A 144,179-nucleotide genomic window follows, 5' to 3' on the forward strand; every position below is an offset into this window, starting at 1 on the left:
AAAGCTTCGCCACAAAAATAAAGCCATTTTTTTCTAATGGTAAACCATTCCTAGGATAGATACAGCTAAGCTTATTTAAACATTCTTTTTCATACAATGTGCTATATAAATAAAAATGAGTGGACCCCAACAGTCACACGACCCCATTATGTGACAGCACTTGGTGACAGTGAGAAGGAAAAAACTCCACCAGAAGCAGGCTCAGGGAGGGGGCAGTCATTTGCTGTGACCGGTTAGGGGTGAGGGGAGGGAGACAGGACAAAAGACATGCTGTGGAAGAGCGCCTGAGATTGACAATAACTAATAATTAAATGCAGAGTGGTGTATAAACAGAGTGAAAAGAGGTGAGTGAAGAAGAAAAGCTCAGTGTATCATGGGAAGCCCTGTGCAGCCAAGGCCTAATGCAGCATAACTCAAGGAGAGTTTAGGTTCACCTGACCCAACCCTAACTAAAACCTTCATCAAAAAGTAAAGTTTTAAGCATAATCTTAAGAGTAGAGGAAATGTCTGTCTCCTGAATTCAAACTGGGAGCTGGTTCCACAGAAGAGGGTCTTGAAAGCTGAAGGCTCTGCTTCTCATTCTACTTTTAAATACCCTAGAAACCACAAGTAATCCTGAAGTCCAACTGCGCTTCTGGGGTGATTTGGTAATATAAGGCTTAATTATTCAAGACCTTGCATGTGAGAAGAATTCTGAAGAGCCAATGCAGAGTGGATAATATGGTAGAACTAATGTCTCTCTTTCTAGTCCCCCTAATTTATGGGAAGCATTTAGCTGTTGCCATTGTGCTCCTCGGGCAAATGTACGTTTTGAAGATGCTTATGCACAGATCTCACTGCAGTCTAATAGCGCGGCTATGAAATACACTCAGAAGACAGACAACAGAAAACATATTCATGTATTTGTGAGTTGAGCAACTGAAGATGGCCTTGGGCTCTTTGTTAACATGACGACATGCTTTTTGACTTGTGCTGTGTTTAAAGTGATACTTAAACGTTTGTAGGCGTTAGTAGCGGTAAGATTGCTTCACCCCCCTCCCTTTTTTTTAAAACACAAAAGTGACAGGATGCACGCACATACATACATGAAACCAAATATACATATGTCGTCATATTAACAGGAGACTGTGTCTAAAAAGGCCTTAAAATATTAGACCACAATGAGCTTAAGCTTTGTCGTTTGTGTCGATACTGCCATCTACTGACTCAGCTGCTGCTGCAGCATTCCTCCTTCAGTAAGCCTAGAATACTTTTTAATTGCCTTAACTTTAATTGCCCCCCCACCACCACCAAATCTGATGTCCTGGTAATCAAACACAAAGTATAATTCAAACTGAAATTAAGTTAAAGTTCACTTTATTACAATAAGACGGAATTTAAAGCCTAGCAGCGATATTTAAAGCCATTCAGACAAATTACAGATCCCTGAAAATGGACCTTAACGCAGCGAGTGAGCACACCTGTGGCATCTTTTGTTGCAGTTGTACCAAATGATTTATGGCCCCACATAGTATGAACCTGCCCGAATAAGAAACTACTAAGAAACTAATAAAAGTAAATGTAAAAAACGGGCATTAATTACTGGGAGGACAGGCAATGTTGACGGAATCTTACGTTGACGGTACATACGTTTAGGAAAATAAAGTTTGGATGGAGTTATGTCAAGCAGCCTCATTCAGCAAACATAAAGCGGTCCTATGTTTAGTTAACCTAACGGACACGTTTCTCACCTCTGGAAGCAGTCAGACTCCTGCATGGACTGGCAGTGGCAACAAAATTAATCAATCAGCAAACAATTAGCTTGGCTTGGACTGAACCATAAAGTCCATGGACTGAACCAATTATGGGGCGGCAGTCCGTGTGTGTGTGTGTGTTTGTGTGAATATATATATATATATATATATATATATATATATATATATATGTGTTGTGTATATATATATATATATATATATAAAACCAAAGCAAACGAAGTTTAGAAGAAAACAGTTCAGACCAATGGTAGCATGGACCGGGGAAAGCTTATCAGACAGGAATTTAAAATAATCCTGAAATTCAGGAAGGAAGCTGGGGGACGGAGCAGTTGAGCTTTTTTTAGAGAAGTGAAAAAGAAGTTTTGGAGCGGTGCAGCAAGTCAGAAACTGTCAGAGACGCAAGTCTGCTGCTGAGAGAGGCCAACCCACACCAGTGGAGAGGATGACTGTTTCTTGTGCAGTAGCCACAAGCAATGAACAAAAGTGAAACACAAAATAATTGTGACAAGAGTAGAGACTTTTTTTTTTCTTAAAATAAAAGATATATCCTGGGAGCATGTTTAATAAAAGATTGGGGGGGGAGATGGAGAGGCAGGAGGATCGGGAGACAGGACAATCTCATCATTTTACAGTGGAAGTTTAATAGCAAATGGACAAGAGTTTAAGGGGTTCATAAAAAAGGAAAACTGCAGAAAGAAACCAGATATCATCTGTATTCAGGAAACCTGGCTTAAAACCCAACTTTTAGATTTTGTTATTAAAGGATATGAAGTGGTCCAAAGATATAGAGGGAAGGGTAATGGAGGAGGATGTGTAATATTCATAATTCGGTGAATTCAGTGTAGAGTCTTGGGCAAAGGAACACAGAATACATCAATTGAAACTTGGATAAGACTTGGAAGCACCAAAGTAGTATACATTTTTACAGCCCATGTAGAAGACTGTCATTAGAATTAATGGAGGAACTTGGGTAATTTAAGGGGCAAAGTAATTGTGGCGTGGGGACTTTAAAGGGAAATTACAATGACCAAATGGAACAGTAATTGAAGAATTAATGGAAGTTAAAGATTTGGCGTGTCTCAATGATGGAAAGTGGTACAAGAAATCAATATTAGGTAGGGATGGTCCAATATCAGCAATCGTTAGTCTCAGATTTGCTGGCAGGGGTTTGTTCATGGCAGGTAGTCAAAGAGACAACTATAAGAAGTGAACGCTATCCTGTAATGACTAAGATAGAAACTGAGCGTAGAGGAGTGGTGATACTGGGGGAGTGCAGAAATGGTGTTTCAGTTCTGCAGACTGGGGGACATTTAGGCTTTTTAGTGGCCAGAGGAAGCAAAAAATTGAGATGAATGTTGTTGATGATGATGATGATTAAAATTATTCTGCTTCTGTGTTCTAGAAATAACAAACCAGGCTATAAAAGAAGAAAGGAAGTAAAAGCAAAAAGAAGATTGTACCCTGGTGGACAAGGAATGTGATAAAGCAAACGCAAGAGCCAAAATAAAGGCTTATAAAATTGTTAAAAGAAATCAGAGTTCTTGGAATCTTATTGAATATTTAAGGGCACAAATGTAAGAAGAACCATAAAAAAATTCAAAAAGAGACTTCTGGAGGGGTTTTTGTAAATGTCAAAGTAAGGAGGAAGGATCAATGATGAGTCAATCGGTATACACAGGAGAAATGCTCTCCATTACTTTAGCTGTTCAGTGGATTGAAAACATAAAACACCATTAAGATCAGTAATGTGTTCAGATTCCAGTTTGCAGCTCAGTCATTCAGACAGCAGAACAGACATTCTGATAGAGATTCAGCAAACATGTTACAGAGTCAGTATGATGGTGCTTACAGTTACCTTTTTATGGATACCGGTGCATTATAGAGTACAAGGAAATAAAACTGCAGATAGGACTGCAGAAGAAGTCACAAAAAGTACTTTCAGCTGATCTGGTTATTAACTTATTTAGGACAGAGAAAATGGGCATAATGAGGCAGAAAATACAGGAAATGTGACAAAAAGCAGGGAAATGTGACTGTGGTGGAGAAGACGAGCCCATAGAAACAGAAGAAATAGTCAGAAATATGAGGCTGAGAGAAGACAAACTGATCCAAAACTTAAATAACATGCAAATGAAACTGGACCTTATTGATTTATTTTAAAAGAACTCAAGAAATGAAAGCAACCGGGCCATCTTTTAAGACAGGCTAATTTGTTTGGTAGGATTTAAAGAAGCAAAAGACGACATTAGTGATTTTCCTGCAGCGGTTTATCCCTGTCACCTCACAGCAAGACATTCTGGGTTTTAAAATCTCCTGATTAGCTGGGCATTTTCTGTTTGGAGTCTGCATGCTCTCCCTGTGCCTGCTGTTGGTCTCCTTCAGGCTTACTCCCACAGGTCAAAGACATGCAAGTTTGTCTTTGACTGCTTCCTCTTAGAGGATCTGTTGGTGTTTCATTAATATTGTGGGAATTTCACCTTCCAATATAAGCATCTTGACATGACTATTGTTATGAAATTGTGCTATATAATCACTTACAACTATAATTATATAATCAATCTTAATCACATGATGCATAATGATTAATAAGAGTCTCACAACATTCACAACATAAGTCACGTCAAGGCACTTTGAGTAGGTAAGAAGCTTACAATACTAAGCAAGATGTCTCAGCAGCTTTTTAAATAAATGTAGTTGGCAAAATAAGTGATTTATTCACCTTATATAATAAGGAAAGTACTTTTTTGGAAGGAGTTTTAAACCACAGTGTTCTTTTCTAGTCGAACTAAATAGTATTAGGAAGACTGTAATGCAATTGTTTGATTATGTACATGATTACTAAAAGGGATAAATATGCACATAAATTGTTAAATTGTGCTCACAAATTCTGCAACATATACATATCATACACCTGCACAGTATTTAGTAGTTTCCAGGAGTCTCTTGTGATGGTGTAGTACGGCGGTTTTTTATGTTGTAATGCGAGATATTGTTGCAGAGGGTCTGATCAAGGACAACTAACTTCAAAGGCTGGAAAAAAATTAATGTGAAGGAATGAAAAATTTCTAATGTCAAGCAGTCACAAATTAAAGAAAAGGAAAGGGAATTGATGGGTAAGTGTGGAAGGGGAAAAAAAATTAATGAAACGATTAAACTGAAAAAATTGAGCAGAAAGGAAAAAATGTCGAGAAGGGCAAGAGAAAGTGAGGCAGAGATGAAAGGATGAAAGATGAGGAAGAAGCTCTTCAGAGAGTATGCAACATGATAAAAAAAAAACTTCAGACGGGAAAGGGCAACATAAGATAAAAACATGGCGGGGAAATTGAAAGGGCATTTCTTTAAAGACAATTATAAAAGAGATATGCTCACAAAGTCAAAAACGTAGACTTTAAAGCTGTAAACGAAGATAAGTCTGATTCAGAAGTTCAAAAGAAGAATTTATATATTTGACAATAAAACTTTTGGGTGGGCAGAAAGAAGGCAAATAACTCTGGAAAAAACAAATAAAAAGAAAGAAAAGCCCACAGGAATGCAAGAACCCCAAAGGTACTTCTGCTTCTAATGCTGCATTACCACTGGAGCGCTTTTAACCCAGATGAACTTGTGTCACGATTTATAACAGGGTGTCAAACCCAGACCCTGGGGGGCCAGAACTGCCCGGCAAAGAGTCCAATCAGGCCCACTGGATGGCTTTAGAAAATGTGAAAATTGCAAGAAAGGGAGTGTATATGTTTAAGTTTTAAACTGTTTTGTTGTTGTTGTTTTACAGGCTCCATAGTGCAGTGATTCACTCATTCGCTTAACAAGCAAAAGAGAACAAGTTTGATTCTGCTGGGAGACACGAATCCTTTTGGGGTTGTGTCAGAGGAAAGAAGGAAACTGGACAGTTTTTACCTCAAAAGGGACACCAATCTAATTCTTGTCAGAGGGTGAGTAGCTGGCAGGTTTGACTTTTTTGTTGTCACAACACAGCATCTGAATGTGGAGCAGGGTGACATTTTATACAGTGGTTAATGTCAGCAGAGGGATTTGAACCCAGGTCTCCAGTGCAGACTGTGCACATGTGACAAATATGCAAAAAGCCAAGATATCTGGAAGCAGGTAAATACATTTTCACTGCACTGTGTATGAACATAAATATTTAAGGAAACTATAAAACTGAGATCTACAATTTGTCTGTGTGCGTATGTCTGAAAATACTTTGGCTCTACTGGGATCACGCAGGCAGACACAGTTAATTTATGTTATTCACTAGTCTTCATCTCTACTTGCAACATACTAATTTATGAAAATGCACACATAATGTAGGGCCAGCAGAGTGATAACTCTTACACACCTTTGGATGATGGTGTTTTCACAGCTTGGAGGCTTCAAAAACTTACAGGCAGTGCACCCAGCCTTTGTAATTGCACATGCACCTCCAGGGACTTGAAATTAGGAAATTGTGCTGCCATGCACACACTGACACAACACACAAGGTTATGCCAAAATATCAGCATATGCGAGGGGACGTAAGGTGCCAGGGTCTGTTATCCACTCATCTCAGGACATGTCAGGGGTTAAAGTTCCAACATCTTTGCACCAAAGGAAAATGGAACATTTTTTAGATCTTTGTTTGTTTCTAGGTTATTAAGAAATAGCTTTAATGATCCAGTACATATAAGATCAATTTAGGCCGTCTTTGTCTTTTGCCCACATTGTAAAATGAGTGTGACGCCCCTGACTTAGAAATAATCCTTACATGTGGAATGTGACTCTGGAACTTGGGAATCTTGTGGACAGGAACCCAAGGCAGAAAACTGTTTTGTATTAAGTGAACTGGGATAAGCAAGTGCCTGAACTATAACCATACATTCTGTCTTCAGTTAACGTTGTTGACGTTTATACTTTATTACCAGCAGAGGGCAGCAGAGCACAAACAATACGTGAAAAATGTTGAGGAAATCCTACAGTAGGTTTCACCTACTTTCTGCATATCTACTTTTAGACAATTGAAAAAATTAATAAGTTTTCTCACAAAGTAGTTGTATGTCTTCTTCAGCCTTAAAACATGAAGGCATTTCCTTCAGAAATTAGGACGATCTGACTGAGATGAGATGTTGGAAGTAAGCCAGAATTATGTCTTGTATCCTTTTTTAGTTATTTTAAGAATAATTTCAAAAAATAAAAATAAAAGTAAACATTCATATCCATTTCCCATCCTCTGAAATGATCACACAGCACATTTAGGTTTGGATGGAAATTGTTCCAGTAGCCAGTGAGCTGATAGCCTCACTTTAGACTTCAGACTAACTGATTGGCTCTGCTCAGCCTAGGGGACCACGGTCAGTGAAAACAGGTGCAAGATCCTTCTGGTGTCATTTCTGATAAAAAGGCTCCATGGCTATCCAACAGCATTTTAGATATTAAAATACACATTTAATGCACATCATTTAGTCAAGCTTGCAGAGGGGCGTGAGAGAGGTAGATATTAGGATTTGTAACTCATGAATCTTTCATGGTCATTTAAATCCGGATTGCATGTGCTGAATCTGTCTAAGAAGTTTATCCTTACAAAAGCTGTTACCAGTTCAAATGCCTTCCATGCAGATTTCCATTGTGGTTCAAAAGCAGCTACCCCAGCATCCCATTACCTTGTACCATCTCCAATGACTGAATGTGTTCCCTGTTCAGGTGTTTAAAGGTCTGTGTTGTGTATTCTGCACCTGTGCCAGTTTCAGTGGTCCTTGCTCTGAGCTCTTTGATGTATATGTGTGTGTGTCTGTGTGTGTGTGTGTGTGTGTGTGTGTGAGAGAGAGAGTGAGAGAGAGAGAGAGAAAGAGAGAGGACAGGTGAAATGCAAAATGGACAGCCCCAGTAACAGCTGCTCCTCTCCCCCATGACCATCACCTCTGAGTCTACAGAGAGCTATCCTGAAAGCTAAAAACCTCCACTCTCTCTCTCTCTCACTCAGACACACACATAGGAAATAACACACATAGAAATAATCCATGCATATTTCTGTGTGGGCTTAGTCAAAAGGCACTGGTACAAAGAGCCCGGGAGCCTGGTTAAGAATTCATATAATAGTGAATAAGCTAACACACACTCTCCTCTTACACACTCAAATTAAACTAATAAAAAATTATTTCACAATGCCCTTTTCTCCTTGCAGCATCTTGTCACAGATCTAACAACCAACATCTATTTGAACACAACCACCTATAGTTTTGATAAACCTCTCTCTACTGGGATGCTGTTTATAAATTACCATTTTAAAGGATATTTCTTGTGGATTAATACTTGGATCTCCTTTCTACGGGAGAACCATGAAAAAGAAGCCTGAAGGAGCAAAGGAAACATAAGAAACGTGGGGATGGTGAAACCCCCAAACTCTCTGTCATTAACATCCATCGCAGTTCACAGATCCACTTCTAAATTACAGAGGCACGGTAGCTGTGCATGCATTATTTAGTTGTCTGATGAGTGAATGTTACCAACATTGTAGACGCACTGTAAACTGTGTAAAAGCTGAGTGCAGCCCTCCAGATCTAAAACATACAATCTGAAAAATGAATCCAGGGTGTAGGAGCCCTAAACCGGCATTCATTCCAGTGGCCAGCAGGGGGCGACTCTTCTATGAGATGAGTTGAGCAACCAAACTTGGCCCACAGGTGCATCTTAGACCCCTGAAGGCTCTTATCAGATATTATCTCATTATGATGCCTAGCAACTGGCTAAAATGACCTGTTTCTTTTTTTTAAAAAAAAAAAAACAACAACAAAAAACATTATGCTCCTATAACACAGCATCTTGTTTTTTTAATTTCACAACAATAACGTCTCATTTAAATCCTCAAATGTTGAATTATGGCCCATTTTTAGCACATAAACAACTTGTCCTCAAAGCAGGAGTCCACAAACCAGTGGGGCCATGTCACAGTAGCCATGTCCATTTTTTATATACAGTTCTGAGAGGCACTCATTTTAGGTTTCACCTTCAACTGTTTGGATAACTAAACACTTGGTTTATTACTTGTTTGTTTGTGAAATGAAAATGAAAAGTGAGGCCCAAGTGGTAATAAACAGAATTGTTCTGATTTTATGAACACCACTGATACAGATTATGTGCTAAATGCTCCCTTATCTCTGCCATTGTCCCTCTGGATGTGAATCTTTTTTCCTTCTATCTTTAAATCTCTGTCTTTCCTCTGTTTGTTGGTGATTATGATTTTTTTTTTTTGGCTGCCAGTTTTCAGTTTGCCTTTTTCTAACCACTTTATCAGCCTACTACAGGCAATCTGTCTCCACGTGTTCCCCTTTTACTGGATGCTCTCTTCCTGAAAACCAGTCTGCTGCCAATTCTCAGCTATGCAAGCAGTTCAATCCAGTCTTGAATATTTTAGTTACAGAGTTATTGATTGGGTTCTGCCTGGCCCATCTGGAGGCTTAAGCAGGGAAGTGCCCACATCTCAGCGGCAGAAGATTCCCCATGAATGATAACTCATATCTAAAAATATGAGGTTTTTTTTTTTTTTTTTGTTAACAATCATATTACAAACCCACTGCTAAATCAAACACATTTAAATAGCCCCTTTAATTAGTATCTTCCCAAACAGAATGCACACACAGACACAAAGTGACCCATCCCTGCTGCATTTGCCTGTGGGTGCAGGTGCTCTCCTAGTGGCTGCTGAGCCACACCAGTTAATTAATACCACTGGAGGTGTGTCAAGAGGAGGGAAGGGAAAATGCTGCTGTTGGCAGAAAAAGTGAATGAGCGACTTTTTAAACTTTTAAACTTCATTTTACCTCAAAACAGACTAAAAGTTATGGGTCTGCATTCTTTGGGTTGGACTGCATCCATAGCCTTTGGGGGAGAAGAATCGAACAAACATTCACACAAATGCAAACATGCATACTTGGGCTACGCGCGATGAGGATGCTGGTGAAGTGCGTGTATGCGCACATGTGAGTCCTCCGAGACTAGACAGACTTGACATCCTGTTGACTTGATCTCTGTGCGGAGCGTCTGAGGTGGTAAATATTTTGGATTCGTGACATTTTTTTTTTTCCTCTGATACTCTTTCCCAAGAAACAGATATATTCTGTGTTATCCTCAGTGTGAGCCGGTCCTCTCCATAAAACCCTTTAGAGTGGGTGTGTGATGCGATTTGCTGACCACTTGACCACTGCAGGAGAAAGCATGTTTAAGAACATCAGACAGAGGGGGGGGGGGCAACTCCCAGCTGGTGTCTGCAAGCTGTCATGTTAGCATCATCTGTCTTCAAGGCCCAGGCTTCCTTCAATAACACTAAGTAATTACACACTCGGGGCCACGCAGTAGCAGAAATAAGCACTCAAATAACATGCCGCATACAAATTCACATGACCACCAAAAAACAAATGAAGCCATTCACATATTTTTTTTTTTTAATTTTCCTACAAAAAATATTTTACAATAAAAAACACAGCTTAAAATATACACAGTCCACTTGGTGATGCAACAGCTGCAGAACCTTTCAACTCAAATATATCAGTCTATAGGTAAATATATCTTTAAAGCAAGAATAAATTCAGGGGCGTACAGGAACTGTCAGTCACAAAAAAAAAGAGACTCTTTGAACTCTATGAGCTGATCAAAGCAATGTTAAAGATACTGGATTATAAACCTGAATTGTTACTAGATACAACTAAACTGAGTGTAAGGAATGCCTTATAACCCAGAGGTGAAAATGAGCAGCTTGTTGCCAACTTAGACTGGCTGATTCGGGCAATGGAAACTGGTCCGTCCACCTACCATCCATGCGTCTCGTCTCGCTCTCACAGCAGGAGAAGGAGCATGCAAACATTATGCTCATTGCAGCGCACAAACAGCAAAAGGCGGGGATGTGTGAGCATGTGTGCGTGCGCAGTGTGGTTTATTAAAAGGTCGGTTCCACGAATAAAAAAAATATCATGTTTACCTCGGGTGCTATCCTGCCTTGCAGGTAGTTTGGCTTTATCTCTCTTAGTTTTAGTACAATAGAGATGAATGGAAAAGTAGTGGTGAACACCAAATGACTTTGAATTAACTGCAAATTCAACAGTAGTGTCTCTTTTCAGAGAGTGTTCCGGTATTCTGAATAATTTACAGCCCGTGTTGCAAACTGGAACTACTTTTTTAACACAAGGAAATCACTCCTGAGAGTTCTGTGGGTTGGTTGGAGTAACAATGACATTATTTTTTTGCAAAGACGTGGCATTGTGGATGGTGAAAATCTATCCTCTACATGGCTAGAGATCATTGAGTTTAAGTATGAAAGAAAAAAATGGTTTGGGTCATTTTAAATTAATTTTGAGCCAATAATGCATCAGTGCGTGTTCCTTTGCACTGCTCACAACTCAAAATGAACATGTTTGGTATGCGAGGCTTCGCTGCTGTAAACTTGGAAAACATTCTGTTCAGTTACATTTTCCTTTGCAGAGATGTGGCAGTCTTACATTCACTGAAGCCATTTTCACACATGCACTGCAGCCCTGAACTTTGTCTACACATCACTTCAAAGAGCTACACGTGAGAGCACAAATGCTTCACACAGATCAGACAATAAACAATGTCTACACAGCCAGCTCACTAGAACAAAGTCTGTGTGATACCTGATTAGGTGCATGTGAGAATTTTAGAGCCTGGTGGATTCACAGTCAGCGGGCTTTATGTGTCCTGCTGCCTTGCCATCGCCAGAGTACCTCCAGTATCTGTGTGCTACATGAAGAAAAATTCTGTCCCAGATGAGTCTCCTGACTCCTCCTCTTGTGGATGTGTGAAAACGGCTTAAGATCTTTGTAAGCATTGAAAGCAGGATGATGCCCTTAAGAATGACTACTTATTGGCAGTGCCCCTCAAAAGTAATGGTAAATAAATAACAGCAAATTTAGAGCAAAAAGATGCTAGTTATATAAGAAGAAGAACATTTTCCTGTTGTTGGTTCATCCACTGGCCCTCCAGCAGTATAGTTCTGTGTCCCATGCTTTAGCATCATAACAGTTCAAAGCGGAAAGCCAGTGAGAGCGTCCAGAGAGGCGGCAGCAGCCAAATGGGAGATGGGGATGGGCGGGGCGCCTAAAGGTGAGGCGGTGTCAGAGGTGGCAGGAGCACACCTCATAACCATTCTCTGCGTGGTCTGGGTGGCGGTGCACGTTGACTCTCGTCTCTGTGCTTTTGGGCTGCGTGTCCGGAGAGTCCGACTGCATCTCTGTGCACAACAGCCAGTCCTTTGCGATGAGGCGGGGGTATCCTGCATCCACCTCCATGTCACTGCCTGGGACTCGCCAGTATTCCTTCCCCTTAAAGAAATAGGACGAGCCTTCGGAGACACAGATTAGAAGACAGGGATTAGTGTGTGTGTTTGTATGTGTGTGTGTGTGTGAACTACACATAAAGAATACAATACCAGGCTTTAGACTGAAAGCAGTGCGGAATTATCTTTGCTCTTATCTGGAATACCCATAAGCAGAAGAACACATTAAACACCAACGGCTATAATTTGTACCATCGTGCTAAGTGTAGTATTTTCGCTTATTACCTTGCCCCACAGTACAGCTGTTTGATAAACCACAGTGTGTGTGAACCAGGTGTCTACATTCATCACGGAAAATTATATCATTTAATTTAATATAACAGCTGCATTTTCCACTGGTGTGTTTTGGAAAGGAAACTCCAGACCAGTTTGCAAACTTGCATGGACTGCAGCAACTATAAACCTATCTCAGAAAATGACATTTATATAAATATTAATTTGCCAGCGCAAACAAACTGTGGAAGGAAATGCAAATGTGCTTGATTATACAGAAAACTTTCCCAGTGATGTGAGACACGGTGTGTTTATTCATGCCGGTCACCTCCTGGAAATGCTGGTGGTCACAGTCCAGCCATTGATTACATGTGTCAGCACCAAAAACAAGGGGTTAAAAAAATCATTTTTAATGTAATTTCAAAGAGCCACAAATGAAAATAGTAAAAATTGGACTCCTGAGTCATGAATAATGAAAGCTAAGCTGACACACATTATGGCACACCCTGACCATCAACAGGTGGTGTTGTGGAATAGTAATGATTGAACATGGGGCTCGATTTCCTGCACTTAAATGTTGTGCAGAATAGATCAAATGTAGTTACATAACATTGCCAAGCTGAAAGATTGAGCATTCAATTTGGATGAGGGTGGATAACTGAGCAGCAGCAGGGACCTAAAGAAGCCTTAAATTAGACTTCTCAGCCAGACAGTGTCTTGCTGAAAGCCTCATTAATGCTGCAGCTCAAACACAGATACATGATAAAAACGACACAGTCTAGTTTTGGAACATGTGCAAACAAGCATGGAAATACAGAATGTAAGGCAAAAACAGAGTTTGTACAATTCTAATGAAAGTCAAATATTTAAAGTCAATATCTGGTGTGACCTTTATTTTCAACACAGCCTGAACGCTCTCAGGCAGCGTTCTTGTCATTTATTCAGGAATAGTTCTCCAGGCTTCCTGAAGGACATTCAAAGCTGTTCTTTGGATGATGGCTGATTTTTATTTTGTTCTCTGTCAGGATGAGCCCACACTGCTTCAGAAATGTTGGGGTCTGGGTGCCTGGGTGGCTTAGTGGTGAAGCTGGCGACCACATACATATGCTGCATTGTGGTGCTGGTTCGAGTTCCAGCCTGTTGCCATTTGCCTGTGTATCTTTCCCCCATTTCCTGTCTCTCTCCACTGCCCATAAAAGCCACTGTGGGCAAAAATGCAAAAAAAAGTTGGGGTCTAGGCTCTGGGGAGGCAATCCATGACTGATAGTGTTCATTGTGTGTTCTTCTACCCAGGTACTGCATTAGCAGTGTGTTTGGGATCATTGTTATGCTAAAAAGAAGCTGTTGCCAATCAGATGCCTTCCAGATGATATTGCAAGGTGGATCAATGGCTGACTGTACCTTTCTGCATCCATAATGCCATCAATTTTGTGAAGACCCCCAACACCTCTGGGTGAAATGCAGCCCCAAACTATGACAGAGCCTGCTCCATGTTTTACAGATGGCTGTAGACCCTCCCCGTTGTACCTCTCTCCTGACCTCCTCTGTAGATACTGATGAAGATTTGAAGCTGGAATTTCAAATTTGGGTTCATCACTCCATCAGACCTGTTGCCACTGATCTGATTTTCAGTCCAGTTCTTGTGTAATTTGGCATACCTCAGCCTTTTCTCCCCATTTCCTTTCCTTAAGAATGCCTTCTTGACAGCCACCCTTCCACAGAGACTATTTCTGATGAGGCTTCAGTGAACTGTAGATGGATCAACTGAAGGGCCTGATGCATGTCTCAGGTCCCGTGTTAGGTCTTTGCTGGATTTTCTCCTATTTCTTGAGGACATGACTTTCGGATGCTGTTAATCTGCTGTAGATATTTCAGATAGTTTTTTTTAGGCCTGCAATGTCTCTGTTATCCTCCACCTGTAAAGGTTTCTTCTTCTTCTTTCTTCAAATTTCTTAAGGACACACTGCCACACCATGCAGAGATACGCCAAGTTTTTAGCCATAAGCTCTTAGCGAATCACCTCCTTGGTGCAGAAATACTATTTTATGCCTGTTAAACTGTGGCATTTTGTTTTGTTTTTTTTTTAGATTCAACTAAAGAAATGGGAACAAATTTTGTTTTTAAAATGTAAAATTATTACGTGTAGACACAACACTGGTTCAGTTAGGTGGCTTAACAAACAAAAAAACATTCCTCTAAAAATGGTCAGGTATTGCTCAAGATCACTTAAAAAATCATAAGAAAGTCTGGCTCAAGACTTCTGCACAGTACTGTACTATTAACATATGATACTTTCAGAGAAATAGTTAAGTAAAATTGACATGCACTCGATATACAGTATAAAGAGGATTTCCTAGTGTCTCTGCCTTTGCTGGTCAGACTAAAGCAATGCCTTATGGGTGCTCTTGACACAATAATTGAACTGTCAGTTGATTGTTAATGATATACCCACCACTGTGACTGTCTATTCACTACAGGGCACTTAAGTTAATTAGAGTCACCAAAACACCAAATGGGCATTGGCACTGTGCTTCTGATGTAAATGCCACTTTGCTGAGTGCCATTATGAAAAACATTTTTTGTGTTTATCAGATGCGATAATATGAATGATAATGACATACAAAGTCTGCGGGGCAATATTTCCATCACATGTTCTTTGTACTTGTATGAGTTCTGATCTGGATATAAAAGTATACTGAATGCCCTGAATTTGAAGCAAGGAAAATGAAATTACCAAAGTAAATGGAAAACCTAACACCTCAAAATGAATGCACTGAAATGTACTTAAAGTTTTGAATATAGATTATAAGCTCATAATGAGCTTCCTGATCTCGCGCAGGCTGAATTCGTTGAAGGGATCCACGTCCTCCAAGTCTATTCACCTGATTCCTATGAATTCTTTTTCATTAAATAGTGACTATGACAACAAGCAGAGAGAAGTAAACATGTGATAATGCTGAGGCTCATTAATAAGTAAGAGGGAAGAGATAAACAAGTGAAGGAGTTTGAGCGAAGTGAAAAATGTTTTCTCGTTGTTAATGGCCTTGGAGCTCGCCACATACAGAAGCACTCCAAGGCCTATAACTCTATAGCTCTGGAGTGAATAGTGTTTGTCTATAAATGCTTATTCAAACATATATTTACCTAAACTGAATCTATTCTATCACAGTGTGCATGGAAATGTTGGAGGAAGTGAGATGAGAGACAATAATAATAATAGAGGAGGATAAATTAAAACATATAGTTACTTCTGGGTGCTTTCCTGCAGTTAAGGATGTGTAGCCCTAGTATAAAATGTTTGCACCATTTTATAAATAGAATCAATAAGTAGTATAACCTCACTGGGCACTTTATTAGGTAGTACTTGCTAGGACTGTGTTGGACCCCTTTTGCCTTCAGAATTGCCATCAGAAGATGGGTACATTGTGTCATAAAGACATGGTCAGCAACAATACTCAGGTAGGCTGTGGCATTTGAACAATGCTCAGTTAGTACTAAGGAGCACAAAGTGTGCCAAGAAAATATCCCCCCACACATTACATCACCTGCAGCAGCCTGAACCGTTGATACAAGCCAGGACGGATCCATGTTTTCATGCTGTACACGCCAAATTCTGACTGTCATAACAGAAATTGAGACTCATCAGTCAATGTGTTTCCAATCTTCTATTACACAACTGTGGTGGTCTTCTGTTGCTGAAGTTCATCTGTTTCAAGGTCTCTCTGATGTATTGTGCATTCAGGGATGCTCTTCTGCAATCAAGGTGTGCAGAGGAGCATCCCTGTTACTGTTGCTGTTGTTTCTACTGTTTGTTCTGATGCTCAGCTGGAATTCAGCAGGTTGTCATGACCATGTGTGCATGTCTAAATGCACTAAGTTGTTGCCATTTGAATTGGTTGATTAGATATGTGTGAATGAGCAGTTGAACAGGTTTACCTTAGAAAGTGACCACTGAGCGTACATTTGCGGCAATGTACTCCTTGCATTGCTGTCACCTATGTATAAACGAATGTTTTTTTTTGCACTAGATTCTCATGTCCACGCTTTACTTAACAGATATTAAAACCTGGCAACCCCACAGCTTTTACAAAAAACCTCTAATTCTTGTAATAATACTGTTGCAGCACCTAAAATAAACGCTTTTTGCTTTGGATTTAGTGTTTGTGTTGGGTAATAAGAACAATTAAAATGCCTAAAATGTGCAATGTAAGTTGATGTGGTAGCTGTGCTGGTCTAGCAGTTTCTTTTAAGTGGGTGAAGGCTCACAGCACCTAGTAATCCTTTTCCTGTGCATAATCATGGGGATATATTCAAACTGGGCAGCAGCATAGTGGAATAAAGAGCCAAAGATGTTCTATAATGCCCAGATATACACCTACTGACTTCATTCTTCTGATTACCATCAATCCCTACCCTAACTGGAAAGCCAAATTATAACCCCTTAAGCAGCTCTCTGATTACAAAAAAGTGTGGACCACAGTGTCTTCACATTTCAAACATGTCCTCACTTTCTAACTTTAAATATCATTTTGATCTTCACAAAGATATAAGAGTACACATTCTCCTTTCTGATCTGTCACAATTATTGAAAGATCAAACTTGTAGGGCTTAATGGCACTTTGTCTTTTTCAACTGCTCGTTCTTTCCCTCAGAGATCAAGCGACCTACGGCTGTCAAAGTCTGGTGAATACATTTCATGTCACTGAGTTCTGGCTAATAATACAGCTTCGTTGACTGAAGATGAGGCATGTGCCATGCTGAACAAATAAGTTTGTGATGACAGTGGACATTTCTCTTTTGTGTTTCATCCACCATTACAGGTTACGAAGACTTGTGACTTCTATGCTCATCTCGTAGTAATTTTCACTCATATACAAGGTGTAAACTAATTGGGTGATAGGTTGAGAAGTTTTTTAGGTATATGTTACACCAGTAACTTATTTGAAGTACATCTCCTCTATTCAGTGCTGAAATATGTGAATTAAAGGATGAAGTACTTTTTTAAATTAAATAGTATGAAAAGATAAAAACCAGCAAGACATTCCTGAAGCTTTTGAGTGAGACTCTCAGCCCCAAGGCCATTAGTCCTTACTAGGGATGTAATTTTTATTTATTTTTTATCATTCAATTAAAAATACTTTAATTTCTATTGTGCTGCTTATATTTTCATATTTTGTGAAACTGGAGTAAATAGTGCATTTATTCATGGATACTCTTAGCTGTGGGTTAATACATACTAACTAGCACTTGGGTATCAAGACAGTGTATGTGGGGTTGAGTTCATAATGATTATAGAGCATGTCATAGTGTGGCTCCTTAGTTGAAAAATGGGACTATTTGGATTGAGATTAAGCTGAGTCTATCCTTTATTCCCTACTATAAAAAAAGAAAAAAAAAAAAAAAAACAGCCCTGGAGACCAGTCAGTAACCCCCTGCCATTAATAGGTTAACTAGGTAAAAATGTGTATTCCCCAACTGGTTGATAAGTTGTTGCTGGAGACTGTTGGCAGTTGCTAGGTGAAATTTGTCACAAAGTGGTATTTGGATTTTACCAAAAAGCTCTGCGATTGTTTTGGTTGCTTGCAGACTGCATGGAAGACACAAACTTGTGTATAAACATGAACTTGTGCGTAAACCTGTAAGGCAGAACTTTTATTTTGAAGGCGAATGTTCTCTGTTTCCATTTTGCACCACACATTTTCAAAGTTCACCACTGCTCGTCCAGTAGTTGTCTTCCATGCAAAACTATGGGTGACTGTGGAAATCTGCTAGTCCCATCCAACCATTCTCTTTTGCTTATCCTGTTCAAGGTTGCGGGGGTGGGGGTGGAGCCTATCCCAGCTGTCATAGGGCAAGAGGCAGGGTACACCCTGTACAGTGATCAAAGCAATTAAAAGGAGGTTTTTGGTGCAGGGCCCTCTTTGTGACCAACTTCACATGGCGATAGCCAGCAACAAATCACCAACCAGTCAGGGAATACACATTTTTCCCTAGTGAGTGGTGGTTGCCAGGGTGTTGCTCACTGATCTTTAGGTCTGTGTGACTGAGGTCTTTACTGAAACTGTTATTTTGACTCTACTAATGTAAGTCTACTACAAATATAGCGCTATATAGTGCTAAAAACAGTGCTAAAAAGTCAAGATTATTCTTGAGTCCTATACTGATGTCAGCCTACAATGATTATCATAATTATAGAAGCATTATAGACTTTATGTCCTCTTTTCCCTTCCATAGCAATTGTTCGATGGTTTCACTGTCATGCCCTGTTTTTCTATAATGTTCATCATTTGAATGAATCTGTATTTCTAATAACTACTCCCATTTCTTCTGTCGTCTTTAATGTCTAAAGTCCTAAAGTCTCATCTTTTCTGTGTACCCTTTGTCTTCTACTTAAATTTCTCTCCTGTATTTCTAAATTATTTTTATAGCAAGGTGTCACCATATTCACTCTTTCCTCTTTGCTGTCATATCACTCCCTTCCCCCTGTCTGTTTCGATCTTTATTCTCCCTCTATTCACCCGGATGGTGAAACAAACACAGAATAGGCTTTGATGTGGCTTCAATTCCCAGGCCCCATGGTCTGTCTATGTGCATTTATGGATGTGGGTTTCCAAGTTGACTGCTTTTATCTCAAAATTATTAACAAAAAATGAAAACATCTTCAGCCACACAAGTGCTTCAGGACTGTTTCAGAATTATAAAATCAATCGAGGTTCTACTGTACGCATAAAAGCAAAAACCACAATAGATTTATAAGTAAACAGTGTTGAAAGGGATAGGGTTGAATTTTAGGCACTTTGATGCATAAGCACCTTTTAAACTCTATCTAGACTAACCTGTTTACGCCTGTCATTCATAGTATCCTTTCATGAACATTGCACATGGACAGGGTGGTGTAACAGGGAGCAGAAGGTTTGTTTCTTGTAAAAATGCTGCAGAGGAGGAACAAGTACCCTTATGTGCGCACACACACACACACACACATACACAAACATGTGGGTAAACTCATCAAAGAGCTTGGAGACCTCTGAGTCTACAAGCTTAGAAGACAGAATACAGACCACTGACAGGGAAAAGAGCTTTGTTGTATTTACATTCACTGCAGGGTTGGTTAGAGACATCCTGGCTTCCACTGAGTATTCTCAAATTTTAAAAATAAGTGCCTGCTTTTTTGATGGATTTTCAAAACCTAAAACACTCTCAAGCACCGTCTAGAGCCTGCTGCTTTCGTTCGAACACATGGTATTAAGCGATTTTACAACTCTTAACCAAGATACAGGAGTGATATGTTGTGACCTTGACTCAGCTGGTACAGTGGAGCTGCACAGAGTGATTACACTGGGCAAGCGCCAAGGTTTGACTCTGTGAATATGAATTAGAGTGTTGGTAGGATAGACCATGTGTGCAATGTCAATAACAGATAGTGGTTAAAAAAAAAAAGCCCTCTATTGACACATGAAAAAAAATGTAACAAATTAATAAACAAATGCAAATGTTCTTCTAATCTGCATTCTACAGCCACAACAAAACAATCATGGATGCATCCAAGGAACGCCAAATACAAATAAACTAAAATGAAACAGGAGCAAATGGTGGAACAAAATGCACTGCATGAATAATGAAAACTCTTAAGGCCACATATTAAGCTTTTGTCTTAGAATGTGAACAGGAAATCCCTGGAACATGCTTCAATTTCTTAAATCTATGCTTCACGACAAAATAATGGATTGAAAATTGCACTGCAGGTTACAGAAATGAGCCGAACATAAACCAGCCTTGAAGTTACATCATGACTTTAGCTGTGTTGACTCCAGACAAGAGCATCCCATGTCTTCATGGAAAAAAAAAATACTCATAATCATCTCACAGACATATCATTATGTACAGATACTTTCCATACTACTGACATTTGTTTAGACTCTTTCTCTCTGATTGATCTTTCTGAGTTAACTTCAATAGTTGCTTCCTCCAATCCATCAACATGTCTGTTAGACCCCATTCCTACAAGACTGTTCAAAGAACTCCTACCATTAATTAATGCTTCCATCTTAAGTATGATCAATCTATGTATATTAACAGGTTACGTACCACAGGCCTTTAAGGTCGCAGTAATTAAACCATTTCTTAAAAAGCCATCACTTGACCCAGCTGTCTTAGCTAATTATAGGCCAATATCCAACCTTTATATTATCTCAAAAATTCTTGAAAGAGCACCTGTAGAAGAATGGTATATCAGATGAGATTCAGTCAGATTTCAGAATTCATCACAGTACATAAACAGCATTATCTTCTTATGGCCTCTCACAGTCAACTCATATCTGTGCGTGTCCTGCTAGACTTCAGTGCAGCATTCAATGCTGTTGACCATAATATTTTATTACAGAGATTAGAGCCTGTAGCTATTAAAGGTACTGTGCTGCAGTGGTTTGAATCATATCTGTCTAACAGACTCCAGTTTGATCAAGTAAATGAAGAGTCTTCTTCACACACTAAGGTTAATTATGGAGTTCCACAGGGTTCTGTGCTAGGACCAATTCTATTTACATAATACATGCTTCCCTTAGGCATTAGATAGCATACATTTTCATTGCTACGCGGATGATATCCAGCTTTATCTATCCATGAAGCCAGATGACACACACTAATTACTTAAACTGCAGGAATGTCTTAAAGGCATAAAGGTCTGGATGGCCTCTAATTTCCTGCTTCTAAATTCAGATAAAACTGAGGTTATCGTACTTGGCTCAACAAATCTTAGAAATATGAAACATTGTCCAATTTTGGTGAGCCTGTGTGAACTGTGGCTTCAACTTCTTAGTTGATGGGAGTGACACTCAGTGTGGTCTTCTACTCCTGGAACCCATCTGCTTCAAGGTTTGGCATTCAGAGATGCTCTTCTGCATACCTTGGTTCTAACAAGTGGTTATTTGAATCACTGTTGCCTTCCTATGAGTTGGAAACAGTCTAGCCATTCTCTTCTGACCTCTGGCATCAACAAGTCATTTTCTACCAGAAAACTGCTGCTTGTTGGATATTTTCTGTTTTCTGGACCATTCTGTGTAAATCCTAAAGACGGTTGTGTTTCTGAAACACTCAGACCTGTCTGTCTTTATTTCCCATTCTGATGCTGTTTGAACTTCGTCATGTTGACCATGTCTACATGTCTAAATGCATATGAGGTGTTGCCACATGATTGGGTGAGTATCATTTATTTGTGTTAAACAGTTGAACAAGTGTATGCCAATAAAAATGTATGCTATTCTCTTCACACTTTGCATTTGTGACCAGGACAATGAATTTAAAATGTAATTACACTTTTTGTGTCATTCTTATTGAAGACAATGTGAAATTATTAAGAGTTTGTTGTTTTGACACTGTGTACAAAATCTCATGACAAATCATTCAGTGATTACTGAGAAATTTCAGGAGATACAGTACCAGTCAAAAGTTTGAACACACCCAACCATTAATATGAATGGGTGGGTGTGTCCAATGAATAGATGAGTGTGTCCAAACTTTTGACTGGTACTGTATCTCCTGAAATTTCTGAATGAATAACACTGCCATCTCTGTGCCAGAAGTAAGCCTTGACTTGAAGCTTGTGTAATTGTTCCATTATCTCATACTGTCAAACTTTATCCCAGTCTAAGGACTTAAAGACTGTCAAGTCCATAGACTGGACAGTCTTGAAGCTGCATTGCTAACTTGCTTAATTGTTCCATTATCTCGTACTGTCAAACCTTATCCCAGTCTAAGGACTTCCCCTGAGAACGGTATTGCATGGTCTTGCCTTAGGCTTCAAAAATAGCACAGCAGACTAGTGGTTTGATGCTCTGGTGGAGTGTTACAACTATATTTTTCTCTGAGAAATGTAATCATTTTTCACTGGAAGAAACTGACAGGCAATTCATCATTTATACACTGAATGTAATCAATCAGAGTGTCTTTATAATCAATTTTTAATCAAGACAGAAGCGGTCAAAAATATGTCACTGCTTTGCTCTGTGCACATTCTCACTCTGAGTGATTGATTAAGGTGTAGTTTTGATCATTTATTCTGAGGATGATTAAAAAATAGCTATACAGCTTTATTATCAAACAACATTTATTTGTAAGAAGTTCCTTAGAGGAAGCAGATTCTTTTGCATTTTTCTTACATTTCAAATTATCATCACTTACTGCAAAGCACTGTAGAAAAAAAAAAAGCAGGTTCTGCTTCTACTTCTAGCTCTATATTTGAGCATACTGACACCTCAGTGCCTAAAATAAAGCATTCAGTTGACTTTGTTTCAGCTGCAAATCTTGGCTGGTGGCAGAAAAAAACAGTTCATGTATACCATGGACAAGGCGTCTACATTAAATGTCAGTAAAGTAAATGCTAACCAACCAGTATTAATACTGTGCTATGCGTCTAGTCTTAATGACAACCTATAGTAGTCTTAGTCAGTAGTACAAAACATATTCACAGATCTTTATTCTATACATACAGGCTGTTATCTATCACAGACATGCACCAGTGCGTGGATCAGGGAAAGTTTGGGGTCCAAGGCCACAACTGTGCCAGTGTCAACTTTGCCTCTCTTTTTCATCATCTTCTGCACTCAGCAGGCAAAACTGCAAAAAAAGAGTAATTATATTTCCTGAGGTTACTCACCATCAGACCATCTCATGGCATCATCGAGTTGTGATGGCAGCCCTTTCCAAAGGTTGCTGTCTTTAGGGTAGCCCAGATCCATTCGTCTCAAGTGGTCATCGTAGCGCCAGTAGCGGTTGTCCTTAAAGAAGTAGGTTTTGTCGTTGTGCAGCCAAACAAAGGCTGCATCCACACCCTCCAAAGGTAGGCCAAAGTCACTGATGGGACGAGGGTAACCCTCCTCCACAATATTGTCTTTAAATACCCAGTATTTTAAACCTAAAGGAAGTTAAAAAAGAGACAAAAAATACATTCCAGTCAGAAGTTTTATAAAGAAAACAGCAGATAACTGAGAGGATACATTTGAAAAGATGAGGGAAATGAAACTGAATTTTGTAACTCCTTTACTACTCACATAGAATAACAAATTACAAGAGTTCCTTAAAAATACCACCCACTCTCTTCCAAGAGCTAACAAATTGCAGGTTGTTTTTTGATACCGTACCTTTAAAAAACACTATTTTGTGGTCCCCAGGCCTCTCATACACTGCGTCCACACTGTCCAGATTGGTTGGGAGGCCCCGCCAGAAGCGATGGATCTGAGCAGGACGCAGAGACACCAGATGCTTCTCTCTTGTTAGCCTCCAGAAGTACTTCCCTATGAGGAACAGGTTAGAATTGAGAGGAACGACAGTATTGCAGAGGCTGATCTGCATGGTACATGCGAATGTCAGAAAGCACCAGAAACACGATAGAGCTATGAGTGCCAAGCAGCAGTTCTGGTTTAAAAGGTTTGATATTTGTGGCAGGAAGACATGATTCCACTTGTTACAGGCTGATAAGAGCTAGAGGCAAATCTAAATATTCTGTCAATGTTCTACAAACTTTCTGTGGCCTAAAATTTTAAGTGTTCCATCAAAAATGAACAATATTGGGCGCCTGGGTGGCTTAGTGGTGAAGCCGGCGACCACATACATATGCCGCGTTGCGGTGCGGGCGGTGTGGGTTCGCGTCCCGGCCTGTCGCCAATTTGCCTGCGTGTCTTCCCCTGTATCTTTCCCCCATTTCCTGTCTCTCTCCACTGCCCATAAAAGCCACTGTGGGCAACAAAGAACAATATTAAAAAGTTCTATAGAAACATAGTTAAAATTCAGCAGACTTTACTATCACTGCTACTACAGAACGTATGCAAGTCTCTTTCTTGTTTCCACTGCCAGTGGGAGGCTAGGGGTCATTTCACCAGAGGGCAAGAATGAAAGGGTGATGTAATTTTTATACTGAAGTCTCTCAGCAGGGCTCAGTTGACTCAGTCGGGTGTCTACAGCTATCACCTCTCGCTCATTCTCTTTTCTTTTCCATCTTCTTTCATTTTATTTTCTCCACTGCTAATTTGTTGTTTGTTGCCCCCCAACACACACACACACACACACACACACACACACACACACACACACACACCACACACACACACACACACACACACACACACACACACACACAGCTCCGCAGCTTTGCATATATCTTTCTCCCTTTGTGCCGTTGTACCTTTGAAAAAGAAGGCCTCCCCTCGTATCTGGGCCACTGCATCAAAGTGACTGGTGCATCTGTCTGGGGTATCTCGTGCCAGCCTGAGAGAGATGTGAAGAGAGCAGGAGGAGAAAACACTTTAAAACCAGGGATAACAAGAATCTGCTGGATTCTAAACTGGACATTTATAAAGCTTTAAACCTTTAACCACCACAGAAAATGTTGTTTCTCAGTTCTAATGATTTGGCTCTCATTTGCAACTACATTTATCAAAATTAAAACATATATTTTGCAATTACATTGTCTTGCTTTTTGTTGGCATGATCGACTCTTTCTGACAAATTTTGCTCACACTTTTCCTGAGACCCACTGGGTGCCTGTGTGTGAATTAGTGAAACCATGCTAAAGGAAGTGGGGTAGCTATCAGGCTGATATAGTGAAATCCCTGGGCGCATTTATCTCGAAGGTTTTAAGTGATTTAAATCACTGACGTGGCCTGCCTGCCAATGATGAAACCATTAGCACCACAGGGCTGAGAGTGAGAGCCCGCCAGGCCTTATATTACCAACAAAGGTCTCTATTCAGAACTCTATTAGCACTACACCACTGCGTAGTGGTCAGTATCAGTGCCCTTGTCAGGCCTAATCTAGCTTTTTCACACATCATGACCTGACGAAGGCAGCGGGAAATCATTAATGAAGCTAGTGGAAGTCTGAAACTGGCGAGCAAACGTGGCTAAATATTCATCCATGGTGTTTTAGTGCTACCTTGCTGTGTGTGGTTGTATTTGTATGTGCACCCGTGAGCTTTGTGAAAATATCTAAACACTGCAGACCTTCAGACTGAGACTTTTTGTGTTTGTTTTGTTTTTGGGGGTTACTTGGGTTGGAGCTTAGTGGTTTGGGTGTACGAGTGCAAGCAAATGCACATACTCTCAAAATACATAAATGGACAAAATGCACTCTAATTATTCTCGATAACCTGAAGAAACTACAGGCTGATAGCTGCTTCTGGGAATTGTTTAATTAGATGGGCAGGCTCCCAAGCTCACTCACTGACTCTTGGCTAATTTGCTTTGTGGTGCCTCAGAACGTCTATCAAGCCCCCCAAAAAACTATTTTTTTACAATAAATGTACTCCTGCATAGATTCATTATATTGCATCTCAGTGGAAGTAAGGAAAAACTGATACAATTATAAAACAATCACAGTGCAATTATGTGGATGTACAAGGAACCGTCCAAAAAAACTGAAATCTCTTTGTAATGTGATCCAATGCAGTGAAATAAATTGAATGAATACCACCTGCACGAGGCCCGTGAATGTAAATTCATCTATTGTCATATCTTTCCATCATTTTTGCAACTATGCAAACTGAGTGCACATTAAGAAGAACATTCCTTTTCAACTCTGTCTACTTAAACCACAAGACAAATTAAAATGCATTTTTATAAGATGTGTCCTGATATGAACTGTGCTGTGTGACTTTTATTGATACAGATCCTCTGGCCATCATGCCAGAGGAGTGACATGTCATGCTTAATTGAATTTAAAGACTACATTAATGCTGAAAATGGCTTTCCTCCCTTCAAGCACTGCATTTGATTTAGACAAAAGAGACCACAAAACAGCAGTTAAGGAATTGCTGTAGTGTAATTTTATAGACTATATTATTAAAGTAGCAGATCTATTTCTATTGCCTTTAAAATATATCAGATACCTTTACTTCTTACACTTACGGGACAGTGGACCTGTTTTCAGGAAGGTCTAGCAGGACAGGAGGCTCAGCTGTCTGAGAGGGGTTGCCTGGTTGATTTGTGTGGGACACTGAGTCTCTGACACCTAGGAGGAGAAGATATAACATATATAATAACAATTCATTCAAGCCGCCCATAACATTTATTAGTTATCTGTTTAGTTATTTTCATTCTCAGTTTGCAGAGATAGATCAACATCAGTACAAAAACTGTGGAGTGGGAGCTTCAGGCATGGGTTTCCATGGCTGAGCAGCTCCCGGAGGTGTCATATGTAAGGTGGTCCGGGACTTTTGTCTCTGTAGGTGTGTGCAGGGGTAGGTAGGTAGAAACAAAGCAAGAGCCATCACTCAGTGCCCTGAATTTACTAGCAGCTTATTTTAAAATTCTAAAAACGATAGAGGGATAAAGAGTTCTTGAAGAGTTCAGTTTGCACTGTTGAACTTCATGCCATCTTTCTGATGAGATTATTGAGAGTACAGAATATCAGATGGACCACAAAATATTTTCTCTTTCTGTTTTGGTACACACTGGTCACAAACTGAAGATTTCTTTCTGGCTAATAATTTTCCCTTTAGTCTGAACCAAGTGGGTTTGATTTGATTTTAACGGCACAGAAAAGCTCCTCAACCATGCAATAATCTCATTCCTAATAACACTCACTGAAAGAGCCCAATACAACATAAACAAAGAGAATGAAGTCTTTGGAAGAGCCAAAAACATGCACGATCGACATGAATATGTTAAGAAGATATCAGTATGGACAGCAAGATATTTATAGGACTGGACTTGTGTAATTTCTTGGTTATAAATAACTACAGGGCTGTGATCACCAAACATTTTTTTAAGAATACTCTCAAAATGAGGTGGTTTGATCATTTACACACTTCACAAAGTTCCACTTCAGTGGGATTCAGTGATTCAAATCGCATGTTGTCATTATTTATTCCTGCCCTTCATTATCTTTTTTTTTTAATGGTCATTCTCTTTCTTCTCTCATTGTCACTTCCTGGATCAGAGGGCAAGGTGTGATGAAGTCACATGGCATAATGAGGTCCAATTAACTCCATCTATGTTTTCATTAAATCAATAACCTTGCTCTGCAGAGCTCATAAATTGGAGCCCCCTGCATGAGATGAGGCTGCTGTAGCTTCAGTCTCCTGAGGTGTCACTGCCACTGGTGCACTGCGAGACAAACATAATTACAGCCGAGGATCATGACTCACAGCCAGTAGAAGAGTATTCTATGAATGTATATACGGGTCAGAGACTTCAGAGCATTGATCATGCTTGACACAGCTTGTTATAATGATGATTCATCAGGTGAGCAGCTAATTTTGTGAGTATTTACTGCAGCATATATTTCATATTAATGATGAGATAACACGGTGGGAAAAAAAACTGCAGAAAATTGTTATATGACTATGATATGATTATAGAAATACTCAAAACAGCTGACTGTAATAAGTGCTGTGCAAAAGTCTTGAACCACACCTCATTCTCAGGCCTGGAGAACTATTGCTCAGGACCTCTTCAAAAAATTACAAGAAAGTCTGCTTCCTTGGAAGCAAAATATAAAGAAATGAGGAGTAGACTTTTGCACAGTACTGCATTTCCACATTGTGGAAGATTAATTTCATAGTTACACAGCCAATTTGTTTTTATGTCTCTAACAGCATATTCCTCGTTACTAATCAACAAATGAATACGAATGTTTATGTGTTTGTGCTTTTTAGTAACACCTGAGGCAGATTCAATAAGTGGAAATTCTGATGGAAATCCAAGTAATTTACTTTTCTGGCCTCTCTTACACACACCACACACACCACACACACACACACACACACACACACACACACACACACACACACACACACACAAACTCAGCTGTCAAGATATTCCTTCATACCATAGAGCTGCCAGACTCTGACTTTGTCTTCATAGGGTAGATCATATTTCAGAGGGTCTCCCACAGGACCCTGGTAGTATGGTCTCATGATGGACTCCATTGCTGAGGTGTGTACCAGGCCGATGGCATGACCGAACTCATGGACTGCGACTGCAAACAGATCCATCCCGTGAGAGTCTGAAAGAGACAGACAGGAGATTAAACAAAATAAAAGTAAGCAGTGAGACATATAACAAAAAATATATATATATTAGTTGCAGCTCTACATTATCATAGTGAATCATACTATATGATACTATACTATATGATATACTACTTATTATATAAAAGCAGTTCTATGGCTGCAGCTGCAGACCTTGATCATGTGTAAACGGATAATCTGCTTTTTCCTCTCTGGTCAGTAGTTTGTTTTGATTGGTCACCCGTGTTCAATTAACATTCAGTCATAGACAAATTGTGTGTGAAAGTGGTATGAAAGATCCACAGTGACAGTCACCAGTGTGACCTTTCTGCTACCAGTCTGCGCCCTTAATTGACCCTTTTCGTTTTTTTGTTCAACTTGTGGTGCAAATTAAGAGGCATGACAGACAGCTCAGGAAGCTCTGAGTGTTGTAGGTGTGTGGTGTAGTGAGATAACTATGGTAATACTGCCTGAGTCCCTGAGCCGCCAATCAAAATCTTAGTGTGGAAAGACACCTAAAGAGGCTGCAGGCTATTAAAGCACCTTCCCTCCATGTTCAGCTAAAACATAAAAAGAAAAATCCTCCCAAACTCCTTGTCTGACTCTGTGAAGCAAGACAGAACCTGGGGCTTGGAGATTTAGATTTCCAAAAATATGAAGAGGAACCATGTCAAACCAAGCTAGCTCAGAGTTCCTTGTTGGCTGTGTGTGCAAGTATGCATTCAGTTAACCACAGGTCGGCCACGGCCTGGGACATGCACTCGTGCTTACAGTATTCACCTGGGGTGGTCAGGAGGCAAATGCCAACTCTAATCTACAGAAGCACATGTTGCAGGTGAACAATGGGAAGGATAGAAAGGGAAAGAGAGTGAACAAGAAGGGGAGAACAGGGGCTCAGAGCACAGTATGTACCATGCCATTTTATTTATAGTCCATGTGAAGCAGACATAATAGATGTAATGACTGAGCACAAAATCAGAGAGGAGAGGAATGTGTGACTGCACCAAACCCCTTTAGAAAAGGAGAGAGAGACAGAGAGAGGGTAGAATTCGGTGTGACTCTACAGACTGTTGAATTCTTTGGGGTTCAATATTGTTCTTCCAGATTCACCACTAACCCATTAAGTAGCTTTTTTTTTTTTTTATCAGTCCAAATGCTTTCACGGCACAGCGCTGGGGACAGAAATTAATAGCTTCATTGGTAGACCTTTCAACCCTCTCCTGACTGTCAGTTCTCCAGTCCACAAAAAATGAGGATCACAGGACTCAGTTGCTTTGATCTTGGTCAAGAAGACCCTTAAAAAAACATGACATCCCTTTTGTGGATGTCCTGAAGTCAGACTACAGCCAGACAGTATTGTGTAACTATATCTGCAGTCAATACTTTCTGCTCTCTTTGCAACAGCTAGTCAGGAATTCCTCATTCAGGATTTAGTAACTAAGCTACTTTAAATCTTGTGATATAAAAAAAATTAGCTTGTAATAACTTAATAAATGCCACTCAAAGCATAAATACAACTATAAGTCCTTTTAAATGCACTTTACTTTATCTATAAATGCACATAGGGAGAAATGTGTTTTCCACAAAGCAGTATTAGTTTCAAGCAGCATTATGGTTATCATCAAATATTCAGTGCTCTCCTAGCTGGGTTTATTTGATCCAAATCATATTGCCATCTTTTGCATATTTAAACACAATGAAGCTTAAGTTCAATAAGGAAGTAATCACTCATCTGCCTGCTTCCTGGGTGTTCGGCTGCTATTCTGTTCTTTGCCTACCTTCCACTTTCCCACGCTGTCAAAGTCAGTACTGACATCATTACTTTAGCCCAATCATTCTCTTGCCTACCTTCAGTGAGCCAATCATCCTCCAACCCATGTGCTTTAAAATCAGCGCTCTTCAGTCATTCTGTCTTTCAGTCTCTCATTCGTGCAACCCGCCTCCTCATTTCATCCATCTCCATCTTCATCATCACCAGTGTCTAGACTCCACTGGGATTCCGTCTGCCCTGATGGGTCATCTGAGTCTAATCACCAGATGGATTCATTAATTTCTGTATCACAATAAATCATGTTCAATTTTTCCAAAGGATCTCTCCTTATTGAAGTCTTACTTTTAAATGTAATCTGAAATTAATTGGCAATCATTCCTCTTAAAGCTTATCAAGCATCAGGTTAGTCTTAATAGTTCAAACAAATTAGTGACATCTGGAAGTTATCTGTGTAAATATTTAGGAACAACTTATTTTAGGAAGAAACTAACTTATGTGTCACAATCTGTTTTAGTTTAGTTATTTGTACATTCAGGAGCCATTTTGTTAGGTACAACCCATTCAACTGCTTGTTAACGTTCAGGAACCACTTATCTACTGGGATTTTCCCATTCAACAATCTCTAGAGTTTACAGAGACTGGTCCCCAAAATAGAAAATATCCAGCGATCAATAGTTCTCTGGGTGAAAATGTCTTGTTGAAGTCAGAGCTCAGAGGAGTATGGCCAGACTGTTTTGAGCTGATAGGAAGGCAAGAGTAACTCAACCAAAGTATGCAGAAAAGCATCTCTCAATGCACAAGATTCAGAGACGCTTTTCTGAACCTCGAAGCAGATGGGCTACAGCCACTCCTGTCTGCTAAGAACTACAGTTATATTTCTCTCCAAAATCAGGCAACAGAAGACTGGAAAAAAGTTGACTTGTCTAAATCTCAGTGTCTGCTTTGACATTCAGATGGTAGGCTCATAATTTGTTGCTGACCCTGTCCATCCCTTTATGACTACAGTGTTATCTGTTGATGCAGTCATCTTATGATGACTGCATCAATAGACCGTGGGGCTGTATATTAGATACATAATATAATATCTTACCCTTACCCTTCACCCTAATTTTACTATCAGTAGTTTTCAGCAACATTGCTTGTTTAACATGCTTTGGTTCAACTGCTCAAGGTAAGGCCCATATTTTGAAGCCACTTCTCCACTGCTCTTTGAGTATTTACTTGGTTTCATGAAACTGATTTATAACAAGTAGACAGCAGCATTCTAAGGAATGCTGATCGCCTGCCTGCTATATACCTATGGGTGCTCAAATGACCACCACAGTCACCAGAACTCAATCCTATAAAGCACCTTTGGGATGTGGTGGAACGGGAGATTTTCATCGTGGATGTGCAGCCAAAAAATCTGCAGCAAATGTTTCATGCCATTGTGTCATTATGGACCAAAATCTCTGAGGAACATTTCCAGGACTTTGTTGAATCTACGCCATGAAAAATTAAGGCAATTCTGAAGGCAAAAGAGGGTCCAACCCACAACTCGGAAGGTGTACCTAACAAAGTGTCCAGTGAGTGTATATCTCCTCTTAACACTTGTGCTATTTCCATGTTTTGCCTTGTGTTCCATCAGCACTGTGATCATTGAATTTCCAATATTGTGCTACTAGGAAGTAACATCTTTTCTGAGGTTACTGACTTAATCACTAAAAAGGCTTAGTGAGGATGCACTTCATGCTCAGGACTTCCAGGCTGTCTGTAATGGTATTGGCTCACAGCCAAAATTCAGTCCACCCAGGCACAGTGCTTTGCTTTCTCTTGTTTGGGCCACAACAGAAAAAAAAAAAAAAAAAATCTTTCTACCAGATTAAGAAGAGGTCAGAGCATGCCAGTCCTCCTTAATATCGGCTTGTCCTGAAGCTGGCATCCATCCTTGTCACCAAAATCTCCTAACTACATCACTAAACTGATCCCTTCCATGAAGTACCCATCCTCCCAGTTAGTGCCCCTCATTAACATACATGTGCGTTACCACAAACAAATAAAACAATCACACTAAATAATTAATTAAAAAAAAAATCACAAACTGCTTAGGGTCCCCATTGCGCCATGACACCATATGCAACCTAAAACACTGCAATCCCTTAATGATGTCCTACATGCTTGGTGAGCCTGGAAGGCCCGGCTGCTGCTCTGGTTATTCAGATAAAGCTGTTAGTAACCACACACAATCTAAAGACTCATATAAACTTAGCAACCAACCAACTACTGTATATTTACAGAATTAACTCTCACACGCGTTTCATGCAGTACGCTGCCATGTCTCCTGTCACAGACAGAATTCTGACAAAGTTATATATTTTTTGAAGGGTTGACTTTAGAGAAAGCTTTATATTAGTTATATTTTGTTGACTTTAAAGGAACTGTAGGCAAAAAAAAAATAAAATAAAATAAGTGCAATACAGTACTCCAGTGTACAAAGTTTATAATTGGTGAACTCTTTCACACTATCCCACTGTTATGTGTACCTGTTCTAACTTTATAGTTTGTTTATTGTCTGTGGATTTTGATCCTGTTTCTATTTCCTGGGACTGAATTGTTCTTCAGCATTGTTTATTTTATTTTATTTTTTTTTCATTTTCTATTCAGTATTTTACTTCAGTGACTTGTTATTGTCAACAAGCATCAGTCTGGAAATGTGGTGTGAAAACCAGGGCACAGAGAAGACACACTGTGATGTAAAGAGAGGGTTTAAAGAAATAATAATAAAAAAAAAAAACTTTAAATTGCAGTTTCAAATAATGCTCCATGAATGTAATAACACAATGTAGCCTTAAGAGACTAGAGTCTGATATTTGCAATGATTCTGTCATGTTTTCTGTTCCCCTGCAAAGTATAATGCCCCCCCTCCTCTCACCTGCCAACAAAACAATGGAAGAACAGGGGGAATACAGTCTAACAATCAGTGGAAAAAAACACAATAGGATAACATGTCCAGTATACCATCCTCGCTCATACAGAAACATAAACAGTACACACAACGTGTGCATGTGCTCCCATCACACATGCATGTACAAACAGAAACAAAATAATTTAAATGTCATGAAAAATTCACCTGCCTAATGATGCTTTTGTTTTAGTCAGGGTAATCAGTTTGTAGAAGCAGATTGCAGGCTGAGTGATAATTAATACAAGCAATCTGCTGCCTGTCAAAGCAAAAACAGCACTTCCAGACCTCCGCTTATTTGATCTCACTGAGATTCCACCTCTCACGACTCCTAATGGATGCCAGAACCATCCATCTGCACAGCAGGGGTGAACTGGTCTGCTAAATGCGGTGCTTGATTTCCACTATTCAGCAACATCATACACATTAGGAGATGGCCTTAGCGGACCCAGATTTAGAGTCCCGCTGTGAACAATGCACCGGGAGATGGGGGAAAGGAATTAGCAAAGGCAATTACTCAGCTACGGATTTGTCTGATAATGTTCATTTTTCTAAAGACGATTACACAGCTCTACAATCTGCTGAAGCACCAACACTCACTTTTACCTTGTGGGCTGACCTAACACGCTTAGATCTTCTCAAGGGATTACCATGCCTCTGAAAAAGTTGCTAAGAGCAACAATTTATGAATCTGATAGCTTTGCCTGTTGTCTTACAAGCAGACGGATATGTAGTTCAGCAGTGATACTGGCATCAGCTAAGCAATGCCTTGGAGACAAGCTAGGCAAGCTGATGATGGTGGAGGAGGATGTGAGATAACAGCAAGGGGAGACTGGCAGAGTGTGACGTGAAGAAATTAAGAGCTGTTTAATTAACCTTTTTCCCTGAGCCTCACAACGTCAGCCTGGCAGCTTCGGTGTGTTAGAGAAGGCAATTTTAACAGCTAAACAAAGCATTAAAATCTGGATGTGAGCTGAACTTTGCTCCCAGCACCACAGAAGAAAAGAGAATCCATCAGCTCTGTGGCTTTCTTTGGGGAGCTGATCGGAGACATTTGAGATGAATTTCCACTTTAGATGCTTAAAAAAATAGCAGTCTATTGCTTTCCAGATGAAAAATCTTGATTCACTAGATGCAAAGTGTGCCCTTGAGGAAATTCATCACAGTGCAGGAAAGAAGTATTAATGGTCAACTAAGAAGTTGGGTTCCTAGAATTCATCCATACTTTTACTTGCCCTCATTCTGAAGATCATTTTCTGCACACATTCATCCTCCAGTCTCTCTGAATTATTTATTACAGGCAAAAATTGACAGCATCCTCAAAATTAGCTCTTAAAATATATTACTGATAACACCTATATTTTAAACTTGTAACCCAGATAAATACATTTTTGGAAGCAGGTTATGTAGAGAAGTCATAAAAGTCATAAAGGTGAGGCCCCATCGCTGACCTCTCCTCCTCCTCTTAACCAAACCTACATCTACGCAGCTGCTGGTGCCTCCACCATCATTCCATACACACATTCAAACACACGCTCAAGCCACAGTGCCAGCATCGTCTGCTTGCCTTGCCACTGCAGCAGGCTGGTGGGAGGTCTAATTGGAGCAGATTGAGCTGCTGTCCTGCAACATATGGTTCGCAGCCCTGACAGCAGAAAACAAAGGAGGGACATCCACACAGGTCCTGGCCCCTTTGCAGACTCACCAGCTGGCTTAGACAGCCTCACACACAAATCAAATCACCAGCTCAAACCTCCAGGCTGAGGTCAAAATGCATCATGAGGGTGACGATTCCTTTTGTTCTTCTTTCTTGTGGACAACAGTTATGAGAATGAAAATATGTTAACCAGGAATTAGGGTTGAACCAAAACACCACTCTAGTGTTTAACTCCAGATTTCAGACATCTGCTATTCAGTTTGGGGTTTTACATAAGTTTTACCAGTGAATATAACTTAATAAAATTCTTGTAGATATACAGTTTATTTACATGTGAAATCTTATGCAAAATTACAATAATACGTGACATGTGCACTGTCATAAGGATATAGAAAAGCTGTTACTTCTTCTAGTTGGGCCTTAACTTGAAGTTACTGAAGCCTTGCAAGACTCACATTTAATTTGTCAATAAGGCAAAACTCTATATAAATACCAAAACTGTTATCCTGATTTGTTACATTATGCAACTGTAACAATATTCTGTATGTAACATATATGATAAATAAAAAATGTACTTCTTACATCTCCTTTTTATGTTTTTCTTTAATAAAAGTGTATGTTCCTGTACTTAATTGGTTTTAATGTTGTTACCCTGTAGTCGAGTTTTATACTATCATAACTTTTATTGATGCAAAAGATTTTAATCACATGTTCTACAACTTCAAATTCCACCATACCTCATAACTTGTAATCACATCACATTAATGGTGCATTCACACAGGCCTAGAAACTGGTTGGTGAACTCCTGGCAACCACAGGTCACTAGGGAAAATTGTGTATTCCCAGACTGACTGATGAGTGGCTGCTGGAGGTTGCTGGTTGTTGCTACATGAAATTAGTTGCAAAGATGGTGCTGCACCAAAAACCTCCTCGATTGCTTTGGTTGCTAGAAGATTGCTGCGGTTGCCCGCAGGAGACGAGGACTTGTCTGGAAACACTTGCCAACTACTCGCTGAGCATGATTAGACCTTCAGCAGTTGATTTCACAGCAACTGCAAGCAACCTTCAGCAATCGGCAATCGGTGGTTGCCAGGGTGTTGCCAACTGGTTTCTAGGCCTGTGTGACCGGGGACCAACTTGTTATTTCACAACTACTGCAGTTAACATGATGCAGGTTTGTGGACCACACAATGTAATATACTTTTTTTATTTAACAGTTTTAAATTTCCACTGTGAATGTTCAAAATAGCACTTTTGTACCCACAAGTATCTGTAGTTAGATACAAATTATCCACCATTATGTAACAAGTCATCTGACATACACACAGTTAATGCGATCCTAAATGCGTTGGCCAAATTTTGTGCTTAAATCGACAATTGCTTTCAGCTGGCTAATGGGTTCAGAGGTGGACATGGCATCATTTTTGACACTTATTATTCAGTTTTAGAAGTTCACTTTCAGTATAAATGATGTGAACACACACTGAATTTGTGAACTTACAAAACTGTATTGGCTGGCATGTATTTAGAGCTTCAGTGCAGTTTCTTGTTTCTTTTGCAAATATAGCAAACATACAGAATGTATGTACAGTAGATATTTGATGTAGAATGAAAACCTGAATAAAATGCAAATGAGCAAGAGATTAATAATGGGACAAATGCAAAAAATACTATACAAATCAGTCAAGTGCTTTTTTTACTAGTGTTATTGATTATTAGTAAAAGTGACTGCTTGGTGCTTGCTGACCAGGATCCAGGCAATAGCCCACAGGAGATGCTTGCATAATGAAACATCTTCACATAATGTGCATGTAATATAACTTATATTTTATGAACTGAGCATTTCACAAGATAATGTATACATAGCCCCCAAAAGCAGTGTTTGTCATTATCTCTATGCAGCAAAATCTCTCCTATTGCCTGGGCCGGTGCTTCATAAATTCTGTTTGCTCACATTGTCTTGCTTCCAGCTTTGGAAAAGGTTTTCATGTCAAGTTTGTCTTGAATTCATCTTTCATCCACCAGACACTCTATTTGGGAATGCTGAAGGTAAGCTGATAAAGGTTAGAATTGGTAGAGGTTGCCAAGTTGTGTGATTCTCTTTCTCCTGGAAGGGAAAAGGCTTCACTTGGAATTAGAGGAGGTATAACAGCATCCTCACACATCAAAAACTTTTGGCACTCTATCTGTTGGCCTCAGGGACATTTTAGCAGGTGGTGGTGGTATATAAAGCATGGCAGTAACAATTACTCTTCCCCTGCTGAGGAACTATTTACAATTTTATTAGAAACAAAGAATAAATACAGACATCAAATACCCACAAGCAGCACATGTAATTTGACAAATCAAAGTTAATTTGTTTCCTAACATTTCACTGGAACAATTGATGGAACATGAGTCTATAATAACACCATTTGATTTAAAATATCTGTGCCTGACTAAACATTTTGCCACCTGGAAACCACATTTCATTTAAGGTGACTGACAAGGCTGATAGATAATTCTTTATTTCCTGACAAACACTTATAATTTAATACAGAACAACTTAACAAAAATAACCATGCTGAAATCTTGTTGGATAATTAAAAAAGAGGAACCCCCCCCAAGTAGTAACTTTCCAACAACAGAACTGGAGGCATCTGATTTTCTCTTTAACTTCCCTTTTCTCATTCCTCATACAGATACTTCTGTGTAATGCTGAACCTTCGTCAGAAGGTATGCGCTTTTTGCTCCCATTTATACTTTTTATTAAGTGAGCTACATTCAGCACTGTCCCTGAAGGCATCCTGTATATACATAGACAGAGCACTAAAGCTGGTGCACTACAAATGCATTGCTGTCAATATGTCGCCTGTGTAGACATTGTGTAATGGTTTCTATGTCAAAACAGCCTGTTCTCATTCCCGTGGTGTCAAATAATGCCCCTTTGTCAACGCTGCTTGCGTGTTTCAGTTACGCACAACTTGTCCTTCGGCAGCCCCACATGAGTCAACAGATTATGGCATTAGTAAAATGGGTCTGTCAATCTCAGCTTGTCATTTTTCAATGTGCAATATTTTTCTAACATTAACCAAGTAGGGGTTTCAGTGTCTAAGTGAAAAGCTGGTGAAAATGTAATGAATCAGCAAGTGGAAAAATGTAAACCTGGTGCAAAATGTCCTGGCTGAGAAAACTGCAACACATCTTCAGCCTCCTTAAAGTGGATTTTAGCGGACTCTAAAATGGGACCATACTCTCTTGGTGGCCAGTATTCTTGGGGCGAGTGTGTCAAGGGACCGGTGTTACAAGACAGATTGTGTGTAATGGAGATATGCAGGCAACATTTGACAAAAAAACAGCATATGATGCCCAAAGAAAGTTGTGGACTTGTTTAAAGCTAGAAAATTGTTTGCAGTCATGTCTGTCCCTTCCATGCAAATTGCAGGCGACTGCTGCTCTGCTAACAACCAAAGCAATCACAAGGATGCTTTTGCTGCAGCACCATATACCTCTTTGTGACCAAGTTCACCTAGCAACTGCCAGCAACCACTTGCCAACCATTTGGAGAATACCCATTTTCCCTAGCAACCTGTGACTGCCAGGAAGTCTCTACCATCTTTAAGCCTGCACGACTGTGGCTGCAGCAACCACTTTCACAGCAACCGCCAGCATACTCTGGCAACCACTCGCCAAACTTTTGTCTAGTGACCGGTGGCTGGCACTGGGGGTCACTGACCTATGTGACTGAGGCCTCAACTAGTGAATTTGATCTGTCGTGTCAAACTACAGTGTCCATTCATTCCTAACTTCAGCTTATTTTGGGAGATTGTGATAAGTAATTTTACCATTTATCACATCTTTTCTACCAGCCTTCTTATCATCATTTGCACTCTCCACTATCCATCCATCTTTCATAAAGAAGGGACAGATGCAGGCACAGAGTAAAGGAGAGAGGAAGGTCATTTTAAGTTCAGTCATCCAGATGAAAGGATGAATAAAGAAAGCAAGTCAGAGAAAAGGACAGTTAATGATTTATGCTGTCATTCGTATGACCGTGCTGGGACAGTCCCTGCCTGATGATGCATTCAGTGGACTTGATTGCTCCATCCGCTTATTTCATCCAGATGAGAGGACCTTTAATACCTTCCCACTTGCCAACCCGATCTACTTTCTGTTTTTTTCCTTTTTTCAAGCAAAGAACAGTAGACGTAAAATGGGGATGGTGCTAAGTGACTGCCAAGGTTTAGAGAACCTGACCATTTGGCCACTATTTGAAAAATGGTCCACAAATATTTAATTTGTGAGGACACACACACACACACACACACACACACACACACACACACACACACACACACACACACACACACACACACACACACACACACACACACACACACACAGCAGAGCCTGTAGGGTTTACAATATTCATAACGCTACAAAAAACAAGGAGAAAGGTGAATGAATGAACATATTAGTGAACAATTAATGGGTGAATGTAAGTGGTTCTGAGACAAAACACTGTGCTGGATTTTCCAGAGCTGTCCAAGAATGACGGATATCTCTAATATAAGCTCATTTATTTTTGATTGGCAAAGCTGATTGAATTCCATTCAGAGCCACTGTCAACATGTCCTCATTTCAAACTCCCACATCTCCCTTGGCGGGTAATCAAGCTCTTTGAAAACTGTTTGATGAAAGAAATTTGGCCAGATCATTCAAGAGGACACTGCATAAACAAATCTATTAAACCACACAACTCAGTGCAAAAAAAAAAAAAAAAGACACTGAATGAATATGTTTCACTGGCTAAATGCGTGCAGGTGACAGTGTTAACACACAGTAAAACAGCTAACAATCAACGTAGCTCAGGTTAATAATCCATTTTGATAATGACTTAAAAAGGGAGTCAACTGAAATTAGAATAAACAAATAAATAAATATCAATGGAAAATTATATGCAACCAGTAGTTAACTGAGTGCCGTTTTCCTTTGAACTGAGGTGAATGCAGAAGTGTCAAAGTTCAAACAGGCAATAATAAGCAAATTAGCGTGATGCTGATTTAGAAAGTTTACAATATGCAGTAAATTGCTAATCAGTCTGGCAGTTGTAAACAAGTGGCAACCTCCAGAGCTTTGTACTACAAAGTGAGTTCAGCGTAGCCTTTCTGCTATCTGGCTTTACTTACCCTAACACTGGCAATCAGAATAAGCGGTCACATGAAGCTGGTTATCAACTTGTGAAGTTAACACAGGGTTTTTCCTGTGCGTTCTCATGAAATTATGTATAAGTGTGTCTGCAGTAGAGTGACTGTTTTTGTTAAGCAGTAACTATGGGGAAAACACAGGTTAAATATGCAATACGGCTGAAAGCAACACAGCTGCTGCAGACAAAGCAGTGCGTGTGAGAGGAAAAGCTCTGTAGAGTGTGAGCTTTAAGCATTTTGCTCACTAATACTGGAAAAGAGCTACTATATTAATAAATTTGAGCCTATCTGAAGCCAGGAGAGAAAGCTGCCAAAAATGCCGACTGTGTAAGTTAAGAGATCACATTAAGTATTTCAGTATTTCATTAAGTTAATATTTAAAGGACAGTTTTAGATTTTATTCTTTCAGCTGTACCGTTGGGGGTGTTTAATGGTCTGAGAGCAAATATTAAATATAAATACAGACTTCAAATGTAGGGTTAGTCTACATGCAAATTTAATCTAAGTCCATCCAGCACAGTACAGGTGTCCTGTTGTAGGATCATATATTAAAACTTAGAAAACAACAAAACTGCTGTAAAATTGTTGTGATGCCAACGGGAAAAATAAATAAATAAATAAATCAAGTAATAAGGGGCATGGTGGCGTGGTGGTTAGCACTGCTGCCTCACAGCTAGAAGGTCTGGGTTTGATTCCACCTGGGCCTGGGCCTGGGCCTCTCACTGTGTGGAGCTTGCATGTCCTCCCCGTGTCTGCGTGGGTTTCCCCCAGGTACTCCGGTTTCCTCCCACAGTCCAAAGACATGCAGTTAGTGGGGTTAGGTTAATTGCTCATTCTAAATTGCCCATAGGTGTGAATGGTTGTCTGTCTCTCTGTGTTGGCCCTGCGACAGGCTGGTGACCTGTACAGGGTGTACCCTGCCTCTTGCCCTGTGTTAGCTGGGATAAGCTCCAGCCCCCCCATGACCCTGAACAGGATAAGTGGAAGAGAATGGATGGATGGATCAAGTAATGTGTCTAAGAATCTAGCTTTTGTATTTTATATTCTTGTGTTGTGGTATATTGAGTTTTGTATTCTTTTTCTTAAAGTTCCTGTTCCTTGTTGGCTTTGTTAGGTTTATATTCTCAGGTCTTCTTAGTTCAGTACAGTTTTTGAATGTGACTGTTATAGTTTAGATTTTAAGTTTTTGGTTTAGTTTCCTCCTCTGTGTTCCTTATATCCTATTGTCAAGTTTGTACCTTTGAGTCTGACATCTGTTTCTTTACTTCCTGTTTGACTTCATTAGTCGCTTGTGTTTGGTCTTTAGTTGTACTTCCCATATGTCTTGTTATACAGATTTAGTTCAGCTGTGTTCCCAGGTGTCTCACCTCTGTCCATTATCCCTCTGTGAATTAATAGTTACTGTCTTCCCTTTAGTCTTTGTCAGTGCATTTCTTGTCCAGGTCTTGGTTTGTTCTCCATGCCCTAGCCTGTGTAGTTCCCTAATGTTCCCAGCTCAAATGCCTTCATTATACATTTCTTTTTGTTCCTAGTGTCCCATTTTCTCCTTTGGATTTGTGTTTTGCCTTATGGACATTTTCGTCAGCCGTAATAAACAGCTCACTTGCTGTTAAACCCTGCCTGCCTACGACTTCTACATTCTGGGTCCTCACACCAACACAAAGTGCCAAAAACTTCAGGTCCTCAGATTGCCACCTGAGGCGTGGTCCAAAATTGCAACCCCTTAGACCAGAAATGAACGCGTTTAAAAGCCTGGTACAAAAACTGGTTTGGTTCTGCAAAACTAATTTTTAAAAATTTACCCCTTCATCAGAAATGTAAGAGAATTAAAAAAATGTAGGGGAATGTATTTTAAACATAACTCAGATATTTAAATTGTATTAAGGCTTAAATTTATGCGTTATTGGAAGTGAGGGCCTGAGTGATGTGGGGGTCATTTTGGAATGCAAGAGAGGGATAAAAGCCACATATGAAACACTCCTGAAAGCCTTGAGATTAAAGAATGTTTAAAGAAAAGATTTAAAAGAAATCAAAGACTTTTTCACGGTTTGGCAAAGGCAAACCTTGGTCACCTTCCTTTGATAGTCGAGATATTGTAATGAGCAGCAGAGACTCAATCACCAATCAAAGTAGACACCAAGGCGCATAGGGGGCTAATAAGTCCTTGATGTTCTTTGGAATATTTAATGTAATGAGTAAGATTTAAAAAAAAAAAAAAAATCAATACAGAATTTAATAGGTAGCCAGTATAAACTGACTAAATAGTTAAAACACTGGCTTAAAGTAAGGAATTGCTTGCTTGAAATAGCCCCTATTTTAAATATAAGCTCATTAAACTCATTTTGAAGATAAAATAGGAAATTAGGGTGTGTGTTATTTGTGTTTCTGGCACCAAAGGACTTATAAATATAGCAGACACCACCGTTTACAATAACAGACTGAAACTTCACTCACCTGGAGATCTGAAGGTCCAGGCCTCGTCATCATCAAAGTGCGTATCTCCAGCTGTGAATCTCTCTCCGGGGAAAAATGCATGTGCCACTGTGCCCCCCGGCCCGTCAAAGGGGTATCCGTCATTGTGGTCGGCCTTAGTGAAGTCGATTTGAATGTCTGCATTACTTCCAGCTACCTCATGGAAGTTAAGTGGTGCGATGTCGCTCCAGACCTTCAAGGCGTAGTACATGAGGGCTCGAACAGTGTCCCTGCCCAACAAGGCAGAATCTTTGGGGAACGTCCTCACTCTGAGAGAGAGTGGAGAAAAGGAGTGTACCAATTATAATAAGGAGAGGGAGAAGGGATAAGGAGGAGAAGAACTGAGATAATGGAGATGAGGTGACTGATGAGGAAATGAATGGGATGCTGACAGGAAAAGAAAATGGAAAGGGCAACTGAGATAAGGAAACGATTTTAATTGACAAGAAACACAAGGAAACGAAAAGTAAAAATAAACGAGGAAAGAAAAAAGAGATATGAAAGACAAAAGAAAAGGAAGAATGTATCAAAAGTGTAAGTGTGAACATGAGCTTTTCCACTTTAGTTCAAGCGGTACATTTCTGTGAATTTTCTTGCTGTTGAAATTTGCTTTAAAACTAAAAGTTGTTGTGGTAGAAAATGTGTCTTCAACATCTTTGGTGCAAACTACATATTCAGCAGAATTCAGCAATAATACATGTTTTAGTGTAAGTAAATGCTTTCAATTAATCACACCCCATCACCAGGTTAAATAATTCAGTGTTTAATGTGTTTGAAGTACAAACATTACTAAAGAAGTCTGCACTGATCGAGCAGTATGTGTGATTGTTAAGAGATTTTTATCAGCTGCTGTATGCTGTCAGCTCATTAAGTCCCCATAGACATTTGAAGGCAGCAGGAAACATACAGTATACATCTGCATACTCTGATTTCAGTGCCAGAGCACAGTGCACAACCTACATATGCACACAGACACCAGCATGCTGCATAGTCCTCTCACTCAGTGCTACATGTATCAAAGGGGCCAGCTGGACTGATTGGCCCCATTGTCATTGCTTTCTTCCCAACTAGAAGAACTACCATTATATGTTTTATTTTTAAATTGCATTATGGTGCAATTGACATGCCAATGATAAGTTAAACATGACCTGTTATGTTTTTTTCTTACATTCTGGTAAATGGACTGTTATATAATGCCTTTCTCCTCAGTTGAACACTCAAAACACTTTCTATTGTAAGTCTCATTCACCCAATCACACACACATTCATACAGTGCTTTTATCTATGTCTAAGCACTTTCTAACATTTGCACTTCGATGGATGCATCAGGGGTAACTTAGGATTCAGGGGAAATCAATCCACTGACCTTCCCATTGATATACTCCCCACTCTACCACCACAGCCACTGCCATGTATATACTGTTTTAAGGGTGGCTGCTCATGTATGCAAGTCATCCCAGTGAGCCCAGGCTTTTTACTACTCTTGGATCTTCAAGTTATACTGATGGGAGACTCCTAATTAGGTAATCTCAGGCACATGCACAGACATTTTTGGGTGCAGGTGCTCAAGGCAAAAAAAAGGGCACCTATTGCCAAAATTATTCATAAAAAAGTAGTAGTAGTAGTAGATGCTTCACAGAAGCATCCTCCTTGGTGCCATCTCTTGGAAGATTTTTATGACCTCACTGTGGTTTATTTGTATGTCTTGCTCAATGGCTAGCAGAATTAGGTCAGAGAGTCTGTCTTCCCCACAAACACTCCTGAGCCTGTTCTGAAAATGACCTTTCCACTGAAGCTGTTGTCACGGGCAGTGTTGCATTGATGTTTACCCTCTTCACAAATGTTGGAAAGATGAGCTGGCCAGTGTTTTCCTCCACAATGGTAAGGATTTCTTGTTGATGTTCTTTGATGGAAAGCTGTAATGGAACACCTTTAGCTTTAGGTGGTCCTCATTTTCCCTCACAGAAAATGCAAACATGGACAGCTTCCTCTGCCTCTGGATTTGGGGTACTTGTCCAGTTGGCACACACTCTTAGAGAATGGAAGGACTGTATGATTGTGCCAGTTGGACATCCAGTGATGCTCCCCTGGAATCTCCTGTTGAGTTCTGTACCGATAAATGTATAGTACAGATTCGTCCTGCAGTTGTGCTGTGTTGGAAACACACCGGCACTTTCTGTTTCCTTTTCTGACCAGGCACTACAGTAGGTAAAGGAATGTTGAGAGTTTCTGCCTTCTGAATATCTTAGAAAATTTCTCCTCAGACCTCAATGCTTATATTGGGTGAAGTACACCATCAATTAGCTTGTAGGCTGTGGAGTGGTCCAGGCTTTCTTCTTGCAGAGAGTTTGATGCAAGAGCAGTGACTTTGAATGCTGGGGTGGTCATTCAGAGGATGAGTGAGAAGTTAATTGCATTTTTGAACATTTTTGCATCCCTCCTTGGGCCAGGTCAGGTGGGTCTCTTTCACAGATCTCATCAAGGAGTATCATTACAGTTTTCAGATTTCTCTGCAGGGCCTTCAGTGCTTGTTCCCTGCAAGCCCAGTGGGTATCTGACAGCCTCAGTTCCATAATGTGTCCTTCTGCATTCAGTGACTGCTGCAATCTAAAGCAACGTGGTGCTTTTGGGAGCCGCTGCAAAAGGCATACAGCTTCTCCACGAGGTTGAAGGTTGCTTATTTGACTTTGAGGACCAAATTCAGGCAGTATTCTGGCTCGAGGACCTTTGCTCATGCCACTCATGTGGCTGCTCCATCGTAGCCCTGGCCACACATATTTTTCAGCTCCAGACTGTTCTTTTGTAGAAGGGAGACTATAGTATTCTCCAGCTCCTGACCTGTTGTTGCATCAGTGTTGCAAACTTCAATAAATCTCTCCTTCATATGCTTTTGATGTATTTACTGCACTACAAATGACACCTGTTCTTTATGGGGAACATCGGTGGTCTCATCCAAGAGTACATTTCAGCTTCTTGGATTTCTCTTTGGATCTTCCTCCTGATGTATGTACCCAGTGCTGTGATCATGTCATGTGACACCTGGGGCCTTTTCTTAGTGACTTTCACTCTTCAAATATTTTCTGTATGCATCTTCAGCACTCTATCATAGCAGGAAAATAGATTCAATAGTTCCAGAAAGTTACCATGGTTATTGCTGGAGTTACTCTTATCACCTCGGAATGCTAGTCCTTGCCTTGCAAGATACACTGTGAGATCTATTAACCTGGTCAGTATCTCTCTGATGGCCTGCCTCTCTCGCTCTCTGGCTTCCACTTCCTTTACATCTGATACATCAAATGAAGTCTGGAGTGCCTTCTTTTGGTAATTGGTCCACCTCACTATGCTTGTCATGTGGACCTCTGCGACAGAATGCTGCTTGATTTTTCAAGAGCAGTATTCCACTTTCTGATCTAATTTCTCCACTCCTTTTTGCTTAATATCTATCTTCAGGTAGAAAAAAACTGACAACTGAAACAATGCATTGAATCAGCACTGGGGGAATACTCCAGCCACAGAGTTCCAGAAAACCAATGCTTTTGGAATGACCGCCCCTCAGCTTTTCTGAGAAAAACCTGGTTGACAGGGCCCTACACTGCAGCATCTAGCAATGTAGCTCTCATTGCACCTGATGTGAAATGCTTCAACATGGGATGGATCTGTAGGATATGGCATGGTGGCTATTTTTGCAATTGCCTCGTCACTTTTATCAACAGTTCTTTCCTCCACATACTCATCCTGCAATGTTAAGGGAGGTGCTGTCACCTCACCATCTTCTTGACTCATCTCCTCAGACAATTCTGCTTCTGTTGCTGCCCCTGAACATGACTCAGTCCTCCTCAGTCCTGTCCATTCTCATCTCACAGATGAGAATGGACATCTCCTCTGGATCGTGTAGTGATACTGATACATCTCCCTCATTTGCTTTACCAGTAGATGGTCTAATCCAGGATAAATAAAGCTGCTACCATAAGCTGCTCGCTTTAGTTCCTTTCCTTTCTGCTTTTGTAACCTCTTTTCTTGGCATTATGCTGCAAAATTTGTAAATGAGATAAATCAATGTTGTGCATAATAATCAAGAGTGACTTCTTGAATATCTGTAACGGGGGAACACATTATACATCATTTTACTGTTTTCTGACAGAGTTGAAGCATTTCACGTATTTCATGACTCATGAGTACAAAACGTGTAGGCTATGCGTTATGCATGGATGCTCTTTGTATGAAAAGGCAAGTGTTTTCAGTGGGTGTGATGGCAAAAAATCCCCCCCCCCCCCCCCCCCCCCCCCCCCATTCCTTTTTTTTAAAGCAAACATTGGGCCAGTAGCCATGTAATGTTTTCAGTGGCACTATAATGTTAATTGTTTTGATTAATTTTGCACCAAACAACATCAGAGATTGCACAAACACTATCATTACCTGCATGGCCGGCCCAAGACTTGAAGGGGCCCTAAGTAAAATTTGATTTGAGGCCCCCCTCATTCGACTTCATTGTCACCCTGAGCCTAACCATTATTAATGCTGGAGGGTTGAAGTTGAATATACATTTTTTGGGATGCATTGCTGTTTCAGCCCCATGTACACAAGCCTGTTGAAAAACAGTGCATTTCAGTATGATACACATTGTAAAACTATGTCATGTCCATGACATTGAGGAGGGTGGGACAAGTATCAATGCAGTATCAAAAATATTTATGCAGCATACAGAACTGCTGAACAACATGGAATAATATTGAATACAAATAGTCAGCAATAGGGCCCATTGCTACAAGAAGTGCAAGAAGTGCGTAAATATGTTATTACACTGTTATATGTTCTCTGCCCCAGAATGAAAGGTTCTTTCTGTGACATTTCTATTTTGTAGCCTCATCCACAAATGTCCATAACTGGAGGACCATCAGGTCACCTGGAGCACTGCCAATGCGCATGCCTGCCCAAACTATCCGAATGCACGCGGACACACGAAGTCAGTCGCCAAGTAGTCTACTCATTAAATTAGTATTTTTACAATTGTACAATTCTGGAGTGTTATCACAGTTTATTGTTTTTTTTAGGACATTGGCATGTTTAAAAAAAAAAGGTTTCATGAAAACTAAGGTGAGCTTGAGCAGCCGGTTATGTTGCCTACGCCTTGGGCCGGCTTTGATTACCTGTTTGTCTGAAGCTGTGGATCAGAGAAGTGTCTAGCAGAGGTTGGCCAGGAGCTCAGCATTGCATAAGTACTAACCAGAGGAGGAGGAGGAGGAGGAGGAGGGGCAGGGCGGGAGCTTGTGCGGGCCGCAGATCAGATTGGGGCAGAATTATCACAAGAACTCAAATAATTGCTTGACATATATCAAATGCTTTTGGGGGGAATTGTTGACAGAGAGGGTAATTCTTATTTTAAAATATTGATGAATGAAGAAAAAAAATTGGGCTCCAGCAGAAAGGGCACTTTTCTCATCCAAGGCAAAAGGGCAGGTGCTTGAGCACCACTGGGGTCTACCTGTGCAGGTGCCTGGGTAATTTCACATGCACAGCTCTTGCTTTAGATGCAGAAATCTCACCCACCAGCTGTTCAAACCTCTGGTTTACAAGGGGCTGCCAATCAGAACAAAGTTGTCTTAAAGGGAGAGAGAAGTGAGCTTGTCTCAGACAGTGGTTCCACTTAGAGGCTGCACTGATGCCTGTTTAAAGATAAATGAGCATTGAACTGGACTCATGAAAAGCTACTCTAACAGAGTTCAGAAAGGAGCTGGAAACTAGCATAATAGTCCCCTTTTTGATAAAAAAAAACTAACACAATCTTCCTTAAAATAGAACCCTCACATGGAAAATGGATAAGAAAGTATATGTGAGTGCTAAGCACAGGGGAAAAAGTTAGAAAAGGAAAAGGAAGAGCAAGATGTTGGTAGCTCTGAATTGCCTGAAACACAGAAGCATAAAGGTTGACTAAATAATGTCTGCCACCTGCACACAAATTCCTGACTGGTTTTTGTATTTCATGGTTAGGCGCTCCTGCCGCTTACATGCACAGATATGTTCAGAATACAATGCGCATTTGATGAGATATTGGGATCAGCTTTTGGAAACAATTCACAAGCTTTACAATGTTTTTCAATTCCATCTTCCTTCTTTACTTTAGTCCTTCACATCAGCATATCATCTCTCCAGCTATGTCTTTCTGATAACTACAGCAGAAAGAGGACAGAAATGAACAAAAAAAAAAACCCACTCAAATGTCACGCTAAGTTTGCCCACCTCCTTTTCACCCATTTTCTTCTTCTCCTCCATTCTCTCATCATCCCCATCATCTGTTTTCTTTTCTTTCCATCCATCAGCCTTTGCCCTCTCCTTCATCTCTGCTTCTACATGATGCACTTACCCTCTTTGTCCTTACAAGAGCACTTTGTCTAAATACGAGAAGCCATATTGCCATTGCAGGCTGCTCTAGGAAATTTAATCAGTGTGTGATACTGACAGAGAGCATAAGAAGAGTAAATGCCACCTCATCCTACCACTACAACTTGCTTTAGGCTAGTATCACGGATAAATGTAGGAAAATATTTTGTGCGTTATCGCTACACACTTTTGCTCTCACATTGTTATGGAGGAATTGTGGCCCAGTATTCCTCACAAGGTTTACAGGCATTCGTTTATGCACAGCTCTCTCAAGGTCCTGCCACAGGTCTGGACTGACTGAGCTATTGCAACACCTGCATTCTTTTCTTTTTCAGCCATTCTGATCTATATTTGCTGCTGTGCTTCAGATCACTGTCCTGCTGCATGGTGGCCCTCACATTTGATTTTAGACTCCTTTGGTATACAGAGGAGTTCATGATTGACTCAATGACTGCAAGGTGTCCCTGTGGCTGTAAAACCAGCACAAATCATCAGCCCTCCACTACCATGTCTGACAGTTAGTATGAAGTGTTTTTGATGATAGGCTGTGTTTGACTTTCACCCAGTGTGGTGCTGAGCATTATGGCCAAACATCTCCACTTTGGTCTTGTCTTTGTTTCATAAGTCTTGTGCTCTGTCTAGAAGCAAGTTTGCAAACCAAAACCCCGCTGACATGTTTTTTATCGAGAGAGGAGGCTTTCTGCTGACAACCCTTCCAAACGAGCCATACTTGTTGAGTGATGAAAATGTTAACTGAGGCCTGTGGAGTCTGAGAAGTAGCTCTTGGGTGTTTTGCAGTTTCTCTGAAGATTGCACGACCTTGGGCTATATTTGCTGGGACATCCACTCTTGGGAAGATTGTGGCATTGTGTTAACACACGAACGCTCCAGATCAGCAAACTGCCAAAACTTCTGCTTTCATAGAGGTGCTCACACTTTGTTCATGATCAGTTAAGTGCATTTGATCGGCAGCACGTGGCTGCTACTTACGCTCTTAGTTCCTGTGGAAGCAATAAGAATATACTGCCCAGTCCTATCAAGAATTCTCAATGTTTGCAACACAGAAATTAAATGATCAAGAAAAACAGGCCGAAAGATTGAAAGGCAATTTGAAAAATGCAGATAGGCACACATTGGCATTCGTCGTGTGAGACGAGCTCTGGGTAACACAACTCTTACATGTACCTGCACCAAAGCAAAACAAAAAAAATTGACCATCTGTCAGACCACCTGCATTGCTCATTTGTGCTGCAATTTATATGTAAGAGGCAACTGAACTCATAAAAAAGGCAAATGTGGGTGAATATAAACTATGGAGGGAAAGTTGAAGGTGAACACGTTTAGAGTGAACTGAACTTCAGCGGAGCTGCGACTTTTCATTAAATCCTGGATAAACTAGCTTACAAATTAATTCTCCTTTACTCTAGGGATGCTGCACTGTTTTTCTGTTTGGATGGTGTTTTAATCCACTTATAAAAAAAAATCTCTGGCACAGATTTAAGAAGATAGGCTCAACTCGTCCTATGAGGCATAAAATTAAAACTGCTTCTATATCACACATATATAGATTTTTATCAATGGTCAACTGAAAATGTCCACGCAGGCAAGAGATGCAGATGACAGGGTGCAAAGCAAGGCAACTTATTTTACTGGCATTACAGAAAAAAAATAAAGATTTTAATTCCATGTGAGCCAAAGCATAAGTTGGTTTGTTTGAGCTTTATACTGATACCCTAGTTTTTCTTTTAATATAGTTATGACAAAGTGGCTGCTCAAGAAAATGCCTGTCCAGACTGGGCTTGTTGCTAGTACCAGTAATCTGGGGTGCTGCAAGACAAACAAGGCTTAAATCATCAGGATTACAACTGTTCTTTTCCAGAATCTGCGTGTTACTTGCGCCTCTTAGCCTCCTCTCTCTTTTATGCTGCAAAAATCTAGTTCTACAACAAAATCCTTGGTATGTACAAACAGCTTAGACAAGCTGATCCAGTTATGGGCCTGCCAAACTCACAGTGTGACAATCACAGTAAACATTTAGGTCACAAATAAGTTCAGAGACTGAGCTTCTGTCACCACGAACAATCCCAAGAAAACACAAAACAAAACTCCTCTGTCACTCCCATTTCTTCTTTTGTTGAATTTGTCACCTTAAAAGCCAAGTTTCCTGTCAAACAAGCCATCTGTTTGACATTTGTTTCAGTTCATGCTCAAATTCTTTATGATTAAGGACTTCTTATTGATCCCTGGTGACTCATTCCTCTGACTGAAGCAATTCCCCCTTGTGTTTTTCCTGTTTTGCCTGAATGGATGTAGAACAGTGGGTTATCCTGATAATTTTAAAAGTTCATTCATTATTCTTGTTGTTGTCTCTACATTCTGGGAGCTCCCAGGGCAGTTTGTTCTGGCAAGTCCTTTGCAGCCACACTTTTCTAGTGATAATGGGCTGCAGGCATATGATATTATCTCAGATTTAGAGATTTCAACAGCTTTGTCTACTGTCCATTTCAAGTATATCCCAGTCTGATTCAGCCTTGCTTTTAAATTCTGTAATTGCTACACCAAATAATCAAAGAGCCCGAGTTGCTCTGAGCCCTGTGAATTAGGAAGACAGAAAGACTGTTTGTCCACTCGTCTGAACACCGAGGCTGCTCTGTGAATTCCTGCCAAACCTGACAGCTTATCACAGGCGCTTGAAAGTTAATACTTACCCTCTATAAACAAAGTTGTAATTCAGGTGAGCAAGGCTGGCTAGCAGCATGTTTGCCAATGTGCAATGGGAGTCAGTGAAAGACGCTGCTGTTGTCTGCAAATGTAAAATGTATGCTTGTAGACTAAACTTTGGATGAACAACATAAAAATACACTTTTAAATGTTCTGTTTATTTATTCATTTTGCAAAGTGCTACTATTTTATTTCAGAAGTACACACTGTCCAGTCTTCAAGCAAAAAATAAGATAGTGAACACGATGAAGGGAGGGAGGAGGTAATAAAGAAGGGAGACGATGAGACATCATCGTCATGAGAAAAAAAAATGGACACAATATAAGGGAGAGTGAGCAAAAGAGAGCATAACAAGCAAAAATACAGTGACTCTCCTATTACAGAAATATTTCTGACAACTCCCTGTGGCTTCATCTTCCACAGTTCTAACTTTAGTCAGAGTCAAGCAGCCTGTTCTCCATGAGAATGACGAGTTCCTTATGTTTCAGCATTTCTCCGGGCTACTACACTCAGAGGGATCAGTGATCACATAGACACATTTCCATCTCTGACAGAGATGTCTCCTTTCCTCATCCACCAAAAAATGTTCCTCATTACAAAAGCTTTTTAAAAGCCGCTTCTGTTGCAGACTTGTAAGGCAGCACAGAGGTGCGTGAGTAAGAGAGTGTGTGTGTGTGTGTGAGAGAGAGAAAGAGAGAGAGAGATACTATCCCCTTAATGCCAGTGATACATGGGTGTGAATTGAGGAGTGGAAAATTAAAGGTTTGAGGATGTTCCTTTTCTTTGGTTGGCAGTCATATCAACTTAGCACATAATAATGAAGTCGTCAATGATAAATGGAAATGTTTAAGAAAAAAAACCCTAAAGCTCTGTTAATGTCTTTATCATCAGTGGCGTTACCCTCTCAAACATTACATTTATATTAACTGAGAGCTGATGTTGAAAAGTGGGTTCTGCGCAGAGCAGATACAAGCTCCTGAACAGCCTGCAAAATTAAACCCAGGGCTGTATATATTTTGTGATTTACACCCCTTTTAAATTACTTCCAATCCAGTCCTTCCTGATTTATGCAATGTAGTAGGAAAACAAAGCAGAACTGATCACCTCTGAGGTGTGAAGAAAAGGTTCAGAGAATAATAAAAAACTTTACCTGATTTAAATTTGGCTCATCTCCTGTTACAGGTAACCTTCTAGGACATGTCCGGCATAGGGATGTCATGCTATCAGACATTTAGCAGTCAGTAACAGTACCAGTAGAATTACATGATTCTTGATACCAAAACAAAATTATCATCCCATGTACTTAAACAGAAATTCCTTTATTAATAAGTAAATTAACATGGTAGCAGATCATTTATTTAAATTATTAACATTATATTTTTGTTGACAAGGCACAAACTTCTATACAGTTAGGGTTATATTACTGCTTGTTCACAGCTTGACAGCTCTTGACATTGTTCTTTGTGTCTTCATGTGGAGAAAACAAAAAAATGAGAAAATCTGTTTTTTTTTAGAAAAATACTTGTGTACTAGCGAACGTAGCCTCCGTATGCCGTGCTCTGACCACCCGCACTACAAAATTGCCTTACAAGTTTGTGCATAGAGCAAACATCAACTTCTGTATCAAACTGGCCCAGATTTCACGTGGTGGATCATCTCTGGTGATGACAGCTGGATCTGTGGCTACGACCGAGCAATTTTCAGCAATTTTCTGTTGAAGTCCACAGACTCCAAGCCAGAAGGCAGCGTGTCAAGTGAGGAGTGAGACCAGGACCATGCTCATCTGTTGTGCACGGTGAATTGCTGGCTACAGGGAGAAACTGTCAATGCATTCTCCTGTAGCATCCTGAGGGAGAACATTCAGCAGAAACCACTAGAGTTGTGATGCATTCCAACCTGCCACTGCGTGCACGAAAAAAACACTAAAAATACAGGAATTTTTTTTTTTTTTTTGCTGACACCGGCACAATCTTTGCTTGCTACATAGCTCAGATTTCCCTTTCTTTGACCTTGTCCGCTACCTGAAAATAAAAATCAAGTTGAAGGGCCAAAGTTTTGATAAATTAAAAAAGATTCTAAAATAGCAGTCATGCAGACAAAGGTTGAGAGAAGATGATTTTGAATGGAAAATCAGGTCCATTCCCTGAACCTTTTCATTCCACCTCCTCATTCTTGATAGTTCCATATAAGCCACAGGTTATTGGAAGTTTCTGGATTACTGGGCTGTGGACTTTTAAGTCTCCATAGTGGGGGAAGGAGATAAAGGAATTGGGACCAGAAGGAACCCATCGTGCTTGTGGCAACAAATTAAGAAAACCTGATTAAGGCTTTGAAATTTGTTGGATGGACAGAAGGCTGATTAAGTTGAATTCATTTTTGTGACTTGGTTAATTCCATGGCATAATTTGTAGCTCCATTTGACAAATGAGTAAGAGCAAACCAGGCTTATGTGCAGGGAGGTGTGTGTCTGGGTGCATGCTCAGTGTATATTAACTTAAGCTGATACAGGCACGCACGCGCACACACACACACACACACACACACACACACACACACACACACACACACAAGTGTGTTTTGCTATCTTTGTGGGGAATTTCCATTGACTTCTATTCATTTCTACAGCCTAAACCTTACCTTTACCCTTTTCCTAACCCTAACCATCACATACCTAACCCTAACCCTAACCTAAACTCAATTCATACCTTAGCCCTAACTCTGACCCCTGACCCAAAAACAGGGTTTCCCCTTGTGGGGACAAGGTTCCAGTCCCCACAAGGAGCAATTGGTCCCCACAACGTAGTATATGTCAGGAAAATTGTCCCCACAAGGTATTATAAACATACGCACACACACACACACACACACACACACACACACACACACACACACACACACACACACACACACACACACACACACACACACACACACACACATAAAGACACAAATTCTTATTACATTTCACCTGTCTGACTTTTAATTTCCCCATATTTCTTAAAGACCTTTCCAGGCAAAAACACAGAGTGATGATTCAGATCAGGAGAGGCACAGAGGAAAGTAGAGCGTGATGGCAAAATGCAGAGAGAGGGAGAGAAAAAGATGAAGAAACCTCTAACACTCTTTTGCTGTCCCCCGCCTTCAGCCTCTCAGCAGGCTTTTACCTCCTGTGGTTTCGCTGCTCCACAGAGACATGAGCTGACATCAAAAGTGATGCTAAAAAGTACATGTGCATGCAAACACACAGGCGCACACGCACCTAATATTCACCTCCTGTGTCCCACTACCCTCCGTAGACATAAGCTGATTACCCTGCAAATTGAAAGCTCATATAGCAGAAGGTGATTCATATGCATTTGTAGATGCACACATGTATAATGTAGCTCAAACACTGAGACGCACACACAAATGCTGGAAAATATTTCACAGGGAGAGGCACAAACTCAGACTGTGTATTACCAAAAAATATACTCAGATATATATCTCTTACACACACACACACACACACACACACACACACACACACCATGTCATTTAGGCTGGAGATGAAAGTCACTAAATTAAAAGGCTCTGCATGAGTCTCCCCTCTTCCAAAAATATCAGTCTCTCTCCTTTTCAGTCAGCATCGCCCTCTTTCCTCATTCTCTCTCTATCCTGTTTATTACACTCACCAACTCTGTGATGATGATGATGTGAAATCTGGGTCCCTAATAGTATAACTACATTATAGTTATTCTTAAGGATCTACCAAGCAATTTCACAGGTTAGTGGCCTCAAATGCCAAAAGAGGGAAATGACTGCAGAGAACTTCACAGTCCCAGAATTATGACGCTAACATCTTATTGCATTAAATGTTGTAATTTATTTCAGTCTCTTTTAACCAGTTTTGAGTCTAGATTTTATCAAACCCTTTTCTATATTTATCATTGTTATCACTGAGGCTTTTAATCCTGTTTTTATTCTTTTTCATTTCCATCTTTATCTATTCAATCTATTTTTTAATCTATTTTTTATTTCATTCTTTGGTCTGCCCGTCTTCTGTCCTATGATCATTCATCAGTAAAGCACTTTGAACCCGTTTAAAAGGTGCAATAAAAATAGAATTTTATTGATTAATTTGTTCCGGGTGGCATGTGTGCTTTGTGATACTGACATAAATGGATGAAAGTAAAATAAAAAATGAGTGACTTACAGGATGATAGAGGCATCTCTCATACGTGTGTGTGTGTCATATATATATATATATATATATATATATATATATATATATATATATATATATGGACATAGGTGAGTGCAAGGTGCATGCTTCCTGGGCTAGAAGGACAATTTATTACTGATGGTAACTAATTCAGTTGGAGTCCGGCAGTGTAAACCTGGATTTGATCAAACTATCAAACTTTTCAAAAATATCTGAAAACTTCACATTTTTAATACTAAAGCAGTAACTTGCATCAATAATTGATAAACATTTTTGCATTCAGGGTGTTGTACTGTAGTTGTAGGAGTTATTGTGGACAATGCAATGCTCATTTGGGATGTATTATAATAGAGCCTATCCATGAATTTGGGTGTGGGTGATCTGTGTGAAGAGAAAATTGTCTTAGATACAGAGAGATGAGTTCAAATATGAGTGAAAATATTGTTAAGGAAGCCTAAAATTCCTTAAGAAGCTTAAAATTCCATATGAAAGATTATATCTCATAGTTGTAATAATAATTTAAGATCTTATCCTGATGACTTAAACATTATTCTGGTTTGCTATCCTGCAAACACTCACCAACTACTTGTCAAACAGTAGTGAAATTTGAAAGAGTGCAACGCAAACTGGAAACAGGAACAATTTGGATTTAAAGTAAAAGCCTTACTGCTGCAACCACTCAACACTTTGTTTAAAAGGTGCAACTTCTTCTTTGAAGGTGAACATTTCGCATTGCACTTTTCACAGTTTCATTACTGCTCAGTGAGTGGTTGGTGAGTGTTTGCGGACAAGTTGGCATCTTCCAGACAAACTATGGGCAACTGCAGTAATCGGCTAGCCAACAAAGCAATTGCAAGGAGGTTTTAGGCTGTACCGTATATATCTCTGTGTGACCAATTTCACCAAGCGACTGCCAGCAACCACTCACCAGTGGGTCAGGGAATATACATTATTCCCCAGTGACCACTGGTTGCCAGAGGGTCACCTACTGGTCTTTAGACCTGTAAATTAAATTTGTGCATATTTCCCATGTCCTGGTAACTTTCCTCTATTACTTCCAGTATTTTTATTTATTTATTTATTTTTGTTTGTTTGTTTGTTTGTCATGATGAATGCTCAGAATGAGCAGGCCTTACATCACCAAGCGTAATTCAAAGTGCCGGATGCAGTGGTGTGAAGCACGTTGCTGAATCAGCGATGAATCACGCTTCTCCTAATCTGATGGATGAGTCTGGGTTTGGTTGCCAGGATAATGGAACTTTTCTGACTCCATTGTGCCAAGTGTAAAGTTTGGTGAAGGGAGCATTATGGTGTGGGACTGACTTTCAGGAGTTTGGCCAGTCATTTAGTTCCAGTGAAACAAACTCTTAATACTTCAGCATACAAAGACATTTTGAACAATTTCATGCGACAACACAAGATAACATATAGGTCCTTTTGTCCATGCCCATAATTTTCCCTTGACCTTTAACTTGAGGTCAAGGTCGCTGAGATTTGAACTCATCCAAGATTTCTAGTAGATGCATCTATGTTGTGAATTTGAACATCCCTGGTAACACCTTTCTCGAGTTCATACATTCACAAGATTTTCAGAAAACTTGACCTTTGCCCTTTTCCTTGAGGTCAAGAATGCTGAGATTCGAACTCATCTGAGCTTTTTATTAGATGCATCTGTGGTGTGAAATTGAGCATTCGATGTGACACTGTTCTCGTATTATCAGGTTTGCAAGATTTTCAGAAAAACTTACAACCTCAGACCTTGACCCAATTATGGTATGAAATGTAATCAGGTGATCTAGGGGTCACTGGCCATCTTTCAAGCGAATTAGATATAAATAGGACTGGTAGTTTTGCTGTAATAATGTTAACAACCAGACAGCCAGACAAACATACAGTAAAAAGCCCAGATGTTGCTCTGCTTGATTTGGTGTCATGGAAAACATAGATTAGGAGTAAAATAATAAAGCATTATGGTAAGATTATTTACTGCCAAAGGAAGACATAGAAATGGGAAACTGGTCACCCCAAAAGAAGAAGGAAATCACTAAAAGTATGTGAACCTAATTAGCATATTTTAGCTTAATTTCTATGAGCCATTAAGGAAAAGTGAAGATGTCTGCATCATCACTGGATCACCACTGTTTTGAAACGTCTCCATTTGGATGCTAGGCATGAATATATACAAAGTTACACATTTTAAAGCTAAAACAAATTAGTATGGCCATACCCTAAGAGGACATAAATATAATGATGATAGATCGCAATATGTAAAGAGAATGATGCCATTGTGGACCTACATCCATTTTCATGCTCATTAAGGCCGTGTTCAGGCTCCTACGCTGCTCGTTCTTGTACTCTGTTCATTTACTTGATTAGAAAGATGACAGTGCAAGTCTAAAGAGATGGATGAGAGTTGGGGACTTCGCAATCCAATAAAACCTAGCCACAAGATTTAATGGATGTAGAAGAAAAAAAAAAAGATGCAATCTTCCTCTTCATGTTTGCCTCTTCTCTTCTTTGTTATTCTCATCCTCCTCCCCATTTTTTTTCCTCATCTCTGCTCAGCTCACTACACCTATCTGTTTGAGTTATCAGTGGGACTGCTAATGACTGCCTGGCTGTCTGCTGTGATAATGGGCCAACAATATGAGATAATGAGCTAACAGTGAGCTGTTACACAACTAGGCCGTTGATGTCTATAACATACTTGGTTGAGTGAAGCGTGGTGTGTCGGTGTGTGCAAAAGAAAAAAAAAAAAGGAAAGAGGTAAGCAGGAGTTAAATTGGGATTAAGAGCTCAAGCTTAGCAAAGAGGCTCTCAAAAAAAAAAAAAGAAGCCAAAATCACTTACTCATTTTTATTGTGGAAAAATGCATTATTTAACTCTAAGAGACTAAAATGAATAGCCTAGCCCCTTATCTTTATTTCTTTGCACAAAGTATCTGACACCCACCTCTCATCACCTACTCTGCACATTTCCAGAACATAATGATGTGAATGACGCGTGTGAACAAGCAGGGGAGACTGTGAAGTGCCAGTCAGTCAGATGCTGTCAATTGTGCTGAGGTGAGCTAAATCAGGAGCAAGTGGGCGAGTCTTTGCTTCTCACTGTAACTTAATGTGACGTTTTAATTAAAGAGTCTATACATAATGGTGCAGACCTTAGCTTGATGAGGGACTCCAAAAGAGATACAAATTAAATGCTGCATATAATAAATGTCTGTGTCTACAAATACCAGCAGAAAAATCATAGTTCTGTTCAAGCATTAAACTTGATTAGTTTCATCTGGCATAATTAATATAGTCTCAAGTGGAAAAAGATACTGAGTTAACCACTGTTAACCACAGTGATGGCTTTACAGGGCAGGTAACTCCTCTGGACCGTGAAACGTCGTACACATTTTTTATTGTTTGTGCACCACATTTAAGCAACAATTGTTCTGATTTCTGTTGTTAATGTAATCAGTTGTTTAACCCTTTAATCCCTATAATGTTTAACAGGCCACTTGGAGTTATTTTTTTGTTTTAGCTGTAAAAGTGTCATAAAATCTGCTGGGAGTCTGTGCTTGTGTACTTTTTTTCAGAACTACTACTTCTTTCAACATCTGGTAGTTGTTTTTCTTTAGTGCATGCTTTAAGTGTGTAAGAATGGATTAAAAACAGAAAAATTAAAAAAAACTAAATTTTCATAAGTTTTTATTGAATAAAACACTAAGAATGTGCACAGATAAAAAAAATTTAAATATTAACTTTGAACTCTGAAATATGAAACACTGAAAAACAGTAAGTATGTACAATCTGGCCCCATAGTTAATTTTTTAGAGCTCTCTTTTTCTAATGAAGCCCAGGCGTTTTTGGCCCCTGGTGAAACTCCAAAAAACAGTTCCTCTGAAGCTGTAAGCAGAGGCCTACACTGCACTGTTGACACTTCCAAGGAGTGCTTCTCTTGCAGACAGTGCACTGCTTCCTTCCCATGCACACTGAGAATTCTAAGCTCAAAGCCAGTATTCAGAATTGTGAGAACAATGTCTTAATTCTAGCAGGGCACTGAGAATTCTAATATGAAAGCTAGTATAAAAGAAAGATGAAATTAAGAATTGTCAGAACAATGGAAGAATTCTACCAACACACTGAGAATTCTAAGCTTCTAAGAATTCTAAGAATTGTCACAACAAAGGAAGAATTCTACCAACACATTGAGAATTCTAAGCTTCTAAGAATTCTAAGCTTCTAAGAATTCTAAGAATTGTCACAACAAAGGAAGAATTCTACAACACATTGAGAATTCTAAGCTTCTAAGAATTGTCACAACAAAGGAAGAATTCTACCAACTCACTGAGAATTCTAAGCTCAAAGCTAGTATTCAAAGATCATATTCAGAATTGTGAGAACAATGTCTTAATTCTAGCAGGGCACTGAGAATTCTAAAATCAAAGCTAGTATTAAAGAAAGATCAAATTAAGAATTGTCACAACAACGGAAGAATTCTACCAACACATTGAGAATTCCAATCTTTTAAGAATTCTAAGAATTGTCACAACAAAGGAAGAATTCTACAACACATTGAGAATTCTAAGCTTCTAAGAATTCCAAGAATTGTCACAACAAAGGAAGAATTCTATCAACACACTGAGAATTCTAAGCTCAAAGCCAGTATTTAAAGATCATATTCAGAATTGTGAGAACAATGTCTTAATTCTAGCAGTGCACTGAGAATTCTAATATGAAAGCTAGTATTAAAGAAAGATCAAATTAAGAATTGTCAGAACAAAGGAAGAATTCTTCCAACACAGAGAATTCTAAGCTTCTAAGAATTCTAAGAATTGTCACAACAAAGGAAGCATTCTACAACACATTGAGAATTCTAAGTTTCTAAGAATTCTAAGAATTGTCACAACAAAGGAAGAGTTCTACCAACACATTGAGAATTCTAATCTCAAAGCCAGTATTCAAAGGTCATATTCAGAATTTTGAGAACAATGTCTTAATTCTAGCAGCGCACTGAGAATTCTAATATGAAAGCTAGTATTAAAGAAAAATCAAATTAAGAATTGTCAGAACAAAGGAAGCATTCTACCAACACACTGAGAATTCTAAGCTTCTAAGAATTCTAAGAATTGTCAGAACAAAGGAAGAATTCTACCAACACATTGAGAATTCTAAGCTTCTAAGAATTCTAAGAATTGTCACAACAAAATAAGAAGAATTCTACCAACACACTGAGAATTCTAATCTCAAAGCCAGTATTCAAAGGTCATATTCAGAATTGTGAGAACAATGTCTTAATTCTAGCAGCGCACTGAGAATTCTAATATCAAAGCTAGTATTAAAGAAAGATGACGGTGGACATGACGGTGGCAGGAAAAGTAACATGAAAAATTGTGTTTTTTCTCCAAATGTGTGTCATTTTTGGGAAATCACAGACTGCCATGTAAAGCAACAAGCCCAGGTATTTTTCTAATTCATTTGGTGTTATTTCAAGCATTTTAGGACATCATCATCAAAAAAACTGGAGAAAATTTCACCTGGTGATTGTGCAACATTGAGAGGAGGCTGAACACAAGGAGTTCTTTTTGGTCTAAACCTTGGAGTTTGAGGGACAGCATCATCTGGGTCTGCCTCTGTTTTCCAAGCCACTGGACGATGTGGTGACTGGCTGCAAGAGCCATCACCACTAGCTCCGCGGCTGCGAGAGACATCGCCACCAGCTCCACGGCCCTGCCCACATACATTACTCCGGCCTCGACTTTGACGACGGCTAGCAAAAGCCTGTGCTGGCGACCTCAATATTTATGAATGTAAAAAAAAAAACAAAAAAAACAGGCCGGCAGAAAAAAAAAACGGCAAAAAATAGCAGTAAAAACAAATGCAGATTAACAAATAACAGCAAATATCAGCAAAAGCAGAACACAATGAACACGGTGAAAAAACACCCAGATGATGAATAAAATGTATGTTTTCTGCTGAGATCTGTCACGATCACTCACTCGTACTTTTGTCAACAATCCTTGTATTTCCCGGGGCTTCTGTTAAGCCGTGCCTGACATTACCATAATGAATCTAATATTGCCGAAAAGCGCAGAGTCTCTGCTTTCAGAAATGGTTGGAATTTTTTTGATAGAGCAAATGGTTCAAGAGTTATGGTAATTTAAAAACACTGCAAGAAACTGTTGCTGGCGACAGTTTAGGGATTAGAGGGTTAATGTTTTTGTAGTAACATAAATGGCTTTTTTATAATGCTTTTTCTTTATGGAACAAAATGCATTTAATTTAGATTAAAGTATTAATGTGAGTACAATAACCATGCAATAAACATGGCAAACTTTATCATATGGTGAATTAATTTTTAATTTTAATTGAACAAAAGCTGCATCCACACAGGAAATGATTCACAGCAACCGTAAAAAGTAAGTAAATCCTATTTGATGAGTTCTAGTGACTAAAGCGTAAAAGACAAAAACAAAACAGAAAAAAAACAAGGGTGACACAAACGGGTGGGTCTTCAGATAATCTTTGAGGCAATTCATTGAAGCGACTACCAGTGAGAGGGCAGGATACCTTTGACTGACATATAAAGTTTATCCAGACAACCAGAACCTGGAATTTCCACCAGCAATCAGCAACAAAGTGATGCGGGATGAGCAAATGACTTGGTGTGCTGATGGGGCTTAAGGCCTATCACACTAGCCTATCTGTACTGTATCTGGGATCCCGCCAGAGTCAGGGTTTGTTGGGATAGTGTGATTGCTGTGTGCTGTGCCCTGGCATTGTTAAGTGAACTGTGCCCTGACCACTACAGAACAGAACCTACAACTGCCAAAGTTCTCTCTTTCTCAAGACCATCCATCTATCCATCTATCCATCTTCTGCTTATCTAATTGAAGGTCAAGGTGGAGCTGGAGCCTATCCCAGCTGTCACAGGGTGAGAGCCAGGGTACACCCTAGGCAGATTGCCAGTCAGTCATAGATTGTTACAAGCAGAGACAACCACACACACTCATATTCACACTTACAACCAATTTAGAATCACCAATTAATCTAACCCCCTGCATGTCTTTGGACTGTGGGAGGGAGATGGAGTATCCAGAGAAAACCCACACAGACACGGGGAGAACATGCAAACTCTACACAGAAAGGCCCCAGACTGGATTCAAACGCAGGACCTTCTTACTGTGAGGTAACACCACCGTGTCACCCATACATTTCGGTGCTGCCCATTGTTAAGTAATTAACAAATATGTGAGCAGACCGGCATTTCCCCGAATAAACCACAAAATGGAAATATGAGAGACGAGCAGAGCTGCTGAGACAAACTGATCCTGCTGATCACTAAGTGCAGTGCGAGCGCAAGCCAGCGGGACAGTGGGGATAGCTGTGCCTAGTGTGAGCACATACTAATTTAAGCTTTCTCCTGATGTACAGCAGCCGTACAATGAGCACTGGACAGAGTGGACATTTTATAATAAAATATGAAACAATATTATGTTAATTTTGTAATCGCTTTGTTTTGTTGAAGTCCCTTAGTCCCCAATGCTGTATATTTTATTAGTTCACTGATTTTTTTTCCTTTTAAATATCTTTACCTTTACTTTCTACTTGCCTTTTGGAAATGCAATCTCTAAGAAAAGCCACCTCTTTGATGTTATTTTGTTTTCCTGTGAGACCAATGTATAAAGAGTCATGCAAATAAAATTATTTGGCATTCATCCTCTTTTTGGTTAGCATTGTTAGCATTTAGTTTGCTTGTTCTGCTCAGATTAATGTAACATCAATAAATATTTTGCTTTATATACGGTGACATTCTCACTGCATGATGAAATAATTCAAATTGAAAAAATGCTGCAATTTATATATTGCAGAGATATAAATAGTATTTTTAAATAGTATACTGACATTGGCATATTAACATTTAATATGGCTGTCACGTAATATCTGACTCATTAGCTGTTTGTTACACATTCTGTTATTCACCCATAAAATCTAATGTAGCAGAGATAAAATAAAATGTGATAAAAAGAATTTTCTAAACCAAGCAGAAGGGATATTTCTATGCAAGTGTTACACCTTCAACTGAAAGCGCTCAGTGAAGACCAATATATGCAGAATATCAATGCTTTGTTTTGGTGATTTACTGAAAATCTGTACCTTAACAAAATCTCTCTGCATCTGAAGCCAGCACACAATCCACAGCTGTTCCTGTGCACTGTTCTACAAGTCTGACTGCTGTGAATACAAAGGTGTTTTAATGGACTGAAGAAGAGGCTGTTTTAATTTAGAGTAGGGTGAGCGGATGTATGATTGACAGTGGTGAAAAAAAAGAAACCAGGAAGGAGGCATGCACATGCACCCATGTTTATGTGTATATACCGTGTGTGTTGGCTTTCTGTGTTCAAAATTCATGTGCGTATTTCATATTCTGTACACACACTGGCCCTCACAAGGCTTTATGTCAGCTCAATGTTGAATGAGTGCTGATAGTGTGGGTAAATAACAGACTAACCACATGTTTCACTGCTTCCTCCTACACTGTCCATGACCATACTAGTTTATTCAAAAGCACACTAAAGCAGACTTTGCTCTTTAACAACACTCTCTTAGCAAATGTAGCATCAAAGGGGTTTTGTTTATTCACTGGGTGGCTAGCAAGAACACTAGCAAAACCATGATGGAAGAGCAATGATTACTCTTATCCTCGAAGCATTTAAAGTGTTTCTGTTGCGCATCAAATTTTAGGACCAATTACGGAATCTGTTCCAAGCACACCTTACACACATTATTCACTGTTGTTGGGCTGTATCGTCAAACAATTTTCTTTTTTTTCTTTACCTAAATACACTGCTTCTTAATTTATGGCAACACATGGAATGATTGAATTTAGTGACATTTAAAGGGGACTTATTGTGCTCATTTATAGTGTAGTCTGAATGCAAAGGCCTAAAGTGTCTTAATGGTTGTTGGTACCGGACAGGCTGGTCTGAGTATTTCGGAAACTGCTGGGATTTTCCCACAAAATAATTTCTAGGATTTATGGAGAATTCACATGGGCTCACAAAAATTGGACAACAGCAGATTGGAAAAACAGTGCATGGTCTGATGTCTTGGATTCTGCTGCAGCATTTGGATGGTAAGGTCAGAAAGCATAGATCCATCATGCCTTGTATTGGTAGTTCAGGCAGGTGTTGGTGGTGTAATGGGTCCCTGCGATGAAGGGACTTTGCACCAGCTAAACACCACAGCCTACTTACTTGAGTAATGTTATTGACCATATTCATCACATCCCACAGTGTACCCTTCTTATGGCTGCTTCCATAAGGATAACGCACCATATCACAAATGGACTAGTACTTATATAGTTGTGTTCTACTGAATTTGAACACTTAAAGCACTTTCTTACTCCAAACCTCACTCACCCATTCACAGACATATTCATAAAAGTACTTTTTTCTACACCTAAGCACTTTTAACCCTAACATTCACATACTCGCATTTGATGAATACACTATGGGCATCTCGGGGTTCAGTATCTTGCCTAAGGATATTTCAACATGCAGGTTGGAGGAGCCGGGGATTGAACCACCGACCTTCCAATTGGTAGACGACCCCCTGTACCTCCTGTCACAAAGCTCAAATCATCTCAAACTGGTTTCTTGAAAATGACATGAGTTCACTGTGTTCAAAGGGCCTCCACAGTCAAAAGCTCTCAACCTAGTAGAGCACCTTTGGGATGTGGTGGAATGGGAAATTCACATCATGGATGTGCAGCATCTGTATGATGCCATCATGGCAATATAGACAAAAATCACAAAAGGGAGTCCAACTTAGCACTAGCAAGGTGCATCTGATGTAGTGGATTTTGACTGGTGGACAATTTGATTTGAAACTTAATACCTTGTATATAAACAACAACAGAGAGTGACTGTGCTGCAGGGGTTTCTGTGGGTTTTACTAATTAAAAATGTACAAGTTTTTTGGTCACCATTTAAATCTACTGAAATTAAGAATCCATTTAAAATGTTGGATTGATATGAGACAGATTTTCAGTGGCAAACTTGTTTAATTAGGGTAAAGCTTCATGGTCAGACCACAATGTTATCTCGTTTAATGAATGTATATACAATCTTTACAGGAACTTTCAGTATCTTGCTGCAATACTGAGAAAATGCTTTAATTTAAACACTTAATGAAGAATCCTGAGGAATATCTGTCTATGTTTTGAGCAGATAGGCAGTTAGTTAAAGGTCTCTCTCATCAGAATGCCAGTTTTACAAAATCAATGTCCTTTGAGCTAAAATTTATCTGAAGTACAGAAAACTACCAGATGGAGGATGAATCCTGTAATCTATCAAAAAGCACATGGATGGAGGAAAATGGTGTGACTGTGGTGTTTTACCCTAATGTACTAAACATGTACAAAATTGCAGTATTGATGGATTTGGTGGATGGATGACAGATGGATGGATGGATGGATGGATGGATGAATGGATGGATGGATGGATGGATGGATGATGTGTTCTTTGATATTGGTATTTTAAAATCATCATTATATCATTAGCAGTAACAAATTTTCTAACATAGCACACCTATTATTCCAAATGTGTATTAATCTATATAATGTGCTATAAAAAATACTAGACCTCATATTTTGCTGATCCTTACCTCCAGGACAGATGTCTCTTATTCCATTTGTTCTGAGAAGTCAGACCTCGTTTCCTGCGCCCCATTGTCCCCTCAGCTTCTGACATATCTGGGAGAGAACATCTGGGTGTTTTCATTAGACCCAGCGTGGCTTGGTCTAAAAACAGAGAGAGAGAGAGAGAGAGAGAGCGAGAGAGAGAGAGAGAGAGAGAGAGAGAGAGAGAGAGAGAGAGAGAGAGAGAGAGAGAGAGAGAGAGAGAGAGAGTTTGATTGCATTAGAAAGGTGCTGATTCAACTCTATGGAAAATTCAGAGGCTATAGTCTGTGGTTTTCTTGATTGGATTGGATTACAGGATATCATTAGTTATTCAATGCATGTTGCCTCCATCCAGCAAATGTGACAGATCTCAGACAGCTGCTTCAAACAAACACAGCCTCATACCCAAGACTCCAGTCTCCTTTAGCCCTCCAAACTTCTGCATGGCTTTAATAGCCTTGGTCAGAGCCTCCTTGGTCTGAAGCTGGCCAGTTACAGGATCAGGTGGCGGGAGGTAGCCAAACTTACTCAGCCAGTCCTGGAATGGAAACAGAAGATACAACAGTTCAACAGAGTTCACTCCAAGCATTTCAAGGATTCAAAGCATCCTAAAGCTGCTATGAAGGTTGGACACACTTTGGGTTAACTGTCTTTGGATCCTGTGCTTTCATATACATATACAATACAATTTTATGAGTAGGATTGTATACGTAAGGTATTTTATAGTCTGCACAGGGATATGTTCCTCTCTGTGCATGTATATGTATGCATAAACAATGGTTAAAAATAGAAAAAATAGAAACGGAGTGAAAGTCTCTTGTTAGCAACACACTGCTCCACTTTCTCAGCACTTACCATTGTGCTATGAAAAAGAACAATTCCATGTAAAGCTGCTGAAATATGTTGCAAACATAGATTTCTGGGATCTAGTCATTTATTATATACTTGTTGCAGTCCTCCTTCATATATCGTAGTAATGCTAGAGTGACAAGTTATGGGAGTCTATATCTATGAGGATCATATTGGTTTTGATGGTTCATAGTTTCATTAGTGACAAGATTCTAAATATAGTATACACTGGGGGAAATAATTATTTGATCCTCTCTAATTTTTATGGTAATTTCCTTTTAATGGAGAGAGAGAATATCAACCAAAAATCCAGAAAAAAAACACATTACATAACAGTTATAAACTGATTTGCATGTCATTGAGTAAAATAAGTATTTAATTGCAAAAAACCAAACACAGCATATCAGCACAAACATCATACCAACTGTGAAACATGTTGGTGGAGGGGTGATGATTTGGCGTTGTTTTGCAGCCACGGGACCTGAGCACCTTGAAGTCACTGAGTTGACACAAACTCCTCTGTATACCAAAGTATTCTAGATTCAAATGTGAGGCCATCTGTTCGACAGTTAAAATTTTGACCCAAAGTTGGTCATGCAACACACAGAGCACAGCAGCAAATCCACAACAGAATGGCTGAAAAAGAAAAGAATCAATGTGTTGAATTATCCATTCAAAGTCCAGACCTTAACCTGATTGAAATGCTGTGGTGCAACCTTAAGGGAGCTGTGAATAAACAAACCCATGAAGCACAATGAACTGAAGCAACATTGTAAAAAAAGATTCCCCCACAGTGAGGAATCAGGAATTAGAAGTCATACAGAAAACAGCTTCTTCGAGTTTTTGCTGATAAAAGTGTTTCTACGAGCAACTGAGTCACGAAGTATATGTAGTTTCTCACACCCTGTTTCTGCATTTTGGATTAGTTTTTGTTAAATAAATGACAAAGTGAGATATGTCATGTTTTTTTGTCCATCAGAGGTCATATTTAAAAAATTTTAGAACCTGGTAAAGACCAGATAATTTTTTTTTATTATGGCTTGATAATCTTAGACTGTTCAGAATTAAAAGTGGGTGTACTTTTTAAATTGACTGTGTCAAAGGACATATTTTTGATGCTTATTAGATTAATTCAGAGAATGATATGACTGTGTGAGATGTAAGACATCAAGCAAAAATGGCTGCCACTGCATCTCTATTTACATCTGAGACCAGTGAAGTTGCCGCCAATCAACGTAGCCCATCCAATTGTCTTGAATGGATTTGAAACATCTAAGATGTGACAGATGAAAGCATCCAAGCTGCAACTTTAGTACTCCTCTTTCCCTTCTCTTTCACTTACTCTTCCACCAGAGCTCTTTTGTTGTCTTGCTTTCTTGATTTTTTAAAAATTATTATTTTCCCTTCTTTTGTTTTATCTCCACTAAAGCCCCCACCTCCATTCTTGTGTCCAGACAGGCAATAAGAGATGGCAGATTTTAAATAGGTTTTTGATCAGCAGTCATCAGAGGTGAGTGACACAGATCGATAGCAAGGTATCTTTCCTGTACCGACAACACAGGGAAAATTCCATTAACTGAATGACTTCACTTTAGTGAAGCACTTTGCTCCCTGATTACTTCCCTCCTCATCCTTGGCTTTGCCTTCTGTCCAGAGGGCTTGGAAAAAGTTTACGCGGGAATTGAGCTGACCCTCAGCAACAATGCAGAAGATAAGAAACAATAACAATTTCCCAAAAGGGTGTAATATCATGGGGAAGTGGAAGAGGTCAAAGAACTTAAAATAGTTTAACTGACTCTATGACTCGAGAGAAAATATCAGTGGTGATTTCCTCCCATAAAAAAAAAAAAAAAAACAACCCCATAGGTCTTTAGCACAATCAACCTACAGTATGATTGCCCACAGTTACCTTTTATTTCCAATGACCTCGTGTGAGGCAGCATGAGTCATTTCTAGAAATGCCCCAGAATAAAATACATTTACGTTCAAGTGACAAAGCCCCCTAAGGGCCCCAGTGATTATGATGGGGCAACAAAAGTAGCAGAAGCAGAGTAGAGGTTTCTGGAACAATTTCACCTTCATCTCAGGTTCACAGAGATGAGGATAAAATCTAAAGAGGTTAAAGCTCCACGAAAACCTGTAGTAAATAGAACAAATTTATTACATGACCAACACATTTCTGCTTGTGGACTTTATCATGCCAATGAAGGGTAAAGAAGGCATACTACATATATTACAATACTGTTAGTTATTCACAAAGCCACTACAGGGAGGAGGTCTGGGTTTATAAAACAACAGACTTCAACACAGGAGACAACTGTTCACTTTCAGTTTTAAATGGAAATTAAGCATTTTGTCATTTATCCATTACAGTAGTTGATTATAACCTTAATGATGTGTTTAATGATGACTGTGAAGGTCCTCTATCTTTAATAGTTATTTTAACTAACAACAACACTTTCTTTAAAGATATAACATATTTTGGGATCAACATTTAGATGCAACTATAATGTGATATTTAGAATCCCCATATACTAGTATCATTTCCTAAATATTGCCAATACAACGGGAGTAGAATTTTAACCATAGTTTTAAAGCTAAAAGACATTTTATGAAAATTTCACCTAATCAAGGTTTGACCTTGAAGAAGAGGTCAGCGGTCCAAAGTAACGTGATATTTAGAATCCTCATATATCATTCCCTATATGCCTCTGTGTTGTCACTACAAACAATGGCAGTAAGACACATAGTTTTAAATAGCTCTATAGGGCATTATTATCACTTTGACTTTCAAATCAATCCATAGACCTTGAAGGAGAGGTCAGAGGTCAAGTATAACATTATATTTTTTAAAATCTTTATATGGTGCTTTCTATATGTTGGCAACACACACACCACACTTCTATCATAGTTTTTAAGTTCTAAGGATTTTTGTCAATTTTTGACCAATAAATCCTTAAGTTGACTTGTTGGATGTAAGACAATACAGAACGACATGCACGCAAACACTACCAAAAGCATAACCACCTTGGCGGAGGAAATACATTGTTTATTTTATTTTTTTAAATCTAGTTTCTCTTTCTTTTGATTGGCCAAACTATTCAACCATATTTTGCAACCAAATATGCTACTGTAAATGAGTAACTGTGTTGTCTTGAACAAAACATTTTCTTTTGTGAGTATTAATTAAAAAAAAAAAAAAACTTTTACCATATAATCCTCTAAAAAAACGATGTATACTGCGGATATACTTATAAAGGTTGCAACTAAGCTATTCAAGTTCAAATACAGAAAAAAAATAACTGGATAAGGACGGGATAACCACTTCGCTTAAAGAAAAAGAGAACACTTCCACTCTGACAGTCAAAGCTTAAAAAATAAAATTGCAGCAGTAAAAACAAAGAAGGGAGACAGAGTACAGCTTAAATAATTTAAAATGCATTTCAAATTTAATATGCTCAAAAAACAATAATGCTACTTCAGCCTTAAAATAATGAAACTAAACAGCATAGTGTGGGAGAAAAACAGAGAAGCTGGAATGACCATAAAATCCATCTCCAAATCTCTGATTAACTCTAAGAGGACAGACAGGTGACCCTTTTCTGTTATATATAATTAAGTTACATGGTTGAACATATTGTGCTGCACCTTATTTATGATGTCAACACATGCAGCTGAAGGCAGGAGGCGGTATCTTGTTTTGCAACTTTTTTTATGAACAACACAGAACGGCACTTACACCGGCTTATCCCGCCACTTTACAAGGCAACAACAACAACATCAATGGTGCTATCCACACTATGTCACTGCACAGGCATTGTGGGTATTGTAGTTTTTATACCCCCAACCCCCCTTTATTCCTCAGGAGTGTTTCTATACTTTGCTGTTTTGTGTGATTTCAGGTGTTTTCTCCTGTAACATGTAGGAGCTTGGTTCCTCACTCACTCACAAATATCACTGGCTGCCACCCCTTTACTGTCTCCATGCATACGCTGTCTGAATAGAGGAAACTGTTTTGTCAAACTGTTTTGCTTGCCGGATCCTGTTGTGCATTTGATGGGACCACTTCTGTGATCATAGCTTTGCTCACAGGTATATTGGACTGTAGGACTCTGCTCATAAGAAGCTGTAGAGCAGGGATCCACAAATCCAGGCCTCGAGTTCTGGTGTCCTGCAGGTTTTAGATGTGTCCCTGATCCATCACACCTGATTCAAATGGCTGAATTACCTCCTCAGTATGCAGTCAAGTTCTCCAGAGTCCTGCTAATGACTTCTATATTTGACTCAGGTGTGTTGGATCAGGGACACATCTAAAACCTGCAGGACACTGGACCTTGAGGCCTGGATTTGAGGATCCCTGCTGTAGAACATGCTCATATGGCAGGTCACTCTCCTCCTGTGTTTCAGTGCAGAAAACATGCATGCTCATATGGCATGCATCTTTTCTGCAGTTTTCAGCATATTTTTCACAGTCTGGATGGTCCTTTCTGTCATTCCAGTTGACTGGGCTTGAATTCACTTGCAAACTTCTTTATCTCTGCACTTGCAAATGGCATATGATCTTCTACCAGCTCCACTGGTGTTCCATGCCTTACAAAAACAGCTTTGAAATTCCCAATAACCATTCCTGAAGTTTTGCCGGGTATATTCAGGACCTCCAGATACTTGGAGTAGTAATCCACAATTAGAAGGAACGGACGACTTCTGTAGTCAAGAATGACTGCTCCAAATTTCACCCATGATGTCTTAGGCACTGTGTGTGGAAGAAGTGGTTTTTGTGATTGCTTGGCAGTTTTTCTTGGCAGGCTGTGCTTGATTCAACTGCCATGTGAACATCATTTGTAAGGCCAGGCCAGGCTCCACTAGAGCTTAAATGCACTGGGTATCTCTGATCTGCCAGTATGGTTTTGCTTCTACAGGCATGCTCTTCCTTTTATCTGGCCACTCTTCTCTAGGTAGTCTCATCAGTAGCTGCATTTTAGCATTACTACTTGTTGCTTCTCTCAGGTGCTGCGTTATGGCGCACTCCAGTCACTCTTGCTTTGTGATTGCATAGATCACTTTGCCATCACCTAGGCCACTCTATTCCTGTGTGTGGCCAGTGGGTGCCACAGCTCTGAATAACATGTTGGCTATCAGCGTATTTTTACCTGTAGTGTAACTCACATGGATGTCATACTTTTGTGTCTGTAACAGCATTTACTATTACCTGACAGGTGCTTTTCCTGTTGGCTTGGTTAGTATGGGCTCCAGTGGCTTGTGATGAGACTATACTGAAACTTTGAGTGTAAATTCTATTGCCAGTACTACTTTGTTCTATCTATGCATAGTTTTGTTATGCTCCAGCCAGCACAAACGCTATTGGGCATTTGCCTTGCATAAGCACAGCGCTAAGTCTGTCTTTGGATTAGTTGGCCTGTATTTCTTGGTCTTCTTTTGCGTCAAAGAATCTGACCTGTGGTACACTTGTTATGGAAGCCTTTAACTTGTCTAGCGCCACCTGGTGCCATTGCCACTCCATATTCTTTCTCAGCAGGGAATAAAGCCATGCTGTGAGTCTGGCCTCTTCTGGGATGTGCTGAGCCAGGAAACTTGTCATGCTTAGCAGTCTTTGTTGCCCCTTCTTGTCCTCAGGTGGTGGCATCAGTTACTGCAGCTACTGTGGAGCTGTCAGGTTTAACTCCATCAGCCCTGAAAATATGCCCCATCTATTATGCATTCGCATTTTTTTTTTTTTAACCAGCTAGCTTGTGTTGCACATCCTCAGGTGTAGGTATGGAGAAGTGCTGAAGCTGTGCACCTAACGCAGGCTACTAACTTTGTGACCTTCCATATCAGATCCCTTTCTTTTTGGGTGTTCAGCATCTCTTTCAGCCTATCCATCACTGAAAATGATATTTTCTGGCAGTCGTGCACTACTGCTGGGATGGTTTTGTCTGTATAGGTGTGATGCACACTGGGAAACTCACCAAGGCCCTCAAACACAACTGCATTGCATTCCATCACCTCCTTTTCTGAGCGTGGTTGCCTCTGGTGTGTCATAGCAGTGACTCTTTTGATGAGACCCAGTTCCGCACATGTATCCCTGCCATGTAGCGGTACAGTTGATGCATCTGTGACAAAAACTTTAGATGTGCTTGTTTGTGCTGGGTGCTAACTGGGAGTGATAACACACCTTTAGGTCTGATGCACACCTCTCCAAAGACTGTAAGCACTGTATCAGTCTTTTTCAGTCCATAATGCATTGCCAGTCTACCTGCAATAGTCAGTGGTAGCACATTAGCGTCAGCACAATCTGTTTTTCCTGTGCACAGATTTGTGCAACAACCTGTGCATTTTGGGCCAGTTTGATCTATTGTTCCTGTAAACAGTGAGTCTAGCCCTTGGCTATGGACACTGTGCAATACTCTACACACAGCAGTGAAATGACTTCTCTTACTACACTTTCTACAATGTGAATCAAAAGCAGAACAATTTCTAAATTGTGGAAAATAACATTTGCGACAGTTTTTTTTTATCTGCTCATCATTTAAGGGCAGTGGTTGCTGGGGTTGTGTTCTGATTGGCTATGCTTCAGCTGGTTGGGATGGCTATGCAGGCACTTCTCTCTATGTCATGCACAAGTGTAGTGCTCATGTCACCTGACATGACTTTTGCTTATGCTGCCATTACTTCTTTTGCACAACAGATTGTGGTTAACTTTGTCAGGTCCAGATCTGTGGTGGCCAGTAGCTTTTCACATAGTTTGCTGTCTCTCACACTAAAAACTCCATTGTTACTGCAAATCACAAACACAATCCAGAGCAATTCTAAAGTCTCTGTGGTATCATTCAATCAGTGGTGAAGTCCACTTCAGAACTGAAGCAGAACTCCAAGCTTCTGACACTGACTTCCGTTAAATCCAGAATTGAATTTAAAATCTTTCTCCTCACATACAAGGTCTTAAATAAACAGGCCCCATCTTCTCTTAAAGACCTCATAGTACCATATTGTCACCCTCTTTAAATAATGGCCTAAGACATTAACCCAATAGAGCACTTCACTCTCAGACTGATGGCTTACTTGTGGTTCCTAGGACACTTAAAAATAGAATGGGAGGCAGAGCCTTCAGCTTTCAAACCCTCTTCTCTGGAACTAGCTCCCAGTTTGGATTCAGGAGACAGACACCCTCTCTATTTGTAGGATTAGGCTTAAAACATTCCTTTTTGATCAAGCTTATACTTAGGGCTGGATCAGATGACCTTGAACCCTCCCTCTTGCAATAGGCCTAGGCCGCTAGGAGGCTTCCCATGATGCAATGAGCATTTCTTTTTCACTTACCTCTTTTCACTCCCTCTGTGTTTATACACCACTCTGCATTTAATCATTAGTTATTATTAATCTCTGGCTCTCTTCCACGGTGTGTCTTTTGTCCTGTCTCCCTCCCATCACCCCCAACTGGTTGCAGCAGATGACTGCCCCTCCCTGAGCCTGGTTCTGCCGGAGGTTTCTTCTTGTTAAAAGGGAGTTTTTCCTTCCCACTGTTGCAAAGTGCTTGCTCATAGGGGGTCGTTTTGATTGTTGGACTTTCTATGTAATTATTGTAGGGTCTTCACCTTACAATGCAAAGCACCTCGAGGTGACTTTTTGTTGTGATTTGTGAGTGCTATATAAATAAAATTAAACTGAATGCTAACAAGGCAATTATACATGAAGGCAGGAGGTGGAATCTTTTTTTGCATCTCCTTTATGAACAACACAGAACGGTGCTTACGCTGGCATAACCTACCACTTTACATGGCAATAACAACAGCACTGTCCACTCTACATCACTGCCTGCGCATTCTGCCTATTGCAGTCTTTATATCACAGAACACAGATACACAATACACACATATACACTTTCATAAAAGTTGTGTCTAACACTCTTGTAGTAGTGTACAATTAGACTACTATAAGAGACCTTTAAAAAAAAAGCTTTGATGCTACAGCTATACCTCATTTGCCTCAATATTTGCAGCAATGTTTTGATAGCTGTGCTGTGTTCTGCATAAAATAGGAGTGTATGCTCCTACTTTTCTTAAATAGGATTTGTAAACCATATCTGAAGAATATCTTGAGTGTCACAGAGTTCAACAAAATGCTTCAAGGGACAAAATCTATTAGAAAAGTTCAAGTGCTTTTCACTGTCTTTATAGTATTCTTGAGTCTGTGGAAGCAGAACAGCGGAGGCAAATAAAAGTTGTCAAGTAAAAGATATGACTTCAAGGTCATCTTAAGAAACCTTTGCCAGAGAGATTAAATTGTTATCAACTTTATTAACCATTTAATCTTAAATCACATTGATTTGGCTCACCTGCCTTATTGTACGCATGCCATGTCTGTCGGCTAAATGTTTCAAAGTGACAAGTGGTTGAGATAAAACTAAATTTTTTGCAAATCAGTGTCTGCCTTTTAATCGGTTTACACTTCAAATGTGTTTGTAACCCAGGTCTTGCTGGATAAAAACATCCTGAATAAGAAGGCAAGCTCAGTCTTTGCTCAGATCTGCCTATGATCAGCAAGCTCAGATAATCAATCAAAATGAAAGTCAATTCTGCCCTATAGAGTTGTGACAAAAATCACCAGGCACCCTGTTTTTATCTGAATTACATGAAAGATTTGTTGAGTTTATGCAATAGTGTTAATTAAACACACTACAAAGATCAGTGAACACCATCAAGTCAAAGGGATAATGACTAGACAGTCATAACAACACAGCACGTCCCTGTTTTAAATTCAAAGTTGATAAGATATAGTGTTTTGCTATCCAACTGCCTCAGTCATTCTTCAGATGCAATAAAAGACAAGAGAGATACACACTCCACTGCATACAAACAAGCTGCTTTTCGGTGACAAAGAAATATGATCATCAGTGTTGCTGCGTGATGAGTCGAGTGGGTTGCACGCAAGATAGTGACATCCTTAAATGATGGGATGACTATTTTTTATTTATTTATTTTTTTAACATATAATCTGAAAACAGTAACACCACATTCCACATCCAGAAACGAATAAAATGTTATCTGATTTCTTCATGTAGTGAAGTCAGAGCACCGGCTCTGCTGCAGTCCAGCAGCACTGGAGCTGGTATTCACTCACTTCACCAGGACAAATGCTTGCTGACGTGGGGGCTTGACCCCATGTCACAGCTCAGGCCCAGGGGGTCCATATCACTTAGGCTCTTTCCTTCTCAAATAACCTACTCAGTGTTATTATGCACTTTGGTTTGTCCAAACCTTCCCAAACGATGTTTCCACAGAACTGCTTTGGGGAAGAAAAGTGCTTTTTTTTCTCCCATCAAAATTATCATTGCTATCCTGTATGTGGAGTAATTCAAGTACAGCACCTATACACTCACTGGCCACTTTACAAGCACAAACTCAAAGCATTTAAGCATGTAGACATGGAAAAGACAACCTCCTGAAGCTAAAACTGAGCATCAGAATGGGAAAGAAAGGTGATCTCATCCCATCTGTAGGGCTTATGGAGAATCATCCAAAAAAGAGAAAATTTCCAGTGAGCAGCAGTTCTTTGGGGGAAAATGACTTGTTGATGACTGAGATCATCAGGCTCACCAAAATTGGACAATAGAAGATTGGAAAACTGTTGCCTGGTCTGAGTATGATTTCTGCTGTGACATTTAGATGGTAGGTTCAGAATTTGGCTCAGATAAGAAAGAATGGATCCATCCTGTTTTGTATCAATGGTTCAGGCTGCTGGTGATGGTGTAATGGTGTGGGACACATTTTCTTGGCACGCTTTGGGCTCCTTAGTACCACAGACTACCTGAGCATTGTTACTGACCACAGCTCCCAATGTCTGATGGGTGCTTCGAGCAGGATGACGCACTATGCCACAAAGCTCAACTCATCTCACACTGGTTTCTTGAACATGACAATGATGTTCATTGAACTCAAATTGGCCTCCACAGTCACCAGATCACAATCTAGTAGAGCACCTTTGGGATGGGAGATCTACATCATTTATGTGTAGCTGACAAATCTGCAGAAACTGAGGATTTTCTTTTGTTTTATTCAGAATAATATGTCATCCAAATTTTAAATGAAGTAACATGAGGCGGGGCAACACTTCGTACAGAACTTTTGTGAAAAATCACTCAAATGAATTCAAACAATGCTATGCAGCTTACACAACAACACAAATTTAAAGTCCTTGAAAATAATTTCTTCATCAGCTCCATACTTTGAGCTTTTGGGTCCTTAAACTTTAATTGTTTAGTTGTTTTAGTTTAGTAGTTCAATACAATGTACAGAGAACTAATTAAAATTTAAAACCCAGTTTCAATGTTCAGGGTTAAACTGCAGTGATTTCATATAAAAAAAAAAATAATAAAAATGCCACTTTGAGCATCCAGTGCTCTGCAGAAAGATGCAAAAATGTGCACCTAGTTTGTTTTCTCATTTTGCTGCATTGTTTCAGGACCAACACAAAGTATTATCAAGCAACACTTCATCACTGCCAACATGATATACACTTTTATCAGCCCCTGTATGCAGTACGCCATGGGAGACTGGGCTGCACTGATGCATGTCACAGTGGTGCAATTAACCAGCCTCAGACTTGTCTAATGTACCACCTACTGCAAGAGCTGTCAATATTCTCAGCTTTTAAACCCGAATGACCGATGTGACTCTTTTACTTCTTCGGTCTGTGCTTAATTCTTACTTTTTTCGTGTCACGGATACTTTGAGCCCAGTGAGTGGATGATGCCATGATAAGGTCAAACAATAGAAGCTATCAGCTGTCACAGGTTCATCTGTTTTGTACTAAGGTTGCTTTGTTTCTTCTTTGACTGCCTTGCCACGTTTATAATTAGTGAGCAGGAGACTGTTTCACAAAGTCTGTAGCACGAGATCATTTTGTCTCCTGTTGATTTTGAAATGTTCAGCTAATTGAAGCAAACACAATACTTATGACCCAGCATGTGAGAGCCTAGGATAGCTAATATTGTTTACATTCAATTTGCAAGTGGCAATCATTTCTTAAATGTGGCAGTAATTATGATCAATATAAGTAGCTTTTGGAAAAAAAAAGCCTCATGTCATTTGGGACTGGACTGGATTTTTCAGTTGCAGATTTTATTATTTAATTAATGGGACAAAGTACTTTGATCGTGGACATCTAATTGTTGGACAACTGGACACTGTTTCCATGTCCAGTTGTGGTGCTGTCAGTCCCTCTCTTACAAACCAAGAAATACTGATTGTATTATTGCCAAAATCAAATACATAGTACTTTACTTTTGTTCAACTTGGCTGTGAAATGGTTATGGTCAGCCAAATGTTTCCTACATGTGCTAATAAAGCTAGTATTAGGCTAATAGGGACAGGAAATAGAGACCAAAAACCAAAAAGACCTGAACTGGATAAGTGGAAATGAGTGGATGATGCAAAAAAGAAATTTTAAAAGCAATTCAGATCCAGCACTCGAGCTGACAGTTTGAGACCCATAATGGAGAACATAAAGATGAGCTACATTGGGAAAAATTATTCTGGACATACTGAGCACACTGCCCAGTTAATTTTGAATCTAAATGATCTTCCCATGATGTATGACCAGAAACTATGGAGTATAAAATGCTTTGAGAATAAACAAACACATAAATCCACACAACCAACGTTGCAATTATGGGTCTAAACAGTATTTAAGATAGTTGATTACATCCCAGGGTACAGAACCTCTCCAAGCTGATGCAGTTCATTAAACCAAGTATGCCCATGCTTACTTAAACTCATGCATATACATTACACAGACATGCATTTAAGCCTCTTCACTTCTGGCATTACAGGGTCTGACATACACTTAGTCTGTACTACAGAAAGAGAGCAGCAAGAGAATGTTGTATTGAGATCAAAATAGCCAACATCTGTTCTCATCTCATTAAAGTTTATGTCACTGTTGTGGTATTGACAGGATATTACGGCATGATGCATTTTTAGTATTTATGTTTATAGCTTGTTGGAGATTGGAGGCTGCATGGCCTGACACAGAAAATAACCTAGATGTAGCCTAATTAAATGCCTGTGAACAGAGAAAAACAAAGTGAGACAACTGCTTATTTTCTTCCTGCAACTGTGCTGCTTGAGCAAGAAAACAAAAGTTGGTGCTGCAATAAAAGTCAAGATTCATGTGTGTGAGACGCTGAATAATTTGGGCACGTAATTAAAGCACAGCCAAATTGCTGATCAGTCAGTTATTACTGTGGTATTTGAAACAGTAGGGGGTTGAGACAAAAAAGACAGGCAAGATAGGAGAGGACAAGTGAGTGATTTTGACAGGAAAGATATTTAGCTGGTCACATGTGATTTCACTTTCATGTGTTTTCTGGCAGAAAAAGAGATTCGTCTCACTCTCTCGTCCCAGATGGATGGATGAATGGATGTGAGCCTGAAAGCTATGAAAACTAAAGTCTCAAAATAAGCTGGCTCAATTTAAAAAGGTGTTTTTTTTTTTTTTCCCTCACTTTGGGCCTTTTTTCACATGAAGCACTTCTCACCTCAAAATTAAGCATTTCCATTTCCATTTCCATTTCCATAACCATGATGGTGTATAGATCTTAAAAATGTGGCTTTGTGTTTGTGTGCGCACAGAAAAATATTGATCACAGCAAATGACTCAGCTGATGTGAGATGTTGCAACAGTTTGAGAAGATGCGACTTCCTGGGAAAAACAGAAAAAACACCCCACCCCACCCAAAACTCAGCATCTGGGTTCTTCTTTTCCTCATGTACTAGTGCCAATATGGAGGTTATGTCTGAGTGGAAGCACTTGTCATTCAGGAGAATATTGCAACAAGTACTTGTGCCCTTAGTGCTCATATAAATGGTACGGAGCTGTGGTGACATCAGTGTTTGCATGTGAAATGACCAATGTGGCGACTATAAATGGGCCATTATCCTCTGCTTTAGGCAGCTTCTGCTGCCTCCTCTGCCAGGCATTCTGGAGCCCACCTCCAATCCCAGCTCCTTCTTTTCATGCTTTTTTTGACTGAATCATTATCATACATGCTACCATTTATGCCAGGTATGTTCTGTCCTGGGGGTCTTGCTCCTGCTCTTCTTGCCTTAGGCTTTCAAATATACCTGTGGATGGGCAGGTCCCAGAACAAAACCAAAGCACCAAATATAAATTACCACGCTTTTTTACTAGCAAAGCAAACAAGCTTCAACTCCTTACCAGATGTCGGCTGCAGTGTGCACCCTCTCTGCTAAAGGAAAAAGCAGAAGTCGTCGTTTTCTGTGTTAATGGAGATATTTTCATCAACATCCTGGAAACACAAGTGATGCAGGACTATGAGTGGCCTGTGACATCACATCCTTTTTTTAGTCCTGTATCGTTAGGCTGTCACACATAATGAGCTATGTATCACCACAACAAGCTCTTTCCAAGCAGAATCCGTTTTGCATCGGTGCATCTGATCTCTTCTGCCCCACAATACCTCCCTGTTTAGCCATGGTGAGCAGCTGCTGAGCCCCTTCATCTTCAGCCTCACTGACAGGAAATGAGTCACTGGGAGACATTTAACCCTGCAACCTTGTGCCTCTCAAAGGGTCACAAAGTAGCACAGTCTATTAATGTGTTTACACTGTTTCTTAATAGCGTGAGGATGAGGTCAGATCTGTGGCACACTTCTTGGACTTTTAAAAGGTTAGAGAGAAAAATGTAATTTTGCACTGCGGCATTAAATGCTTCTTAGATACCATCATGCAAGTCCATTAATTAATGCCAATTAAGCATGTTTAAGTATGCGTATTTGTGGGTCCTCTTGCTGCAGCTGATTAAATAAGGAAACTTACTTGTCAGAGAAGCACTACAGAAAAAGGTACATGCACACAATGCAAGAATAATAAAAAGCAGAAAAAAAACGAATCTACTGATGTTTGAAGCTACTGATGTGCAGTCTTCTTTAGGCTACAGTCACACTAGGGAAAACGGTGTTTGGAGACTGCTGCGCAACCAAAATTATTGCAACTGTGTGCGGTGAACTTGCAATTTCTTCATCTTTGAAATGGTCGCTTCAAAGACAGGGACAGGGTCTGACACTGCTCTCAGTCTGGTGCCATCTTCAAACCAAATTTGGTGCATCAAGAAAGCGATAAACTGGGGATAAAATGGTAACGAGACTGAAACAGTTGGCTATCAGTTTTTGATTGAAGGGGGTCAAATTGGCACTTACATGTAATCTGTTTACAATAATACTGCAATTAAGTGTGAAAAATCTCAAATCTAATTCCGTCTGTTGCAAATCTGTTGCCGTCTGCATCAGGCGGTAATGCTGTTCCAGAGCCAGGGGGCGGATTCACCACCGGCAGACTGTGCAGACTCCACACATCAGGTGTGACTCTCTCAGTAACAGACTGGGTCAGATCTAAACAGGGCCCAATTTATAATTTTTAAATTTCTAAACAAACAGGCACAGCTGATTCATTTCATTTATGACCAGCATTCTACTGTACCAAGAGCAGTGCAAATTTGTGGCTCAAAAAGAAGGGAGCGAGTAATGTACTAACAAAACAATTCAGTGTCAGCACAGGTTTTATGCATGCATTTCTCTCTGAAAACAGTGTGGTAGTTCAGAAACATGAGAGGAGGCTGAAGAAGAATCCATATATTTATAAGGGTGAACTCTTCTGTTAGAAATTACTGGGAACTCTGTGTGGTCCTGAGAACTGAGACTCACATGGATCATAGGATTAATCCAGAGAGTTGCTATATTACAAATAATATTAACCTGAAATATGTGTGTAACAATTGACATGCATGATGCGTAGATGAACACAAAACAATATTGCTGTCAGATCCTGGGCTGTCTGTGCGTTAATGACGATGCTGTTACTGTGCCACTTGTGCAAATGCTTGCATTGCTCTGGATTTTTCTGTAGTGTGTGAAGCTGAATTGGAGTTATGCTCTGGGGCTGCTGTTTCACATTGCACAGTTAGAAAGTTTGCTATGAGGGGCATCTCTGAAGAAACTGGTGGTGCAGCTACTGTGATGGGCCAACAGAGCACCACAGTCCTGAGTGAAGAGTGACCCTAACCTGACTGTCATTCACTGCATCATTCACAGTCAGAACTTGAGCCATGATGCTATAAAACACATTAAAGAGCTGAGTCATTTGCACACATTTGTTAACTCTCTTTCTCTGTATGGAGATTTACAGATGTAGGTTAAAAAAAAGAAAAAAAAAGCAGATTGTTTCTTAGGAACCTACTGTAGTTCAATATTAATTCCTTCTTTAAACTGACAGCATTTTGCACTGTTGCATTAAGCAGCACAGCTGTTCAAACAGCGCTAAGTGGATGAGGGATTTAATTAAGGCATGTTAAACTATTTGTATTGTTGCGTTTGATTGTGAGTGTCTGATGAAGAAAGTGTGAGACTGGGAATACTGTGCATATTGTAACATTCAAACATTAATCAAACACTAACAGCTGAATTTTTACTTACATATATTAAGTAATAGTGCCAATTGAAGGAAGTAAAAGGAAGAAATAAACATGAATGTTGCTCTGTGTGTGCACTGCTAAGAAATAAACAGCCAGTGTTTTCATTGTGTACCAATTCCTGTGTAGATGTGTAACTAAAACCCTGAAACAAATGCATTCTTGTATGCGTCTTGCATCAAGGTTGAGGGTGAAACACCCTCAACCTCTGGGTGACCTCTTTTGATTGCAGGGCAATTACACAGATTGCTTGATGGGAGGCAACCTGTCTCCAAACAATCGCAGTCAGAACTGACTGACTGCAGTCACTCTCAGACAGATTGGCGAAGGTTTGCAAATAATTGCTGTTGATATTTATAAGTATAGACAGATTGCCAACAGTCAGTCTGAGTCAGTCTGTGCTGATGAGCATAACTCTTCTACAATGTAGCTCTCTGCAATGTTTGACTCATCTGGTTGCCAACTGGTTCTATTCTGGTTATATTCCCATATTAAAGGAAGGCAACCTAGCGATTATGTTATTTTGTTGTTAAATCGCTGTCCTGCAGCAGCTACATCACTATTGGTGGAGGTCAAATTGTAGCATGGATGCCTTGGTTTGGTCTCGCACAGACACTCACAACACTCGGGCTTTCCACAAAGGTCGTTTATTGCTATATTTGTCACATTCTTGACTGCTTTTTGCGGCAGGCTTCCACCTCAGGTCTCTCCTTTCTCCACCCTGCCAGCTACTACGTAAAACACACGAAACACTTAATCAAACCCATGTCGGGCAGCTGCGTGCTGCCAGGCCTCCCCTGACACCCCTCCCTGAACCCACTGCCCCACCTCTCCCCTGCAGCCATGCCCCAAACCACACCCCACCACTATCGATGAGGTTCTGGCTGGATAGATAATGTGAATTTCTGTGTGTGTAGATGGCAACAGATTTGTGATTTTTGCCAAGCAGACTACATGTATTTGTCCACTTGCCAAATGATACCTGACTCTGTCTTGTTGGCATTTTATCGCTGTCTTAATGAACCAAAGTGAAGATGGCAACTGACTGCAAGGGTTAGCAGACCTGGTTCCTGTCTTTAAAGCAACCCAAAGCACATGTTCATTGCACATGGTCAAAACAGTTTTTGGCCATGTAGCTGTCTCCAACAGCTGCTTTCCCTAAACTGACTGCAGCGTTAACTATTCCAAAAATATAATGTTTTTCTGCCTTTCAACTTTTAAAGATGAGTGTTTTCTTGCATCTCACTCAATGTATAACCTGATGTTGAGAACTGATCGACACACACACACACACACACATATATATATATATATACACACACACACACACACACACACAGCAACTTTGAATATTCAGTTTGTCTATTGAACAATAAAAAGACAGCTGTGCCGTAAACTGCTCATCTTTCTTTTAATGATCATAGGAATGTATCATGTATTTTTCAAGCACACAGTGGACTGCAGAAGCAGTTATATGCTATATACTAGTTATATGAACAATTTAGCACTTAAGGTACAGCAAAGTAATCCATAAACCCTGGGAACACACCAGATGCGGGTCTGTTAGGTCACATTTTGTTCCATCCTGCAAAGAGCTTCAAATCACAGTGTGTTGTATCAGTGGTGTATATATTTTAAAATGACCCCATTCCCTATGCCATTCCAGGGCTCGACTAGGCAAATTTTAACACTTCCAGTGGCATTTAGAGGGCACGCATGACCCAAAAAAAATCTCCAGTGGTATATATGGCAATTATGGGAAGTGGAATTGCATACTATCAAGGCTAAATTCTTTTAGCGTCATTTTGCAACCATATCAGTAATTTCAAATAAGAAATACATATTTGTATTTACAGGTATTTAAAGTATTTTTGATTTCTCGTATTGATTTCTTTAGTGCCTCAAAACATTTTCTACAAGTCCCAGACCACATAACAAGAGAAATTTCCTGATGCTTACAATTCATATCAACATTTAAAACCTTTACTGAGGAGAGGAGTCTACTGTAGTTAAAATCAGGATCTGGGAGATAAAATTTCCAAAAGCAGAAGTTCTTAAAGAAATTCAAAAAAAAAAAAAAAAAATCTATAATCAAAAAACAGTTTTGACTAGTTAGAGATCCTAATCTTTACAGTACTGTTTTTTTTCTTTAAAAAAGTCATTTAAAAGTCATATGAGGCTATAAATGTGTATCACACAGATGTAAATGTCTCACATCAAACAGTCTTCTGCTTCTAATGCTGCTCTCCAATGAGCACATCTTTAAACTGAATTTCATCAGAACATCCATGAGCTTTGCAGCAGGCGCTAAGATGGTATCATTATTCAAAGCAGTTGTAACAGCTTTACAGTTTTATAGCAGAAGCTTGTACTGAGAGATAGTTTACTTAAAGTATTACACTGGGATGACGCAGGATCCAAGGAATGAAAGCTTGCTTAAGTGTGTTTGACTGAGAAGCTCCTGAAACCATTCCAAAAGGCATATCCTGAGTGTAAACACAATTTACTGACGAAATGAAAGATTTAGTCTCATTTGTGCAAACAGATAAGATCAAAGAGGGAGAATATAGGGAGATAGAAAGAGAGGGAAATTGGGGATGACATGCAGTCTGAATGACACATTTAATTGAACAGAAAATTGAGGCTGGATTGCCAAGCAGTAAAAGAGTGAGAATTAATCCAGGCCTGCAAATCATTTGTCTATTTTAATGCATTTTTTCCAGCTCACCTTTCCTCTTAGTGCTTTAAACTGAACACTACCTCTCTCATCTTTTTTTTTTTTTTTGCATGTTTCCATGAATATGTGTTCAAGGTTTACAGCTTGTTTAAAATCCTGCAAGTGGGGCTCTGTTTTAAAAGGGCCACGCTAAAACTAGAGATGCACCGACTTCAGTTTTCTTGGCCAATTGCGATGGCTAACCCGTTGATAACAGTTTTTGCCAATTCCAATTTCTTTTCTAAGAACTATAACTGACAGAATTCATTCTCCACATTCTCCATAATTTTCCTCATTACTGCTCTGATCGTTTGCTCATACTGAGGCTGCTGGCTCGTGGCTGACTCTGAGCATTAGATAGCTTTGGCCTTTACTGACTTCTTTAAAATGTCCCTGTTCAGCTGGGTGGAGGTGATTTGTTGTAGGTGGTCCACGTATGGTTTACCTTTGGGAAACTTTGTTTCTTCACTCACAGTGTAGAGCTTCCTCGCTAACGACATGGCTGTGAGTGTGCATGCGTGAAACAGACCAGATCGTAACTGGACATATGGAAGGCTGACTGGCCAGTCACCGGTCCAGACAGATCACTGGAAATCAGAACATTCTGATCCCTGGCTGGTTGATTGGTGCATCTCAAGCTAAAACATTATCAAATAAAGTTTTGCTTGTCATTTGCTAGTGCTAATGCTAATTTATCTGTGGTTTACTTAGCTGCATCTGGACACTTAAAAAATCTTATGTCTGAATTAAGGTAGGTTATTTTAGGTAACAGCATAGAGTTAAATTTCATGGAAAGACATGACTTTGTTTCAGCAGAGGAGGACTGACAATTTTATGTATCACAAGCTGCACTTAAAACGAGAGGCAGCCCTACTTAAACTGAATCAGTGAGTGAGTCATGACTCAAGCAGTTGTAGGTGCTGTTCTGTGACCTCTACCAGCATGCTTAACTCCTGATGCTTTGTCAAAATAAATGTTTCTCAAATCAGGTTGTTCTCAGTATTGGTACCCCACAGACAGAGTAACCCATTGTCACAATCAGGGTTATAATAGTTTTGGATTTTACATTATAGTTTAGTTTTAGTTAGTTTTTACTTTTTTTTCTCTAATTCAGTTAGTTTTAATTCGTTTTCAGAGTGGTTTTGCTCGTTTTTATTAGTTTTTATTTTTGGTTTCATGCTTAGTTTTAGTTAGTTTCAGTTAGTTTCAGTATTAGTTTTAGTATTTTCATACCTGATCAGGTGTAAGATTCAAGGCGCAAAAGTGACTATTGTGTAATGAAAACTTGACAAAAGATACAGTTTAAAGAAATATAGTCAACAACCAACTGTTCACAAGACATGCTAAATGTGTGTAATATTAAGGACACACATGAACATCAACAGGGAGAAACAAAGAAAAACATGAACTCCCAAACTCAATAAATTCTACAATAAACTCCACAATAAACTTCAGCATCAGTGCAGCAGATTAATAACGCCTACATGTGGTGTTAAACAAAAACAAACTCTTTGAAGGAGTCAAAGCTCAAATCCAGCTGCATCCTGATGTTCTCACCACCTGAAGCTGCTTCTGTTTTGGAGCTAGCTTGGTTAGATGCTCGCTAATTAAACCTGCAGGGTCTTTGCGGCCTCTGTACACAACCTACAGAAGTTGCCGACCTCATGTCCGCATTTATGCTTGTGTAGCTGGATTGTGTGTGTTAATTATCTTGTGGTCGTGTGCAGGTGTTTGTACTCAAAGAACCTCCATACGGGACTCTGCCGCTTTCTCTGCAGACCGCAGCCATTACTTTGCGGACCAGCGCGGTGAGCGCACGCACATGCGCACTCACAGTTGTCCTGTGGCGCTCCCAGCTTAAACTCGGAGAGCGGAAACAATGATTTCATATCAATCCACAAGGCTTAAAAAAAACCCCCCAAAAAAACAAGTAAATGAAAGTCAGTTTATCGATAATTTCAGTTAGTTTTAGTTAGTTTTGTAAACTCACAATTCAGTTTTAATTAGTTATCGTTTTTTCCTTTTAATTATAGTTTTTATTTATTTCAGTTAACGACAATGTTTTTTCAATTTCAGTTTTCGTTATTTCGTTCGTTTTCGTTAACTATAATAACCCTGGTCACAATACAATTAACCGCCTAGAGTGAAATATAATTTCTATTTTGGAGAAATACCAACAGAGAACAACTGATAATTTGTCATTTTACTAGTATTTTACATTTTTGTGGATTGTAAATTCTTCTTACAAAAATATACATTCATCCATTTTCGTAACCGCTGTGATTCAGGGTCCCAGTCTGGCCGTTTGTCATACCGAGTTGGTGTACACAATGGACAGGCCACCTGCTCATCACAGGACCTTACAGAACTATATACTGTATATCAAAAGTTAATTTCCAAAATCTAAACACCATCTCTGTCAAAAGTGAGAAAAAGCTATCAAGTGAAAGCTCTCAGTGCGTAGTATATAACAAACAAATGCTTTCATTTCAAATCCTACTAAATCCCACACTTCTCTATGTCAGCAAAACCCACTATATGACAGCACCACTAATCAGAAGAAGCCAATCAGATCATGTGACATTCAAACAGGTCAACTCCCATTCATCAGCTTGTTCAGACTTTAATCATAATGGGGTTTTTTTTGCCAACTTCACTACACAAATTTGTATTTTATGGTTACTTATTTTTGGTTATTAATTTCTTAATTAGTTTTGACATGTCATACTATTTTTATATCAATTTTATATTTACCTTTATTTATTTTGAGCCCAGAGGGTGGTGCAGTTGTTGTGGAATGTCTTCTGTTATGGTTTAGTAATAAAGTGTCCTGTCATATTGTGTTTTTCTACGTGGTTACTGCTACTCAGTTTATTAAAAAACACACACGGGGATAATGGGTTTTGCTCCAAAAGACAATCAAATTTGTTAAAAAAAACAATGAATTAAGTTACATTTTTAAAAATGAATAATTAATTCGGTGTCTAATGGCCGTTTCACTGAAATTAAAGTGACCTTAGTGAACCTCAACATAGAAAAATACTTATTCAAAACCAAACATGTCAAACAGACAGAGGTTTTTGCATCGTAGCTCTTCACATGTTCACCAATTAAATGTTTCCCACTGGAAACTGTAGTTAAAGTCTTTCTGCCTGTCTTTATGTTGGTAGTTTATGAACACTGGGACAGATGTTCATAGACTATCACCAGCGCTTAGATAACTAGATTGATTTGGCTACAGTAAAGTACTTCTGGGCTATAGTCAAAATTTGATTATTAGATGTTTTCATTAGATTCTGTATATGTATCATAGCTCATTTATATTTCCTCCATATTTTTTCTTTTCACTTTGCTAGATGCATATTTTTAGTTGTCTTTTATTTACTTATTATGATTTATTTATTTTTTTTACAAAAGGAGGATTTTTAGCTGTAATGAAAACCATTCAATGTCTTGTTGCAGAAGGAAAAGGATGTGTGGGAACATTAAATTAAGCTGAGTCCAGCTTAGACCACTCGCCTCTTTTAAAAAGCTGAGCATTATTCAGGGAAAATCATAAAAACCAAAAACAATGAGGCTTACATACTGAATGGACCTACGTCCATGCTATGAGTTTCTTTGCATACCTCAAATTATCTGGCCCGCTTGATATATTTAGCACCATTTGTCCATATACTATATAATTTTTCCAAGGAAGCCACAATGGGTTTGGCACGTAGTACCACCTCTGCTAAGAAGATATGTGGCAAAAGCTCTATAGGAAGTAGGCGTTAAAAAGATTACAGAATATATAAGCTCTTAAATCCATTTATAAGTGAATGCTAGAGAACAAATAATGAACAGATTAATGAGTACAAATACGTGTGGCTTCTGATAAAATGGTCCTTTTTATTTATTGTAAAGATGGCACTGACCTCTTTTCAATCCAGTTACCTCTTTGCTATTTCCTGTGAGGACAAATGAGCAAAAGAGAATCTGGTGTCAGAAGGCTACAGCACTTATCATGGCAGGGATGCTGCTGCAAAATACAGTACCATTCAAAAGTTTGGACACACTCACCCATTGGGTGAGTGTGTCCAAACTTTTTCTAATTTACTTTTCTAATTTTTCTAATTTATTCTTTTTTTTTTTTTTTTTAGCCTCTCATGTCTGGCAGTTTTCGCAATCGGAACATGATCCGAATGCGCTGGTGTACCAAACATATTTGCTTTCCCAAGAATAGCTCTGTAAGTTTTACAATAGGCTACTCTTGTTAGTATGTATTTAGTCAGTTTGTATTTTAATTTAATTTTATTTATTTACACCAGGCCTGACAGGCAGAAAGGAAAGGGTAGGAAAAGGAGTGAGAAAGAGAAAAGAAAAAAAAAGAAAAGAAAAAACAAAACAAAAACAAAAAAACCAAACAAACAAAAAAACAAAAACAAAACAAAGGTGAGAAAAGAATAATCAAAGAATGATATCCACACATATACATACACATCCACATATCTACACATGCACATACATACACACACACGTGCACACACACACACACACACACACATACACACACACAATCCTGCTGTTGCTTGCAAATAATATGTTTTTCTAATTTATTCTACTGGTTTTTGACTTTCTGAACTGCTTTTTTGTGACTGTGTTGACTCCTTCTCGTCCTGCTATTGTCCTGGTACTGTGTGTCAAACTTAAACTTGAATTTTTTTGGACTCTTTGTCTTTAGCCATTCACTTATTAAAGAGTGCCCGTTTCCTCTCCCACAAATCCAAAAGGAAAATTAACTGCCGTATTTCTCGACATCAGCAGGCATGAAAAATTTGAAGAATATTGTTCCACTGATGAACATAGGGCACTTTAATTTCAATTAGAATGACTTATAATTTAACTGGATTACAAAGATTGTATGTAGTGAACAGAAAAGACAGAAAATGGAGGAAAGGATGGCATACAGCATAAGATTCCACAGCTACACACTGTTTTGCAAGCAGATGGCACACCCGCTACCCTGCTGAAACACTCAATCACTTCACTTCAGGAAGTATTTTTGCTCTGGTGAATACACAATGTGCATATAATGGGACACAAGTCTGACTAGTTGAAAGAATGTGGTACATGCTGATGGATGAGTTATTCTGACACAAAGTTTCCATTCAGTTGGAGGTGTGAATGTCATTTTCCTAGACACTTGGGAGGAAAATCTGTCCTAATTTGCATGTTTGTATGTGTGAGCATGACAACAAGGATTAAAATGTGACTGTAAATGAATCATTTAATCCCTGGCTTAAGGACAGCTCTTTATACAGCAAGATGAGACTGAACTCCTGTCTGTTCCTGGAGGAAAGAACAAGGAGGGTGCAGAGACAAGAGATGTCGAGAGAAAGCGGTATGGAGACAACAGGAGAGAATACAGAAGAGGAATGACAGAGAGAAATGACAGACACAGAAGTCAACAGAGTCAACACAGTCAGGAAAAAGCAATGCAGAAAGTCAAAAACTGGTAGAATAAATTAGAAAAAGATTTGAATGATGTTGGACCTAAAAATATGATTTATTTTCAACCTTCAATCTGAAGGTTAAAAATATAACTCAGTTTCCATGCACAAAAAAATACAGATGATTGGATGGACACAAGGCTAGCGTGATACATTGAAATAAACTGAATGAAGAGCAGGACATTAGGTTAGCTGGTCATCAATTTTATGTGTAAACTATAAGCAGAATTAGATAAAACACAACACTGTGCTGCAGAGTCGCCTGGTTCAAATCTGCTGGCTGGCTGAGGCCTTTCTCTGTGGAGTTTGCATGTTCTCTCTGTGCCTGCGTGGGCTCTCACCAGCTACTCCAGCTTCCTCCCACAGTCCAAAGCCATGCATGTTAGGTTAACTGGTGATTCTAAATCGGCCGTAGGTGTGAATGCAAGTGTAAATGGCTGTTTGCCTATCTGTGTTAGCATTGTAATAGACTGGCAACCTGTTGCTAGTATAGTCCACCTCTCACCCTTTGACAGCTGGAATATATGCTACATTATATTTGAAGTGGGAAGCTGGAAATGCCCATGTTTTTCAGCGCAAAAAACAGGCATTGTGATCTGTTGCTAAAGATGGATGAATGGGTCTACCTTGCTAGGGAGCAAAACAAATCCTGTTTTTCCTTGCTTTACTACTACTACTAATGGAGCGTGGTCAACTCAGGAGGGACAGCATCTATGATGGATTTACTAATGAACAATCCCCTCATTTCCCACCTTGCATCTTATCTTCTAGCTGGTTTGTTGGTCAGGTTCCTGTGGTTGCAGTCCTCGATTTCATTCGGCTGCTTACATAAAAAGAAACTTGTAAGGCATCTGATGGATTCCAACTTGGACTGCAGCTATTTACAAATGGCCTTACTTCTGCTTTGGAAATCTACTGCGAGCTGGAGGGCCACTCTAAACATAACCTGCAGCACATGGAAATTAATTCATGTGCCAATGTGCCAGCCTCACTGAGGCTACAGAACAGAACAAAGACTACCGTCACCAACTGCAGTCTAACACTGTGAAGTTTATTCTACAAGGTCGGAGACTCTGATTATATTGCTCCATGCTTTATTTGGTGGAGTTGGAGTCTGTCCACTCACTGGAGAGAGTGGCAATTATTGCTTCATTATTTATTGTCACTAAGTATATAAGATGCCATTTAATTATTCATATAAGAAAATGTGGGGTCTGCCTCCTTGTGCCCATACATGTGCTTGCATGTACGCATGTCCACCCTCGCTACTGCAACAAACTAATTCTATGGGAAATGCTTTAGTTTAAAAGGCACACCTACACAGAGGTTGGAATGATGCCAGCAATGGCTTGCATGCTTTTTGAACAGAGCTTTTTTTTTTTTCAGAGAAAACCTCTTTGCTGTATCAATCACTGGGTTGTCAGAAAATGTTGTTTGCCATGACAAAAATGTGCTTAATTTGTGCAACTCACCTCATTTCTGAGAGGCCAGAAAGATGCGCCAGCGGCATCCCTGCGTAAATACAAGTTTGATCTTTTTTTCAAAATGAGCAAATTTCAATAAGAATTTGTAGGATGCTAATGGCAGACTTAAATACTACAGTACAAGGCTATATGGTGCACAAATTAACCTGCACTTTAAAGCAGAAGACAGAGGCTATGTACTAGCGGATGCTGAAGCCACTCCCAAATCCAGTGGGGAAAGAGGAAAATCAACAACTGAATACCCAAAACGTTTTGTGTAATATTGTTTTTTCTCCCCACTTCCAAAAATGAATCTACAATGTGAATACAATTTCACTGTTAGAAAATCGACTTATCAGGTTTTTTTATATGCACATGCATCAAGAACAGAAGGGTGGATAACCTTTGTGACTGAATGGAGTAGTGGGAGACAGTAAAACAGGGATGCCAAGAAGAAAGAGGGCTTAAAATGTCAGCAAGAGATCAAAGATAAACAAACTGATGGAGCCAATTAGAATAGCCCCCTACGACTGGAGCCTAATTTAATAAGCATAAGTTTCAGTGTCTCCATTGAGGGTAAAAAGCCCCCAAACCTCTTCTGAAGTTCTTCTCTCTGTGGGTGGTAATGTGGCATAGCAATGACTGAAAGCCCAACAGACACATGGACTGAATAAAGCTTGGCCAGTGCCCCTTGATAGTGAGGATAAAAGAAGTCTACACACAAATGCATAGCAGACTTGAAAAAGTTAGACTTTAACTTGTTGGTTTCTGTGTGTTAACTTATACACCAATGAGTCACAATGCATGTTTACTGTTTGGTCATAGGAATTTTTTTTTTTTTTTTTATACAACTCATCTGTTCAAGCTTAAAGAAGTGGCGGCTGTGACTGACAGAACAGTGGTACTGTAGCCTTCTGGAGCATTTTAAATGGAATGTCACTCAATAATATGTCCTCTTATATCCATACTCCAGCTTGTATTCCAGATGCGGTGGGTGAACATTTAGTATTTGAGCTGTGTCACATGGCATTAATTAGCAATTAACGGTCACTGTGCATTGCATCTATACAGTTGATGGATGTTTACAGAAAAACACTTTCTCAATTCTGCAGCAATGCTAAAGAGATGCAGACGTGTTGGTTTTTAAACTCTGAATGCAGCCTTTGTTTTTGTTCTTTTTGCTTGCGTCAACTTTGGGAAAACTCAAACTATAACAAGTAAAACAATTATACACAATGATATCTAATTGTTTGTCATTCAAATGATCAGCAATCAGTGGCACTCGCTGTTAATCTGTGTGACCTTTAGGGGTATGGAAAACTGTCAATCAAATCCACTTTATTATACTGTTCATATTTTATGTAAAGTGTCACTGCATCAATATGTTTGTTCCAGGAGAAGGTGCTGTGTAGACTGGAAATTTGTCTAGGTAAATGCCTGTTCAAGTTCATTACAATTCAATTTTATTATTTCAGTTATATAGCTCCAATTCACGGGCAGCACAGTAGCATGATTGCCTTACAGCAAGAAGGTCCTGGGTTTGAATCCACCATCTGGTCAGGGCCTTTCTGTGTGGAGCCTGCACGTTCTCCCAATGTCTGTATCGGTTCTCTTGGGTACTCTGGCTTCCACCCACAGTCCAAAGACAGCCTTTGTTTTGTGGGGTTAGGTTAATTGGTGATTTTAATTGCCCATAGGTGTGAATGGTTATCTGTCTCTGTGTTGGCCCTTCAACAGGCTGGCGACCTGTCCAAGGTGTACCCAGCCTCTTGCCTTACGAGATAGATTCCATCTGCTGTGACCGGTTGGGAGTGAGGGGAAAGAAAAGAAAGCGGAGAGAGACAGGAAAAGAGGTAAACTATAGGAGCAAGAAGCAGCCTATAGGAGCAACCCCCCAGCAGCCTAACCCTATTGCAGAATAACTACAGGATAGTTCAGGGTCACCAGTAAGATACTATGAGGACTTTAAGATGTGATGGGACCTGATTATTCAAGACTTTGTATATGAGGAGAAGGATTTAAAAAAGTTTACAAAGTTAAAGGAGTGAGTACATATGTAACAATGCATATATGACCTGCACTTGTACACACTTCATAAAGCCATGCAAGAGCTGCTACATGTTTCTATAGTGATCCTAACAACAATTTATCTCTAGCTTTAGCTGAGGAATGCTGCCAACTGGCATGTCTACATTAAGTGTGCTCATTCAAAAATACACACAGAGCATGCACATGTTTGCATGTGTGTCCATATCACTAGGCGTTTTACTTTATTTTTAGACTTGAGTCCAAAAGAGCGTGGCTCTATTCTTACCATGAAGTCAAATGCAAAATCAAGCCAACTTCAGAATGCAATTCACATTGTCAAATACACTGCAATTTACAGGATCACGAGTGCCTCTTAAAATTCTGCAGATTGTTACTGGCTCATTATATTCACTTGATAGGAGTTTGAGTATCAACAGTGGACTCGAGAAAGTAGGTCTAATTGCCAGTGATATTTGGATGGAGACACAGCTTATCTTTGCCACCCACTCAATCTCTCTTGGTCTTCTTCCTGCTCCTGTAATTCTCCTCATTTCATTTGGACATTCAGATGAATTGTATCATGAACACATAGAGGTCTTGAAGTTGATGCCAAAGATGACAAACATTCATCCTCATCCACTCCCTCACCTTTTCTTTATTTCTACCATCTATTTCACTTGTTCAGAAATGACAACTGCTATGTAGAGACAAATAATGAGATCACTAGTGCGGCACTGACCACACACACACATGCACGCACACACACAGGTATCAATCTATACACAACTTCTATGGAAACACACAAATAAGTAGAAAGTGACATTCACATACAGACATAGCCACATTTATTATAATTCTGCCAATTTCTGCAAGCAATTTCAGAGAAGCTTTGTTGTTGCTTTTGGGTTTTCTTGATCGTGCTATTAAAGCAGTCTATTGGCAGCTCAGTTGGCATGGCTATAGATTATTTTAGGTTTCAGCATGGGAGCCAGCTCTACACCAGAAACCACTGTAATTACAAGATCTAGTCGGCCCTTTGAATGGCAACGGCAACCAAAACCTTGATCTGGTCAAAGACAAGAAGGAAGGCGGGGCCCCTGAAGTTAAAATAGAACTGTCCACATGGAGTTGATTTGAGGTTTTCTATATGGGGAGCCCTGGAGAGTGGCTGCACAAGTAATGAAGTCAGTTCAGACCAATCGCGTGCAGTTCTGTTGTGGAAAACATCACTCACTTGCCCACAATATTAAATCCATCACTACTGTAAAACCAAACAAAAATAGATGGGAGAGAACTACTGTGTTGTGACTAAGACATCCACCCTTTTCCACTAAAATAAAAAGCAGATAAACTGATAAGATGCAGCGTAGAGTGCTTGTGCTACCAACCTATTCAGTCAATTTACTTTTACATAAAGTCAGACAGAAGAAATAGAATGAATTAGTTTGGGTGTGTATAAGTCTGAAATGCACATGCAACCCAGAAAAATAATTCCAGAGCACCAGAGGCTGGTTTTACTAGGATATTTTAGACTCGCCAGCCTAGTTATGTAGTCATAATTTAACTCAGAGAGTTTCACACAGAAATGAACACGGGCTTTATGGACTACCTTCCATTTTCTGCTGGAGCAAATAAAACTGAGTGTTTTGATGTGGTTGCGTGACCAGCTGTGTCTTAATTTCCCCAGAATGTGCTGCAAAGTATTCCACTGGTATCTGATTTCTTACATTTGAGTCATGTCAGAGTCAATCATTGTGAAACCAGCCAAAGGTCAGGAAGATTCAGGACTTCAGCAGCAGATAGTGATTTAGCACTTTGATTAAAAAAAAAAAAAGAAAAACAAGGCATGACCAGATATCTATGCCCATCACATTCATGGCTTAAACTTGATATTACCAACAAATTTAATTGCAAGCTGAAAACAGCATACAGAAGTGCTCCAGCTGCCACACTTAACATCCACACTAGCATGCTACAGTGCAGCCAATAGAGTGCCAGAGCTCTTAAGATCCTTGCTGAATTGGACTCTAAGGATATTATAAACTCTGACAGCTTCTTCAGAACCTTGCAAGTCCCAAGAGAACTTTTACACTTAGCAAAGCTGCAATGACAGATTGGAAAGGAGCAGATTGAAGGACTGGTTCATTTCCACAGTATCTTCCTCTTCCCGAGGAGCAGAGAATGTGTTATATATTACATGATGAACTCTCTCTCTTACTGTCTGTTAATCATGACACAATGCTGCATAGAAATCTACCCCTTGACATCAAAGAAAAAAAGTTCCCTTGTCCTGGATATAATCCCCATGATGCAGTGCAGAAGGGTCACACGTCATGATGGAAGTAGAGCGGTAGTGCTAAAAGTATCCAAAAGTCGGGCACGATACAAATGAAATAGCATTTTAGTTTTTCCTGCTTTTCATTCAATATGTGCTTTCTTTTCTTTTCTTTTTCCTTTGATAATGTACAGCTGATTAGCCATTTCGGTGCACAATTCTTCCATCATTCCTTGCCTTGACTGTTTCTGCATCCAGTTTTCTCTTTGAGCTCCCTCTCTCCCTGGACCTCTACGTGTAATCAGAAGAACCATGATGTACTGGTAGAAAGAAGGCATATATCTGGGTTGGAAGAAGAAAATTGAAGGAAGGAGACTGAATGACTGAGGGGACAGAATATAATACTGGTGAACTGCGCACTCATGAGAGGCAAAGAAGGAGCTAATGAGGAGTGTTGGGGCCGGGCACGCCAGTTGCATGAGAATTCAGTATTATGAGGTCTAGCAGGGAAGGGGAAGAAAAGGGAGCAGTGGTAAAGAGGGTGGCGTCTACCAGGGTTGTGTTTTTTTTTTTTTCCCTCTACTCAGTGGACACAAGACCAGATGGTATGCTCATTAAAGAAATTATGAAGCAAAATGAGAGTTAGAGGCAGACTGGTAAGGAGTGGTTATCCCATCAGGCATTAACCACACACTTGTTTCGTTTTATTTGTTAAAGATACATATAAAAATAAAAATTTATGCATTAAAAGATTAAATGCAGGAAAAACGTTTTTTTTTCCATGCTTTTACAACATTAAAGAGTAATTAAGGTGCTTTTATCAACAACTTCTCTGCTCACCACACCTCTAGCAGAAGACAGCTGCTATAGCAAGCACAGTATTAGAGGCAAACAATTCCCAAAGGAAGTCAGGCATTCTGTACCGGAGCAGAAAGCAGCCATCAGGATTAAAATGACATTATGAGTGGAAAACATAGTGCAGGCACCATTATAGCTGTTGTGTAGTAGTTCCCTCATATGCTGAAATTGCAAATTGGTGCTCTGCAGTGATGTACTGGGCTAGATAACAGCAAAGCTGAAAACTGGATGCCTCAGAGCTGTGCTTAAGTTTGTGGTGCAGTTAATTATGGTCACTGTGTACAGTGGTTACAAAGAGAGATGGATACATTCAGTGCTACATTCAGCACGACTAAAAGCCAAGTAATGGCTCTGAAGTGTAATGGGACCTTGGAGCAGTAGAGCTGGAGATCAGGACACGCTTCTATGGGTAGATGGTTGTTTTTGTGGATTGAGTCCCAAATGTATAGCACTTATGAAAACCACTGGGCTGAGTCGGGGAGAAGATGCTCAAGCCTTCAACAACTAATTATCCACCTGTTTTTCAACAGCTGAGAGTAATTTCATCAATGCAGGAAAAGTCTTATTTAAAAGTCAATCAGCCAATCACATGGGAGAAGGGTGCTCCTCTGTCCACCTGCCAACCCAGCTGCCAGGATCGTCCTAAAACTGCTCTCAAATACTGAGGAAAAAAAAACTGGAATCACACAAATGCTATATGCTGAAACTATTGAGTCTAAGATACTAACATCAGGATAGGGGTGAAATATTCGAGTATCAAAGTGTCAGCTGAAAGAAAACGAGTCAACATCTTCTAATAAGCAATTGCTTTGCCATTTTTCAAGAAAAACTTCTCCGCTGTGTTGACTTGTCTATTTTCTCTGTTTTATAAGTGAGGTATTTAGAGGCTTTGGAATGTTAATTAGAAAAAGCAAGAAATTTAAAGGTGTCACCTTGGATTCTGAAAGACTGTGATGGTTATTTTTTCATCATTTTTTCTAGACTTTATAGTCATATAGTACTAGGTACCGTACCAACTAACTGATTGATTGCGGAAATTACTACATTAACCAGAAATAAAAACAATGTGTCTAAAAACTCCTGTCAGTGATGCTTAGACATTACCCACACCCCTATTTATATACTGAAAATTATGTAAACATTACAGTTAAACTCATCTAAAGCCACTCACAGTGAAGGGGCTCTCACACAGAGGAGAGCCCGTGTAAACACATGAATGATGAGGCTGGTTTTTCCAACCAAAACTGGGAATAAAAGAGCACTGAATCTGACTAACATGTGGTAGAAATACAGCTTTAAGGAAGGGCAAATTGTTCTTTCTCCTGCCTTGGAAAGAGGCCAATTGTCATCTGAATATGTTCTTCAGTTCTGAGAAAATAAGGGACAAAACATGTCTGAAGGTCTGAGTATTGAAGACCAAGGAGACAAAGTGTTGTCTCCACTACACATCCACCAGTGAATATGTGGAGTTGGCCCTGCTTGAGAACTACCCCTGAAATGTCTTTGATCATCTGTACCACCACCACCACCACCACCAAAAACAACAACAAAAAAGACAAACAAGGCACCTGACAGAGACGAATGCAAGGACACACAAGCTGGATGAATAGCAATATAATATGAATCCATCAATGCTCGGAGGGATGAGTCGGTATTGGAAGGCTGACTACATTTGACATTAAGCAAAACAATGTGGAGATAACAAGAAATACTGAAACCTAATGAGACATTTATGTTGATCTGTAATATAGCCATTAATGTAAACACTTAATTAGAGTGTCTCAAGAGTTACTAATTAACAGATACTTGTTTAATTTGCAAGTCCGCTGCTCATTAAACTCCAAATGTAAAGTGGAAGTATTGCGAGCCTAAGCTGCTGCTGAAAATATTATATAATAATTTTAATTTGCTGAATACAGTTCACTGGAAGGATTGGAGTTTCTTTTTGACTGTGCAAAGGCTTATGCATAAAACTGAGTGTGAATAGTAAAGTTCATAATATAATCACTGACTTGTTCTATAGTTTTATTTCATTTATGACCACATTAATCTAATGAGAACTACTAAATTCACAGCCCACACCAGTTAAAGGTTAATATCTTTTGCTAATACTCTAAATTGCCCTTTTTAATTGGTTCAGCGTGATCTGCACCATTTTAAATCAACCCTCTCTTAAACCTAGTGCCTGATCAAACTCAGCATGAGAAAACATACTGAAGTAGTCCCTGAGATGCATTACTGAGAAGAGGAAATAATGTCCTAAGGTTGAGGTTGTCGTCGCGCTGGAAGGGAGCCCCACTTGCCATTCATCAGTGCAGGATATATACTATGTCAGCATGCTGTGGTGGAGGTCGATATGCCGCCAAGGCAAATACATTTACATTTATTTATTGAATCCTATTACAGGGACCCTGATTTCTGCTTTGGCAACAGTCAACTATTTTTCTCCATTACACCCAGCCTGCAACGTCAGGCTCCCCCAGGGACACCGGACCGCTGCGAGGTGTTACAGTTTGGATTAAATGGAGAGGACGGCATTTGTACGCGCAAAAGTAAGGTAAACTGCTCATTTCCGAGAGCTGGTAGACCCACAGGAGGTATGGAAACTTTCCACTCCCCATGCATGTCTAAAAACGTTAATGGAGCAAACTTCCTATACCCATATAAAAAAAAGGGAAAACTTACCACCCCCATGTCCAGCTGCTCGGTAGTCAGAGAAGGAGCCGATCCAGCCAGAGGTAAAAACCACAATATTGGCACCACCAGCAGCAGCAGCAGCATCTCAGGAGAAATATTCCTCATCCACTTGTGAAGAACCAGAGAAATCATGATGCCCTATGACAGGCTGATCCTGCAGGGCTCAGACATCGACCCCGGCAGCCGCATCCACTGGATAAATCACACGCCGACACTCTGTGAAATGTGCCCGAGTCAGTCTACCTCACTGTTGACCGTAAGCACATAAAACACATTAAACCCGTTTTTCGGTAGGGACGTTAAAGATTTTCAAGTTTTGTTTTCTGCGAAATAACACTTGTAATCACCGCCTAAGTGGTCACAACAAGAAGTAACAAACTGAATGCTTTCTGCCTATATGAAGTCCATCAGAGGTTATTTATTCCAGCAGCAAGACACCCGAGGTCCGCTCCTGATCTTGCACTCTCGAGCACTGTGGAAGGAAAGCAGCTGTGCGCGGCTTTGTCCCGAGCGGGAGAGGAGATCGCACGTTGACAGACACACTGAGAGAGTGGATGAGTATTTGGCTCAAAGGATTCTGGGGAAGGAAGGAGAGGGAGGAGGGAGAGAAGGGGAGTTCAGCGCCTTTCTCAGCCCACTTGGACTCTACTTAATATATGACGCGCGTCGTGCGTAATGTGAGAGTGTCGGGGTGGTTGGGGGTTAAGACATAAAGCACAATTTGTCAGTGTTGCTCTTTTATTCCTACAAGAGAAATATGTCAGTGTTATGTGAGTATATTTCTTGGACTGAATCCTATTTTGAAGTAGCAAATTTATTTTATCTTTACACAGACTCGGGGGTAAAAAGAAATACGTAAGACCCGCTTTTAGCCATGCTGTTAACTTCATGTTAATAACATGACAATACCAATATGTTGGTGGGTCCATTAAACTGAAATACACCTATGTATACTGGAAGGGTCAGTCAAAATGTTACAGAGGTTTCTAATTCCCAGGCGATAAATCCCACTACATGTCATGATGCCTTGAATTTCACCTTTAATAAAAACAAACTTTTTTTCCTTTTTTTTTTTTGGTGGAAAATAGACTATGGATGAATTGCAAGTGGCCTTATCAATGCACGCCTCAGGATCTCAACATAACAGTTTCTCTGTGCAATCATAATCTCAGTCAAGCCTTTGTTTTGTTGACAGAGGGCACCTTTACAAGACAAGTCCTAGAGATAAAGTAATAATTGAGACACAGGGTGGATTGTGGGTTTGTCATCACACATTTTGAATTAGCTCACTACAAGCCAGAAACTTAGTAAACTTGGGACTCCTCCAGCTCTCCTCATTGTGCGCTTTTAATCACAGCTAATTAAGGCTAACTGATCCACTTTTTAGCCCCCAAGTAGGGCTGCAACGATTCATCGATTAACTCGATTAAATCGATTCTAAAAATTTATCGACACAAATTTACTGTGTCGATGCTTCGTTTAAACTCTGCAGCGCTCAGCTGTCTCGGTGTAAGCGGCGCTCCTCACTAGCATTAGCAGCATTAGTGCTGACGTTTTTTTTGTGGGTTTATTGGGGGCTGGCAAACCAACATAGAACTGCATTACCGCCACCTACTGGACTGGAGTGTGAATCACTCACGTATACACAAGCACACATTCTAAAAAGCTCTCCGTCGCTGCGATGGATTTCATTTAACACAGAGTGGATCATCACTAGAGTTGCCACCTGTCTCGTAAAATACAGAACCCCGTATGTTACGGGACTCTGTGGAATACGGCTCCGTAACATGCCGTGTTCCGTACTTTACGGGACGGGTGGCAACTGTCGCTGACATGCATTTCCACGCTTCCACTGCTCTCTGTGTGTCTGTGTGTGTTGTGCTCGCTGAGAATTTCAGCTGCTATTTTTGTCTTTACTTCAGCTGTAGCTACCAGAACTGGTTTGCTAGCGAGCGCGGGCCATTAGCACTAGCGATGGTTCGGTACCGGAAGGCCCGCCCCCCAGGACCGAGGGGCTCCTTCAAAATATTTTTTATACTTTACTTTATTAGTGACTAAATATAGACCTGCAGTAGAAACGTATTTTCGAGAATGCTTGTGAATACAAAGCATTACACCATTACTCACACATGCACCATGGCTCCCGCAGCCACTAGTTTTTCAAAACACTCATAGCAGGCAGCGGTTTTAACTGCGCAAGCGCAAAGAGGCGAAGCTGTGACGGTGAGCTCAAGTAGTGAAAAAGGAAACGTTTTTCCAGCGTCCAAAACAGCAGCTTTTTCTTTTAGTAACCACCATTAAATCTGTGAAACAGCTGGAGGTCCTTCATCAAGCACCTGATCAGCAAGTGTTAAGGTGAAGAAAAGAGAACTTTGTAGCTGCTCCATTCACCGCTGTTTGTTCATATGGCGAGAAACTGCAGTACGGAAGTTAAAATATGCAGATAAACTGTTAATAAAAAAAAGTATTTCTTATCAGATTAATCGCTGGAATAATCGATAGAATACTCGATTACTAAAATAATCGTTTTATGCAGCCCTACCCCCAAGTATGACTTTATTCAACTAATACATTATTATATGGTGGCAAAGCAGTGTGGTGGTTAGCACTGTCACCTTGCAACAAGAAGGGGTTCAAATCAAGGTTGGGGTGTTTCTGTGTGGAGTTTGTTCTCCCTGTGTCTGTGCAGGTTCTGTTTGTATCATCTAGCTTCCTCCCTCAGTAACAAAGACATTCTAAATTCTAAATTGGTGAGTGTGAATGGTTGGCTGCCTCTGTGTCAGCCCTGTGACAGACTGGCAGCCTGTCCAGGGTGTACTCCACCTCTCATTCTACGACTGCTGGGATAGGCTCCCACAACTCTGAATTATATAAGTAGAAGAAAATGGATGGATATTTCTATAAAGCATTTGAAATTTGGGTTTATATTTGGACCGAGAAAAGACAATGGGAAGAGATTAACTAATTAAGGAGTTAACAGGTACATAAAGGGTTTAAAGGTTTTCATGGGAGTTGGACAGGAAGATGTCATGGTTGCTTCTTCACTCCATCATCCATGAGAACATTTCAAAGTAGATCACAGCCAAGGTTATCCTGTTACTTCTTTGACATTGCTGAGCCCTTTTAGGTCACCATAGTGGCTGGAAGCAGTCGTTGTAGAAGCAGTTGTCTTAATAGTAATACCATTAATGCAGATTTTCAATTCAACCATGGTCAATGAGTGCTCAAAGAGTTAAAGCACATGAGAATTAATAAACATATCAGCCAAAGCTAGGCCACTGAAGTAGAGAATCTGCATATGTCTCTGAAATGCAAAGATGTTTTATTTTGTACCCCTCATTACACTTCTATTTTCACCATATTTGAGAAAACATCAGAGAAAACACAAAACAATTTGCTGAGCTGCAGAGATAATTATTATATGAAACAGTGGAATGAGGCAGCGCCTTTCTCCTCAAAGAAAAGCCTAATGCACTAATTTATTTCTTTTGTGTTGCATAATATTAAAATCCACCAGGTAATGCAGGTGCTTAATTATAATGACCGGCAGACTGAGAGCACGTTTAACTATTTCATATGCACACTGGTCACTTGATGTAAACAGAATGAAGAATTTGAACGCATTTGAATTAGTTATACTTGTTTTCATTTTATCATGCTCTTGTTCTTGGTGGGCATAGACACACTTGCAAATATACACACGTTTATTCAGATCCATTACAGCAGTCATTCGTCACTGGTCCAGAGGGGGAAAGACATGAAAAATATATTTTTGCTCAGCAGCATTAAGTTCTGCTGTGTTAGAGCTGCTTCCAGTCCCAGTCAGACAGTCATATTGCCACAGCATTATGATAATTGTAGCATCTGAATATTGTGTCTCACAGCATGCCTACTGGCAAAAAAAGACGCTTCAGTCCTCTGGTTTTATATTAACAGAAGGTTAAAACATCCATTTACTCATCTCAGTCTGCTGTGCACATTTTACCTGAAGTGTTTCGCCATCTTCAGACTCTTTTCCAGTGAAATTTTGGTCATTTTCTTGGTCAGATCACATAATTATAGGAAAACCCATTGCCCAGTGCAGACGTGGACTGAATTAGGTTTGTTGGCTGCTGCTGTAACATTTGCAGTTTGATATTTGTTGTAGAATGTTGTGCCAAATGGCCGCAGACCTTTTCAATTCCTAAGTATGAAGCTCAACAGATAGATGCATTTTTTCAGATATTTTTTCATACCATCGCTTGACGACATTGAGCACTGATGCGATTGCTGTTGTGTGGCTTAATGTTGTTTGATCATGGAGACAATATTTGATCATTTTTAAATAAGACATTTAACTCCTAAAGCAATAATTATTGCACAGCATAAATGATTTATCTTTGTCTATTGTGTGTTTCAGTGTGTGTGGGTGGGGATGGGAGACGTATGTGAGTGTATAATGCTGAATATTATTAGAATCAATTGGCACTCCCTACAACTAAACATTGAGTATAAAATCTACAAATACCCACATATAAATCATGCACAGCTCCTGTGTGGCGTAGCTTTTTCACAACCTGTAGCACAGATATTCATGCAATAATAAACTGTATTATATAAATGTTGTTTACATTTTCTACACAACCGTAATCCACATAATTATACTTGATATGTTTGCATATTTAAAGAAATGATATCAATCTATCATCTTTCTAAATACTTGTCATTTTGTTTTGTCATACTTTTTTTTTTTTGCCATCTCCATTGATCCTCCTGAACTATTTAAAGTTCCAGCATCAATACTGGAGTCATACTCTGAAATCTCAATTTCATCTAAGCACCATCCATTTGTCACATTTTTGTTCTCATTCTGAGGAGGTTCTGCTCCTCTGCTCACAGCAGTCTGGGCTAGCAGTAAAGACTACAAGATTGTGCCCTTTTCTGACTCTTAAGAATTCTTTTATGTGCCATTTAACTCATAGTTTTTGATGCCCCACTGGAACACTGTCACGCATAAATAGTGTACACAGTTATACTGGTTAAATGCTAATATTCACCGCTGGGAATGTTGAATGTAGTAAACCCGATTCAGCCTGTCAGTGTGCATGAGCTTTACTGTAAATAATGATTCTGATTACATTTATTTAGTTAACAATATCTCTCTGGACAGGAAAATCAATCATGGCTATGTTATAATTAATCAATCAGCGTGTGTGTGTCGCTGACTCAAATGCATCTCTCTCTATTTCCACATCTCTCTTCTTCCTCCTCCCCTTCAAAGTCCGCCTTACCCAATCCTTCTGTCACACTCTCGCAGACTTTGATGTATAGTTCTTGTAAGTCCACAAATGCTGGGGGCAGCCCACCATAAAATCTACACTGAGAAGACATGAGGGATCTCCCACAGTCTTTCTCAGCCCTTTATGCACACTTTCTGTGAGATGCTTGAGGACATACTCCATAATTCATATGATTGTGTCTTTTAAAATGCAACTAGTAGAAGAAGTCCAGAAGTGTCCAAAAACAAATAAACATAACGAAAAAAAGAGTTCAGGCCAGCATGTAGATATACTGCAGACACAGGTCATTTGTCAGCTTTTAGTTGTTTGTCCCATGTGAAGATATTTTCACCAGCTGGTTGAAGAAGGATGATAACTGATTGTCTTTGCTAAACCGCTCTGTGACTTTATTACTAATGTTTAGTTGTTTGTATAAAATTTTAAAACACATAAAATGCAACAAAATAAAGATTACAGTTAAAAAACAACAACAGGTGCACAAGGTAGCTATTCTTGATAAAAACAATAGTTCATAGTTATTATTAAATCTTTGTTAGATAATAATCAGAATGTTGAGTATATAGTACTGTGCAAAAGTCATGAGCCACCACTCATTTCTTTACATTTTGCTAGAAAAATGGGAAATAGGTGCAGCAATTTACTGAAATGTGCAAACCTACAGTACATGAAAAGACTGTCTATAAGGCACAAACACAGATTGTATTATTCCAATGAGCTTGAAAGTCAGTATTTGGTATGACCACCTTTATTTTTCAACACAGCCTGAACTCTTTAAGATAAGGTTTCTTATAATTTTTTAAGTAGTCTTCAGGGATAGTTCTCCAGGTTTCTTGAAGGACATTCAAAGCTCTTCTTTGGATGTTGGCCATCTTTTGCTCTATTCTCTGTCAAGATGATCCCACACTGCTTCAATAGTGCTGAGGTCCAGGCTCTGGGGAGGCCAATCCTGTCATGAAACACTGTGTGGCAGGCAGGATTGGACCCCAACGCAGGACTCAGGACTCAGGAGTCTGGATATGGAACTTAAATAACAGCTTTATTTGCTGAATCATACGAAGGCTGAACAAACTGTCTGGCAGCAAGCCAGACCTACATAGTCAAAGACTTAGGAAAAACAAAAGTTGAAACACATGGCTCATACAGGGGGGAACTGATGACAAGGATGCAACAACAAACTAAGGAACACTGAGAACTTAAATACACACACACCAGGTAATCAGGGAGAGTGGGACAGCTGGGGATGGTGAGGCACAGGTGAACAGAATAACACTAATAAGACAAAGGCACATACAGAACAGGTGACTAGCAAAATAAAACAGGAAGTGACCAAAGGAAACACACGCAGATTTGACACAACACAGGGAAGCAAAAAACACAGAAATCCAGACTATGTCACACGAACAGGACAGTGAAGCAACTAAACAGGGAAGGCACAGACACCAGAACAGAAGAACGCAGGGAAGACAAGAATAAAGGAAACTGGAACTAAATACAAGTAATCATAACTATGAACATGATTCAGAAACCATAACAAAACAAGAATCTAAACTGTAAGCAAACTAGAACACAGGAGATTTTAAAAGAACATCAGAATTTTCAAAACCCCTCAAAATACAAGAACACTGGGCAAAAGGCCCGGACCATGACAGATCCGTGACTGACAGAGTTCCATTTTGTGTGTTTTTGTTTTTTTTCTAGGTATGCTTGTACTGCACTGGCAGTGGGTTTGTGATTATTATGCTGAAAATTGAAGCTGTTGCCAGTCACATAATTTCCAGATGGTATTGCATGGTTGATGAAAATCTGATGGTACTTTTGTGCATTCATAATTTCATCAGTGTTGACAAGATCTCCAACACCACTGGCTGAAATGCAGCTCCAAACCATGACGGAGCCTCCATTGTGTTTTACAGATGGCTGTAGACACTCACTGTTGTACCTCTCTCCTGACCTCCTCTCTACATACTGATTTCAACCAAAATGTTTTAATTTGGATTCATCACTCCATAAGACCTGTTGCCACTGCTTTTAAACCCAGTTCTTGTGTAATTTGGCATACCTCAGCTGTTTCTCATGTTTCCTTTCCTTAAGAGTGGCTTGTTGACAGCCACCCTTCCACTGAGCCTATTTCTGATGAGGCTTCAGCGAACAGTAGATGGATCAACTGAAGGACCAGGTCCTGTGACAGATTTTGGCTGGATTTTTTTCCTATTTCCTAAAGCCAAGACTTTTTTTTTTGTTGTTCTCCACTTGACTGGTTTCTTTAAATTTTTTAAGGCCACACTGCACACACTGCCACAAGATGCAAAACCTTTGGCTAACTGCTCATTGGCAATCACTGTATTGGTGGAAAAAATACTATTTTATTCCTGTCAAACTACGTTGGCTTTGGCATTTTTCATAGATTCAACTAAAAAAAATGGGAACAATTTTTTTTTTTTTTTGTGATTTTGTGACAGGTTTCTAGTAACAAAGTACCTGAAGATAAAATTCAAAACTGGTTCTTTGCTAAACAACATTGGTTTATCACTTGAGTTAAGTGCACTTTATATGCTCGAATAATTCATAGGTCAGTGTAAATTGACTTAACAAACAAACAAAAAACATTCCTCTGAAATGGTAAGGTACAAGGACTGGACTGAAAATGAGTGAAAAGTAACCAGTATCCAAAGAAAAACTTTGAAACTTTATATACTGCTTAAAAATTAAAGGAACATCTTTTAATCACAGTATAGCATCAAGTCACTTAAACTTATTTAATACTGACCTGCCCAGAAAACTGGGCAGAAACTGGGCAAATGATTCCAGTGGAGTTAGACTGTGATCTCATGCAGAGGACTATGATTCTGCTGCCGTCCCTTTGGAGACAGAGGCAAGAGAACAGCTGACGGGTAGCTGCAGCAAGTAGTTGACTGGCCTTGGAACTGAGGGGGAGGTGTTTGGTGAGAGATGGAGGATACCCATCCTGATAACAATGGGCTCAGCTGTGACATGACAGCAGTAGAACAGTGTGGCTGCAGAGGTGTGGCTTGCATGCTGGGATGGTGTTGTTGTTGTTGCTGCTGCTGTGGTGTGGCTTTTGGGATCATTGTCCTGTTGGAACACTCAGTTGTGTCCAAGTTTCAACTGTCTAGCTGATGATTTGAAGTGAGGTTGAAGAATTTGGAGGTAGTCCAACTTCTTCATTATCCTTTCTACATTGTGGAATGTACCAGCACAACTGGCAGCAAAACAGCCCCACAGCAGGATGCTGCCACCACCAAGCTTGACAGTTGACATGGTGTTCTTAGGTTTGAAAGATTTTAAATTGGCTTTATCTATATTGGCAGCTGCAAATTTCAGTCAAACTTGAAGGTGTTGATTTTTGGAGCAGGAAGTTCTTTCTTGGTCAGCACCCTCTCAGTGATGATGTGCCACCACTTTGCTAAGTTGCCAAGTTCTGGAAGACCCAAAATGTCACCGTCAGATGAGAGGAAATTGGTTAGAATGTTTAGGAATAATCCAGGAACCACAAAGGTTCAAGCCCGCCATGAATTGGAAACTGCTGGAACACCAGAATCACTGTGTATAGTGAAAAAAGTTTTGCTGAGTTTCACATCTTGTACCAGCAGGCAATTGTCTGAACTTATAATCATGGACACCGTAGTTGTTTAAATGGTTCCATTAAGCCTCTGGAATGACCTTCCCAAAGCCTCAAACTCAAGCCTTTTGAAAATTTGTGAACTATGATTAAAATCTGGGTTCATGCCAGGAAACCAACCAGTTTAAATGAACTCCATCAATTCTGCCAAGAAGAGAGAGAATTATGCCAGAAACTTGTTCATGGCTACCAAAAGCGTCTGGTCAAGGTGCAACCATGTCTAGCACAAATTGAGGCAGTATGTACCCCTTCCAGTGCTTCCTTTCAAATACCAAAATATTCATCCAAAATGAACAGGGGAAAGAGATGGTTGGAGGAAACTGAAGTAAGCAGAGAGTTTTCTCACCATTCAGATTTTTTCTTAATAGCAGCCTATAATTGTAGACTTACAATGAGATTTTGCTTATTGTAATGGAATGGTAAAGGCACCAAAGAAAACAAAATAGCAGCAAGAGAAGCTGGACAACAACAATTATTTTCCATTTGTACCCAGATTGGATGAGCAGCTTGCTCATTGCCCTGGGTCCAAAAGGCATGAATAAATGTGGTAGTCCCATTTTTCCACCAGACCTTGGTCTTTGCAAATATACATTGTTAATTCTGGGATTTTTCTCATTCCAAATAAAACATGAAATTATTCTGTCAGTGGATGTAAAAAATATGTATATTTTTAAAGCAAAATAGGAATTTTGAAATAGAAACAAAAAATTCAGAAAAACATTCATTTTGATGGTATTATTTTGTCAGCTCAGATAATTGGAAGATAGGACCACCTATCAAGATTATTAATGGAGTGTTTCAGTTTTTTTTTCTTTTTGGATGTTTGTGTTTTTAAATGAGTTTCTTTCTTTCAAATTATTCTTCTTTTAATGATTGTTGTTAATCTCGATAGAAATATTATTGAGCTAAAAGCTCAATATGGCTTAAATATGATTAACTGTTTAATAAACACACTACATACAGTATATTAAGAAATAAAGCTGACTTACTGTAGCAAGGGGACCGTTTAATGGCAATAGTAAGTATGCAAGACGTTTTGGAAGCTGTATCTCTGTTATTAAAACAATTAAGATCACTTACTTAAGTATACTTAATACATATACTGCTATTTGACTTAAAAAAAAAAATCTATTCTTAAGTACTTCATGCTTTTTTTTAATAGCCCTGTTAGCTTCCATTCCTGCCAGAGATTATTCGAAGGTGATTTACCTACATGCTACAATTTTATTGTCTCTCCTGTTATATCCCCAAGTGATTTAGAATAAAGGTTTTGGCTGAGCCCATGGTGTGTTCTATCACCTGTAAATTGTTGTGAGGTCAGCCAAGATGTAAAAGAAGCTGATGATGAGGTACTGGACACAAGAAGGCCCATAAATCGTTTACTTTTTAATTTTGCTCTGCTGTAGGTTTATCACTCTCCTAAAATGCAGGGCTACCATATCTTTTGAAGATATTGTTGTTAAAGTTGCATGAAAACATATATAGAGTATATATGTACTTGAAAAAAAAATTGTCAGAACATGCAAAATAGGATTTAACTAAATGCTGTCTTCTGCAAGTGGCAACCATGGGGAATAGATCAGATCTTTTCTTGAATGAGGAGGATTGTTCTAAGAAATAAGAGTGCAGACACTTAATTTAACTGTCTTCAAAATGCTGAGTCATCCTTAGCAGACATTAAAATTAATTCTAATCTAATTTTGATTTCATTGTTGATTAAATGCCATTTAAAAAGTTAATGAGCTAAATCTAATTTTAAACTAATCTTATGAACAAGAGCCGATTTTTGTACATTTTAGTCCTCTGTTCTGTTCTGCTTAAGAATCTAATAGATGATAAATGAGGATTGACAAAGTAAGGAAATGGGTGGGGGCGTGGGGACACTAGCTGACGATGTATGATATATCAGACATTAAACAAAACCTACGTTATTAAATCCTTTTATATATAAAATTATTGTTGTTAGTCATAAAAGTCACTGTTCAGATATTACTGTAAAAGTCTAACAAGACATAAACTGATGGCATACACAAAGTGCTTTAACATGAAGATGTGGCACTTTGCCAAAAGGAGTTAACTTCTCTAAGCACATTTTTGCTTTAGCTACTGCTAAAGCTGCAATTCACTTGGCCTGCCGGTACCTGTCAACTGCCTGCAGAATTCCACAAGTTACCCAAACTCAGTAGGACACCCATCCATCCATCCATCCATCCATCCATCCATCCATCCATCCATCCATCCATCCGTCCATCCATCCATCCATCCATCCATCCATCCATCCATCCATCCATCCATCCATCCATCCTCTTTTTCTTCCACTTACCAAATTCAGTGTCTCAGTGGGGCTGCAGTCTACCCCAGCTGTCATGGGGCAAGAAGCAGGGTAGATTCTTTACAGGTTGTCAGTTCATCCTGGGTTTGAATCCACCAGCTGGGGCCTTTCTGTGTGGAGTCTGCATGTTCTCCCTGTGTCTATGTGGATTTCCTCCGGGTATTCTGGCCTCCTCCCACAGTCCAAAGACATATATGTTAGGTTAAGCTCTGACTGATGGAAATTTCCAACAAAAAAACCCCAAACCATTTATTTCCCACATTTTCCTTTAAAGTTAAACCATGCAACCTCATGGATAGATAGATTTATGATAGACTGGCTTAAAATCATGTAGCAGCTCTTCAAAACTAGAAATGCACATGGGTGTTCCCTTTAATCATCCTGGCTTAATTAATGACTGGATTAATTCAATTAGGGGTCTAAATTAGCTTTATGGAATTATACTACAGTATTCAGTGCAGGTTACATTTCAAGTGAAAGAACAGGGGTGGTTTCAGTTGCACTATTGTGATATTCATATTTAATTTATGGATCTCTCCAGCTGGTTGGTTTTATACACAATACCACACACTGTGCAGCATTTTCTGCTGAGAGGTTCCGCATATGTGAAATGCATATTGATCTCAATATGTATATGTATTTGTAATTAGTGGCAATAGTACAATTAGATGATTGATTAAATCTGTAACAGGCCAGCTGCAGCACAGTATAATAAAATCTGATTATGTCAGCTGAAAGAGCTGCATGCAGACAAGCTACATGACTGCTGTACAAAAGAAAATTGTCAGTAGGTTCAACATGTCTGCCTCCTTCGTCTTGGTTCCCCAAAGTGTAAAAAAACGAAACAAAACAAAGAAAAACAACATATATTGGATAGTGAAATGAGAGGCCAAGAGGCTGGGCATACAATACACACACATCTTTCCTTTCGTTTGTCCATATTAATCAGACTGAAGAGTAATCCTGATGGTTCCTTCTGCCCAGAGGCTTTGTGAGTGTGTCCTAGATTGGAAGTGGTTCTCTGAAATTGTGCCTGGGGCTCATCTACACCTACCCCGAGGTAATCTTTTTTCTCATCCTCTACATCCATCCAGCTGCACACAACTGCAACATGCACTGCATGAAAAAACAAACAACTTGTTCATATCTTTCTACAAATAAAAAGAGAATTTTTTTTTTAAAATCTCAGCATGTTTAATTCTAAGCACAGGTTACTCTGTGTTCTCTGTGTCACTTTCCTTTTTTTTTTTTTTTCTCATTACGGAGGAGTAAGGTCAGCTTCATTTTTTCTCCAATGTTAAGTGTCAGCAGAGGAAGGACTAGTTAGTATTAACTGGTCTCTCACAATTCAAGATGTGCACTGCAAATAAAAATAAGGACAGAACAGAATTCTTCAACTTTTCCTATTGACTACACATTTAATGTCCTCCACACGTCTCTCAAGGACATCATCTGTCAAGCAACATTTGCTATTATGCAAAGCACCAGACCACCAGAGCAATACAAGAGTTGTCTACTGTGTGTCTTCCTAAAATGTTATGTTAGATTTTTTGCTGAAAGAGGCCTTTAAAATGTCTTTTGAATTAGTTTTTATCTGTTATCACACAGTATTATATAAGAACAGCTTCTTCCACACAACTGTCAGCTTGCTAAACTCTGGACACTGACAGCAACACACATACAACTGGCCTCTGGACTGGAAAAGTATGCTATAAGCCCCACACACATTGCACACATTGCATACAAAAACAACATTTTACATGTTAAATAACACTGTACAAGAGGCAGGTTATGGACCCAATGTACAGGACTTGAGAGATGGCACCTGAACTCCAAAAATAGCTTTAATGCTGATGAGTTTCAGAAACACAAAAAGGCCACCCTGGAGCCAGGAATACAAACATTAGGGATCAAGGGGAAAAAATGTGCACAGCAAGGGTGCCCACAGCATAGAGGAAGGATGCAGCAAAGGGCAAGGGGAGAATCAGACAGTGTACACCAATCAGGCATAACATTATGACCACTGACAGACCAAGTGAACACTGATTATTTCTTCATCATGTCACCTGTTAGTGGGTATATTAGGGAGCACGTGAACATGTAGTCCTCAAAGTTGAAGCACTAGATGCAGGAAAAATGGGCAAGCGTAAGGATAAGGTAATGGAACAGCCTCAGTGTACAAAAAAAAAAAAAGTACGAAGCACCTGTACGAAAGAATAAAATTTTAAAATATTTTCATTTTTTTGTGCATTTTGGATAACTTTGAGAAAATCAATCAAATTTCAGGAAAAAAGAATGACATTTGGGGTGTTTTTGCTGCTGTCAAATATCAAAGCAGGTCAGATTTGACACATAGTAATTCAAGGTTGATGTGAAAAATTAACTCCTATGTAATAAAGAATTATTTACATGCTGACAGTACATTTCAGTTTAATGTACAGCTATCTACATAAATTCCTTACCATCAAGCAGGCAGAAATAGTCCATGGAGACACTGAGCAAAAATTAATGAATTGAGGAAATGGGCAAATGACTAAAAACTCTTTTTGGTTGCCCAGGTGAACATCAGACAACAGTTTCCTGTTAATCTAGCAAACCTAAGACTGCAGTGACAAAATTTCTATTATATACTCTAGATGATTCATCGTGTGTAGAGAGAGCATCCATCCATCCATCCATCCAGCCAGCCAGCCAGCCAGTCGCCAGTTCATCCTGGGTGTGAATCCTCCAGCTGGGGCCTTTCTGTGTAGAATTTGCATGTTCTGCATGTGTCTGTGTGGATTTTCTCCAGGTACTCCGGCTGCCTTCCACAGTTCAAAGACATATATACTTTAGGTTAGTTTGTAATTGTAAATTGGCCATAAACTTGTAGTCTAAAGCCCTTTGAGTGGTCAATATAACTGAATATATGTTACACTGTTGTTCTGTGCTGTAATATGCACATTTTCTGATTTTTGTTTATTTTCGTGTACTGGATTGTGTGACCATTGCTCGATTTATTTTCTCACATCAAGGGCAACTATAAGTTTTGTTTGTGTTATTTTGGTATACAGCATAGAATATGTCAGAATATGGCGTATTTATTTTGATATATAGTACCTGTCAGTTATTCTCAGAAATAAACAGCATTTATAGGTTTCATTATCACTTTGACACAGCATCTAAATATGATGACCTCCTTGGTTTTACACACTGTCAAAGGAGCTTGTCATTTTGGTGGCGATGGCTTTTTCGGGGATGCAAAAACTCCTCAGATGATGGCTCTAGGTGAGTTACAGCATTTTGCAGCACACTTGAGCTGTTTGAGGAAATCCAAAAATAATGTTCTAAGAAATGTGCCAAAGCATTTGGGAGCATGCCATATTTTGAAAAAAAAAAACAAAAAAAACAACAATCTCTCCTTCCTTATTCTCTTGTTTTTTTCAAATTTTATTGTGCCTTAACATCAAAAAAGGTTATTAAGTAAGACATGAAGAAACTACTCCTAGAAACATGCTCCATTTGCAGCATCAGAGAGTGACCCTCATACAGTAACAAGTAGAACTAGGGGGGAAAAAAGCAAGATGTTAGTGTAAGACTATTGTAGTTAGAAGATTAGTATTTAGGATTTGGGATTTCATTCTTGAGTTAATCTTCCTTAAATCCCATCATGGCCATTCAGTCTAAATCACTGTTTGAACTGGAGGCTGCAAAGACATCAGTTCTCAAAGCAACTTGCTGCTATTTTTTTACTTTGGGTCTACAAAATCAAACACAGTACACTTAATTTTCCCCCAAACCAAAATGAGTCTGTTATCATTAAGCCACTCTGATGAAAGAGATCACTCCTAAGATGTTCTTGTGGACATTTTAGATCCCTCTGCTCATCAATAATGGTGGAATAAGCCTGGAAACAGCTTATGTGGACACTTTGTAATAAAAGGAGGGAAAACGCCCCCACACATGAGGGCATGAGGCACCTGACGATAGATAGATAGATAGATAGATAGATAGATAGATAGATAGATAGATAGATAGATAGATAGATAGATAGATAGATAGATAGATAGATAGATAGATAGATAGATAGATAGATAGATAGGCACTTGAAAATGTTTTTTTGCCCCTAAGGGGTGTGTGGATATTCAATTCAATTCAATTCAATTTTATTTATATAGCACCAAATCACAACAAACAGTCGCCTCAAGGTGCTTTGTATTGTGGGTAAAGACCGTACAATAGGATATTCACATGAATAGGTGAGTGTGTCCAAGTGATTGACTGGTACTGTATATAAAACTCCTATATATATCATATTCTCTTTATTTGCATTTTACCTGGTATTCACGATGGGGGGGGGGGGGGGGGGGGGGGGGGGGTTGTTACCCTTAATTTTAAGCAATGATTGTAAAACTATGGCTCACATGCATGAGCTTGCTCACCTGCAAGCACATGAATAATTGATGACAAATAAAAGGCAGGTAGGAACTCATTCTTTGGTAATTATATGATATTGGGTTCAGCTGGCCCTTGGCTTATTGCAGATAACAAGGTATTAGAGATGATGAAAGGCCCAAGAGATTGTAAGAAGTCATGCATAAGAGTACAAGTCCAACTGCCAGACTTGAGCAGAGACACTAATTGGGTGTAAACGTTAGGAACTGGAATGGAAGGGTGAGAGATGACATTAAAAGGATTATCACAGCTGTAGCTTTGGTAGGAATTAAATATTACAGAATGTAATTATGCTTTGGCACGTTTAAAGCTTATATCTGTGTCAACATTATGTTCATTAAGAGCTGTCAAAATGCCGAATCTGATGTCTCCAAAAAATAAATAAAATAAAATAAAATAAATCATACACTGATTAAAAAAAATAAATTAAAAAAAAAAAAAAAAAAAAAAAAAAAAAAATATATATATATATATATATATATATATATATATATATATATATATATATATATATATATAAAGGCTTGATGGTTAACAACAATGGGTTTAATTTGATCACAGTAAAATAAGCAAAAGAGATTCATCCCATGACTTTATTAATAACTACTTTTAACCTTTTTTCCTAATTACTTATTTATAGAAACACAGCACATGTGAGTGTGCTCTGCTTTGAGCTTTCAAAATATTCCATTTCTCCCTTTGATTCCTCTGTTAAATTAACATTAATGGAATCATCAGAGTGCAAGTAAACAAACTTCACAGCATTTCTCTGCTCCTTCAGAGAACGAGTCACAGTCCTTGACTTCTGTTTTTTTATTTGTCGGGGTCCAGATTGTGGCTGAGTGACTTCCTTTATTTTTGAGATCATTTGCAAATTTGTAGACAGGAGTGACCAGCCATCTGCTACTTGTATTAGAAATCAATTTGAATAATAATAATTATAAAAACCCACTCTGGTATAGGTTAATTGGCAATTTCTAAATTGGCCATGAGTGTGAATGGTTGACTGTCTCTGTGTGTTAGCCCTATGATAGATTGGTGAGGTGTCCAGATGAGCTCCAGCTCCCCCTGTCACCCTGCATTGGCCATGTGGCAGAGAATGGATGGATGATTTCAATGCCGTTCTTGTTATTGCTAACCTTCAAACTGGCGTGCCTAAGCTAGAACGATTCCAAGTACCAGTTTTCATTAGTGTAAAGTCAGGAAAAACACAGAGAACCAGGTGCTGCAAATACCTCAAACAGTTGGCAACTTATGGGTAGAGAAATGAACTTGTAATTTCTGTTTCCCATTTGTTTTCATAGTCCTGTTTTGTTAAGACAATCCGAATCTCTGATCTGCACAGTACCCTGCTTTTGATTTTATTCAAGCTCATTACTGGCAACAGATCATGTGCATGATTGGTTTCTGCAGCAAGATTTTATAGCCATTTTGCATTGCAGGTCACTTGAACATTTTCAAGATGTAGCTGGGTGTAGTAAAGTGACTGCCTATATTGTTTCTTGAAAATCAATGGGAAGAATCAGCAGATGTGGGACCCTGGTAAGAAATAAAGAAAATTAATAATGTACTCCTATGTCTGCACTCAGAAAAGTGACCCACATTACAAATTTTTAATGCCACCTGAACACACACAGTGTTTCCATTGCAGCTCGAGGAATATTATGCTGAAGATGTTTAACAGCCAGATGAGTCTCTTCCAAGAGAAAGAGCAAACACAACTGGGCTAAATGCAGGCTGTTGGTCTTTCAAGAGGCACTACAGGGGTATCAGTTGTCATGAAATCTTCATCTACTTGACATGTGATGTTTTAAACAGACAAAATTTGTTTGAATCATAGTCCATAACTTTGCACATAACTGCATGTCTGTGCTGTGTTTGTTGGTACAGCTGACAGCTCTTACTGTCTGTGTGAGCTAAATTCACAATGGGGAGCCGAATGAATGGGGATTATTTTTATTAATCTTTTTTTGGCCCTTCAGTACGGCAGATCTAGCCAGCATTTCTCAACAATAAGCTGTTTTTTCCCCCCCTTTTGCTTTGAGAACCTGCAGTCCCACTGATTGGTTCCACAGCCAACAATGAAAGATATCTCCCCCTGTTTGCTTTCTTTGGTGCCAGTAGATAACCTCCTCATCAGGTTTTCTGTCTAGACCTTGTAAAACATCAGTAGTCCCTTTTGTGTGCATCCTTGTTTGATTTGGTTCAGCACTTTATGCTTATTGTCCGTTGTGTCTATCACAGAGAAAGAATCCTGACATTTTTGTCCTACTTAACTGTCTGATTAGTCATGGCATGTCACCCTTGCTTCCACACCTGTGTCTGCACTTTCATTTTTGGTGTCTGCTATCACATGAACCAACACAGAGAGTTTCTTTTGATTTTCATGCAGTTGTGTGTACAGTTTGAATTTGCAGTTTGTACTACTCCCCCCCCCCCCCCCCACCCCCCCCCCCCCCCCCCCCCCCCCCCCCCCCCCCCCCCCCCCCCCCACCGTATACTGGGTCTTTGAAATTGAGTGTTTTTACTTTCTTTGAACATCCTCATAGGAGATGCTGCAGTCAGAAATCAGATCAGCCTGTTATTAATTTGTAGCTGTTCACCGTCTCTGTTTTACAATCCTGTTGTTATTTTAATATCTAGCCATGGTTCAATTTTTATTAGTCAGTTCATACACAAGCTGTCATTGTGAACAAAAAGGGCTGCTTGAATGAATTAAGCATCTGGATTGTATCCCTGTGTCTGTGTTCATAAGATGCTAGTTCAACTGAAACTGTGGTTTATCATTTATTATGTTACAAAGATCTTCTGGCTATCGCCACCTGCTCCCTTATTCACGATGGGTGACCACAGCTAGTGGCTTTGCATATTTGATTTTGGAAGATTTTTTACACTGGATGCCCTTTCTGGCATAACCCCAAAGGAATGTTTTGCTTGTTATGTAAACCACTACAGTATTGAACCACAGTGTTAAAAAGATCAATGTTAAACATATTATCTTCTTACCTGTCTAACTTGTCAATTAACTGCTAAAAAGTGTTTCATACATTAAAAAACAAACAAACTACAACAACAACAAAAAAAACTGCTCAGTGTTTCATCATTTTACTGTGTTAGATGCTGCGCAGTACACTGTCATTTCCATGAGATCAGCTCAAGATGACTTTAAGATGGCAGTCAAACAGGCTGTGGCATCCAAACCATGAATGGTTTAAATTAAGTGTCCTCAAGTGTTCAAAGAACAAATCCCCCATATCTTTATATTAGTACTATCAGCCTTGACTGTTCACAGAATGCAGGTTGGGTCCATGGATTCATGCTGTTGATGCCAAGTGCTGAATCCACCATCTGCATGCTTCAGTAGAAGATTCATTAGCCCAGTTTCAGTGAGCCTGTACCCACTGCAGCCTCATATTTCTGTTAAAGAGTGGAATCCAACTTGGTCTTCTGCTGTTGTTAACCATTTGGATTTAAAGTTGGACATGCTGTGCATTTTGAGATGCTTTTCTGCTCATCACTGTTACAAAGAGTTACTGAGTTACTGTTGCCTTTCAGCCTGCCAAACAGCCGGGCCATTCTCTTCAAATAGCTCTACAAAAAAAAAAAAAACAAAAAAAAAAACGCTACTGCCACATATCTGAGTGATTTTATGTACTGCACTGCTGACATGCGATTTTATGATTGAATTTATTGCATAAATTAACATGTAGACAATTGTTCTTCAAAAAGTGATCGATGAATCAATGTTGTACTAAAATATTTGCCAGGGGTGCTGACTGTGAAAAGAGTAAATGTTTCCAATTTCTTCTGAAATAATGCACTTATTTAACTCACTAAAGAAAAAATACTGATGTAAGTCGCTCTAGTTTCACAGAGTCACATAGTCTCAAGTTGATAATTAGCAAATATGTTTTTAGGACTGATTTTTGATCACTGGCATTTTCATTGCTGACATACCAACATTTTTTTCCCTTTAGTGTTTGCCCTCATGATCCAAAGTATGATAAGGACACACCATAGTCTTTATTTTCGAATAAATTCCCAAATAATCCCAGGTGAGTTTCAACCTGAATATTGGATTAGATCAGAGGATTTGAGAAAAGATCAGACCATCAAAAACTTAGAAAAGTTTGCTTCCATTAGTAAACACATGTAAATTCAATGTTTCAGGACAGAACAGTCATAAAAAGTATCAAAAATTGTGAACTGTGAAAGTCTGGCACAGTTAGTTCACAATGCTGCCTCATTTAAGCAAGACACTGTACAGTAGCTTTTTGTTTTACTTGAAGACTTTATTGCCTGCCATCAGAATAATACAGACATATGCTTTTAAAGCAGGGATGGACAACATTTTTTCTGAGTCATTGCAATATGCACAACTGAAAGCAATTTGTTAAGGTCAGAGAAAGACATCCAACCCTATTACCAGTGTCAAAGTCTCGTGTTCACTCCTGTGAGAGAACTGTTGCCTCGTTAGACTTTGTTTCCAGCGTCAGTTGGACATTGCCTCCACTCTAACTAATTTCTATGGAGAAGGAATTCTATTTCCTCTATTCAATTACTAGAGACCAACATACCTGCCAGAATCTAATGTCATTTTAAATGACCATGCCTTGGGGGTGCTGAAAACAAGCGAATGCAGGGCTTTTAAATTAGCCCTGTTAAAGCTTGACAATGCTTGACATTAGTCCTGCCCATTGTTGGTTGATGATGAGTCTTTCCATGGCTCTCAATGGAGCAATGCTTTTTCTGGACTTAAACTTCTTTTCTCTTATAGGATTAAAAAAATAACACTGCTAGTGAATCTAATTTATACACAATTTATGTTTCCCAAAAAAGGCATATGCCAGAGTAAATAAGTGTGGAAGCTAGAACTGGAAACATAAGTAACATCTTATGATGCACGCTCTTTCATTGCAACTATGCTGGGTGCCACTAGCTGTGGGTTATATTTATTACTAGCATAGCTGTCCTGTGGACAGTTGACACTTGATGCTGTTAATAATGGAATAATAGTTACTGTGCAGAAGCATAAATATATCAGCCTATGAAAAAATTATGGTAGCCCATGTGTAGACCTGAATTGGGCCACTGTAGAAATTATACAAAAACGTACATTTTATTATCTCATGACTGGAAGCTACCTCAAGGTTTGACGATCATAGCGATGGGGGATTCCCTATTCCGGACAATTGCTAATACATGAGCAGGACTAATATTAAAATTTGCTCCCTTCAAAATAACTCTTTATTGCAATTTGCACCACATATTTTTCAAAAAGAACATTATACTTGTAACCATGCATGCTTCCATACTGAACTTAGCAACTTTTTTTGCGTCCAAATTCTCAAACACTGCAGACAATGGCCTACCTGTTTCCTTTTTATTGCATAGATTCATTTATATTAAAAATGTGAATCTTCCCTAAGATGATGTGAATCAAATGTGGTGCACCATCAACTAGCTGAAGATATTTAATCAGTGTTGGGGATTGTGACAGTGAGTGTGTACATCTCACTCCAAAGACAGATTCACAGAAGGTCAGGTGTTTAGATCATTTCCCTTGGTTGCCTCAGATCTAGATGGAGTACTGCAACAACTTATTGACCAGGGGGCCGGCTGATGGACCTTTTCAACCCTTTGCAATCAGACTGTGCTCTCAAAGCTGCTGTCCAGAGCACATAGCAAATATTTCAAATGCAGCCTGAAGGAACGTCTCTGTGGGGCTGACCCGTCAATAAGCCCTGTGCACCTTCATCTTAATGCTATTGATAATATTCAGAGCTCTAAATCCTTTACCCCCAGATCTCTGTGGTGTTTTTGTTAAAGGGTTGTTTTGAGGCGATCTTGTGAAACAATCATTTTAATTTGAATAGGACTTGCTTGCACTGATGAAGTCTTTTTCAGTAAATATAACTGCAGTTTTAGTCTGTTTTCATTGATTTTTAAAGCGCCACTTTCCTTTCATTGCCGCACAATACTTTTTGTGTTCCTTCAGATTCATGTTTTAGTCAATCACATTTGCTTGCACTACCCTGCAATATAACATAATAATGGACCAACTTATTGAATGCAGTTATTGCTTTGAAGCTGGCTGAAACTATACTCACACAATGGAAACAATAGAGGAAAGGCAATATTGGCAAATAATGATAAAAAAAAAAAAAGTTTTAGAATTGATTTAAGGGAATAAAGAGAATTTTCATGGGGTGTAAAAGTACTCTAATGGAATACAAATGTAGACGAAAAGAAAAAAATATCAACTTGTACAGGGTTCATGATTTATTGTATAACACATATAGCTATAGCACATTTTTCTTTCCATCACTTCCTTAGCGACCTTGTATAGTATATAAAGGGGTATGTGTCTTTTTCCTCTTGAATTTATGCTGGCTATATTATTGTATAACTGTATACCATTACAAGCCACTTGTAGTTGGAGAGAGACATAGAAGGAAGACAAAACATTTCAGTTGATAGAATTGTAAGATGTGTTTGAATGATTATTCTTCAATGTGTGAGTTGTGCAAACCTTATGGACTTGTGAGGTATTTACAGACAAGAGACACATTATAAATGCAGCCTGAACAGCTTCAAAATGCCTTGACATTGATTCTGCAAGTCTCTTGAACTTTACCAGAGGGATGAATTGGCATTGTTCCAAAAGGCATTCCCTACTTTGGTGTTTTGATGTCTAACATTGGTCGAAAATCTCAGTGGTAATCAACTAAGTTGAATTATGGTGTCTATAAAGATCATCACCTTTGATTAACACATTTTTCATACTTCCAATCCATTCAGTGACCCACTTATGCCCTACTGATGGTAGCAATGACATCCTGGAAGGGACCACTCCCATCAGGATTTAAATGTTTCACCGTAAGATAGAGGTGTTCATTTTGCAGTGTTCCATAATCATACCTCTTAACTGTATGCAAGTACGCATTTCCCCAGATCCAAGTATCTGCATGCAATATCATTAAGTACAAGAAACAGTTTCTGTTTTTCATAATTTGTAACAATCCATCTGAGGTCCCATTTGAACACACTTCAATAAAAGAGTCAAACCTTTGGAGAATCCTAATTTGTAAATATTTAACGGAAAGCTGTTTTTATTTTTCCCCAGAACACCATAACTCCCTGGGGTCCCATTATGCTGCCATCAGCATTTTACAAGATCAATTGTAGTTTTGTTCCTTGAATGACTTCTGTTTGATTGTTTAGATGGACTGCAGAGCATAGAAGGATCAAAGAATTCCAGAAAATAAACAAAGTGAGCAAGTGTCCTTATGTTTACTAAGGCAGAACCTCCTTTAATATTGATTCCCCTTGAGAAACCCTGAGTTTTAGATGAAGTAATAAGCAAACAGCATGAAGACGCTGAGCGGACTGAGGATGTTTGTGTGCCTGTGATGCCAGCTGACACTCTCTCATGGTTAGCCAGCAACAACATAATGTAGAGCTTTTGGGACAGGAGCAGGTTTGTTGCTGTTTGCTGATGTTGTAGAAATACTTAATGAGATTTATGCTAACCAAGAAGATGTTTCTGTGCTGCACTAACAGCCCCCGAGGGATGCTGTTCAACACAAAACACAAATCAGTGACTGGTGTCAATTAAGCAGAGTGCCTTTATTTGATAAGAGAGTGTATACATTGCAGTATTTGAAGTAATACTGTGCATGGTCATTTTGTAAATGCACCCTGATTCAAATAAATGTAGAAAGCTTGAAAACAGTAATTTTCTGAATGGAACAGGGGCTAAATCAAAACAGTTAAGTTATGACACTCATAAAAATCAAAAGAAAGACTTGCTAGTCTATAAATGATTCCTATATTGTAATATGGTCCAGAATCTCTTGGTTCTTGTCTATAAGCGATTTTCACACTCTGCGCATAAATTTCATGCACTGAGATTTGATGTTAAAGCTACTTTAATCAATAAAGGGATTGATTAGCATCTCTAAATGGGATTTTAAAACAACAACAAATAGAACTAAAAAAAACTCACACTGTTAAGAAACCAGCTGAACATGACCTCGGTTGTCCACTAGTCGCTTGATATATGAGCAGATGAAATTTCAGGCTTTGAATTCACTTGAGGACAACGGATAAAGGGATGTGATCAGAGCTCACTGATCAGAGCAACAGGAAGGAGGGTGAGTCAGAGTAATGCCAGCAGAACCAAGGCCAGAAAAGTGGATAAAGGCTGCTGAATTCCGAAGAGCTTGTGGGCAAAGCATATGCGAACACAAGAAGACCTCTTTCTTAAGAGCACAGAGCGTCTCTAAAGATGGTCCATACCTTATGAATGTCTTACAAATGAGAAGCTTTACATCACAGTGAAAAATGGGATACCTGTACAATACAACCAGCATCCGAGGATTATGATCTTAGAGGAACAGATGTTACTGTGAGTTTATGGATGTACATGTTGCATATGTATGCATGTAACTGTATGTGGCAGCATTTTTTTTTTTTTAGTTTTTTCCCTAGCTGCTAAATTTGTCTGTCTGAAAAAGAATGTTGTTTTTCTTTCTTCCAAATTCTGAGATTGCTAATTTTGTTCTCCACATAATTACTTATTTGAGCATGAAAACGCCATCAACCTTCCTACCCCTGTTCAATGGAGATTAAAAAAAAAAAAAGACCCACAGTTAGGCCAGCAGTGAAGTCAAGAATTTCAGCTGTAAAATTTCCAGAAAGCTAAAACAGAGGAGGTGAGACACTTTTTAGGGTTTTTTTTTAAAAAAAAAAGATTTGCTTGCTGTACATCCTACCATGTCAAAGATCAGTGAAAAAGAGTTAAGAACTAAGAGAGTAATGGGAGAGTTCATTCACTGCCAATTCTGTGCCTTATTTTAATATCTTCCGTTGTCCAGATTGGCACCAAAGTTTAATAAGCTCATCCTTTTATCGTGTGCCACCCCTCCAACAAGTTTTATGACACTTGGCCTGGTCGTTTTGCAGGTGAAATGCAAACAGCACTGAAAACACTGCCGATAACATGGATTCATCACAAAGCATCTATTGAACGGTGATTACGCTTGTTCTTTCTTCTCTCCAACCAATTGAGTTTGAGTGTTGATGAAACCTACAAGATGATGATGAGTGCTGGGAACACTGGCCCATCACATCTATTATTCAGAAAAGCATGTGTGAGCAGCTGTTGCCAGGCTCATTAGACAGAGATCATACTGAGACTGATAATACAATGATTGATGTGATCTCACCCTCATATGCTTTCTGTAAGGATCAAGGCATTTTGAAATATCTTGACAGGATAAAATAGACTAGAATTAATGACAAAAATTAGAGAGAGGCATGTTGCCAGTAACATTTTATGCTATGTGAAAAAGTAGACAGGTGGTAGAGTTTTAAATGTACTGAAAATAGTACTAATAATGATGCTTTGGAGGCTTTATAACAAGCAAAAGTTGAGTATAAAGTATTCTAAAAAAGTATAAAGCTGTATGATCTCCTGCAGCAGGGCTGAAGAAAAGATGGCCACCAGATATGCATCAGTGATATAGGGGGCATTTTCTGGAAGAAATCTTTGTGATTATAAGAGAGGAAGAAAGATGTGAGGTTTCCTGCTCCATTCTCCTCAGCATCTTCCCCTGATACAAGCAGTAGCAGATGATTAATAGAGGGGGGAAAGCCTCAATCCCCTGACTAGTCAATCCCATAATGCCCCACCTTGCCACTCACTCTGATCTAGTTGCTAATTAAGAGAGTGCTATGACGGGGTTACACGGTTCACACAAAGGACACATAAATCAGATTTTCTTTTCTTTTTTTTCCATTTTTTTTTTCATACACAGTTGCAGATTTTCATGTAGTTGCTCGTGTGTGGAACTTAAGTCTGCATTATATTCACCTATACTTTATTATGTACGCTTCTTTTAAGTGTTTCCTCCGCGTGGACGGGACGTGCATGGGTAACGCGCTACAGGAAATGTGCATGAATTATGAATTCCTTCATGGCTTCACACATTAAAAGCATAAATTAATTCATGTAAAACATCATAAACTATCATGAATGTACATGCATTAATTATTCTTATTCATGCCTTAATGCAAAAATGAAGGTATTTTAATCATGTCATGAAGTAATTATGCCTAGTCAGTCATGATTACAATGACTGTAATTCATCTGATTACACATTCACTGATTTTAATGCTAGTTTTTAGCTGGTCTTGTGACCTGCAGGCCTGAGAATAAAGATGTGAACATGATTAATAACTCATAAATCATGATGACTGCTATACCGTACTTGTTGCATAATTAATGCATGTACATGTACATTAAATATTGTATGAGATGATTGTTTATAAGTTTCTACATGAATTAATTCATGTATTTTCCATGCATAAAGTCATGTATGAATTTAGGATAATTCATGCAGCCTTATCATAAAGTGATGGCTTCTGCACTTCCGCACGCTTCTTTTTTTGTTGGTGCACATCTGAGCACTTTAGTGAACCTTGTTCTGCTCAGTTGCGCAAGGGCTTGATCCATTAACCAGATTAATTTAGGAGAGTGGATGAAGAGTGGATGAAGATGGAAGAATGGGCGATGTGGGAAAGGACACCACAGTGCAGAAGAGGGAAAGGATATAAGGAAAGGGGGAAGGGAGAAGAGAGTGAATGGGAAGATGGGAAAAAAAACGGGCGAGAGCAGACAATAGGACTTTGTGGGATTGTGCTGGGAAGAGTAATAGCTCCCTTCTCATCTATTGCTCACTTAAGGCCACAAAAGTGTCTATAGACAAATGTGTATCAGAGTCTGTGCAGCTTAGGCAATTTCATGAAGCTGAAGAAGATGATGATAATCTAGTTAAACTGAAAAATGGGAATGTCTATGGATCCTCGTTCAGACTCATATTAATACTTTCTAACATTCATAGAGCCAGATAGTTAATATGATTAGAACTGAATGCGGGTAATAATTTCACGCTTCAACATCGGACCATCTTCTTGTGCCCTGTAAATGCTGAAATATGAAGTATGTTCAAAATGTTAAGTACTGTGCAATCTTTTCAAGCACTTTAGATTCTTATCACACAGTACCACCAGTAAGCCACCTGATTGGTCCCAAATTTATACACACTGTATTTTAATATTGCAATACCACAGAGTCATAGTTCTGTATGGACCTACATGAAGACAAAGAATAGGAGCAGCAAGGTGAAGTGTGCAAACTTTTTCAAGGTGCTTGGAACAACCTGCGCAACCTGTGAATAACTGCAAGTCTTCAGGTCTTAAGGGTTGGTCACAATAAATATTCTTTTGATTCTGCTGGTTTCTATTTACTGCACCAGATTTGATTGACAATTAAAAACTCTGTGTATGTGTGTGTGTGTGTGTGTGTGTGTGTGTGTGTGTGTGTGTGTGTGTGTGTGTGTGTGTGTGTGTGTGTGTGCATTTTTTTTTTGAAGACTCCCTCTCTTTACACAGAAACCGTAGTTTTGGAAAATATGGCTCAGAGCAGGTTTCTGACTGTGCCTCAGTGATGCTCAGTTATGAATAAATCAGTGGATTTTGCTGGCCCACTTGTGTTTAATGGAACAGCTAAATTGAGTGTCATTGGAAGAGGAGAGAAGATGAACTCAGGTTATATAAGTGTTCATGTGTTTCTCTAATGTCTGCATCTGTATGCGCTTGTGTGGACTCTGCCATCCTACACAGGAAAACTAATCACTGCTGTAGCAATTATGCATTATGAATGCCACAATGTCTGAGGGAAACTTTATGCTATAAAACATCTAGAAGGCGGAACAGTAAATCTTCCCGTCCACCCAGCTGTCACATCAAAGTTCCCCCTTCCTTGTTCTCCAGGTTCAGTTCAGGGTTAATGAAAATGGAGGTATTTTATGGCCACTGAAAGCACTGAATCTGTATCCAATCGTTACATAGTAGAAGCAGCAGTGGTTGGTTTGTTTCTGTCTGAGCTTGTGGCACCCGTGTTGTGTGTATGTGTGCGTGTGTGCGTGTGTGCGTGCGTGCGTGTTTGCGAGCAAGGCTGTAATAAATCATCACTCTCGCAAATGTTTTTATACGGCTCTGCCTTAAAAAAAAAATCATTATGATTTAGCAGTACCTCTGATTAATCCTGACATTTTTATATCACTCACTAGTTGAGAGCAGACAAGGACATGGTTTGCTCTCACCTCCCAAGCTGTGGGACATCACCACAATGAAATGTGTTGGATTCTGATGAATAATGAAAATACTGAATTCTGTCTTGTTGACAGTCGTGGAAACAATTATTGACAAAGTTTAGGATTGCTCAGTAAATTGTTATGCAGCAGGTGTTCAAAGAGGACAGAAAAAAGAGGAAGGAGTTCATATTCTCCTTGGATTGAGAGTCTGGGTGGCTTCTCGGGTTGTGCATTATGTTTTAAAGTACACATCAGTGTATTTACTCAGTCTGCAGACCTCTAGCTATGCAATATCAATTGCCAGACTGATTGCATCCCATATTGATTATCACCATTCTTCCTCTCAAGTGTCTTCGGAAACTTAATTTGGCCCAAAATGCAGCTGCCTTCATCATTATCAGAAACCTTTCCACTGAATATATCACTCCCGTCCTTCACTGAATTAAATGCCTTCTTGCTAAATACCATTTTGATTTTCAGATTATCTTCCTCACCTTTACGGCTATTCATAACCTAACAACTTAACCTCAAACGACTCCTTCACGTTTACTCACCTGCTTCTGCCATTCAGCTCACTAACCCAGCTGTGCACTTAATGAGTTCTAGAGCCATCAGCAGTTCTGCCTCTTGCCTCTGGAGCTCTTTCCAAAAAGACATTCATGATAGTGACCCTGCTCCACCACCCTTTAAATGCACCTTTTCAAACCAAAGAAAAACAACAGTGTGCCTTTGTTGTTAAGCTTTAAGTGAAAAAGATATAAAGGTCTGGGACATTTGAGTTACATGAAAACCTACAATTGATACAACAGGTCCTTCAAGTCAAATGTCTACAACCTCAGTGATAACAATTTTGCATCCAGCTTAAATGGGCATTAGGTCTGAAAATGGGAAAACAAAAAGAAAGAGTTATGACAAACAAGTTTGTGCACAAAATGTTTGGGTTGGGGACAGAGCATGGATTTGGGTAAAGTGTTAGGATTTGTTGCCCTGCAGCTACACTAATGTAGAGTACAGAGACTGCTGGCAGAATAGTCGTGCTTGTAATCAGGAAATAACTCTTGCAGTTTGGCTTTGAGAGTTTTTTTCTTTTTTTTAATAAATACAACTTTGTCAGCTGTGTCTTTTGATAATACTAACTAAAGAGGTGTCAACAGCAGAGTGAAAAATGGGCAAATTATAGAATTTTTTTTTTAACAAAAGAAAAGCTCAGTGATGAGATATTAAGGCTAGGTTAGCTTTGAGGAAGCAAAAAAAAAAAACAAAATAGAACAGAGACAAACATCCACAGAATCTTGCTTGTCAAGTCCAGATTTTTAATCCATTTTGCCTCCTTACTGCATGTGGACTTACTTCCACCTTTGCTCCTGACTGATTACTATAAGGCTGTGTTGGGGCTTTGTCAGGCTCACACAAATTAAGTTTAAGGTAGTGACAGGTGCAAGCAGACTGTGTGCTGCCTGTCTCAGTTAGACTTGTATGCTCTGTTTCATGGGCATCATAATTTTTCAACAGAAATTGCGGTTAAGATTTTTACCCAAAGCAATGTGATATATGCAAATGTTATGATAAAATAAAAGCACACCACTCAACTGATCGGTACAGCTATCTGGAATGACACACTGTGTTTCTCTAGGAAGCAAAGAGGGGTCAGTGTGGTTCTCCTAGTCACTGCCATCCTTTGCCACTCGTGTCTTATTTAGAGTAGAAATTGCATATTACCAGCTCGGCTATGTCAACCAGACATTAAATGCAGACTGCTCCTGCCGCGGGAAACCCAGCAGGGTCATCGCGCCTGCCACTCAACATGAAGCTCAGACAGGTTGTGACCTCAGTCTTTGTTGAATGTGGCTGGTATGCATCAGAGCAATTAGGAGAACACTACAGTTACCTGGCAGGGAAAGAAAGGTAAACATGGAGAGTAGGTGAGATTCTGCTGGAAAGAGACTGATTTTAGAAACATTGTTAGTGTTGCCACAGACCTGACAACAACCATGAGGCATTATGTTTACAAATTCTTCCATCCTATTTTCTTCTTTGCAAACGGTCAAACAGGATGAAATGATAAAGAAACTTTATTTTATATCTAAAACGCCATTTTGACAAACATGGATGTAAATGGAGGTGTGGAGGTAATGGATAATTGATAACATCCTCAAAAAAAAGCATGTCTTGCCAGTTGTCTGCCATGTTTCTGGCACCTCTAGGCACTTATTTAATCAGTTACTTTAAAAATGGGACATAAAAATTGGACATGTAGAATCAACAGTCAAATTCCTGCATGCACCACAGAACATCTAATAAGATCTTAAGGAAAAATCCTCTCCTCTTCTCACTACAGCCATTCCACGCACATACAATACAAAATTATTCTATTCTCCGTCTTGGATATACTAATTTTCTATTTTCTCCAATTTGATTTGCTACTACTCCATTTTTCTCCCAGTTTATTACAATATAAGGACAAAATAATTGAGTGATGACATTTTATATCTTAAGGGTCCGTCATGGGTGTAAACTGCAACTTCACTGGTTGATAGATTTAGATTTTCTTTTATATGGAACAGCATTCTTAAGGAAGCAACTTCAGCCACTCAGCAGACATCTTGGAAGCATCTCTAGGGACATATTTGATCAGTTTTTTCTGAGCCTTATCAAAATTAGCTGTAATTTCAATTATCATGGGACATAAAAGCTGCATATATAGAATTGCTAGTCAAATCTAATTGAAGGAAAGCTTTAAAATTCAATGACTATGCCCCGAAATAAGGTCTTAAAAGACTTCTGCAAGTTATACAGCTCCATCTGTTGTTGCTTTTGACTTTTGACTGGTACTTAATGTCCACTTTCTTTTAGTACCATGTCTTTCTAATGTCTTCGTTTTCTGTGTTTTCTCGTATTCAGTTAGGATTAATTTGCTCAGTGTGGTTTTGCTTATTTTTATTTTTTGTCTAATGCTCAGTTTCAGATTAGTTTTCGTTTTAGTCGTCAGTTTTTTTGGGGGGGCTGCAAACATAATTGTCCCTACAGTTTTTTGCTATTTTTATTTTTTTTCACTTTTTTTCAGGCCTTCACCTCGTTTCTCGAGACGTGCACATCGTAGGCTACTGCGCAGATTCAGAGGGGTTTATGTAGCCACCTTGTGCACGCTTGTCAGGTGGACTAGACGTTGCTGGGTTTTCCCCTTGAGAAGTGTTGCGCATTTCACCATCATCCACAACAAGACACTTCTATCTGTCTCACTATTGTACTCAAAGAAATCCCATATGGGACTCTGCCGCTTTCTCCCAACTCTGCCATTATTTTGCGGACCAGCGCGGTGAGCACAGACACATACACACACACAGTGTAGTGCTGGATGGCGCTCCCAGCTATAACTGCTAGAGCAGAAACAGTGATTTCATATCAGTTCACGGGGCTTTTACATAAACTGACAAAAATGAAAATGAAGGCATTTTAGCTATAATTTCAGTTTGTTTTAGTTAGTTTTGCAAACCCACAATAAAGTTTCAGTTAGTTATCATTTTTTTCCTTTTAATTATTGTTTTTCAGTCTAAGCTGAGAAGCCAAGACACCCCCCAATCCAGCTGAGATATAATCTCTTTTCTTATATGAATCGCCACCTTACCGTGGTGGAGAGGTTTGTGTGTTCCAGGGATCCCAGGGACTATGTTGTTGGGGTGGCTTTTGGTCCCTGGTAGGGTCTCCCAAGGCAGATTAATCCTTGGAGAGGGGCCAGATGAAGAGCAATTCAGACAATGCATTTGAAAGGAAACAAATCAAGTTACCAGTTCACCCTACCTGGGATAGGGTGACTGGGGCCCCACCCTGGAGGGGTGGTTTGGGGCTTGGTCCCCATAGTCAAGCATTCAGCCTCAGTCATATATTTCCAACTACAATGAGACTATTTACATTTTTAATGAAGCTCTCATTCAGAGGGCATTGTTAAGTGAGCTCTGTACGTGTTTCAAAGTTTTGAAGGCTGACAGAATAAATGTGAGGAAGTTATGATCTAAAGGGGCAATACTGCCTATACTCTTCATGGGGTCCAAAGAAAGACTGTTTGTCTGTGAGAGCAGGGCGATAAAGGCCAACACTCTCCAGGAGAGAAGACAGAATAGATAAAAAAGAGAAACCACTACCACTTCTGATGCTGTCCACTGACTCAGGCAGAAACGCCAGCATACCCCTCTGTGTGCTGTTACAGTCCAATTGACCAATTGGCATTTCTGCATTCACCATAGAACATCCAGCTGAGACCCTGGGGAAAAATTCTTCTCATATTTCATGTAGTCTCTGGAGCTTGAAAAAAGGCGACTGGACTTCTTTTTGTTTCTTGAAGACGTTTCACCTCTCATCCGAAAGGCTTCTTCAGTTCTCAACCAAATGGTGGAGAGACCCAGGTATTTAAACCCCTGTGGGCGTAGTCCCCTGGAGGTGGTTATGACCCTCTATTGATCATGTGCTTGAACACATGTGCCCAGGTGTGAAGGGGAACGTGAAACGTCTTCAAGAAACAAAAAGAAGTCCAGTCGCCTTTTTTCAAGCTCCAGAGACTACTATGACCTGGATAACTGAGAATTTACACAGACATATTTCATGTACATACAATCCAGGAGCCAATTCAACTAAAATGATTATGATTGTACTCTCTAATTTTCTTTTTTCACCTATTTTTTTCTCTACTTTCAGCAGTGTCCCATTCCCTGTCTGTTATATTTTCTGTTTCCAAAGGGGAATTTTTACAAACAAAAATGAAATCAATAAAAAATACTAAAAATAATCAGCAGGACCAATTCAATAGAGATTCAATACAGAAATAGAGAAATTAGAAGACAAAGAAAGAAAAAGATGGGAGGCAACGACAAGATATGATGATGGCTGTGATCAAGACAAATACTTAATCTGAGAGCTGTGGAAACATCACATGAATGTGAATGGTGAAATTAATGGCTAAGCAATACACATTGTGCCTGCAGAGTGCACGTGTTGGTAAGTGGTTTTAAAAGCACCACAGATGCCATGTACCCACTGTGTAGCTTTGCTAAGAGTAGTGAGACAATTGAAGCATGAACTCGAAGGCACTTAGATATATTTTTTTAACTGCAGAACACTTAAGAGGATGGCCACACAGAAACAGGAGGGGGGACTTTTAAAAAAAGGTGTGAAGGTAATTAGTGAAAATAACTTTGTGATTCTGACCATGTCATTCTGCCTACTGTACTTTTAGGATTTTGGGTTTAGTCTTATAGTAAAAAGCCTCGTCCAGAATGACAAAAAAAGACAAACAAGAACACCGCTGAGTGCATGCCAACACTCGGCTGTTTTGGATTCGTAATGGGGGGTGAGGGAGCCGTGGGTTAAAGTGCTGTTATACACAGCTGTTTACATGACAATGTTTCAAAATGAAAATGGCTAAGTTTTGATGCTAACATTGTCACCATCATTGTCACATGTCCAAAATGGTCAACAAGTTAACATCTCCTGGTCAGTGATCATGTGTCTTCGTAACCTTAATAAAATCTATAGCAACGTTTCTGCACTGCTGCACTGGTAGTGATGCAACTGAGACAGAAGAGGCAACAGCATGCAGGATTTTGGTGCAAACTATGGCGAAAGACAAAAAGAAAAAACTCTAGGAAAAGAAACTTCATGGAGAGAATGATTAGAGTCTAAAAATTAAAGGGATTGATGATCATTGGTGTGTCTTTTCCTTGTTGGAGGCACAGCATCAACAATAAGCATCTGTCACTGCTAAAAGTGGCTTTTACAGACTTTTAAAATTGGTTAAAAAGTGATCAACTGTGGTTGGACATTCTGAGACTATAAAAATAAAAATACTGAGATTGTATCATTCGAATGAGGTCAATTTCATAAAAGAGCTGTATTAAACTTTCCAGACTTTCTCTTTAATGGGGGCTGTGTGTGTGTGTCAGTGTAAGTATGATCATAACTTATTTTAATTAGCATCATATTTCAGTCATCAGGTAAATCACTCTGTATCCAGATAGCTAGAAAAACCACACACTGAGTTTCCCACATGCTGTCTCCCCATGTCAGCTGGGCTGCATGGTTCTGCAAGGTAACTACAGTATGTCATCAAATTTTATTAAAACCAGATGAAAGACTGGTGAGGAAGCTGGTGTGGAAGGAAATTTGATGCAGTGCTTCATTAAAAAAAATCTGCCTTTACAGTTTATTCTGGGATTGAACTTATGTCACATTCCCTGTGGCATTTAAAAATTTGCCTCCTGGTTCACATTGGAAAGTGAACACTGACTCCACCCCCACCCACCCCCTTCTCTTTTTGACATCTGGAATATTGCAAAGCTGAATGTAGCAAAGTCTTCACACTTCTTTAGGAGGAAAATAAAACTATCTGCGTCCGTGATAAAGGGTATGGGCTCATTGTGAGAAAGCTTCTTCACTTGAGTCCATTTGATTCAAAGTTATCTATTCCTCTGTGACAGTGGACAATTACACACTGAAAATCCTGACTTTTTTTGCTCCATCAAAGCCAGCACAGCTGTAGAGGCAGATAAAAAGCAACAATAATCTAGTAAAACTCCTTTCTAACACATGCGTATGCACACACACACACACACACACACACACACACACACACACACACACACACACACACACACACACACACACACACACACACACAGATGCTGTCCAGGAAAACAGCAGATTTTTTTTTTTGATCCATGTGTCATTCTGTACCATGGTGAGATACTCGCAGATGGAAGTACGGACTGCCAAAAAATTAGGCCTTTTGTGATCTCATACACTTGGGATTATTGGACGAATTCAGTCCAAAAACATTCAGATAGACATCCTTTATCAGGAAAGCTTTGATGTTTTTACTGGCCAGTGGTGAACAGTGTGGAAAAATCTCCCTTTATTGCTGTACTATTGTAAATTACTTGTAAATTTAACAGTGACCATTAATGGACGTAGAAGAACTCCAACTGGTACGTAACGTGGGAGGTGGTGGAAAGCAGACAGTTTGGACAATAATAATAATCAAGCAAAAATACATGTAATACTTTTGAAAAAAATGTAACCAAGCTGCTTATGCTAAAGAAAGCTTTAAAAGGTCTGATGCTGCAAGCTCAGGAAATGATGTTTGAAAATGTACCTCAAAACAGCAGAAGATAATGTACTCATGAGTCATTACTTGCCTAAAATAGCATCTGTACATAGATTAATAATGATCCAGCCAGTGTGCCATAATAGCTGCATACACGAACATCTGTTTCTCCTTTCCTGTATTTTTATTTATACAACACAGACATATACATTAGCTATAGTACATATTGGTCAGAGGCTTTGCAGCTTCTGTGTTTCTGAAGCAAAGGATTTTAGTCAAACTACAGGAAAAAAAAAACACTAAAAACAAAACTAATATTTGCATGGAAAGATGCTGCTATAAATGAGTAGGAACATTTGTTATTTTAATCTACTAGGAATGGCCCAATCCAGCTTTTTCCAGCTGCAATCTGATACAGATACCTTAGCTGTGGGTATCTGCTGATACAGTTATAATCAGCTACCAGTGTTAAAGTAAGATAAATAAATTAAAACAGGCAAATGTTAAATTCATTTAAAAAAGTACTGGTGTTATTCATCTAATTTATTTGCACTGGTCTTATTTTGGATCAAAGTGAGAGTTATTAGGCTGCAAACTCTCATTTACAGTCACAGTGGTTTCTCCTTTTCCCTCCCCACACAGAGGTGTGGAGCTGACAAGCGACAGCTGAAGTGAAATATTTAATAGCACTGACAGCACATTATGTTACTATAACAAATATGTCAGCTTATCAAAGACTAATAGCTGAAACAACATCTGTAACAGCAGAGGACAATTTATTCAGGGCCTGATAGCAGTTTGCCACCCGTGTCCAACATCTCATACATTTTCTGGACTGGAGCAATAATTATTTAAATGAACAGTCTCTAATTTTTATGGGAGTTTCACAGAGAGGCAGAATATCAACTCCAAAAATCCAGAAAAACACATTACATAAAAGTTGATAAATAACAAAAAGTAACAGCTGGCCAGGAACATGAACAGGGGGAAAATTTGTGTATAGAGCTCTGTATGAAATCTGTCCCTGAGTACTTTTGTCCAAATATTCAAATGATCCAGAAGAATACAAAGCAGCTGCTGTCTGCCCTTCTCAGTGGTGTCAACAAGATGGTAGGACAGCAGTCCTGCTTCAAAAAAAAAAAAACCTCTACGGCTAACAGGAAGACAAATAGCAAATAATTTAAGGCGACCGTGTGCAGAGATGAGGTTGCTGGCTCACAAAGCTATGGCCCATGTGAGCTCATAGTCTCTCCCACCAGAATTTACTCCCAAGGTTACAGTCTTAAAGCAATCATAAATCAGTGATGACTGCCGTGCATATTATGCAAAACTGGATATAACTGGATATTATCCAATATCAGATAAATAAACTAACACTATGCTACCCTCCATGAGAATAATTAAATTAATTAAAGCTTGCCCACAAGCGTACCATATATATATGTGTGTGTGTGTGTGTGTGTGTGTATGTGTGTTTAAGGAAATCATTTGAGACAAGTTAACTTTAAGAGCCCTGGTCTTGAACGACTTGATAATTAGTGGCTGTAGGGTTCAGCTGAAGTGCACTGAGAGTAAGATCTGAGAAATCCATTTATGTAAATTATAAAGTGTGAATGCTGTTAAATTTTTTTCTGTGCCAGTTATTACCTGTGTTACTGGGCAATAAACAGTATGGGGTCTTGGTTATCTTAAATCCTAAACACACTTGGCAATATGAAGGCTCACAGTCAAAAGCAGCAGCAAAATGACAATTTCCTTTCTATCCATATCACCACATCACAACATCTACAAGAGCCTGTGAACAATAAATCATTCATATGTTTAATTGGATTAAATTTATTAAAATTTCCCCTTCTTAAATGCCCCCGGCAAGAAAAAAGTTATGACTGTCATTTAATTTTATGGGCAGCTTGCAAAAAACATGACTGCACAATAAGTCAGAAAGAAGAAACACAAAGAGAAGGCTGCAGAATAGCAGCTTAGGCACAGAAAATGAGATATAAAAGCAGCTTCTCTTGTGAAGCTGATGAGGTGTTAAAAAAAAAGGACTGCCAGGCAGAGGGAATCAGAGAGGAAAAAGCAGAGCGATATGAAAGTAACAAAAACAGCCCTTAATAGAAAGGTAAAAGGAAAGAAAGGTGATTCACAATTAAGCAATAGTACAATGAATGTCAATACTTAGGAAAAAGTAAGGATCTGTCTTCTTGAACAGGATACAGGACTCTGGTGGTGTATGAATTATTTACCCTACTTAAAATTCTCTGCACCAAAAACACGTCAGCCCCACAGCTGATGAGCTGTTTTATCAGTCAGGTGTGAAACTCGATTTTTCCTTTTTAAGGTGAGCTTCTTTAGTACTCCCCAAGACATAAGATACCCATAATGAAGCTGCTGAGGCTCCAGATGAAATAGATCTACAATAGCAGGGAAAAGAAGCATCCTAGTGAAATGGGTTAGAAGAGAAGCGGGAAAATGAGCACAGGCTTAAGTCAGTCTTTTAAACCATTCATTCAATTTCACCAATTTTTGGGATAGCTATATTTGTGATAGTTGCAGAGTAATGCTCCGTTGTATTCATATTTAAACATTAAACACATTCGGAATATGGAAAAATGAAGATTACATTAAAAATGTAAACTTACTTCACTGTGGACAGTGACGCTGGTGTTCCAGCAGCCTTCAGTTCAGGCAGGCTTGAGCTTTCACAGTTCATAGGTTGTTCCTGAACATCTTAACTTACTTCCTCTCATCTGAGGGTGACAGTTCGGGTCTTCTTACTTGCCAAATAACTTGTACTTATGAATAATCGTTTGAACCGATGATCTTGGAATCTACACCATTATGACCACTGACTGGTGAAGTGAATAACACTGATTATCTCTTCATCATGGCACCTGTTAGTGGGATATATTAAAGAGCAAGTGAACATTTTGTTCTCAAAGTTGATGTGTTAGAAGCAGGAAAAAATGTGCACCCCTAAGGATTTCTGTGAGTTTGACAAGGGCCAAATTGAGATGGCTAGATGACTGGGTCAGAGCGTCTCCCAAACTGCAGCTAGTGTGGGGTGTTCATGGTCTGTAGTGGTCAGTGTCCATCAGAAGTGGTCCAAGAAAGGAACAGTGGTGAACCGGTGACAAGATCCAGGGTAGCCAAGGCTCACTGATGCACATATGATCCAATCCAAAAGACAGGCTACTGTAGCTCTAATTAATGCTGGTTCTGATAAAACAGTGTCAGAATAGTGCATTGCAGTTTTTTGTGTATGGGGCTGTAGAGCTGCAGACCACTCAGTGCGCCCATGCTGACCCCTTTCAAAAACACCAACAATGTGCATGTGTGCATCAGAACTGGACCACTGACCAAATGGAAGAAGGTGGCCTGGTCTGACAAATCATCACGTGGATGGCCGGGTGCATGCACGTCACTTACCTGGGAAACACCTGGCTTCAGGAAGCACTATGGGAAGAATGCAAGCCAGCAGAGGCAGTGTGATGCTTTTGGCGATGTCCTGCTGGGAAATCTTGGGTCCTGCCATCCATGTGGATGTTACTGTCACACATACTAAAGTACCTAAGCATTGTTGCAGAACATGTACACCCTTTTATGGCTGTGGTATCATTCAGCACAATAATGTGCCCTTCCCCAAAGCAAAAATGGTTCAGGAATGGTTTGAGGAGCACAACAACAAGTTTTAGGCGTTGACTTGGTCCCCAAACTTCCCACGTCTTAATCCAATCGAACATCTGTGGGATACGCTGGACAAACGAGTCCGATTCATGGGAGTCCCACCTCACAACTGTTGCTAACATCTGGGTGCCAGATACCAAAGCACACCTACAGGGATCTACTGGACTTAATGCCCCTATGGGTTAGAGCTGTTTTGGCACCAAAAGGGGGACCAACACAACATTAAGGAGGGAATCATATTGTTATGCTTGATCAGTGTATAGTTGTTCAGAAATGGCTCCAAGAAACCTTCCCAACAATTCTTTTTCTTAGATCTTCACTAAGTTCCTTCGATTTTCCCATTGTTCTGAGTATTGATCAATCCAGTGAATGCTGTCAAACAAATCTGTTTTATGCTGGTAAAGAGAAACTACAAGTTGTAGTCAACCATGATCACTAATGAAAAGTTACTGGACCTTGGCTTTGTCAAGTTAAAAGATACAGTAGAACCTTCAGTATGACTTTCTAAAACATATACGTGAGTGTATGTACATATTTGAGCCTGTCTGTATACTTTGACCCTGTCAGAGAAAACCCAAAATAAATTCAAACTTGTGCACCCAATTCTTGTTTTTTGATGAGTGTATATAAACCTCTGAATACAACTGTATTGTTGATATGCTAATTTTGTTCCTTAAAAAAGTAAAACAATATGTTTTGGGGTTTCTCCAAATTGTCAGTCTCACATTATGGAAAGCTCAGATTTAGACTACTTAATGGGGGAGGTTGACACTCTTCTGTAGGCAGTAATCAGATTTTGGTCAGGTAGCTCAGGGGAATGAAGAACAAATCTATCCTATAAAATTGCTTTTCAGCTGTAAGAGCAATTTTTATTGTGGTTTCTGGTTTTTATAGTATTACATCAGAAGGGGTGTTATTTTTTTTTTTATTAAAAACCACATTTATCTGTGTGCATCAGAGGCAAAAACATATCATATCAAATCTGTGATAATGCATTGCTCATAATTTTAATGACTATATTAATAGTGGTATTCAGTGACAGAAAATATATTTATCAGATTTTGCAAATAGCGTTATATGAGCAGTTATTGTGTAGAAAGGAATGGTTCAATTTTCTGGATATCAGAAATTAATTCATGGAAAGGAGAATGATAAAAAATTGCCCCAATGCTTCCTGTTAAACTTTGCTGGATAACCATCTTGTCTGGATAATGTATTGCTAAGCTGTATAACTAAGCTGGTTCAGGGAGAGAGAGGTTCCTCTGTGCGTTTTAACTGGGATTCTCTCACCCTCCTCTTGTCAATTCCAACAGTTTTTCCTGTCCTCATTATTTTTTTAAAAAAAATTAGATCTGACCAGCATGCAAGGTGCTTGTAAAGTTTTGCAGCAGCACCCATAAAAATATACAATAAACATGCAATGTAGTTTTTATACAAACACTGCTCAAATAAAAATAATAAAAGGAACACTTTGAAAACACATCAGATCTCAATGGAAAAAAAAAAAGCTCATGCTGGATAGCCATATTGATATGGACTGGGTAATGTGTTAGGGATGAAAGAATGGCACATCGTTTGTTGGAAGTGAAAATTATCAATCTACAGAGGGCTGAATTCAAAGATACCTTGAAAATCAAAGTGAAAAAAATGATATGGCATACTAGTCCATTTTGCTGAAATTTCATTGTAGCAACTTAAAATGGTTCTCAGTAGTTTGTATGGCCCTCACCTGCTTCTATGCAGAGATGAGATGAGCTCTCCTAACTAGACAAATGATTGTCAGAGACGTGGACAGAGCCTGCTGGAGGTCATTTTGTAGGGCTCTGGCATTGCTCATCTTGTTCCTCCTTGCACAAAGGAGCAGATACCAGTCCTGCTGATGAGTTAAGGACCTTCTACAGCCCTGTCCAGCTCTCCTTGAGTAACTACCTGTCTCTAGAATCTCCTCCATGCTCCATGAAATGGCACGTATTGATGTGTCATCCTAGAGGAGTTGGACTACCTCTGTAGGGTCCAGGTATTGCCTTGTGCTGCCAGTAGTGACACTGACCCTAGCCAAACTAGTAAAAAAAAAAAACTCAGAAATGATGAGGAGAGAAAAATGTCAGCGACCTCCACCTGCAAAACCCTTCCTGTTTGGAGGTTGTCTCATTGCTGCCCCTCTAGTGCGCCTGCTGTTGATTTCATTAACACCAAAGCAGCTGAAAGTGACTAACAACCCCCTCTGCTACTTAACTGATCAGATCAATATCCCATAAGTTTAATTTGCATGATGCTATACTCTGATTAAAAAGTGTTCCTTTATTTTTTGGAGCAGTAAAATGTGGCCCTTCAGTGTTGTCTCCTTGTACAATACTTATCCCCATTTCTTTTTTTTTTTTGTATCAACTCCTGCTTTGAAGGTTCCCAGTGGTGAGGACTGCCTCTCAAACTGCAACCGAGACCCCAAACAGTAGCTGTCAGTGATGGAGTCCTAAAGTGGTGCATGAGGTGAGGAGCATAACCAGGAACATAACATTTTTTGTTTATAGATTTTTGTTACCCTCACATGGTTATGGACTGTGTATCCTGCAAAAATATATTCCTCTTCATCCTCTGTCTCACAACTCTAACTGTAAAATTTATGTGTTCGTTGGGGCAGAGGTTGAAGGCCTCGGAAAACTAGCCTTCATTCAACACATGTGCCTTTGTCAAAAGTGTATTTGCAGCATTGTAACACGAAGACATTTAATATCTGATGTTCTTCATGAAGAACTTCATGAAAAGGCCGACCCTTTCTCATCCTCCCTGATATAAACTACCATGGTTCTCTGTCACGCCAACCCTCAGCATGTCCTCCTTCACTACATCCATGAAATTTCTCTGTGGTTTTCCTTCTGCCTGGCAGCTCCATATTTAGCATCTTTTTTTCTCAGGGTGTATTAGCATGACAGAGTCCACCAAATACTTTTTGATAAGCTCCCCATCAGAGAACGGCTTATATTTTTTGAAATTTTGTGAGAAATCACAAAGCTGGTCTTGACTGCTCCATCTTTGCAGCTTTGCTAGCAAAGGTTCGCGTGTCCCCTCCCACTCTGCATCAGTCAAGTTCTTGCATTTCTCTGCATGTTTAGTGATGGTGATTCAAATTGTATTCATTAAACACATCAATCTACTCTCCACAGACTAAACATACAACTTTACCTGTGACGTCAGTAAATAAATACTTAGAAGTCCATGTCTTGCTAAAAACATTCATCTTTTTGGGATAGCAAACTCGCATCTCTCATAAATGTCTGTTCTAGAGCATTTGCAGTGAAGCTGTACAAAAAATGTTCCCTTCAAAATAAAACCAACAAAGTTATATTGTGATTTCCCACAAAAATCATAAAACAAACAAACAAACAAACAAACAAACAGTAAGACATTCTCTGACAGGGCCTTTATAAGAATGTTTGGTGGCTATAATGTAACTGCATGATGTATACTTATTTATGTTTGAATCGTAATTTGCTATTGACCTCATGTGGGCCAGTCAGGGATAACCAATGAGCCGGATGCGGCCTCCAGGCCAGTTGTAAACCTTCCCTTTCACTCTTGCTGCTATCCTTTTGTCACAAATCACCCCTGACACTCATTTCCACCAACTGCACCCTCCCCGCACTCTCTTCTTCACCTCTCTTGTGTACTGTGTTTTGCTTTGGATGGTTGATCCCCAAACATTTAAAGAAGTCAAGCTCTTGAGACTATCATGACCTGGATGACTGAGAAGCTACACAGCTGTTTGTCCCAGGTATTTGAACTTATCTACCTTCACTATCTCTACTTCTACCAGAGTACACTGTCCAGATAAATAAACTACTTAAATGTCGAGAAAGGTATAGCACAGTGAAAAGCCTGGGCATGTGACCATGACTGGACAAACACATTTTCTTAAAGCACAAATTTAAATTTCATTCTAAAGACTGAAATGCACTGTAGAACAAAGAGGTCAGTCAGATTCAAAATACATTTGGATTGTTGGTCTTTCTCTCTGTGCGTCAATTATCTCATACAGACACACACATACCATTCTTCCACCTACTCTTCTTCTCTCCATACTTTACAAAAAAAACACAGACTCCAAGTTGATTTTACTTGAATATTTTGTAATTGTTTGTTGTGCTTATTTTTTTTTCTAACTGAATTTTGTAGTGTACAAGCTATGTGAAAACCATTAGGCATTATCTTGATGCTTGTTAAAGAAAAACTTACAGTATGTGTGGTGTCACAATCCTCCTGATGGTATCATGAGTTCATATCTGTAAAGAAAAAAAAAAATTGTTTAAACCACAGTTCAATTTCTTCCAGTTAAATTAAAAGTTGAATTATTAAAAGCTGCATTCTGGTGAAAAGCCTCTGACCTCTTTACGGGTGGATATGTCTAAAGAAGACAGTCGACACTGAATGCATCAGTGACCAGTGACAGTAATTTTCCCCTAAAGCATCCTGTATAGAAAACATCACCTTCCTGCGAACAACTTTGAGTTCCTTTTTTTAACCACATGTAGAGGGTTTCCAGTGCTGTCCTCCTGCATAGCAACCTCCAGCGAAATGCTGACAGAGCTGTTCAGACACAAGCAAAGATGTAACCAACCGTTGTTTCCTTGAATTACCTTTGCTGCTTAAATTTACTTCTAAATGTATTGCTCTTTATCCACTGCATTTAAGGTGATGGTTACCGCTTATTTAAGTTTATTCATAGATTCCATATTTTGTCTCGTTTTTCATTTATCCTACTTTTGTTATAATGTTGTAATTAGCCCCTTGTGTTTTAATGTGTTAGAGAGAAATGTTTTATATATTTAAAACTGTTGGCTTTGTTTTGTTTTCCCTCTCATTTACAGTTCAGCCCTAACCCCTGTCAGATGTCTTGCTATCTAATTTAAAGGTAAATTCGTTCAAAGTTACTTGTTGATTCTTTAAGTTACTTATCAGGCTGACTCTCACTCCTAGATTGTGTTTCTGGATAGTGCTTTAACGTCTGAGGATTAATAATTCTGATTAATGCCATAGTTCCCCCAAAATCAATTTCCTCATGCAAGTTTGTATTCAATACACTCTGAAAAGCAGCACTTCTTGTGGCAGTATTAAAGGCATACTTGACCTGCTGAATATAAGAAAATACTACAGCTATACCAATGTGTTCTGTCATTTGCTGTTCAGCTGCAGGGAGAAGACTCAGCTGAGAAAGGAAGGAAGATGAGAAGAGAAAAATCAGAGTAGCAGGAAAGGGATGTAACCTGGTAAGTGAGGCAGGAAAAAAACAGGGGAAAAAAGTAATTTGTCTTTACAGATAAGCAGAAGGAAACCTTCAAAGAATCCTTAATAAAGTTATAAAGGGAGTCCTACTATAGGAGGAAAGATGAGACAGGTACAAAACAGGCT

At 39.3% G+C, this 144,179-nt stretch overlaps 2 protein-coding genes across 2 annotated transcripts in view; both read right to left on the bottom strand.

Annotated features, from left to right (window-relative positions):
* The window catches only part of LOC115788926 (T-box-containing protein TBX6L-like), a 9,332-nt gene extending 7,478 nt beyond the window's left edge, over nucleotides 1-1,854 (bottom strand). Inside the window, exon 1 of the mRNA XM_030742033.1 lies at nucleotides 1,731-1,854. The gene's annotated coding sequence lies outside the window, so the exon portion shown is untranslated. The remainder of the gene's footprint in view (nucleotides 1-1,730) is intronic.
* A 9,997-nt stretch (nucleotides 1,855-11,851) lies between these two features.
* LOC115789515 (matrix metalloproteinase-17-like) lies at nucleotides 11,852-100,279 on the bottom strand. Its single transcript, XM_030742961.1, has 10 exons — nucleotides 100,136-100,279; nucleotides 66,692-66,824; nucleotides 66,271-66,406; nucleotides 42,298-42,584; nucleotides 28,108-28,284; nucleotides 26,184-26,286; nucleotides 24,464-24,546; nucleotides 23,424-23,576; nucleotides 22,940-23,197; nucleotides 11,852-12,078 (listed from the first exon to the last, which is right to left on the bottom strand). Exons 1-10 carry the CDS (start codon nucleotides 100,277-100,279, stop codon nucleotides 11,852-11,854), a joined length of 1,701 nt encoding a protein of 566 aa, XP_030598821.1.
* Between the last annotated feature and the right edge of the window lie 43,900 nt (nucleotides 100,280-144,179).

The sequence above is a fragment of the Archocentrus centrarchus genome, chromosome 12 (genome assembly GCF_007364275.1).
Source record: "Archocentrus centrarchus isolate MPI-CPG fArcCen1 chromosome 12, fArcCen1, whole genome shotgun sequence".
Classification (NCBI taxonomy): Eukaryota; Metazoa; Chordata; class Actinopteri; order Cichliformes; family Cichlidae; genus Archocentrus; species Archocentrus centrarchus.

Coding starts and splice junctions, on each gene's coding strand:
- LOC115789515 (XM_030742961.1), bottom strand. CDS start 100,279: ATGATTTCTCTGGTTCTTCACAAGTGGATGAGGAATATTTCTCCTGAG. Junction 66,407..66,691: donor AAAGGAGACTGGAGTCTTGG/GTATGAGGCTGT, acceptor CTCTGTTTTTAG/ACCAAGCCACGCTGGGTCTA. Junction 28,285..42,297: donor CTGGACCTTCAGATCTCCAG/GTGAGTGAAGTT, acceptor TGTCTCTTTCAG/ACTCTCACGGGATGGATCTG.